General features: G+C 37.1%; 5 protein-coding genes and 1 non-coding gene across 6 annotated transcripts; 5 read left to right on the top strand and 1 right to left on the bottom strand.

The window, feature by feature from the left end:
- The first annotated feature begins 39616 nt into the window (after positions 1 to 39616).
- On the top strand, positions 39617 to 40852 carry LOC114939648 (uncharacterized). Its single transcript, XM_029314016.2, has one exon. The coding sequence runs from the start codon at positions 39617 to 39619 to the stop codon at positions 40850 to 40852; it is 1236 nt and encodes a 411-aa protein (XP_029169849.1).
- Positions 40853 to 40984: 132 nt separating this feature from the next.
- LOC114939647 (uncharacterized) lies at positions 40985 to 41953 on the top strand. The gene has a single exon (XM_029314015.2). The coding sequence runs from the start codon at positions 40985 to 40987 to the stop codon at positions 41951 to 41953; it is 969 nt and encodes a 322-aa protein (XP_029169848.2).
- Positions 41954 to 42462: 509 nt separating this feature from the next.
- LOC114939646 (uncharacterized) lies at positions 42463 to 44085 on the top strand. The gene has a single exon (XM_029314014.2). The coding sequence runs from the start codon at positions 42463 to 42465 to the stop codon at positions 44083 to 44085; it is 1623 nt and encodes a 540-aa protein (XP_029169847.2).
- Positions 44086 to 50432: 6347 nt separating this feature from the next.
- On the bottom strand, positions 50433 to 85219 carry LOC114942814 (multicopper oxidase 3-like). The gene is made up of 5 exons (XM_085482722.1): positions 85199 to 85219; positions 83939 to 84134; positions 58121 to 58327; positions 50985 to 51227; positions 50433 to 50702 (listed from the first exon to the last, which is right to left on the bottom strand). The coding sequence occupies exons 1-5, from the start codon at positions 85217 to 85219 to the stop codon at positions 50557 to 50559; spliced, it is 813 nt and encodes a 270-aa protein (XP_085338848.1). The 3' UTR covers positions 50433 to 50556.
- Positions 85220 to 138373: 53154 nt separating this feature from the next.
- LOC146723238 (uncharacterized) lies at positions 138374 to 139281 on the top strand (the record flags this gene model as incomplete). The annotated part of the gene is made up of 2 exons (XM_085482723.1): positions 138374 to 138537; positions 138641 to 139281. Coding segments are annotated over exons 1-2 (805 nt in total), but the record flags the coding sequence as incomplete, so codon positions are not given.
- Positions 139282 to 141089: 1808 nt separating this feature from the next.
- TRNAS-GGA (transfer RNA serine (anticodon GGA)) lies at positions 141090 to 141164 on the top strand. Its single transcript has one exon. It is a non-coding gene; the product is annotated as a tRNA-Ser (tRNA).
- Positions 141165 to 144179: the final 3015 nt, after the last annotated feature.

Consider the following 144179-nt stretch of genomic DNA (forward strand, 5'->3'; position numbering starts at 1 on the left):
AGCGATTACAGCTCCGCAGAGTCGGCCGTAACAGCATATTTCGCCTGCGTTTTCGATTTAATTAATTGAAACAAATATACATATCGTTCTAATAGAATATAAAAATTCGTAATTTTGTAATTTATTTATTTATTTCATTCGTTTATTTATTTATTTCAGAATAAAAGAATTTTTCGTGAAAATAATCTTTGCTAAATTATTTTTACACGACAAATCATTTTCAGGGACAAGAAAAGTTGATTTTTTACATTAAAAACTAAAATCTTGAAAAATTTAATTGCAAAAGTAATATTTTCCATAAGAGATTTTTGAAAAGAATAAAAAAAAAATATGCAATTTCGGATTTTTTCCTGTCCCTAAAAATTATTTGTCGCCCAAAAAATAATTTAGTAAAGATTATTTTCATAGAATTTCAAAGAATGCTTTTATTCTAACATTTTATATCATAATGGTTCCTGCGTTTTGATGTAGGTATATCTCTGTCTTTGACGATATTTAATTATAAAATATACAATATTTTTAGTTTTATAATTTTTGAAGGCAGAAACACATAGCGATACTTCCCAAAACGTGAATATTTATCTATTTTTCCGTGAAAAAATATTGATTTGCGAACGTATAGGTATAGTTTACGACATGTAAATGCTGTCTATTCCAACGATTACGTAAAAACAAAAATAAATCTCTGTTTCCAAAACATTAGGATTACTATAATATTTGTGATCATTGAAACTTGTGATGTCAATTTTTTACCGAGTTTCACATTTCATGCTGCGACTTCCTTTCAATCAACTAATCAAAACTGACTAATCATCGGATCATAAAATACGAGTGAAAAATATAAAAATATGAGTAATTTAATGCAAAAACACAAACAAATGTTTAACAATATTAATTTGTAAAGTGCATGGAAACAAAAGTGTCCATTTCATAATAAAATAAATAAATAAATAAATATATATATATACATATATATATATATATATATATATATATATATATATATTATATGTTGTGCTTACATGCTTTTAAAATTAGCTAGATAAAAATGAGATAAAAATATGTAAATTTATTTTAAATAAGATAAAAATAATTTTGTTTTAAATACATTTAGATAAAAGATAAAATTATAAGGCGATTCATCAGGATAATTTTCTAGACTGCTTGTGTAAACACAGTTATCAGAAAAATATAAATTATAAAAAAAATGTAAAAATATATGTATTCATATTTTCATTGATATAATACATATTTTTATTATCTATATAAAAATAAGATGCCGCCAAAGTTTTATTTAGATGATCGTCTATATAATTTTATTTAGATAACGGCAAACACTGTGTCTATATTAGAAAACAAATTCCTGACGAAGATATATTTTAGTTTCAAAAAAAAACGTGATTAATAATTGCAGAAACATAAATTTTGCAATTTATTCGACAATTGACTGCGAGACATAAGACTCTAATTTACGTTAAGGATTTACAAGTCGATCATGTGCTTCGTTCAGTGCTCAAATGCATGGGAGTAAAGTTCAGAAAACCATCGTCATGCTCAAATGCCTTCCCCTTCACCTCTTGTAAATATTTCATGGGATTGGAATTCAACGATATAAAATCTCCCCTTTGTATACTTGTGCCAATGATTTCAAAACCTTCCGTGATACTTTTTAGATTCGTATTAAGCGTATGATGCTTCATTATTAAATAATGTCATTTTGCTACACTGTAAAAAAAATTGTCAACTTGGCTAAACCTTTCAACTAAATATTATTTTGTTAATTCAACATATAAAAATATTTCAATTAAATCTAACAAAACATATATTTGACTTAAATACTAATATATGTTCAATTAATAAACTAATGATTTAGTTGAAAGGTTTAGTCAAGTTAACACATTTTTTTACAGTGCAAACATCGACAAGATTTAAAAAAAAAATAAGCCAAAAATATTAAGTAAAATTTTTTTCATACAAGATTTTGTCTTTAAGAAAAATAACTTATTTTATTATAAAAAAAACAGCGATATTAAAATATATATTTTTTACATATCTTTTATACATTACACTTTGTAGTAACCTAAGTTATTTTAAATCGCTTTATTACATTAATGGAAAAATAATGCACTTTTTTATTTAGAGCATTATTTCACGCTATAAGCGATAAAATTAGTTTTACTTTATGACATTAAATCATTTTTACAATGTTTTTAACTAACGAGTTTATGGAAATAGCATTAAACTTTGATGCTTTACCTGATGACAGTATACTTAACCAGAATCAATAAAGTATAAAGCACACAATATTATATATATATACATGTATATAATCTATAAAAAGCAATTAATTAAACAAATTTAACGTATAAAGTGAAAATCATTAAAAAAGCATGTCAAAAATTTTCAAGTTTTTTTTAGCACAATGCGTTTCGAAATAGTTCTATTTTTATATACGTTTCTAATTTTATCTTACTTCCCTTAAAATATTTTAATAATTTGAAGTACTTTATTGAAAAGTATTAAAAGTATCATATAAAAAAATATTATTTTTTATTAATATAATATTATACAACAACAAATTGTCCTTTGATCGGTAATATCATAAATGATTTATACTTCAAGTTCAGTAATACTATAATGTAAGTATATGATAAAATTAATGTAATGTATGTGATACATACACTGAAATAAATCCATGTGTTTTAATATGGAAATTATTTGTTCAGAACTGGAAAAATTACTTGACTATCACTGTAATTTTTTTCCCATATATTTTAAAGTAAAAGTACATGTAAAATATAGGTAAAATTATTACTTTTATGTAAAAATCATATAGCATTTTAAATTTACTATTTTTACTTTATTACAACTTTATTTTGAAAGTATTTATACATTTTATTTATAACGTTATTTTATAGCATTTATGCATTACTATAGAATTTCCAATGTGTAATTCTATATTCGGTGAAACATTTTTAATCTTAAAAATACATAAGAATGTATTTCATATAAAATTACATATAATCTGTAATCTTCCATACGAGTAACAATATTGCATAATTATTCTGAGTCGGAAAAAAAAACCCAGCATAAACATGTAATTTTACACAAATATTTTTTTCAGTGTACGATCAATATTATGAATTGCGATAAGCACAATGAAATGTTTTCAATAAAACTGTGATTAATTTCATGTTATTATTTGTAGACCCTAATAAAATCAATAATGTTATTATATCATTATTCTTGCAAATAAGAAAATAAATAAATCCATATTTATTAGACAAGAATTGTAATTTTATTTAAAATTTTAAATTTTCAAACATTCTGCGTTCAGTCATTTTAACGTTTAAAGCACCGTTTTTTTGTAAATTTCAATTAATATTATGCACCATAGATCGTATAAATAACAAGTCTGATAATAAATTCATTAATCGGTTGTTGGTAAAATTCTGACACCAGGCAGATCATTTAGATCCATGAAAATCCAATAACAAAACGACAATGTGACAGTTTCGCGCTTTCTTCCGTTTTCGGCTTAATATAATAAAGTGGATCTTTATTAAGTTACATTTTTAAATAGTGAAAGAAATGTTATTCCTGGATAATCCACAAAAAATTCGTAATTGATTTTAAAGAGTGTCATTTGAAATAACGAAGAGAAAGAGAAAGATATTGTTTAAAAATTGCAATTTTTACTTACGAGAAAAGGGATGTCGCAAAAAATCTTCCAATTAAACCCCAAATATTTTTCAAATAATAAAATTCTTGCTTCCTTAATAAATTTATAAAAAAATAGATTTATTAAAATCGAAATAAAAACATTCAGAGAAATTCATTGAATTTTATCATAGCATAATTAAAATTTTAATTTTTCGAAATGTTCATTTTCTATCCTTTATTATTTTTCATTTGTCAAATAAAAATATTAGAAATAACGTAAGAAATAAATAACATTCTTGCAGTTTCAATCCATATAGAGTAAAAAAATTTATGTCGAGTTTTTCTATTCTTTAGCGAATAACGGTTCTTCCTTTAAAACAGATATAGCAGTTAAATTTTTTTGAAAAGTACATAAATTTTCCTGTCACCTATTGTGTTTTTCAATTTTTATATGCGTGTGGAGTGTCATAAAACCATTACCGTAAACTAAAGAAACGCGTGTCGAATTTATCTATTCTTTTGCCACTAATAATCTTATTTTGAAACCAAATTAGAAGATATATTCTGTAAAAATATATATATAAGTTTTATTACAAAAAATGTTCCTACTGTTTATTGCGTCAAGTTCGCACGACGAATTTCGAAAAAATACTAACCATAAATTAGCACCAAAAGATGGTGTTCATTCAGAAGGACAGCTTTTTTACACGGATCGTCAGACACTTGAAAAGGACCCGTACCTAAGGGTCGAAACGTAATGTTTTAAATTAAATTGTACTGGCCAGTTAGGTCGAAATTTCAATAAATACGTATAAATTAGCATGGTAAAAACTCTCTGAAAAAATGTTTCTATAGAACTATAGAGAACTGTTAAAATTGCGGGAAATCTAATACGCGACATATTTTCATCAAATGTCATGTTGGCCGTAATTGTCAAGAATTATAATTTAATAAAAATTACATATTTTTAATAATTTTCACAATAAAAATTATATATTTAAATAATAATAAATAGAACTCTTTAAAAAAATGTTTTCAAGTATAGAATTCTTACAAAACTAGAGAAATACCGTCAAAGTTGCGGGAAATTATCTTTTTATAAGTATTATATTATATTTGAACTTTGAAAGTCTACACAGAGAAAATTTTTTCTTAAAATTTACCTTAAAAATCATGATAATTGTGAAATAATATATTTGGAGCATTTTATAAGAGTTTCTCTGATTAATATCTACCGCAATAATATATTAAAATTTTTTTATTGTGATAAATATTTAATCAGAGAAACTCTTATAAAATTTCATCTCACAATTTCCATGATTTTTAGGGTAAATTCTAAGAAAAAAATTCTCTTCGTGTATAAACAACTTATGCGCAACACATTTTGGATTCCGTAAATACAAAATATATTGTATTATTTATGAAGTAAGATTAAATATTTTTTACTCGAATAGTCTCTGCTGACTCTTTTAGCTGAATATTTAGAAGCAACGAAAAAAAAATGAGATCTAAAAATTAAAATGCATTTCCAGGTTCTCTCCTCTCTATTATGTGTTTTTCCGATCCTCCATTCTATTGCATTATATAGCCTAGGTATTTCATCTCCTTTACCTCTTCTATATCTTCTTCTCCCCACTTCCACGTTCTTTTTCTTTTTCCACTTCTTCCTTTCTCAAAGACCATAGATTTTCGAAAAAGGATTAAAGATCAATTATTTTATCAATAGAAAATAGAAAATCGTTGATTTTTGTATTTTTGTATTATAATATTTTAAAAGACTTGTTTTATTTAAAGTTTTCTTTAGATTTAGAATAAAAGATACTGTATTAATAGAGCTAATGTATTATATTGGATTATATCATATATTATATTAATTGTATTAATTCGTAATGTTAGATTTAAGATTTTAGATTGTAGATTGTAGTTTTTAATGTTTTAGAATGTTTAAATGTCTAATGTTAATTTCGACTTGAAAAGAAATTTGTAATCCGGAAGCCATCCTAAGCCTGAGAGCAAGAATTATAAATAAATAGAATAATATATGATAAATTAAATAAATAAATAAATAAAATAATATAATTATAAATAAAAAAACTATAATTCTGCTATTATTTTGTTAACAAATGTAGGTTTCGTCTTACTGCTTGATTTATTATTTTATTAAGCATTTCGAAGACCAAAGTTTTCATTTTCAAAGAAAATATATAGAAAAAATTTCTATTATGGATTCACAATGAAGGCAGAATCATCTCTTATTGTTAGCATTCTATTTTCAACATTTCGATACAATCAATAAAATAATTTTCTCTTTCTCCAAAGATTCCTAAATTTTTTAATACGTTTAAAAACATCTGTTAATTAACTACAAAGAATAGAAATCCGAAGAGAAATATATTAATACTAATTATAAATTTTGTGTTCTAGCTACACAAAAAATTTATTATAATTTTTATATTTCATTTTTGGAGAAAATTCTAAAATTTTTAAAAAGAATAATCAGAACTTTAGTCGTCATTTATCGAAATTCGGAAAATGGGGTGATGTAGATTTCACAGAGACGACTGTTCTTCATCAAAGAACATCAGAAAAAGCAACGCAAACATTTTTAATATCCGGTATTGACAAATCGCAGCATATCGGTGGCTCTGGTAGTTTCTCTTCAATAAGAATATCTTATTTAAATATATGCGAGTTTACACGCAATAAAGAATAGATGAGTAAGCATAATAGATTTTTTTCCGGCTGGAAAGTCGAAACGTTGAGAGAAAATTGTTGGATTTTATCGTAGCGTAATCCAAATTAAATTATGCCAATAATATTCTTTTTCCATTTTTTATTATATAGCTATTTGTGCTATTTGTCAAATACACAGTAAGAAAATTTGTGTTTTCTTGTTAAAAACGGTCCCTTTTAAAATTTTTTCTTAAATATTTAATACATTCATGTGTTAATTGAACTTAAATGTTAAATTATTGAAACAACTGGAAAAAGATGTAAAAATAACACATCTATTTTTAATTTTACACAATAAATATGTTCTGCTTTATTAGTGACAAGATTTATCTGTTAAAATTTACAGAAAAAAGGATGATAAAATCTAAAATCAATATATTTTTAATTAATTTCTACATTAAAGTTGTTAAATTTACATCAAATTTATTTTAAATTACTTGAAATTTTGCATTTATTTTATGTTAAAATATTAACACAGTATTTGTGTCTCCATTTAATATATCCGTATTATGTTAAATTAACACAAAAATTTCTGTGGACTGTTTGAGACATATGATATCTGTTTTTAATAGAAATTTTTCAACTATGTAATGATGAAAAAAAGATTAAAGAGATAAGAAACAAAGAGTATTCTTTCCTCTTCTTCTTTTAAATTGCGATCACATATACGAGCATTAAATAGCAAATGCATTGCGATTAAAAGCAAAGATACAACAGAGAATAGACCTTTCTCGAGTAATCGAAAAATTATTATAGCTAAAAGTTAGGCTCTAACAGTTTTTACTTCGACAGAAAGCAATTTCTCTCAAATTGATAAAGCACACATTTATAACAAGTCAAATGCAAGAATTATTAATTAATTTAAAAACCTGCGTTCTAGTGTAACAAAAATAATACCATTATGTCTAAAATATTCACAATGCTCTTCTACGGAAAAGTTATTATTTTAAAATAACTCCTATTCTTATTTAATATTTTCTCTGTTGTGTGGTCACAGTGGTAAAAATTTCATTCGAAATGGCATTAAATCAAATAATATCTAACAAGGGGACACTACACCCAGTACATCGAGAATCAGGATGCCAATTTTTTTGGTGATTCTAGAGGTCAAAAAAAGGTATACGTGTTTCGGCGTTTTGTCGAATGCTCCGTAGTTTTCGAGTAAAAAATTTTTAAAAAATCGAAAAGTGCAGCAGCGATTAAGAGCTAACTCGTAGGTCGCAAGTTCGAGTCCGTGTCTTGTTACTATTTTTTTGTTTTATCTTGCTAGTTTTGAAAAAGTGTTGTTGTTTAAATATATTTATTTATTTATGTAATTAAATTATTACAATAAAAAAATTTTTTTTTCAAATATTTTGTTTTTATATCTTATTTTTATTTAAATTATATTTGTCATTACACATTATATATATTTAAATATATTTAAACAACAACACTTTTTCAAAACTAGTAAGATAAAACAAAAAAAAAGTAACAAGACACGGACTCGAACTTGCGACCTACGAGTTAGCTCTTAATCGCTGCTGCACTTTTCGATTTTTTAAAAATTTTTTACTCGAAAACTACGGAGCATTCGACAAAACGCCGAAACACGTATACCTTTTTTTGACCTCTAGAATCACCAAAAAAATTGGCATCCTGATTCTTGATGTACTGGGTGTAGTGTCCCCTTGTAAGAAAATTGAAAAAAGACCGTGAAATTGAAATGTAAATAATAGTTTTTTTTTTAATTTTAGAAAATAGGTACAGAAAGAAAACTATAGAATATAGGTATACAAGAGAAAACATATTTTTTGGCCAATAATACTTATATAGAAAATTAAATTTTCAATAAAAAATATATAAAAAAATTAAAAAAATAGAAACTCGATAAAAAAAGCGATGATCTAATGTAGCAGAATATAATCAATCTATATCCAAAAACGGTACATAGAAAGAATTTTCTCTTCGAATTTACCCTGAAAATCATGGTAATTATGGACAACATGATATTGGAAGAATTTTATAAGAATTTCTCTGATTAATATTTACCACAATAAAAATAGTAATATCTACCACAATAAAATATAAAATATGTTCGATGGATTTTACTATATGTACATACATAGTAAAATTTACTATGTACATACTAAAATTTATTATGTACATATTAATGTTTTTTATTGTGATAAGTGTTAATCAGAGAAAATCTTTATAAAATTCTTCCATATTGTCCATGATTACTATAATTTTCAGGGTAAATTCTAAGAGAAAATTCTCTCCGTATAGTGTCTCGCGCCTATAGTTTACATAGAAGCGAAGCAACGTGTATCTTTGCGCGAGTCGAACAGAAACAATCGTAATTTATTTAATTGCTGCATAAAATATTTGCTTTAATATTACGAAAAAATTCTGAGAGATCTGATCTTTCAAATCCCTTTTTCTTCAAAATCACATCAAACAATAAAATTAAAAAAGTTTTAGATGCTTTGTGAAACGAATACTAATAATTTCCAGAGAGATTAAGAAGACAATAAAGCTTCTCTCTCTCTTTAAGAACCAGACTCCTGCTACTGCATTTTTTAGAAGATTAATCTAACGATTAAACCAAGAATGCAAGCAAGAATGTCTCTTAAAATTCGCGCAGCAGAGGATCAAGTAAAAAAAAGTCCAGTCAAAATTAAAAAAAAAACTAACCATAAACGAATATATAACAAAAAAAAAACTCAGAATAAAAAAAATTTTCCTAGTTACAGAAAATATTCGTGGGTATCCTTTAACCATAGAGTGTCTCTCGAACATGTGTTCTTAACATTTTTCTGCTTAGCTTAAAGATTTGTGAAAGTGACAGATACCAAATAGGAACTTTCGGACAATGAAATGCGCTTGACAATAGAAGAATTCATTTTCGAATTACTTTGATTTTTACATGCTGAGTCATTCAAGAGGTCCGGAACTTTTTCACGTCCTGTATTATCGATTCGGATTCGTCAGCAAAGTTTTCTTACAGTTTTACAATTTCCTTGTGATTTTAATTATGCATGATACATTTTTATCTGATATGTCAATATTTTGATGACAAAAATATTAATATATTAGAAATTTAAGAGAAAAGAAAGAGGAAATATAAAAACGCAATATATAAATAAATGACATTGTTCTATTTCAGAATAAAGCACAAAATATTTATAAACTTGATTCATTTTATGATTTAAACGGTACATTCACAAAAAAAATTGAAAACAAATCATAAAATACAACTGCAAACATTTGAGCTATAATAAAAATTGATAAAATTTCATCCTCGATCAATTGTTTAGCATATAACTTTTAAAAATTGTATAATTACGAACGAAAGAAAAATCATTGCAAATAAAATTTTCAAAAATCAAGAGACCAAACAACCCCTTATGTAAAAACGAGGCACCGTGTATTTTTACGTGAACAATTGAGAGAATCTATATTATAGATTCGGTACTCAATAAACGGCTGAAGTGATCGAGTTTTTACTAGTTAAAGTTAAGATATGCCAGCGAATCTTTTTATCTCAAACTGAATAAATTTTTCTAAATGCTGTATTTTTTATGACTTGAGTTATAAACAAAATTGTTATTACAAATAATTATAAATAAACATTATATTTTTTAAATGTCGAATAGTAAATTTATAAAGGCATATCTTTGATTAACATTAATAGGCATTTCATCAATGTTGAATCCGTTTGTATTTTCAAAATAACGATAATAAAAACAAAGAATACAATAAATTTATAATATATGATTTTATAATCAGTATATAAAAAAATTTCTATACCTAAATGCTTTGTTCTTAAATAGAAAAAATAATCATTTACATTTCTATTTCACTATTTCTTTTTCCCTATTTTTTTGTTATATTTAGTGCCATTCTGAAAGAAATATTTACAACTGTAAAGCCCTACATACAATAGAGAAAATATTAAATATTAGGAATAGGAATTATATAAAAATAATAAAATCAAAAAATTCTGATATATAAATAATAACAAAAATTCAGATATAAAGAGTTCTTACTAGTTTATTAGGCCTTACTAGTCCTTTATACCCAATTTTTATATCAGAATTATCGATTGTATTTATTTCAAAATAATTATTATTCTTAAATGTTTAATATTTACTCCAAATACTTCCTTTATTATGCAAGGAATAAGAAGATAAAATTTCAACATATGTCCTTCTTAAATATATACAGGGTGCCTCCATACAATACTTGTACAAACGTGTTTTAAACGTAAAACAGACTTTTTAAAAATCTAATACAAAAATGAAGCAGCAATAATCTTTCAGCGATTGAAAGTAAGGGATTTTTCGCAAACTAAACCTTGTGGAAATGAAATATTAACAAAATCACATTCAGGATGCCCAGCAGACTCAATAAAAAAAATTTCCTAACTTTTTCAGATTTTCCAAGACCAGAAATTAATTTTTTCCCTGACTTTTTAGTATTATTTTTTCCAAATATATAATTTGCATATATCTTTATAATAAATCAATTAAATGTTAAATCATGAAATCCTTGTTATATTTTTTATATTTATTTAATAAAATTATAATTATATATAGTTTATATTTATTTAATAAAAAATTTCTTTTCCCCGCCAATTCCAGATTTATAAAATTCCTTGATAATGCCCGGTTTTCTAGATTTCCCTGACCACTTAGATACCCTGACATTCTTTTATCAATTTCATGTAGAGTTTACTTTAATAGAATTTTAATTTGAGGCTTAATTACAAGCTATAATTACATGATGACAAAAATTGGGCATGGACATGCAAGAAATGATGGCCTCTCGACATTTTCGCTGAGGAAAAATCATATCTAAATGATCCCAGGAATCTGCCATTAAAAGGTTTACTCTCTATTAATTTTGAGACACCCTATATATATATAATATATATACATATGTATATATATATATATATATATATATATATATATATATATATATATATATATTATATATAATATATATATTAAATATAATATATATATATAATATATACACATACCTATTGATTTATTAAGCAATCTGTTTATCTATCGAACTATCTATCATCTATCGATCAACCTATATTTATATATATATATATATATATATATAATATATACACATACCTATTGATTTATTAAGCAATCTGTTTATCTATCGAACTATCTATCATCTATCAATCAACCTATCTACCTATCTATCTATCGATCTACCTGTCTCTTCTCTCTTTTCTACATTGCATTCTTTTATATATGCACACGTATATAATAATTTTTAAAAATATTGTACATTACAAAAGTAAAAATAATTAAATTTATAATCTAAAAATATATAAAAATTTTTTATGAATATAATGATTACAAAGTTTTAGTAGATAATTTTTTGTTATAAATAAATGATTTATATGATTTATTCTTATCTAACTACTGCTCTGTTTTAATAATAATAGCATTATTATGTATTCAATCTCTAAAATACTTTTATATAAATCATTTATTACAAAGAATTATTTACTTTATAATCAATTATAATTATTATAGATAGGCCTGTTTATACACATATACACACTTACACACAATATATATATATGTGTTGTATAAACAAGAAACGTCGAAAACAAGTCGAAGGATACTTTCGCGAACGAGAATCAGGCGACCGAGAATAATGCCTGTGACGTGACAAATTGAAATTGTCCGTCACAAGGGCTGAATGGCCCGATCGGGGGAGGGCACGGGACCTCTGCTCTCCCGAGACAGCGAGAGAGAGAGAGAGAGAGCGTGCGTGCGAAAAGCGCGGGACCGGACGCGATCCCGCTGCTACGCGTTTTCGTATATTTTTTGTTGTTAGGAGTTTGTTTTGAGAGTTAGGATTATTTCGGCGGCAGACAGGATGTGCGACGAGTCTCAGCCGAGAGAGAAACCCTGGAGGAAAGATAGGAAAGCATGGGAAGCAGGACGACGGGGACCCCCTTCGTCAGGGACACGCTCGGTAAGCCCAAGATCAAAAATTTCTTCACCAAATATCCGACAACGGAGTAGGTGCCACTGCCTCAAAATTTGTACCTTCCAGGAGCGAGCAGGGGATGGCCACTCGGGTGCAACAAGCACCCGAGTCCCCGCATACGGAGCGCCGGCAGGAGAGCTGCCGCCCCCGGGACATCCGGAATCCCGAAGGAGAGCAAGGAGCGGCCCTGCCGTGCGCTGCCGCGACGACCGCCTACGAGGGGCAACCCGCGGATCAGGACTCCGCGGGTAAGGATAATTACGCGCGCGGCCGCAAGGATCACCGAGGCCGCGCGCGCGGCCGACCTGATAGCGCCGCGAGTGGCCTATCTAAGTAATTGGGTCACCGACGTGTCTCCTGAGGGCCCCCGGTTCGGCACTGTCTAGCGAGCGCCCGAGGAGAGCAGAAGTCCCGAACGGAAGCGCAACTCAGAGAGAGAGCGAGAGAGGAGAGGACGCTAAGGAGCGTCATAGGACTGGTGAGACGACGTGGTCATCCTGCTGTCGCCGAATTAAGGTAGTAGGGTGGATGGGTTCCGAATCATTTATCGTTAATAGATTACGCTGGACTTAGTTGCCGGCCGTTTTAAAATTTGCGAGAGATTCGTTTATTGTCGAGTCGCGTTAGTAACGTAACGAGACCCTATTGGGAGAAATTACGACCCATCCACTCTCTCGCGTTTCCGCATATTCTCTCTCCCGCGTGGACAGTCTTCGCGCGTAACATTGTCGCGCGAAAATTACCGCGATTTACGCGTTGCCGATTATTGTTCGAAGCGAAAATCAAAGAGCTCATAAACGCTTTCGGGCTCATTAAGGTATTGATAATGTAAAGTATTAATGTTGTAAAGTATTGAGGTTGTAAAGGCTTAAACGAAAAGGCGTGATTACGTTTGATCTTGTGTGTGGAATTTATGTACGGCGCACGCGGTGCGCCCTTACGCCGGCCCCTTTGTTGTCGCGCATACCGCGCGGATCACGCGCCCGCGGCGTGGAGCAATATACCCGGTGGCGCGTCGCCGATTTATTTAATCCTTTTTTTTGTTATTGGGGACACTACCCCGTTGCCGCGAATTTGTTAAAGATTATTCATAACTTGACACGGCGAACCACCGGGCGTGGTGCCCCACCGAACTCTCAATCGTGCGTCTGTGCACGCCGCTTATTTCTTTATATTATATACTCATGTGTCTTGTGAACAAAATTTAAATATATGTTTTATTAACTTTAATTCCTAGGGTGATTTCTCGCCGCCACGCACCCGAACCCTTACCCGCACAGAGGCTAGCCGAGCGGGAAAATTGCCGTCGCGATCTCTCTCTCTCCCGTGATTGACGCCCGCGAAAGGGCTAGGACAAGAAGTCCGAGGAAATTAAGACTTAGCGTCCCGCGAATTTATTAATTGAGAGACGGTGCGGCTGCCGCACCTGGCGCCCAACTAAATTGAGATTTTAGTTTTCTCTTTATTATTTTTTTTTGTTTGTTGCAAATTTTTTTTTGTGATCGAACGGAGAGATCGCGCCGAAGGTAACCGATATTCCGCAGGAGACTTTTCTCCTTCCGCGACGAATGGATATTCGCTGCGAATTCCGCGCGATACGGTTATATGCCAAAATATTTAATTATCAAATACGAGAAGCACGAAGGACAGCCTTTACTGCGAGGCTGACATGAATAACGCGAGACATTTGACAATATTGAAACTGTAAGCAACCTCGAACGACTTGGCGGAACGACAGTTTGAACAAAATAAATTTACTGAATAGAATGCCTCGGATTTGATATAAACGTATTGACGATCCTTAACAGATATAATAAGATAAATATTATTTATTGAAGATAATAATTTTATTTATTGAACAATAATATTATAGAATTACTTTATAAACTGTGCGATAATATAAATCATAAAGGTGTTTTTCTCGCACTTGTGCGGTAAAATAAGGCATACATTGAATCGTTGAGAAATTCATCTTCCGCACGCTAAACAGCAATCGAAATTGGAACTTTCGTGACTGGCATTACAAAAAATAATTACATACGTTGTCATAGTAAAAAATAAATAATAAATAAATGTGTAAATAATAATTAAAAAATAATTTTTAATTATTATTTAAAAAAATTTAATTTTTATTCTTTATACATTAATTTTTTATTCATTTTTTTACTATGATAACACATGTAATTTTTTTGTAATACCAGTAACGAAAGTTCCAATTTCGATTGCTGTTTAGCGTGCAGAAGATGAATTTCTCAACGATTCAATGTATGCCTTATTTTACCGCACAAGTGCGAGAAAAACACTTTTATGATTTATATTATTGCACAGTTTATAAAGTAATTCTATAATATTATTGTTCAATAAATAAAATTATTATCTTCAATAAATAATATTTATCTTATTATATGCAATTTCGTCTTTTCGCTGTAATCGACTTTAGGGCATACGTGTACTTTTTGACTTAGAATGATCCCAAAAATATAAAGTTTCACTGTGGACATTACGTTGCAGGACACCCTGTATATATATAAAAAGAGAGACCGATCTGTAATAATTATAATTGATGGTAGTAATTTAATCAACTAACTCTGGCAAATTAAGTGACATTTATTTAATATTCACGACGTTTCGGCCATGGGTTTCGACCCTTATCAAGTGCTACAATATATAATAATGACAATTATTAGAAAATTAAATATTAAAAAGTAACAAAGTAACTGTAATAAAACAATAAATATTTCCACATAATAATATGTAAACCTACCTAAAACATAATTTTTTATAAAAAACTTAATCTTTGATCTTAGAATGTGACAAGATATAATGTGAAACAATTAACTGTGTTATTGTGTCGGTTTGAAGCTCTTTATATACTCAATACCTTGATCAAACTAAACGATCTTTATTAGTTTTTTGTAAACATTATTTAGATTATTCAAGTCTTTTTGTAAGTTGATTGTATTGTCAAATTTTTTGATAAAAAACATCTCCGCGATTTCTCGTTTTCGTACATATTTCTCATGATGTAAAATTTCAGGAGCGGACCAATCAAAATCATGACCATTATCCAATTTATTATTACTAATGACTGAATAATTACTATTGTGTCCCTTAATGTTATTAAAATGTTCTTTTATACGTGTGCCTAATTGTCGTTTAGTTTGACCGATGTATGATGAGGAACAATTTGCGCAATTAATTTTGTATACTACTCCTGTTTTTTCTTTTAAAGGTAAAGGATCTTTGACACGTTTAATTAGTGTATTCAATTTTTTCGGTATACAATAAACGCTATGCATGCCCATAGATTGTAATAATCTCGAAACGTCTTCAATTAGTTCTTTGACGTACGGTAATTTTCTGATGCGGTCAAATTTTTTAGTCACTAAATTATCATTGTCAACATTGCGATCGTTGTTATTTCGTGTCTCAAGCAATTTTTGCCTATTTTTTACGAACTTATTAACCACATTTGACGGAAAACCATTGTTCATCAGTATTGATTTTACTTTAGCGATGTTCACTTGATGAAAACTGTCGTCCAATAATAAAATCGCATGATCTACCAGACTGAAAATGGTATTCTTTTTGTATTTAAATAGATGGTTTGAATAATAATTGATATATCTACCCGAACATGTGGGTTTCATAAACCAATTAGTTAATAGAATACCATTTCTTCTGATCACAGCAGTGTTCAAAAAATTAATCGAGTGGTCACTTTCAATTTCATGAGTGAATTTTAATCTAGGATAGTAATCATTAAAAACCGACAAAATTTCATCAACACCCTCGCATAAGATAATTATGAAAATATCATCCACGTATCTGTAAAACAACGAGGTTTTGAAACTCAATCTTTCTAGGCAATCAGTCTCTAAATCGTCCATTACGATGTCCGCTAATATGGGTGAGAGCGGAGTCCCCATAGAACTGCCAAAAATCTGTTTGTAATACTGTCCATTGAAAACAAAACTAGTAGAATCTAATATGAACTCAATCACATATAAAAATTGGGAAAGATTGAATTTCGTATTGGTTGAAATGTCCATCCAATGCTTTTTTACGCCGCTGATTACTAACTCTTTCGGAATATTCGTAAATAAGGAGGTAACGTCTAATGACATTAGTACTTCGTCATCAGTAATCACCTTGTTCTTAATATTCTCGACAAAGGATCAACCATTCTTAATAAACGATCTCGGTTTCTTAATCGAATTAGCAAGTATGTTATGGATATAGTTCGAAAGATTATATAACGGGCTACATAATGAAGACACTATAATTCGCAGTGGACAATCGATTTTGTGGATTTTCGGTAACCCGTAACATTGTGGTAAATTCCCGTTAGTTACGTTTAAATAATTATAAGTAGTCATGTCTATCAATTCATTATCGAGCCAAGACTTAATGAGAGAATGCATTTTGTTCGTTAATTTTTTAACAGGATTTTTATTAATTCTTCTGTAAGTCGATTCGTCATTTAATAAAACTTCCATTTTTTCCATATAGTCAATTTTATTAAGGATCACCGTCGTTTGTCCTTTGTCAGCCTTAGTAACAATAATGTCGTCGTTATCCTTTAGAAATTTTTTTGACTCAGAGAAACATCTGAGAATATATTTATCTATAAAATTAGTATGCTTTTGTGTGATTAAAAAATTCTTGATAGAATTAGCCACCGAAATCCTAGTTGTTTCACGTAAGTCAGAAGGGCCGAAACCCATGGCCGAAACGTCGTGAATATTAAATAAATATCACTTAATTTGCCAGAGTTGGTTGATTAAATTACTACCATTTTTTAATTTTTATCTGGTGACTTCAGAGTTTTTTACATCTTTAATTATAATTAATTATAAAGTACATAATTCTTTGTAATAAATAAATGATTTATATGAAAGTATTTTCAAAATTGAGCAGATAATAATATTATCATTATCGGAATAGAGCAGTACTTAGATAAGATTATATTGAAAGAGATAGATTTTATTTTTGATTATATAGATATTGTGAGTATTTATATGTATATATAAAATTTATATATTTATTTATATTTGTCTACTATATGCGCACAATAAACATTTATAATTTCTATAAAAGCAGGCTATCTCGAGTAGACATAAAACAGATAAAAATAATCTTGTAAGTTCCTATAAAATTTATTTTATAACGCATCACGATATTTGTCTAAAAACGGATTCTATACGTCCATGAAAAATTATTCACTTTTACGAAAACATCTTGTATATATGCGATATCTATATAATCAAATAAAATTATTTCTTTTAATATCTTATTTAACTACTGCTCTGTTCCGATTATAATAATATAAAATATTTTCATAAAAATAATTTTTATTTATTATAAATAATTATCTACTAAAATTTTATAATCAATTATAATTATACAAAATTTTTATTTTTACGTGTGCATGTTGAGAGAGAAGAGACAGAGAGACAGAGAGGAATACAAAGAGACAGAGAAACAAAGATAGATAGCTAGATAGATAGATAAATAGATAGATAGAGAAATCGATAGATAGTTCAATAGACAAATACCTAAATAGATAGATTGATAGATAAATATGTATATATATGTATATATATATATATATATATATATATATATATGTATGTGTGTATGTATGTGTATGTATGCATATATAGAAAATGTTTATAAATAAACTAACCTGTACATCCAGCCCTTCTTGAAGGAAACTCTACGTTTCGAAAGGGGCAAATGTTTGGCGTCATATTTCGTCCCATGGTGTGGACAACACACAAACTCAAGTATACGCTGCTTTGTTGTTACGCGTATGAACGTGTATAGCACCGCGCGACGTGAGTGAGGCGTCGCGCAGTAGATCATATCAACGTATAATACGCGCGGATTACTGTGGTACATACATACTACTGATACCGCGCGAATACGAAAGATCTGACGCGCATTTTTACGTACATAATAAATCGGAATATTTGATAAAAAAATATATATATAAAATATATGATAAAAATGTATATATATAATATTGGTATATTATACCTACATACTTTAATTTTTAGAAAGCATATTTTCTCTCTCTCAAATCACTCGCATACAATTATGAACGAGCAATTTGAGAGAAAGAGAGAGAGAGAGAGAGAGAGAGAGAGAGTGTGTGTCAGAAGCATGGTCGTATACACACCGTGGTCAGAAGACAAGACAGCATGAGAGAGACGAAGATAATATGACTGTCTGTCCTTGTCTAACTGCGCGATTGCAGCTCCATCTATCGCGACATCGCGCAACTAATTTTCTGCTCTGTATTATTCCCAAATGTCATTTCGCACATACACATGTGAATGAAATATTTCAACACTAAGATCTTTTTTATTATACTTCTAAACTTATTTCTGCAAGCTCACTAATATTCCTTTATGCAATCTTTTGTAGGAACCTGTCTTATTTTGTACGTATAAATTGTGAAACTTTTATACAAGCAAATATTGTTATGACGTGACGCGAGAAGCCAGAAAAAAAACTCGTATTTAAAAATTTTTTGTCTTTTTATCACAAATTCAGACAGCTTCCTACCTTATTATTGTATTAACTTTAATCATGGAAAAGCATTTGTTATTCTATTAACGCAATAAAAACTTCTTGGTGTTGGCAAAATATAATCGGTTCGGCCGGTAAAAGTAGACCTCCGGCATCCCCTTAAGTAGTTTATAATTACTACTGACCCAACATCTAATAACGGAAAGTATGAAGAATCTAAATATTCGCTATTTTCAGAAATAAATATTTCTTTTTTTATCGCCTCTCAATATAAAGAATATAAATATGATGTTTTCTAAATCGGCCAACAGAGCCAAAGCACAAAAAATTAATTATTCGGAACTGTATCTCTTGGTTTAGAATCACAAAGTTCCATATATAAATTAATCTCGAAACTCACATATGGAGACCAAGAGATACAGTTCCGAATAATTAATTTTTCGTGCTTTGGCTCTGTTGGTCGATTTAGAAAACATTATATTTATATTCGCTATTTTCTGTCGCATTTAGACCATTGTGTTGTTGTTTCATGTACAATAGATAGTCTCCGAGATCAATCTTTTATAATAATTTCTTTCGTGATCTTGGGATTATCCCAGTCAAAATTATGATTGGTTTCCACGATGTGTTGAGCCACTACCGTGTGTTTTGTCTCATGTTGTTTTATATTCGTCCTATGTTCTCTTATCCTAGTATGCAACTGTCGCTTAGTCTGTCCAACATATGATGCTGAGCATTCTTTGCATTCGATCTTGTGTATAACGTTATTATTACATACTTTTGGAGTGGTATCCTTATGCACCTTAATTATATTATCAAGCCTATTTAAGCACTTATAACCCGCTGCAAAATCTGTATTCCGAAAGGACTTACAGATATGTTCAGTTAAATATTTAATATAAGGAACTGCTATAAATTTCACATCTGGTTTTTTATTAAGTTAGTTATCAACAGTATTATACTGACATAATTTTGTAAACATTAATTTTTTTATCCTGATCTCAACATGCTTGAAGATAAAAGACAGGGAGTATCCATTTTCCAACAAAGTGTCTATTACATATTTCAGGTTTTTATTATGATATTGAGGATGTGACAATAATATGGCTTTGTCTATCAAACTATAAATTGTGCCTATTTTATGACACAAAGGATGATTAGAAAAATACGATAAATATCTATCTGAATGTGTTTTTTTATAAAACCAGTCAGTGACAATTTTATTATTTTCATTAATCATAATCTTTAAATCTAAAGAGTTTATGGAGCTATTCTTCTATATTTCCATCGTGAACTGAATCCTATCATGATATGAATTAAAAACTTCTACGATTTTATTAGTCAAATGTTTTGGTGCTGCCAATAATATGTCGTCCACAAATTATAATAAATTGGTAATTTTTCATTTAATTTAAAAAGAGCTTTATTCTCAATATCTTGCATTACTATAGCCGCGATTATTAAGGATAGTGGTGACCCCATGGGAGTTCCAAAAAACTGTTTGTAAAAAGACACCATCAAAGCTAAAACATGTTGAGGTCAATACAAACTTTACCATGTCCAAAAATTCTTTTCTAGGAATATCTGTTGAGTTTTTTATGTACGATCATCTGTTATCAATTCCTATTAATGCCAATTCTACCGGAACGTTCGTGAACAAGGATACCACATCCAATGACATTAAAATATAATCCTCGCTTAATTTCATATTGGAGAGAGCGTTCGACAAACAGAAACTATTTTCGACATAACTTTTGGCTTGTAGTAAGTTTTTTATTAAGATGTCATGTATGAAATGTCCTATAGAATATAATGGGCTATTCAATGATGACACAATGACACGAAGAGGAAAACCTTCTTTATGTATTTTAGGAATCCCATATGCCTTGGGAAGAAGTCTATCACTAGATCTTAAATGATAGTATTGTTTAGTCGTAATAAATTTTTGGTTGACAAATTGTTTTAAAATCTTATTCAAATCTGTTTCAATTTTTTTAACAGGATTTGCTGGAGGATGAGCATCATTAGTCTTTCATGCTCATCCTCCAACTCCATATCTATGTCATCTAAATTTTCTGTTAAAGAGAAAAGTTTATTACAATACATATTACAATCAACATTTATTTTTTAAGAATATTTACAATATATAATTCGGGTCTCAAAATTCAACCTACACTATATATGTATATATCGGCTAATAGAACCTAACGCGATGTCTTTTTGCGTGCGAAAATTAAGTTATAAAAGGAAAACAGGAATTAGGAATCCCAACCAAAGGATACTATTCCTATTTAATTTTCGCATACAAAAAGACATCGCGTTAAACTCTATTGGCCGATATATACATATATAGTGTATGATTTATTTTTAAGATTTATTTTTTTACTTTACTTGCCGCTCACATTCTTATAAAAATAATAATTCATAAATACCTTTTTAATTTAATATACTTGTTATTAAAAACGCTTACGGTAAGAAAAGATGAAAATTTTATAATTATTGGAAGATTAATAATAAATTATGCTTACGAGACATTGCGTTCTTTTAATCTTAATAATCACTCGCGAAACGTTTAGTCGCGCATTCCTCTCCGGAAAAGCTTCTGTCGACTCGCCGTAACACTGGAGCAAGCCTTCGCGTTTACGCACTGAAATCACCTATCGAACAACAATTGGCCCTCGCAAAATCATATTATATTCGCGACCAATAAAGGACGCATTCCTTTATTGAGTGAGAAGGCTTGATTTCGCGAACACATGTCTCATTTTTGTCGCTCAAGGAATTTCGATGGACCACACTCAAAAAGCATGAAGACGTAGACTAGTGGTTAATTTCCTAGTCGAATCTTTGTTCACAATAATGTATGTGCTATTATCTTTTAGCATATTTTCTATTTTATTTATGTATTCATTTTTGTCTAAAGGAACAGTGACATTACCTTTATCAGCTCTGGTCAAAATGAGATTTGGATTTTTTTTTAAGAATTTGTTTGTTATCAAATTTAATTTTATTAAAATGTTATTGTTGTTATTACGCGGATAAGAATAATTAGGAATTGAGTTGAAAACTTGTGTAGCTCTATTTCTGATAGTAATACGTTTGTTAGTAGGAAGTTTGTAACGGTTCACCTTTCCCGACGCCGCGGATCGGCTCGCCGGTTCCAGGATTCGGGAGGAAGGGGGAGATTCAGACTCGCTTATTCCTTATTAACAATGCTTTGGTTTATTCAAAAAGAAACAAGTAAACAAAATGATTGTTGGCATAAAGCCTAAATAGAGAAACTTATTGACTACTCGGTATAAACGAAATGTTTGTTGGCATAAAGCCTTAAATAGAGAAACTTATTGACTACTCGGTATAAACGAAATGTTTGTTGGCATAAAGCCCTAAATAGAGAAACTTATTGACTACTCGGTATAAACAAAATAAGGAGGCGTATAGCCTGTAGCGGTGTCCGGAAAAGATTTACAAATTACCCGGTATAACTTTGAGATACGGTGTACGGAGGCGTATAGCCTATAGCAGGAAGAAACCGGAAACCGGGAAACCCGGCGTAATGACGAGAAACCCGTCACCCGGTGTATAGCAGGAAGAGACCGGAAACCGGGAAACCCGGCGTAACAACGAGAAACCCGTTGCCCGGCGTGTAGCAGGAAGAGACCGGAAACCGGGAAACCCGGCGTAACAACGAGAAACCCGTTGCCCGGCGTGTAGCAGGAAGAGACCGGAAACCGGGAAACCCGGCGTAACAACGAGAAACCCGTTGCCCGGCGTGTAGCAGGAAGAGACCGGAAACCGGGAAACCCGGCGTAACAACGAGAAACCCGTTGCCCGGCGTGTAGCAGGAAGAGACCGGAAACCGGGAAACCCGACGTAATGACGAGAAACCCGTCACCCGGTGTATAGCAGGAAGAGACCGGAAACCGGGAAACCCGGCGTAACAACGAGAAACCCGTTGCCCGATACTAAAGGTAGGAGGCCAGAAACCGAGAAACCCGGCGTAACAACGAGAAGCCCGTTGCCTGGCTAGGAGGTCCGGAACAGGACTGGTGCCGGCTCATCCGTCGAGCCGGCTTATATACCCTGCCGGCGGTTCCCCCACTCTACATCGAGGCTGTGGTGGGGGTAACGCCGGCGTCGTAGTGGGGCGCCTCTGGGGGTTGTAGTGGGGCGCCCCTGGGGTAGGGTGACCCGTGTATCGCTTATGTTTTTGTGTTTAGGGGCGCCTTAGGCGCCATAGCCTCAAGTGGCGGGCGGGTGATCGGCCCGCGAGGCGTTAGTAACGGCCACGCCGTTACACTACCCCCTCTCTAGACGGCGGATCGTACGTGGTCGGCCGAAACGGTCGAACCGTATTATCCACCGTCCAGTAGGGAAGGTGGCTCGGAACTTCCGAGTGGCGTGGGCGGTATGGCGCTGGAGGAATCACGGCGGCTGGCCCTGTCCTACGCCCCGATGGTTTCCTCGTCCTCTTCCTCGGATGCCGCCTTGAGGTCCTGCACATGGATGTGGCGGTGCCATCGTCCTCGGGCGTCCTTGAGGTCAACGATTACGGGGGATACGATCCTCCGGACAGTCATCGGTCCGCTGTACTTCGGGGCCAGCTTGGCGTTGAACGCGTTGGCCTTGCTGGACAGGGGGCGGTCGCGTTTCCAGACGCGTTCGCCCAGCTGCGGTCGCCAGTCTCGTCGCCGCAGGTTGTACGGCTTCTCTTGCCGCTGGAAGGCCCGGGCGAGGTGGATTCGGACCACCTTGTAGGCGTCCTCCAACTGGGTCTGGCGGGTGCTTGGTCCTGGTGCTGGTGCGGTTCCTGGTCGATCCTCTGGATGTGGGCGGGCGAGCTCTCGGCCGTGCAGGATGTAGGCCGGAGTGTATCCGGTGGCCTCATGTCGGGCGGTGTTGATGGCGAACTGTAAGGCGGGGATTCGCTCGTCCCAGTCTTTGTGCCGCCGGCCTACGTACTGACTGATCATTGTTTTAACCGTACGGTTCGCTCGCTCTACCGGATTGCATTGCGGAGTGTACACGGGGGATGTCCGATGTTGTATCCCGTAGGAAGCTAGCAAGGCCTTAATGCGTTGCGCGACGAACTGAGTCCCGTTATCGGACACCAGGGCGACCGGACACCCGTGCCGGTATATCAGGCGGTCGGTGAGTGCTCGGGCTACGCCTACGGCGGTGGCTTTTCTAAGCGGGACCATCTCGATCCACTTACTGAACCGGTCTTGTATGGTTAATAGCCAGGTATGGCCGCTAGTGGATCGAGGCAGGGGACCGATCAGGTCTACGGCGGCTTGTTCCCATGGTGCGCGGACGGAGGTGGCCATCATCCGACCAGCCGGTCGTTGTTGACTGGCCTTGTGCCGCGCACAATTAGCGCACCCTCGGACGTACCGGGCAATTTCCCGAAACATGCCGGGCCAGTAATATAGCTGGGCCACCCGAGCCAATGTTTTGGAAATGCCTAGGTGCCCGGCGGCCGGGTCGTCGTGCATTCGCTGAAGCAGGGCGGGTCGTTGGTCTGTAGGCACGCACTGCTTCCATTGCTCCTCGGCTGGTGTTTCCCGGAAGTCCAGATCGTGGAGTACATGCCTGTACAATCGTTGATCCTGGATTTTATAGTCCGGGTGATCGGTCGGATGTCTCCGTACTTCGGCTAGTTTACGGTGGTACCACCGGCATTTCGGCCGGGTCACCGCCAAAGCTTCCGGGAGGCGGGAGAGGGCATCTGCCACCTGGTTAAGTGTCCCGCGCCGGTACTGGATGTCGAAATCATGTTGTTGTAATTCGAACATCCAGCGGGCTAGTCGTCCGGTAGGGGCCTCGATGTGTTGTAACCACTTTAAAGCTTGGTGGTCGGTCACGACGGTGAATCGGTAGCCCTCGATGTAATCCCGCATCCGGCGTATACCCCACACGACAGCCAAGCACTCTAGTTCGGTTTCTTCAGTTTTCCCAGCATCCTCTTCACTTCCTCCCTGCTTATCTCCTGCTCCTCATCTCTCTCCCTTTTTTCTTTTCCTCCTCTTACAACTTTTATCTCTATCCCTCCCAATAAGTCCATGAAGTATTCCTTCCATTCCTCCGCCTTTATCTCCTCATTCACCCCTTCTCTCTTTTTCCTTTCCCTGTTTATAATCTTCCATACTTCTCCTTCTGTTCTTGCCTCTATCGCCTCCTTGTACCATCTTAGCCTCTCCTCCTCCCTTTTTCCTTTACACATTAGCCTATATTCCGCCCTTACTTTTCTATATCCTTCTCCTCCTCCTCCTTTTTTCCTCCATTCCCTTAACTTTTTCCTCACTTCTTTCCCTTTCCTTTTCTCCTCACATTCCTCGTCCCACCACTCTTTCCTTTTCCCTTCTCCACTCTCTTTTTCTCCTTCTCTCAATTCCTTTTCTATTCTTCCTATTTTTTCCTCAAGCTCCTCTTCAATCCCCTCCTTCCACCCCTCTCCCCACTCTATTTCCTCTCTTATTCTTTCTCCTCCCCTCTTTGTCCATCTCCCTCTTTTTCTTATTCCTTTTCCCTCCCCCCTTTTTCCCTTTTCAGCTCCTCCTCTTCTTTCTAGCGTTACAATCAATGGGTGATGGTCCGATTCTATGTTATCTCCCACCTCCATTCTCTTTATCCTTTCCTTTACTCTATCCTCTCCCACCACGTAATCTATTACCGATTCCCCTCTTCCTCCTGTATATGTGTACTCCCCCTTCCTATCCCCTCTTATCTTTCCGTTAAAAATTCCCCATCCCACCTCTTCCAACTCTTTTATCAACTTCTTCCCTTCCTCATTAACTTTCTTGTCCTTCGATCTTCTTTCTTCTTCCTCCTCCCCTCCTATCACTCCCCCCCTTCTACCTGTCCTTGCTTTGAAATCTCCTCCCAAAATCGTCCATTTATTTTCTTCTTTCTCTTCCATCCATTCCTTCATTTTCTCCAATTTCCTTTCCATGTCCCCGTTGATGTATACGCCTATTACCCTCCACTTCTCTCTTCCTACTTCTAAATCCGCCATCATTATTCCCTCCGCCTTTTCTCCCATTCCTGATACTTTTATCTTGCCCCTCTCCTCCCTTACCCCCATGATCATTCCCCCCATCGGTCTTCCTTTCTTCTTTCTCTTCTTTGCTGCTTGCTTCTCCCATCTATATCCTTTCGGTAACCTCTTTTTAATCGCCTCCCACCCTCTTTCCTCTATCCATGTTTCCATCATCACCACCACCTCCCAATCTTCTATTTCCTTCCAGAACTTTTCTTCCTTATTCTTCAGCCCTGCCACATTCCAAAAACCTATCTTCTATTCCTCTCTTACTTCTCCTCCTTTTTCCTTTCTCTCCCGTTACTTTCTCCTTTCTGCCTCCGTCTCCCTTTCTTCTTCCTCCTTTCTCTTCTTATTGTTCTCCCCTCCTCCTTTCCTCCTTTCCTCTCTTCTCCCTTCTTCTATCCCTTTTTTTCCTCCATTCCTGTCTTCATACCCCCTTCTTCCCCCCTCATTTTCTCTATACCTTCTCTAATTTCTCCTTTCCAGTTTTTAAGCACACTTTCCTCCTCTTCCCATCTCCACCATACATCATTGATTTTTATCCTTCCATAGCTCGTCCATACATTGTTTCCTTTCCTCCTTTCTATCTCCGCGATCTCCAGTAGTCTCCATTTTATCTTTCTCTCTTCCCATGTTAAATCATCTTCTATTCTCACCCTCTTTCCTCTTAATATCCTCTTCCTCTCCATTACCTGTCTTTTTTGTTCTCTACTTCCTAGTTTTACTACCACCATTTCACCTTCCTTTCCCTCCTTTCCTTTCAACATCCTTATCCATTCTATCTCTGCTTTCGCTCCTATCTCTTTCATTAATTTCTTTACTCTTTCCTTTACACCTTCCTTCCCTTCCTCCATTCTTTTTATTACTATGTTATTTCTTCTCTCTTCTCTTTCCTTCCATTCTAATTTCTTTCCTATGTCCTTCACTTTTCCTATTATTGTCTCGTTTATCCTCTTACTCCCTCCTTCGCCCCCCTCTCTTTCTCTTACCTCCTTTCTTCCTTTTTCCTCTACTCTTGCTTCCAAATCTATCACTCTCTTCTCCAGGCTCTCTATCTCTTTTCTCAATTTTCTTCTTTCTTCTCTCCATTCCCCCTCCTTTTTCCAAATTTCTATCTTCAACTTTCTCATTTCCTCGCCTAACTTCTCTGTTATCTTCTCCCCTATCTCCTCCATCATCTTCCTTAACTCCTCCTTTTCTATCCCCCCTACCTCTCTATTCAGCCTTTCTCTCTTTTTGCTCCTTCTTAGGCTTCTTTCCTCTTCCTCCTTATCCTCCTCTCCCCCTTCTTCTCTTTTCCTTTTCAAAAAATCCTCTATACACCCCATACTGCTCCTCCTCTCCTTCCCTAACTCATCTACTCTTCTCGACCTCCCTGCCTTCTTTTTTATTTCTTCCTCATCTCCCTTTTTTCCCCCTTCCTCTAACATCCTATCTCTATTGGTCTCTATTCTCCTATCTCTAATATTCTCTTCATTAATCATTTTCCTCTTATCGCTTTCTTTCTTCGATTCACCTACTCTATGCTCCAACTCGCTCCAACTCGCTAGTGAATTCCTTAGTGAATTCCCTATCTTTTTACTCTACTGCACCTACTCCCTACACCTACTCCCTTTCTTCCACGTGTCTACGTGTCCACGTGTCTCACCTTTTCCTACTTTCTACTTTCTAACTCCTTACCCCTTTATCTTCTCCTATCCTTTCAATCTCTCCTCCTCTTTTTTCTACACCCTCTCACCTCTTATCTCCTATTCTCCTCACCCCTTTTCTCACTCTTTCCTCACAAATACCTGCCACGCTTTCACACACCTGTCACTCACTCTCTTACCGGAACCGGAATCCCTCTATTTTTATTTTTAATATGTTGTTTGAACTGTTAAGTAATTATTTTTCTTCTTTAAAAAAGAAATAATGTTGTTCTTTATTTTTGTCTGATTTGTTCCTTTGATTTGTGTATTGACAATAGTATTGAATATTCTGAATGTTGAAATTTTGTTGTTTAAAAATTAAATATAAAAAAAACTGAGACTCACATGGCCTTGAAGAAAATTCTTTCGTACACGTGTAATAATATTGGATAGGACGGATATTCCTATTATTGAATTTATTTTGTTTATCTAAGAGCCATCTAAATTTATCATCCAGTCGAACCCGCTCCTTATTATAAAAATAATGTAATGATTTGCTTTGCTCACCAAAAAACCCATCACAATAAAACACTGGGAGATCTATCATGATGTAACGAACGAGTTCATAAATATCTAATCTGACTTTGTGCTTCTGTCTATGAGCATCATAAATTTCATTTCTTAAAATGTCTTTAATAGTACGTCTTATAATAAATTTGTGTTTCAATACAGACTTATAATGATATAAATTATTAGCATAACGAGAAAGAAACATCAGATGAGACGGTGTAACATCCTGATTTAAACAATCTTTTAAAAATTTGATTCGCAAGTTTAATCTAATCAGTCTCTTATTTAATTTAATCCAATCCTTCAAATGTTTGACCGCGCTCCAATTAAAACTGTGTCCAACAAATTGGAAGAAATTCCTCAACGGACGCATTATTACAGCCAGCGTAAATTCAATATAAAAAAAACTATTAATCTCGGCTCGAATTATTGTGTTACAATAAAAATAAAATCTCGACGGCAATCGGAGCCTATGCGGATGACATGCACAAAATTAATAAATTAAAATGAGATCTCAAGTCAAACTCATTTATTAAATTCTAAACGTTTCGACCCACTTCGGGTCTTCTTCAGTAGCTGCAAAATACAAAGAAACAAAAATAGAAAAAAGATTTTAATTTAATAAGAATAGAATAAAGATTTTATTTTTATTGTAACACAATAATTCGAGCCGAGATTAATAGTTTTTTTTATATTGAATTTACGCTGGCTGTAATAATGCGTCCGTTGAGGAATTTCTTCCAATTTGTTGGACACAGTTTTAATTGGAGCGCGGTCAAACATTTGAAGGATTGGATTAAATTAAATAAGAGACTGATTAGATTAAACTTGCGAATCAAATTTTTAAAAGATTGTTTAAATCAGGATGTTACACCGTCTCATCTGATGTTTCTTTCTCGTTATGCTAATAATTTATATCATTATAAGTCTGTATTGAAACACAAATTTATTATAAGACGTACTATTAAAGACATTTTAAGAAATGAAATTTATGATGCTCATAGACAGAAGCACAAAGTCAGATTAGATATTTATGAACTCGTTCGTTACATCATGATAGATCTCCCAGTGTTTTATTGTGATGGGTTTTTCGGTGAGCAAAGCAAATCATTACATTATTTTTATAATAAGGAGCGGGTTCGACTGGATGATAAATTTAGATGGCTCTTAGATAAACAAAATAAATTCAATAATAGGAATATCCGTCCTATCCAATATTATTACACGTGTACGAAAGAATTTTCATCAAGGCCATGTGAGTCAGGGCCGTCTCAGTCTCTCAGCGTTTCCTTGAGCCCGACTTCCTTTGTTTCTTTAAATCCTGATGTTGCTGACAAAAGAGATAAATGGTTTTTAAATTTATCATCCGTATCGATACCGTATGAAATTCGAGATTTGTTGCGGTTAGGAGAGAATTTCTGTCTGCCAGTATTTGACAAAGATAAAACCACCATAGAGTTGTTGAAAAATATGGAACAAAATATTTTTAAACTCCCCGTGGAAAAACGATCTGCAGTCAGAAGTAGAGCCTTTCCCATAATAAATAAATTCCATATTTCCATGTCAGAAAAAGCTCACACAAAAAATAGTTTTTGTAAGGCTTACAAATTGACGGGTAAATTCATCCAAGACAATCCCGATATTTTATTTATGAAGGCGGATAAGGGTAATATCACGGTTGCGATGAACAGAGATATGTACATGGACAAAATGTGTGATTTGCTGGCTGACCGGGATACTTATACTGTTGTTAAAAAAGATCCGACTAGGAACCTAATTAATCAATTACACGGAATTTTAATGAGATGGAAAACGAAGAATTACATTTCTTCAACAACATATAAATCCCTGAACTGCACGGACGGGGTTTTACCGAGAGCGTATGGTCTGCCGAAGGTGCATAAACCGAATTGCCCTTTACGTGTCATCGTGTCATCTAGGAATACACCTCTTTATTACTTGGCAAAATTTTTACATAAGATAATATATAAGGCAATTCCGAAACCTGATTCGGCTATTTCTGATAGTTTCCAATTAGTGAACAAATTAAATGGTTTATGTGTGGATAGTGATGTGAAGCTAGTTTCACTAGATGTTACATCATTGTTCACCAACGTACCATTGGATATGGCTATTGATAGTTTAATTAACAGATGGGGGTATATTGAAAAAGAGTGTATTATTCCACGAGATGAATTTTTATTGGCAATTCGTTTTATTATGAACTCGACTTATTTTATGTTTAATAATGTATGTTATCAACAGACTTTTGGCACGCCTATGGGTTCCCCCCTCTCACCGATTATTGCGGATATCACGTTGCAAGATTTGGAGAGTAGAGCGATTGCTGCGATTCCATTGTCATTTCCATTTTATTTTAGATATGTTGACGATATCGCGTTGGCGGCCCCACCCTCCATGCTTAAAATAGTTTTAAACACTTTCAATTCTTTCCATCCTAGATTGCAGTTCACCATGGAGGAGGGGGTTGACAACCGATTGAATTTTTTAGATGTCACCATTATTATAAATAATGGGAGCATTGAGTTTGATTTGTTTCATAAGCCGACGTATTCAGGTAGATATTTAAATTTTGAATCGCAGCATCCTCTCTGTCATAAAAAAGGCACCATTATCAGCCTCATAGATAGAGTTTTTTGGCTATCTCATCCGAAATTCCATAAAGTTAACTTTGAGTCTATGATTGGAGTTCTTTTGTCTAATAATTATCCTCTCAATTTGATATTTCATACATTACAAGCGCGGTTAAAAAAGTTGTTCTTCCGCTATAATAATAAGTTGCATAACAATAGAGCAAATGTATGCAATGACAAGATTCTAACGCAGAAAAAAGTTTCGTACTTTAATATTCCGTATATTAATAATGTATCGAAGAGAATCGAGGACATTACACGTGATTTGGATGTCATTCCATCATATACAGCAATTAACAGTCTCCGTAAATTTATTAAAGTACACAAGGATAAGTTACCAAGAGAACTCCATAATAATGTAGTTTATAAAATTGATTGTATGGATTGTGATGCGTCGTACGTAGGGCAGACGGGTAGATTGTTGAAAACTAGGATGAAAGAACATCGCAACAACATAAAAAGAAACGCGTCACAATTATCAGTCATATCGGAACATAGATTATTGAACCATGAATTTAATTGGGAGGATGTAAAAGTCTTAGACGAGGAGCCTTTTTTAGGTAAACGTTTGATATCCGAAATGATCCACATAAAACGTCAGAGGAATAGTTTAAATTTACATAGCGACACTGATAAATTAAACGAGAATCTTGATCTGTTAATAGAAAAATTTACCAAAATCTAGCTTTGTGATTTTACATAGCCGGGTTTTTTTGTTAGACTTTTGACATGAGTGCCGATTAGTTTAGTTGTTTTTATTTTTATTTTTATTTTCATATTTTATTTTTATATTTGTTTTTTGCGTATATATGTATCGACTGTGTCGAGGTAGAATACCGCACAGTCGTTAGAGTGATGTGTCACGTGTAGCATCGTCTTCTCTCTGTTTTTGCTGTCGGGGTGAGTGTTCTTCCCGGTTCTTAATTTTTAATTCTTGTGAATTGTTCTACGTTTAATTTATACCATGTTGATTAGTGTTGGTAAGGGAGTCACTGCTCCGCTTCCTTCCTGACGATGGTCACCGTTAGGGAGACACTCCGACGGCCGGACGGTTTGAATAGGGAGGAGAATGATATTTAATTTATTTGCGGATTGTATGTATACGAGTTTTATAATTTTCTGATTGTACCGATTATCTTCTATTTTTGTTTCTTTGTATTTTGCAGCTACTGAAGAAGACCCGAAGTGGGTCGAAACGTTTAGAATTTAATAAATGAGTTTGACTTGAGATCTCATTTTAATTTATTAATTTTGTGCATGTCATCCGCATAGGCTCCGATTGCCGTCGAGATTTTATTTTTATTGTAACATAAAAATTAAATGTTCAAGTTTTTTGTTTAATCTATTACTTTCATTTATGTAATATGAAAATAGTGGCCCATTTTGCTTGATAAAGAAAGCGTTACAAACAGACTCAGGAATGAGATTAAAAATATCATGTAAAACTCTGAAAATTTGATGATGCCCAAATCTAATGGAGTTATAAATCTCTCTGATTTCTAAACAAAGTAATCTTAGATAAAAAGCTCGTCTAGATTGTTTAAAGCTTTGTGCTGTCTTGTAGTTACTAAAGTTATTTTCAAAGTTTCTTAACAGATTGTTGATGTGCGAAGGAAAAACTTCATTAGCTATGCAATTTTGAAAGAACTTGATTTTCAGTTTGTTACTAATAATTAGTTTCCGGTATTTGATCCATAACTTTAATACCCTGATGATAATATTCGATAAAAGCAAAAAACGAATTGAAAATAGGACGCATTATTTCGCCAGCGTATAAAATTAAATCGTAGTAAGTCAAAGCTCTTATTAAATTATAATAAATTTAATAAAAGGCTGTTAAGAGCAGTAAATATAAAAATTCAAATTATGTTTGAAAGTGGTCATATATAAAGATAATATTCTTTAATCTAATGTCTAATAATGAATTACAATAAAAGATGACAAAAAAAAATTAAACATAAGTCCTCTTTAAATACAAATACAAAGCGAACGATTCGGTCAATATTTTGACCATTATCAACGCTGATTAAATTCTGAATTTAAAAAATAAACGGTGTCATAACGGTAATATATACATCAAGCATAATCAAAAACGTCATGGAGTATGTAATGCATTAAAAATACAATGATAGATGTAATGATTAACAAATATTATGGTAAGAAAAAAAGAGAACATGATGTAAAAATGATATGTAAGCGATATTCCTCCAACATAGTCATAATGTGATGGTTAAAATTCGCGTAAATTGTATTTTTATTCCAGTTATTAGACCCGATAGGCACATAATGATTTGAATCCTATAACGTTATTAAATAGTTATTAATTTATTTAAACTTAATAGGTTGTACGAAAACGAAGATGTTTATAGACTTTCATATGACTACTAGATTGCAACGTAAAACAGTAGTGTAGGAGGAACATCGATTCCTGAGATCCGCACACTTACAATGTCACAGACAAAGTGATCGAAAGGTGAATTTGATAACAAACAAATTCTTGAAAGAAAACCCAAATCTCATTTTGACCAGAGCTGATAAAGGTAATGTCACTGTTGCTTTAGACAAAAATGAATACATAAATAAAATAGAAAATATGCTAAAAGATAATAGCACATACATTATTGTGAACAAAGATCCGACTAGGAAATTAATCACTAGCCTACGAGACTTATTGATTAGATGGAAAAATAAAAAATACATTTTCGTACAAACTTATAAATCTCTATTATTTACTGACGGCATTCTTGCAAGAGCATACGGTCTCCCGAAGATCCATAAAAATAATGTAATCGACTATCTTTGATTTTATGAATTTTTTGTATGTTGTAGCTACTGAAGAAGACCCGAAGTGGGTCGAAACGTTTAGAATTGAATAAATGAGCTTTATGTGAGATCTCATTTCTATTTATTAATTTTGTGCATGACATCCGCACAGGCTCCGATTGCCGTCGATATTTCATTTTTATTGTAACACAATAATTCGAGCCGAGTACAAGAGTTTTTAATATAAAAATAATAATTGTTCATTCAGAATTAGAGTTTCCCCAATTAATAATCTACTCTACGATCTCGCTCTATTTTTACATAAAATTATGAAAAACAGCTTTCCAAAAGCTAACAGCCATATAGAAAATAGCTATGAACTGGTCAACAAAATTCAAGATTTTCATATTGACAATGGTTTTAAACTAATATCGTTAGATGTTGTTTCTCTTTTTACGAATATTCCAATCAATCTGGCATTAAAAAGTGTTTCTGATAGAAGGCAATATTTGGTTGAGAATTGCGACATTCCGAAATCAGAATTTATGGCAGGATTAAACTTAGTTTTAAATTCCTCATTTTTTACTTTTAACAATATTTTTTATCGACAATCATATAATATACGATACGATATTTATCGCCACTTTCACCTATTACTGCAGATATAGTACTTCAGGACATTGAAAAGCAAGCGCTCAATCTTTTAACATTTACACCACCTATTTATTTTAGATACGTAGATGACGTTATATGTGCTGTTCCATCTCATCAAATTCAACAAACTTTAGACATTTTCAACTCTTTTCACAATAGAATTCAGTTTACACTAGAATATAACAATAATAATAGCCTTGATTTTCTCGATGTCACGCTTATTTTAGAAAATAATTCTATTAAGACTGACTGGTACTATAAATCAACTTTCTCTGGTAAATATTTACATTACTTTTCACAACATCCTCTTTGTCAAAAAAGAGGAACAATAATTGGATTGGTTGACAAAGCATTTTTATTATCGCACCCAATTTTCCATACCAAGAACTTAAAGTTTGATAATTGATATCTTAATTAATAATGGCTATTCTACTAAATTAATTTTTCAAACCATAAACCATCGTTTAAAATTACTAATCAATAAAAACAACAACATTATAACAATAGTATTTCTACTCTAAAATCACCTAATTCATACTTTACATTTCATATTTACTAACCATATCTGAACAATTTAAAAATATCACAAAGAATCTTAATACGAAACTCTCCTACTTCAGTTTAAATAAGTTAAACAAATACATTAAAGTGCATAAAGATAAAGTTCCAATTTTTTCCAATACCAATGTTGTTTATAGAATTGAATGTGCAGACCGTAATGCATCATATGTGGGCCAAACGGGACGTAAATTAAGTACTAGGATTTCGGAACATAAACTTGACATTAATAAGAACACAACGAACAAATCTGTTATAACTAACCATAGGCTCGATTTTAACCACGAATTTAAATGAAATAAAGTAAAAGTTCTTGATAAAGAAAATTTTCTCGGAAAAAGATTAATCTCCGAGATGATTTATATTAAAAACAAACAAATAGTTTGAACTTGCAAACGGACACAGAATGTTTCCTTGATACATATATAGACAGTATTGATAAACTACCGAAACTCTGAAAATAGATACACAAAAATAATAAGTAACATCGCTCATTTTCACCTTTCAATCACTTTGTCTGTGACATTGTAAGTGTGCGGATCTCGGGAATCGATGTTCCTCCTACACTACTGTTTTACGTTGCAATCTAGTCATATGGAAGTCTATAAACATTTTCGTTTTCGTACAACCTATTAAGTTTAAATAAATCAATAACTATTTAATAACGTTATAGGATTCAAATCATTATGTGCCTATCGGGTCTAATAACTGGAGTAAAAACACAATTTACCAATTTTAACCATCACATTATGACTATGTTGGAGGAATATCGCTTTTCATTTTTACATCATGTTCTCTTTTTTTCTTACCATAATATTTGTTAATCATTACATCTATCATTGTATTTTTAATGCATTACATACTCCATGACGTTTTTGATTATGCTTGATGTATATGTTACCGTTATGACACCGTTTATTTTTTAAATTCAGAATTTAATCAGCGTTGATAATGGTCAAAATATTGACCGAATCGTTCGCTTTGTATTTGTATTTAAAGAGGACTTATGTTTAATTTTTTTTTGTCACCTTTTATTGTAATTTATTATTAGACATTAGATTAAAGAATATTATCTTTATATATGACCACTTTCAAACATAATTTGAATTTTTATATTTACTGCTCTTAACAGCCTTTTATCAAATTTCTTATATTTTATTATCCTTTTTTTGTAAAATTGATATTCAACGAAATATTTGCAAAAAACATTTGAGTCTAAATTGTTTAATTATTCTTCTTAACGGTCACTGTATAATGGTAAACTTTTCCCCCTTTCCCTGCAAAAATGAAGGTCTGTACCAAAATTCAGCTTTTTAACATTTTTTCCGACCTCAAACTCTAAAATAACTGTATTATTATTACAGATATAAGAAAAGGAGAAAGAGTGGAGAGGGGGAGAGTGAGAGGATGGGAAAGGATGGGAGTGGGTGAAAAAGGGTGAGAATGAGTGGGAAAGGGTGGGAGAGGTTGAGTGGCGGTGGGGGTGGGTAAAAGGGGGTGGCAGTAAGTAGGGTAGGGGGATGTGGATGGGAGAGTGTGGGAGAGTGTAGGTAAGGGTGTAAGTGGGTGAGAAAAAATGAGAGAGGGTGACAGAAGGTGGGAAGTGTGGAAGAGAGTGGGTGTTGGTGGAAAAGGGTGGGAAAGGATGTATGAGGGTGCAAAAGGGTGATAATGTCAGAAGAAAATGTAAGGTTAAGGCCATGTGCCTTGGCGGCCACCCATCTCGGACAAGATGGCGGCTGGACAAGTACGACGACGTATCTTAATAAAAATTACACATTTTTGACCGAAAAATTTCTAAAAAATTTATATCTTTACAACCACTGCAATATCAACTTCGTCAAAATGTCATTTTACGCGGAAAAGTTAACGCTTTTTATTGATATGGCCATCTTTGAAAAATATGTTCTTGTTCATGAGATATTTCAAATCATTGTTTCAAATATTCACGAAATTGTGTTACCTCCGGTAAAGGATACACAGTACCGTTCCTTCCAGTTTTTTCGATATCTCTCGATATTTTCGCTATATTTTCGATATATTTCGATTGAATTTGAAAAATTTGAGTAAAACATATATTGACATTTTAGAAGAATTATCTGACACACTTTAAAAAAAAAATAAATTAACCTTTAACTACTGACAACACTATTAACTATATAAACAGGCTATGATATAACAATAACACGTATTATTTCTTTGAATTGCTGAGTCGCAACAACCAACACATAACATCAATATGTAAGTTATTGCAAATTTATATTTTTCGGAGTGTTCTTCATTGGAATCCTTTTAACATATCTATTTTGGAAAAAAAAGGATTGAAAAAATGGGACTCATCTCGCGAAGATGCCGGAACAGACTGTTTGCGTTGTCCAACGACGAATTTGGGCTCCGTGCATTTATTTGAGAGATGGTCTTAAACATAAGACATCTAAGAATATTTGTTTCAATCATTGTAATTAAATCGAATGATAATCGAAGTTTCGTCTTTACGTAGTTACGTCTTTGCAAGATTATGTTTAAATTTCTTTATTATATTTTATAATTTTATACTTGCGGTTGATTGTATTGATAAAGACCTAGTAAGGTCGAAACGTCTACATTTATATTATGAATAAATAATTTTTAATTATCCTTACATCTAAATTATTTTTGCTCGTTTATTTAGCCTATTATTTATGTTTTATTAATTTTAAAACATATATACCTTCAATATATTTCGAATGAATTTGAAAATTTGAAAAAGATATCCTTAACAAGACGCTACCGCGTCTCTTGATATAAAAATCAAACGATTAAAAGTACGAGACAATAATCAACATATCACGCCGAAGCATCGTCAAGTTTTAATATACTTTTAATAAGCAGATTTACACGACCTATATAATTTTGTTGTACATGTTGTTTAAGCATTCTGTATCCCTTTGTGAATTTATGTTATTATTTTGTTTTTTAATGAAAAACATTTCTGCTACCTCCCTCTTTTTTAAATGGTTTTTTGTATGTAAAATGTCAAATTTTTTCAATCAAAATCGTGATTAAATTCACATCGGTGCTTACTTACAATTGAATGCAAACTATGATGTAATTTAATATTTTTACAATGTTCCTTAATCCGTTTAGCGACATGTCTCTTTGTTTGTCCCACATACGATGCAGTACAATTATTGCAATTTAATTTATATACAACGTTAGTCACAGAATCAATCAACAAACTGTCCTTCCCACACTTAATTAAGGAATTAAGATTCTTCGGTATCATATAAACAACATTTATCCCATATTTCTTTAGAGTGTGAGATGTTATCGCTATAATTATTCACATATAAGATCGACATTTACGGTGTTTTCAACTTCTTATCTATTACAATAGTTGTTCGAAATTGAGAAGAAAATTAATATAATTATTTAAGTCTATAATTTCAGTCTAAAAATCGATATTTTTTTTACATGAATATGCAAAAAAAACCGCGGAAAAAAGGGCTCGCCCGATATAAACAAGTAGGCGATAAATCAGGATTATCCTAACAAGCTGTCAATAATAACAACATTGCTCAACCGAAAGCAACGATTACCGCATTGATTATCGATGTAATAGACATGCGCCGTTCGATCACGTGGCTTCCGAAAGCCAATCGATCCCGATATCGAGCGTTTCGCGCATGTTAGGTGCGTGCTTGTTTCGCGTAAATTACGGGGCGGCCAATAAAGACAGGCGCCCTCGCGTCACCTTCGAACATTTTTAAACAAACGAAATTAATTGGTGAAGAAAAAATTAGTGGGGCTTCAGTACCGCACCGATAAAAGAAGCGCCCACCAAAATTGGGCCGCTAGTCTCTCGAGTTTTAGTACGTACAACCGCTGTCAAACCGCTTAGAAATTACCGCAATTATTAACCGCACACGCACTTTGAAATCAATCTCGGCTTATCTATTGGAACTTTTGTAAAATTACTGTATCGTCTAAATTGTGTTAAAGTAAACTTTGTGTTATTTTTTAAAGGGTGATCAATTCTTTTCGGCCTTCAAATACGCGCTCTCTTTCACGCGTTCGCGCAAACATATTTTTGGTCCTTCGAGCCGGATTATCAGTTCGTCGCGCCGGCACGCGTGTGAACGTTCTTGAAGACGAGAGTGAAGTGCCTGAAAAAGAAATACAGTGAGTGTCACATCATGGATGCCGCTATATTATTAGATAGTCAGCGTGAGATCCAAGTTCGAATCTCACGCTCTGTCGAATACCTGAAGAAGATGGGCGCTCCTAACATCACATCCAGTGCCGTCACTACCCGCATCAGACTTCTCGATCAAGCCTGGGATAAGTTCGTAATCCAGCACAATCAGCTGCGCATTGCCCTGAAAGATAAGTTCAGGGAAAGTGATTACGTTACTTCAGGACTCCATGATTTGACTGAAAATACGTACGTACAGCAAAGGAGCATCCTGGACGGCTACGCTAAACGCATTCGGTCAGCCTCGGAGACAGTCAAGTTAAACGAAGCCGCTCCTCGAACCGCATTACCTCGGGTCAGGATTCCGCAGTTTTCGGGAGCTTACTCCGAGTGGCCAACCTTCCGAGATCTCTTCCTGTCTGTCGTCGGTGATAACGCCACCATCTCTAATATCGAACGCCTGCATCATCTTCGGTCGAGTTTGAACGGACAGGATAAAAAATTGATAAGCTCATTACCGGTGACAGGAGACAACTACGAACGTGCATGGACGATACTGTGCAAACACTATGAAAACGAGAGAGAACTCATCCGATGCAACTTCGCCGCATTCACCGCAGTGCCGAGAATGAAGAACGGAACCGCTGAAGAACTGCATCGCATCCAGAACGCTGCCGTCACAGACGTCAACGCACAGGAAAGTATAGGTCGTCCCATTGAATCTCACGGAATGGACCTCCTAAACTACCTGATCGTCGAACAATTCGACGCACACACTCGGATGGAATGGGAGAATTCCATATCCGACTCCAACAAGTCACCACAGCACGAAACACTTTTGGACTTCATGACGCGACGGATGTTCACACTTAACGCCGTGCATCCGAAGACTCTCAAGAAGAACTTTGGAGAGTCTTCACGAACGGCGAAGACATATGTTGCGAAGCACGGAACTGACCTTCCACAATGCGCACTGTGCCATGAAAATCACCATCTGATGACGTGTCGCAAATTCAAGACGAAATCCGTTGCAGATCAAAAGGCCTTTGTTGAGACACACAGACTGTGTTTCAACTGCCTCGGAAATCACTATCTCACAAAATGTCAGTCGAAGAAGAACTGCTACACATGCAAGGCACGGCATCACACTTCACTGCACGACGCATACATCACGGTCACCGCACATACACCAGAAGCCACTTCACTCGCCGCACTGCACAAAGTCAAGGAACAGAAGGCTGTACTTCTCGCCACTGCTCGGGTGAACATAGCCGATCGCCATGGAGCACCGCACGACGTCCGAGCACTAATCGACCAGGGATCAGAGGTGTCGATCGTTTCTGAAGCACTGGTGCAACGATTGAACCTGCCTCGATCACGCACCGACATGGCCATCTTTGGGATCGGAGGCGCACGACCAGGATCAACGCGTGGCAAGGTCACGCTGCACCTCACTTCGGACATCACGAACGCCCGGCTCTCCGTGATAGCGTTTATATTACCACGCCTATCACTTCTTCAAGGCTCCCCGTCCAGCACACTACAAGATTGGCCGCATATTCGAGGACTCCAACTGGCGAATCCTCAATTTCACGAGAACGATCCAGCCGAGCTACTCCTGGGAGCGGAGGTGTGCTCCTTAATTCTTGAAGAGGGTCTACGCAAGGGTGGACCTCAGATGCCAATTGCGCAGAAGACATCACTAGGATGGATACTTTCTGGAGGCTCCGACGTCGCATCCGCAGAAGAGCACCGTCGCACATTCCAGTGCACTGCCGATCACGAGCTACTCGAGCTGGTGCAGCAGTTTTGGGAACAGGAACGGAAGCCCAACGCAGTCACGACACTCTCCGTCGAAGAGTAGCAATGCGAGGAATTCTTCGTGCACACGCACACTCGCACCTCTTCAAAACGATATGTGGTGAAGCTGGCGTTATCCTCACCAATCACTGCACTCTGCGAAACCCGTAAACCAGCTGAGCGGCTTCTTACAACGATGGAAAGGCGATGCGTCCAGGATTGTCGATTCGGCAATCTGTATCGCAACTTCATGAAAGAATACGAAGACCTAAAACATATGACGCTGGTGACATGCTCCACAACTAGCAATCAGTCAACGTACTTACCACATCATGGAGTACTCAAGGAGTCCAGTGCCACGACGAAGCTGAGAGTCGTGTTCAATGGGTCGCAGCGAACGCGAACAGGAGACTCATTAAATGTACACCTCATGACTGGAGCAAATCTTCTGCCAGCTCTTCCTGACGTACTACTTCGATGGCGTCAACACCAGTATGTCTTCGTTGCTGATATAGAAAAAATGTATCGGCAGATACTCGTGCATCCGGATGACTGCAAATTCCAAACGATCCTGTGGCGTCATTCAACTGATGATGAAGTGCGAGAGTACCAGCTGAAAACGGTCACCTACGGTCTGGCGTGTGCTCCGTTTCTCGCCATACGGACACTCCGTCAGCTCGCAACAGACGAAGAAGAGCAGTTTCCTCGTGGCGCCGTGGCTCTGCGTCGAGACTGTTACGTCGACGATGTGGTCACCGGCTCAAATACGCTGAACGATGCGATCGCACTCCAGACGGAAATTCGCAACCTCTGCTTGGCGGGCGGATTTCCGTTGAAGAAGTGGGCAGCCAACGACGAGAGGATCCTGACTGGAGTACCAAGCGATCATCTTTTGCAGCAATTGCCGCCAGCCTGGGAAGGAGAGAGCCACTCCACGCTAGGACTCCGCTGGCACCCGCAACACGACCAGTTCTCCTTCGTGTTTCATCCGCACGCTGCCATCAACCACACGAAGAGAACGGTTTTATCCGAAACCGCACGGCTCTTCGATCCAATGGGGTGGCTCGCTCCAGTCGTGATTCGAGCAAAAATTCTCATCCAATCCACGTGGCTGCAAGGATTGGACTGGGACACCCTGCTGCCGCCATCCGAAGCTCGAGAGTGACAACGTCTTCTAGAAGAACTCCATCTTCTAGATCAGTTGCGAATAAAACGCTGGCTCGGGACCGGAGCAGATAAGACCACGCTGCAGCTTCATGGCTTCGCCGACGCATCCGAACGAGGATATGCCGCCGCAGTATACATCCGCATCACTGAAAGGAACGAAACGTCAATAAGGTTATTGATGGCCAAAAGCAAGGTAGCACCCGTCAAACAAGTGACCTTGCCGAGGCTGGAGTTGTGCGCCGCCACGCTACTCACCAATTTGATGCGACATGTCAAACAAACGCTCGACCTGGCAACATCAGACACATACTTATGATCTGATTCAACAGTGACCCTCCAGTGGATTCGCGGTCACTCCTCACGCTGGAAGACTTTCGTCGCCAATCGAGTCGCTCACATCCAGACGCAGCTGCCTAATGCACAATGGAGACACGTAGCTGGTCGCGACAACCCTGCGGACTGTGCATCAAGGGGTATTAATCCAAGCGAACTGATCATGCACGCTCTATGGTGGACAGGACCTACCTGGTTATCACAGAACGAATCGGCCTGGCCAAATTCCGAGATGGAGATCCGAGGAGACGACGTGCTAGAAAGGAAAGCCACGAGCCTGATGACTGTGAACCGGGTCATCGTCGAGCCAGAAATCCTGCTCCGCTTCTCATCACTGCATCGCCTGCTACGGATATCCGCATGGTGCGCGCTTCAGAGCCGACTCACACTGCTGGATTAACGTTGAGTCCGGAGGAACTTGACATGGCACTCTTTCGTTGGTTTCGAGAAGTGCAGACACTGCACTTCACGGACGAGATCACCGCAGTCGCAGCTGGACGCTCCGTCGCACCAAGCAGCACATTAGTCAAGCTGACTTCGTTTCTCGACGACCATGGTGTTCTGAGAGTGGGAGGTCGGCTTAAGAACGCCCTGCTGACACAGGATGAGAGGCATCCGATGATCATTCCAACCTCGTCGTGGCTGACTCGTCTGCTGGTGGAATCCTGTCACCGTCGGACGCTGCATGGAGGAGTGCAACTCACCCTGGGGCTGCTTCGACTGCGCTTCTGGATTCCACGAGGACGCACAGTTGTAAAACAACAACTACATCGTTGCGTCATCTGCACAAGATGGCGAGCAACGACGCTTCAGCCACCGATGGGTAATCTACCCCGCGATCGGGTCACTCCGACTCGGCCATTTCTGCGCACTGGAGTGGACTATGCAGGACCCATCCTCATCCGGACGAGCAAGGGACGAAGACACCGCGCCTATAAGGGCTATATCGCAGTATTCATCTGCTTTTGGTCCAGAGCCATCCACCTCGAACTTGTCTCGGATTACTCTTCAGAGGCCTTCATCGCCGCTTTACGTCGCTTTGTCTCACGTCGAGGTCTCTGTACGGACATATATAGCGACTGTGGAACGACCTTCATCGGGGCTGACCGTACTTTACGTGAGCTCTTCGTCGCTGCATCCACAGAGGGTCGTGGAATCGCACGCGTAGCTGCTGAACACGGCATACGGTGGCACTTCAATCCACCAGCAGCTCCGCACTTCGGCGGATTGTGGGAGGCAGCCGTCAAATCCGCTAAGTATCACTTACGGAGGGTGATAGGTGAAACCACCCTCACCTTTGAGGAACTGACCACTCTCCTCACACAAATTGAGGCCTGTTTAAATTTTCGTCCATTACAGGCACTCTCTGACAATCCAGACGATGTTATAGCACTGACTCCGGGCCACTTCCTGATCGACGCGCCGCTTCTCGCCATCCCGGAGCCAGTACAGGAGGACAACCGTGGATTCGCAGAATCACGATGGCATCATCTCCAGGCGATGCGAGACCACTTTTGGCGGAGATGGTCGGGAGAATACATCCATGGACTCACCTCACGACCTAAATGGCTGAAGGTCGAGACAACACCTTGCATCGGAGCATTCTGCCTTGTGCGCTCCGAGATTTCGCCTCCAAACCGGTGGCCTCTCGCCCGGATCACAAAACTGCATCCCGGCGACGACGGGATCGTACGCGTGGTCACCGTTCGAACCGCGACCTCCGAGCTCGTGCGTCCGCTCGTAAAAATTGTCTTACTTCCCGACTTCGCAACGGACGTAACAACACGCAACGCATAGACAGAAATGCACGACGCGTCACATCACTCACACACCTTTGCTCACGTTCATTCGCTATGCACTTGATTACACATCACATACGCACTGTAACCACTTTTCACATTCACGCACATTATTTCACATCGAAAACGCGTTTCACTATTCTCAGCTGATCGCACCACGCTGTCAACACGTGTTCATCGTTTCAGCTGATCGAGCGACATTCCACGCGATAATCACGGGTATCTCGCCGCGCCGGCGCGCACCTACCCCACTATCAATCGCGATCGAGAATTCATAGCGACTTATTGTCAGCGGGTGACAAGGCGGGCGGGATGTTCGAAATTAAGAAGAAAATTAATATAATTGTTTAAGTCTATAATTTCAGTCTAAAAATCGATATTTTTTTTACATGAATATGCGAAAAAAACCGCGGAAAAAAGGGCTCGCCCGATATAAACAAGTAGGTGATAAATCAGGATTATCCTAACAAGCTGTCAATAATAACAACATTGCTCAACCGAAAGCAACGATTACCGCATTGATTATCGATGTAATAGACATGCGCCGTTCGATCACGTGGCTTCCGAAAGCCAATCGATCCCGATATCGAGCGTTTCGCGCATGTTAGGTGCGTGCTTGTTTCGCGTAAATTACGGGGCGGCCAATAAAGACAGGCGCCCTCGCGTCACCTTCGAACATTTTTAAACAAACGAAATTAATTGGTGAAGAAAAAATTAGTGGGGCTTTAGTACCGCACCGATAAAAGAAGCGCCCACCAAAATTGGGCCGCTAGTCTCTCGAGTTTTAGTACGTACAACCGCTGTCAAACCGCTTAGAAATTACCGCAATTATTAACCGCACACGCACTTTGAAATCAATCTCGGCTTATCTATTGGAACTTTTGTAAAATTACTGTATCGTCTAAATTGTGTTAAAGTAAACTCTGTGTTATTTTTTAAAGGGTGATCAATTCTTTTCGGCCTTCAAATACGCGCTCTCCTTCACGCGTTCGCGCAAACAATAGTATAAAGGTTGTTCGAACTTTTTTTGTCTTTTAAGAATTTAATTCTTTTGTAAAAATAACGATTGATAACTTTTTTGGAGAAACAATTATTTCGTAAAATATTCTTCACTATCGTTAAATTTTTTTTATGAAACCGTTTATCAGATAGTAATAGAGCGTGGTCCACTAAATTGTAAATCGTATTAATTTTATATTTTAAAGGATGACTTGAAAGAAAATTTATATATCTGCCTGACTACGTCGGTTTTCTAAACCAATTTGTTACCAATTTATTATTTTTGCAACGCAACACAGTTGTATTTAAAAAATTTAATAACGAGTTACGTTCGATCTCATACGTAAACTTTAATGATACTTATTAAACGTAGATAGAACTATATCTAACTTTTCGGGTATTATTGCTAAAATATCGTCCACATATCTGTAACACACTAGTAAAGCGAAGTATGTTTATTTATTATTTATAACTAGATGCTTCCTTATAATAGGGTGACGTACGTTTAGGATTCGGATTTGGTAATTTAGGTTTTTCTTTCGTAAATCAATTAAATACGTAATTTATATATTAATACCGCATCTTTCTAGATGCTTTCTTAGGAGTATGGTTCTCCTTGTACATTCGTGAATTCTTATTATTATTATAGTCGTGGAACTTCTTCCATTGGTAGCGTCTTTTCTGCCCTTCTTTACGCTTCGTCTGTGTGGCGGCGTCTTTGAACGTTTTCTTCGACGGTGAGACAGATGGCGAAATCAGCGGTGGGACTCTCCAGAACACTGCACGTAAAGGAGATCTCTCTTTCAAAGGAGATCTAGACGGGCTGTTTAGTATGCTCCAGTCAACATCGTCATCCGGCGCTGGTATGGCTAGTAACCCTGTAATTAGATGATTAGTGTTTGGCGGTGATACGCCAGGTAAGCAAAAGTTGAATAAATCCGGCGTCGTAGCGTCAGGTATAATACTGTTAAATTCCAGCGGGAGTACGCCAGGAAACTTTGCTGGTTTAGGCGGATTGACGTCTGGAGTCTTGGTTTCTCTGAACAGGTATTTACCTGTAGGTTTCGGCCTCACTAGCGTGTATACGCCAGGTGTTCTCGTGAACTCGGGCAGTGTGGCGCCAGGTGTTCGGAGCCGTTCCGGCAGCGTAGCGCCAGGAGTTGGTGACCATTCCAGCGGCGTAGCGCTAAGTATTGATGGCCGTTCCGGCATCGTGGCGCCAGGAGCTGGTGGTCGCTCCGGCGGCGTAGCGCCAGGAGTTGGTGATTGTTCCGGCAGTTTAATGCCGGGGACAGCTGTCTTCTCCGGTGGGCAAGCGCCAGGAGTTCCGGGCTGTCGTAGCGTGTATACGTCTGTAAATAGTATATTGCTGACAATGCGAGGATACTGTTGCGGGTCTTTAAAAGGACTTTTTTGGTTCTTTGCAGGGAGCTGCTCACCTGTCCTCTTCTGCGCTAACTTATACAGTGGAGTTGGCCGGGTCCGTTTCCGGACTATTGCGAGGTCTTCCTCAAATCGCCTCTTAATTGAGATCTTGCTCAATTCTTTCCCGTATCTATTAGCGTCTAACGCCATTAGTTCGGAAAAGTACTAAATGTGTTTTTCTCGCCGCAGGGGGCTTTCTTATACACCCTGCGTGGGTGTATCTTGACTGCGGGTAGTACGTTTGGCGCTTGCGCCGCGTAGCGGCAGCGCAAGCTACTATCGTGCGGGTAGCGCGCCCGCGCTCACTCTTTTTGCAAATAAATAGTCGCGGGCGGCTGCTATACTTGTTTCCCGAGAAAAGAATTAAATACGGCCGGTTGCCGCATTTGCGCTCTCGAAAAAGTTTTCTTATTTATTTTGTGGTTAGTCGCCACAACTAGTATCGAAAAATTCAACACGTCCAAACAATGTGATTTCAAATCGTCCATAATTATGTCAGCTAAAATTGGGGATAAAGAACATCCCATTGGACTATCATAAATTTGTTCATATAATTGCCCCTCAAATCTATAACTAGTTGAGTCCAAAATCAAACTTATTACATGTAAAAATTGTTCTAAATTTAAATTTGTATTCTTTGATATATTTTTCCAACGCATTTCAATACCCCTCATAACTAAATTCTTAGGAATCTTAGTAAATAGCGATGAAATATCTAAAGAAATCATTATTTCAGAATCATTAATCGTTCTATCTTTAATATTTTCTGAGAATAACCATCCATTATTTATGTGCGACTTTGGTTTCTCGACGGAACAATGTATAATGTTATGAATATAATTTGCTAAATTATAAAACGGATTATCAAGTAAAGATACAATGAGACACAGTGAAAAACCCTTCTTATGTATCTTGGGAAGCCCGTGACATCGTGGTAAATTTTTATTTGTGCAATTCAAAGCATTATATATTCTATTATCGATAAGATCATTAAGTCGCCACAATTTTAACAATGAATTTAATTTATTCGTTAGAGGTTTCATAGGATTTTTTTTTTCAAGTTTTCTATACGTACTACGATCATTAAGTAGAAAGCTCATTTTTCGTAAATAATTTGTTCTGTCCATGATTACAGTTGTTTGTCCTTTGTCTGCACGCGTAACTAAGATATCCTTATTTGAATTAAGAAACCCTTTATAAGCGGAAAATCTTTCCAAAATCAATCTGTCTACATAATTGGTGTTTTTTATTACGTAAGAATTTACTTAGAGAGTCAATGACTGCATTTCTAGCGTCTGACCTATTTTCGCGAGATATTTTTAAATCATTAACTTCGAAATGTTTGTATGAAGATTTAATTTTAATGATATATATTGTTAGTAATTTAGTTTATTATCAATTTTTGTCATATATTGAATTGCGTATGTTAATAATTATATATTTTAATGTTCACTTAAAAAGGATCACAACTAAATGGTCAAAACGTAGTGATTGTTTTAATAAACAAAATATAAATAATAACGCTAGTTTTGGTTGATTATTTCTACTCTCCTATTCTAATAACTAGTGACTAAGATTAATAATTTAGAAATTTATTATATCAAATGTTTACAATGTTTCCATAAATGATTTATTTCGCACTTTTCGGGTTGTGCTCACGCCACACGCACGTGTTCACTTCACGTAACTCGGAACGGTTTACAAAGTTCTGCATATGCAAAATATGAGATGTTCGAAAATATTTCTAAGTCTTTACGGGCAAGTGTCACTAGTACGCCACTGCATAGTGTTATCCGAATAGATTCTAAGTTCCAACAGTTATAATATAACACTCGGCGTTACGTCCAAAATTTTGCTAAGTTCGTAACACGGGTAATTCGTGAGACTCCTGGAACATCGGATCCCATGCGGTGAGATGCGCGTACGGTGAGCTCGATGATTCGACTGACAAAGAGCGATGTCCGGGCCCCCCTTTTATACGAACGATTCTTTCAAGTAGTTCCATCTGCGGGCTTTCACCTTTTGTAGAGTGACGTAGAAAAGTACCGTACGCTTAAAGCGTCTTAAAATAGCTTCTTTGAAATATATTCAAGATTTGATTAGAGAGCAAATATTCATATCAAACCACTTACGAGCTGTCTTTTTGAGTTTGCCCGTAGCAACCAGTAGTAGTACTTCATTGGTCACGCCATGGATTTGGGCCACCCTTTCTACAGTGTGAATCCAATCCTCAATGTCTTCCTCTCTGTACTATGGAAATCTGGAAGATGAGTTGACAGGAGCTTGACCGCATGCGCTATTGAAACTGATGATATTCCAGAACGATGTTCCTCTGTAGGGCCATGTGAATCCACCGTGACATTTGCGATCTTCACAGGGGAGTGACAGGCTGCGTTACTATTAAGATTTATTGAAGCAAAAAGCTGTTGCATCAGCTGTTGCTGTTGACGTGATTGCTCATAGAGCAAATCTGAAGCAGAGATCCCTCACTTATCATGGGCTGTGAACTGACATCCGACAAAATATTAGAATGTTGAGCATCTGTGACACGTACCGTATCAACACTAGATGACGTCAAGGCAAAGGCAGTTGTACCACTACTAGGTATATTCTGCTGTTCGTTTCTTTCTAGATGAGACATAATTAAGTCAATACAGCTATACCTATTGTAGGGGGCACGTAACCCGTAACCAGCTGCTTTTTCGTTCACACAATAGTGTGAACATTAGCTCTTATAAATGCTGACGTTCCATTCTTCTTGTTCGATGATACCGCCGTCTTGGCACTTGAATGAGACTTGAGTAAGGCACTGAAGAGAAAATGTGTTGGTGTCAAAATTTTGGCACACAATTACCCCGACAAAATAGCGGCTCGCTGGATAGCTTGATGTGAGATCCCGTATTCACTTGAAACAAATGCCAATATATCTGTTCTTTCCTTTGTGGCGATGCACAGATAGGAAGAGAGAGAGAGGAAGTGAAAGAGCTACGTAATTGCATGCTTTTCACTGTCGGAACACCTGAAATTCAATAATAAAGTATATGTCTAATGTTAATTAGTCAGCGTATACACGCACTGACGAAAAATAAAGCACGTAAAACTGGAAACGCCTATGGCAGTAATACCATAAAACGGGAGAGGAGGCTGGGACTCGGTACGTCTCACGAGGCACTGGTATGCGTCTCACCGAAAGCTCGAACACGTGAAAAGATTGAATCACAACAGATAAGCTGCGACCAGGAAACGCGCGACCCGTATGTGAAAAACTTGAGAAAACGGACTTGAATGGTCACTGACTCGAAAAACTACTTGCAACACAGTCAAAAACCAGTCAGGAGAGAGAAAACACAAGATCCCACTTCTAAACTGTAAAATACTTGCTAAAAATAGGGTCAGAATAGCAGAAGGAGGGAAATGTGGAAAATGAAATCTCCTCTGTAGTTCACAAAGGAAATGACTCGTGTATTTTTTAAAAACCCTCAACATGTCTGTCTATCTGTCCTTGAGACTTGTACAAAGACTGCCTACTCGGCTGCACCCTCACTCGTCTCGCCGAGTCGCGTGACCATCTTTTCACCAATCATCGACGCGCGTAATAATACTCGGCAGCTCCTATTTCTTGTGGGCCGATCAGCTCCACTTATGTTAGTGATGCGCGCATATTTGCATAACTACCGGTATATAAAAATATGATTAACTCTCCTAACCAGTAGTCTTACAATATATATTATATTAGCCAATAGAGCCAAACGCGATGTTATTGCGAAAATTAAGAAACTTAGGAATTCGTATTTTATGGTTAAGATCTCAAAATTGCCCGTGTTAATCTTTTAATCCCCTTGTAAAAAAATAGGTGAGAAAAATATTGGTCCGAAGGTCGGCTGAATCGGGAATGGTATAATATATTATTATTTAGAGACATATATGATATAATATATTATTTAGAGACATACATGGTATAATATATTTTAAGAAATTGACAAACATTAAAAGTTTTTATAACTTTTATAATCTTTCTTTCATTTCACTTATATAAATCAATAGATTAATTTCGAGGTTGTGGTGTCCAATTGTAGCACGTTGGAAAGTCACGTGGTACAGGTGGCAGATCATATGGCGTACCAACATGTAAGACAACGTTCATTCCACTTGCAGCGTGCCATGTAAAATGACAATGAAAAAACCACCAGCCTAGAAGATAAATATTATTTCTAATCGATTATTTATTTCAAATGTAAAAATCTTAAATTTAAAGTAAAGGATGCTTAAATATAAACTATTTAAAAAATTTATTGATTTTTTAAAGTTTTTATTTGTTTTTTTAAATTATACTTTAGAGTTGCATTTTTTAATAATTAAACATAATTATTTATACTATTATATTGTATAATATTTACATATGTAATATTATCTATAATAATACATTTTTATAGAGTTGCAAAATAACAATAGAATTATAAAAATTATGTTAACCTGGATTATCTGCCTTGAACCGTAAGATGACAAAACCAGTATTTGGTACAATTACAGTATCTTTAGGAGCACAGTGTTTATAATAACCACTTTCTAAACGTGACATATGAGCTTTAATTTCTTTCATGACATCCTTATTTGTTATACTGTTCTTGTTAGGTGCATTAACAAATTGGCCAGCATACATAACACAGAAGCTATAACCATGTAAATGAAATGGATGATTTAATTCCGTCAAAGGTTCTGTAACACATTATAATTGATTTTTGTAATTAATTAATAATAACAATTCACATCATATAGTGTGTACATATATATATGTTTATAGAGTTGACAAAATAAAGCGTTACGAATTTTTATATCCAAAAATATTGTTTGTAGAAAAATGTGTTCCAAATAAAAGTTGTATGATTTTAGGGAATGCGATTTTTCGCAATATTTTGCATAATAAGTTATAAGTAAAATGGTTAAAAAGTGAATAGTTTATGATATTTTATATTTAAGTTTAACATAATTTCACATAAACTATAAAATATTATGTAAAATATATAGTCTTCGATAATCTTACCTCAATACTTTTATACACAAAATAACGAGATTAATTGGGTACAAAGGAAACACATAGTTGTTTATAAGAAAGAGTATGTAATTTGCAACTAGCAACATATATTTTTTTATAAACTTTTTTTTGCACTCATTGATTTCTTTTGTTATTTTATGCATGAAAGTATTAAAGTGAGATCATCAATAAATGAATATTTTACGAGATATTTCATAGTTTAAGTATATAATATCTCGTAAGCTATCCACTGTATCATATGGTGCTTGCATTTAAAAAAAGTAAGTGACCTTCTAATAACCTTGAAAATCGCTCTTCAGGAAAAAATCAGTACCGCCAACTTTTTCTCTCCTTAAATCATACAACTTTTATTTGAAACTTTTCCTAGAAACAATATTATTGAATATAAAAATTCGTAATGCTTTATTTTGTCCACCTCGTATATATATGACAACTATAGCTTTTCGTTAAAATTGAATAAAATTCATAATTAAGGAAAGGGTTTTAAAGCTTGCAATCTCTACTTTTAAAACTCACTACTTCTTTAAATTTTTGTGAGAGTGGTAATTTTTACACGTAGAAAACTACAAACTGGATAAAATTAGAAATTTTTCTTACTTTACGACCTGGTACGTGTATCAAAAAAAATTTATGAAATTTTTCAACTTTTTAGTTTTTGAAAGTTTTAAATTTTCTTAACAAAATTGTCTTTTTTCATCTTTTTACATTCCTTATTACTCAATTATCGCCAATTAAATAAAAAATGAGCATGTTGACTTTAATGGTTTATAACTTTGTCAAATATCATACCGCAATTTTAAGAAACGATTAAAGCTGGAACTTTGCTCTATTAAATGAAATAATTATCACAATTTTAACAAAAATCTGGTTACATATAAATAAAATAACATAAAAATTACTTTTTCTTTTTTATTTTAATCTAATGTACAATTGTATAGAACAAAAGTTTGTTCTTCACATTTTTTCTACTTTTAAGTACCATAAATTTGACAAAAAAATCGGCGAATAGCTGTAGGATTTTTTTCATGGTGGTCACTATGTTTTTATGGGACAAGAAGTTGTCAAATTGTTTCATTTTAGTAAAAAAAAATGGAGAATAGAGTTAATGTTAAAAAATTGATTTTTACAGTGCACTGACACTACACTGACTTTTACTAAGTGTTAGCAAAAAAATTTTTTCACTTTTTCTCTCTGCCAAAATTAAAAAAGAAATTGAAAATCGCAGGCGGAAATGTAAAGGTTTACCATTATACAAGTGTCTGGATAGCAACGCGCCAAACATGACTCGCGAAGCATTATCGGGAAATTCTCTCGTGAGTGTTTGCATGCCGCACGCAAACCGCGACGTTTTACCACTAGATGGCAATGTTAAGTGAAAACACTTCAAGTCCAATACCTTAAAGCCGTGCGCCCTCCTACTCGAATTCGTTGTAATTATGCACATGTAGTATGGATAATTCTATTTTATTAGCAATTGTAATATCTTTACTGTTTATTTTTGTAAGTAAAGGTTATTTTTAATATTAAATTTCTTTATTCTTTCCTGTACATTTTACATTTTTTTTCTTTTTTCTTTTTTTATTTATTTTGCAATGCTTCTGCGTCATTTAAATGAAGCAGATTGTGCTCATATCATGACTCTTTTAAAGAAAAATAACAATCAATGATACGTTGCCGATCGTTTTGGAGGAAGTCATTCTGCCGTTAGTCGAATTTATTTTGACTGGTTCATATCACAGACAACCGGGTCAGGGTCATCCTCGTAAAACAGATAATCGCGAAGATTGAGCGATCGTCCGGCAAGCTGTACAAAATCGTCCTGTATCTGCACGTATTGCTGACCATATTAATCATGGTAGACGACATCCGATCTCGACTTCAATGATAAGAAATCATTTAAGAGAAGCGGGATTACACGCTCATCGGCCAATGCAGGTTCCACATCTTACACGATGTCATCGTCGCCTGCGATTAAATTATGCTTATTCTTTAATCAACAGGCAACAAAGACAATAGAATTCTGTATTATTTACGAATGAATATAGATTTTACATTTTTGGCAATGACAGACAAGTCTGAGTTTGGCGTCGTCTAGGCGAACGTTATTCAAAAAATTGCAGTCGCCCGGCAAGCGAAAGACTCGGGTTCAATTCCCGATTCAACGATTTCGGACCGATATTTTTCTCGCTTACATCTCTTTAAGAGGATTATAGGGAAACATAGGAATCAAAATCTTGAATTGAGAATTTATTTTTTAATAAAGTCTTGGCATGTGCCAAGCAAAATTTCGTGCCCCGTGTACAATTATAATGCATAGCGAGATATTAATTTTCGCTATCTAATGCACGAACTTCTACGTTAGGCTCTCATTGCTCGTTTATTTCGCGTTTACCGAATTGAATATGTTAACATTAAGACCAAATAATGTTTCAATGTTGAGTTTATAATTATATTGCAAAGAATTGTATACATGTACAACATGTCAAATATGTAGAAAACGATAAAGTAAACCATGAGTGAATGTACAGTGACAAAGAAAGATGTGTAAATTGAATGTTTAAAATTCAAACATATATAAAAATAAATTATGAACATGATTTGATTTACAATGTATTAAAAGAGTGGTACAAAAAAGAAGGCCAGATTAGTTTGATACTAATTATACAGTTGAATTTGAAAATAGTAAAGTGAACATATAGGATTATACATAGTATGATTAGATGTGATGTTGAAAATAGAAGTAGAGGAATTGTTTTATATGTAAGAGACGATATTGAACATGATATATTTTTGACAAAAAGATAGTATCGACTATTAGTTTACCATAATGAAAATGTGATAATAATGTAAGGTCTTTATTATTATGTGATTAGTCGGAATAATTACAAAAACCTCGGGCTCAGAATAGCGCGTGGATAGAAAATATTAGTGCGGGCAGCAACTAATTATAGTAATTTTTGATAACCAGTATTTCTTTATAAGATAACTATTAAACAAAGACTGACTCGCTTCGCAGCCCGCAAATTCGAGCCCTTTGATCGGATTAAAAGAAGAAGAAAGCGCAATCAGGACTTCTGCCGCGCTATGGTGTCTACACCAGAGCCATCTTCTAACTGTCTGATAGTGAACGCGCGTAAATTAACTTAAACTATTTGTGGGTTACAAGAGTAATATATCATTTACTTAATATATTATTGTATCGAATGGTGATTTTGTAAGGTCTCTACAGAATAATAGACTAGTAGAAAAATTAAAAAAGATAAAATTGTAATGAGAGACTTTAACATAAACTTGTAACGATGGCCCGCCCATCGTCCCGACTGATCGTCGGAAGGCTGCGCCCGGCAAACACCAGCCGGGCAATGCAGCGAATGCTTCGCGCTCCATAATTACTTTCAATAAAGCCGATAGAACGGCGTATAATTATCATGGTACAGCGTGATACGGCCCGAAACCGAGCGCGCCCGACGGCTACCGAATCCGGACGAACACCGCCGCCGCGCCGCTAAGTATCGTTAGTTCGTTGGTATAAAAGATAGATCTAGAGACAAATCAATTTCGTCTCCGATTCCGAAACTATCCGGATCTCTGGAACCGGTGCCCCGAGTCGAGGTAGAAATGTACTCTGCCTCTGCTGAGAAATCTCAACACCCGGGAGACCTCCGAACATCCTGAGAGTCATCTTGTCGTCGGCACTTGAGGTAGAACCGTACTCTGCCTCTCTCAAGTTTGTCGCGGGACCGATCGACACTCTCTCTCTAATAATAACTTCTTTCCTTACGGCACCGGTTACCCTCCACTGGTGTCGAGCTAACGCGACAGCCGGTGCATCTTACTACCTGCAGTTCGGCGGAGGCGAAATTGCTCTTACATAACGAGTCGATTGAAATTCTCCCGCGAGAGAATTCTCTCGCGTCTTCCGCGACGCGCCGCCCACTCCCTCGCGTCTACCTGTTCGATAGCCCACAGAGGGGGGGGGGGTACGCGCCGTACCACCTTCTGAAATTTAACGCGCCCTTTCGCGTAGCCGTTACGTCCCACGACTTCTTATACCCGCGCGTTTGCCGTTACCCCCGAAAGTGATCCTGATGGCCATCATTATCGGATTCCCCACCTCCGACAAAATACCGATCCACCTTGACACCTGTTAACGATAGATTCTGCCCGTCAGAATAAATGCGCTTACGCGCCGGAATCGCACCCGATCTAAATATTCTTTAATATTACATGTCGTTGCATCTGATTTCATTTTGTTGTATTATATGTTATTTGCGTTCTGATTTTATTTTGTTTGTACTTGCGTTCCGATTATCTTTCTTTTCCCATTCTATATTCGCGTGCTAATTATATTCACACTCAAAGAGCATTTCTGTTGTATTATATTTTGTATTATATGTATTATATGTTATTCGCGTTCCGATTTTATTTTGTTTGTACTTGCGTTCCGACTATATATCTGTTCGTATTCTATATTCGCGCTCTAATGAGCTTCGCGCTCGACGAATATTTCTTTCTGTGTTATTCGCAGTGCACTATCGACACTAGCGTTCTGATTAGATGTTCTTCGCGCTCTGATTTTGTACGATACTTTATCTTTGTTTTGCTTACATGAATAAACTTCCTTTATATCAGTATTAAAAAACCGCGGAGTTCTGTTGACCCTTTCACTTGATCCCGACTGAGCAGTCCGACGCTCGCGAAAAGCGGCTGTTACAAACTTTATGATAAATTCATTTTACAAAGAATTTGCAAATAATGTATAGCTCACTTAGATATATAACTGTTTGTTGATAGATAAGAATTACAAAGGATAATCGAAAATTATAGATTCACTTTTTGCTAGTAATAATAAAGTACCTGTACGAATAATTCATCAGTTTAAAATAATAAATCATTTGTAGCTAAGAATTGGAGTAATGTAAGTAAATGTAAGTAAATTCGAAAACAATTATAAGAAAAGTGCTTGAGACAATATTTAATATAAAAGAAATAAATAAATTAGCAGAAATAAATAAAGCAAGTTTAAGGTATGGATGACAATGTAAGAACAAAGAAGTTTGTTGGTAATATATTAAGCGCGCTGGGCATTAAGGCCTTTACACACGAATTGGTGTAACTGTAAATATAAGACGTAAACGTAAGCTCAAAAACCAATAAGATTATTGCTTTATGCATTCCACAACATAAAAATAATAAGTTAGCCATAAGCTGAAATAACTAGAATTTCAATTGGTTAAAGTTCTAGTTTATTTTTTATAATTTACGATACCAGTCAAACATTACCGGTTGTCGGTCATTGTCATCGTTACAAAAATGAGTTTATTTCATTTCAGACTAAAATTTATTTTAGAGATAGACAATAAAAACTCTTAATTTTTTAGATGTCACGATGACGGTGATCGACAACCGGTTAATGTTTGATTGGTATCGTAAATCAATTTTTTCTAGCAGATATCTTAAGTTTTTTTTCAGCATCCACTGTGCCAAAAAGAGGTACGATTATTAGTTTATGGACAGAATTTTTTTATTATCAGATCCTCGGTTTCATACCAAGAATCTCATCTTTATGATTAATACTTTGTTGGAGAATGAATGTGCTTTTAAGTTTATCTTTTAATTAACGAACGCCTTAAGAAATTATTCACGAAAGCTATACTAAACACCGAAAATCAAAATACGATGACTCTTAACGACTGTTAAAGCTCGATCAAAATTTATTTCTTAAACGTCTCATTGTAATCCTGTTTCTTATTAAGTATCAAATTTAATATAATCAATTATTATACGACTTATATAAACGATTAATATCAGAGATTATTTTTATAAAACAACAAAACAGAGGTTTAAATAAAATTGAAGATTTAGATACATTAGATAGCAGTTATTTTCCTTTATTGGAGTCTTCCTAACAAACTTTTCAAACAATTTCTACAAAACATGTTTACCAATTAGCGGCAGATATATATAGAGTGCCAGATCGCGACTCGTATCACTTTTGTATTAACAACATGAGTATCAAGATGTTCTATCTTTCTGTGACTAGTGTCAATCTATGGTTTTTTAATTGGAAGTTAAGGTGAGAGTTATATTATAAGTTACTTGAATTTTGGTTATATTGTTTGAAGAAGTGTTATATGTAGTAAAAAATTTTAATAATAGAAATCGCGAGACCTAGGACATATTAGAGAATTGACTTAATACGGATCACATTGTACTGGGTTAACCAACGTTTCATTATGTTTTAACTAATTATGACTGAAGAGACGCAAGTAAGCGTCGAAACGTCTCATTGTATCATTGTAAAGTAGATTTATACGATTTGATGTAAAGTTTGGAAATATATATGTTTGACATCAATTCACACAGCTCGTAATAGGCTCATGTTGTTTTATTATCTCTAATTTATAATATTATTTTTATAAAGAATTATTTATATTTTGGCTGATAAACTTATTTTTCCGACTAAAGATTGTATTTTTGTAAAAAATTATATTTCGATTAAAGAAAAATATATATGCATTTTTTTACATTTTTGATATTCTTTTTATATACATACTTTCATCATAAATCATAACATCCACGAGTGCTCCAAGTTCAATGTGATAAACATGAGCGCAAGCACATGGCTCTGTGCACGTAGATGGCACAAAAGGATCTCCACACATAAATTGATATCCATTATTTTGTGAAATAAGAGGTCCTGGTGGATTTTGATACGTAATGTTAGAAACAAAGCTGATTATGTTAGATCCAGTCGGTGAAACTAAAAAGTAAAAATCGTTTATTATAGGATATAAAATGAAATCTAATTTTCAAAATTTTGTGAAAACATTTATATATATCAATCAAAATTAATATTGAACGATAGTGGTGAAAATAAACTTGGCAAACTTGATTTCGACGTAACTAGCAATTTTATTTAATTCTTTCACGACGTTTCGACCATTTGGTTGTGGTCCTTATCAAGTGAAAATTCCATTAATTAAACTGAGATTAACGCAACATCACACCGGTCTTATTTAAAATTAATAGTTAAAAGTTAAAAGAGGAACACGTCCCATCGCTATGATGTTTCGTCAACGAGTCGTTGACGAAACATCATAGCGATGGGACGTGTTCCTCTTTTTGTGAAAATGCATATATATATTTTCCTTTAACGAGTCGTTGACGAAACATCATAGCGATGGGACGTGTTCCTCTTTTAACTTTTAACTATTAATTTTAAATAAGACCGGTGTGATGTTGCGTTAATCTCAGTTTAATTAATGGAATTTTCACTTGATAAGGACCACAACCAAATGGTCGAAACGTCGTGAAAGAATTAAATAAAATTGCTAGTTACGTCGAAATCAAGTTTGCCAAGTTTATTTATATATATTTTTAATTTTTTACATATTAATAAAAAATATTAATATTATCAATGAATATAAATTTAACGTATAAGACGGGCAATAAGAGCCAAATCGCGGATGACAATGCGTTATCCTAACGAAACTAAATAATTTTCCGTTAGAATTAAATACAAGTGCACAAGACACCAAATTTTACTTGGACACGGCCAAGATTTTAAATATGAAATAATCTCATATTTGAGATTTAATTTCAATACCCCTTTAACCCCCCTACGGAAAATAAATAAATGAATGCAAGAGAAAAATATAGATCCGAAAGTCGCTGAATCGGGAAACGAACCCGAGACCTTTCGCTTGCCGGGCGACTGCTCTTCCAGCTGAGCTATTCAGATCCTTTCGATTCTATACTTTTCTCTGTTATATATATTATATATATTATATATATATATTATATATATTAATGTTGGTAAACAAACGCCTTTAAGCCAGCGTGTATAAATTTAAGAGTTTAACAAGGCTCTGTAATATAAATATAAATTTAACGTATAAGACGGGCAATAAGAGCCAAATCGCGGATGACAATGCGTTATCCTAACAAAACTAAATAATTTTCCGTTAGAATTAAATACAAGTGCACAAGGCACCAAATTTTACTTGGACACGGCCAAGATTTTAAATATGAAATAATCTCATATTTGAGATTTAATTTCAATACCCCTTTAACCCCCCTACGGAAAATAAATAAATGAATGCAAGAGAAAAATATAGATCCGAAAGTCGCTGAATCGGGAAACGAACCCGAGACCTTTCGTTTGCCGGGCGACTGCTCTTCCAGCTGAGCTATTCAGATCCTTTCGATTCTATACTTTTCTCTGTTATATATATTAATGTTGGTAAACAAACGCCTTTAAGCCAGCGTGTATAAATTTAAGAGTTTTTCTCTTGCATTCATTTATTTATTTTCCGTAGGGGGGTTAAAGGGGTATTGAAATTAAATCTCAAATATGAGATTATTTCATATTTAAAATCTTGGCCGTGTCCAAGTAAAATTTGGTGCCTTGTGCACTTGTATTTAATTCTAACGGAAAATTATTTAGTTTTGTTAGGATAACGCATTGTCATCCGCGATTTGGCTCTTATTGCCCGTCTTATACGTTAAATTTATATTTATATTACAGAGCCTTGTTAAACTCTTAAATTTATACACGCTGGCTTAAAGGCGTTTGTTTACCAACATTAATATATATAATATATATATATAATATATATAATATATATATATAATATATATAACAGAGAAAAGTATAGAATCGAAAGGATCTGAATAGCTCAGCTGGAAGAGCAGTCGCCCGGCAAGCGAAAGGTCTCGGGTTCGTTTCCCGATTCAGCGACTTTCGGATCTATATTTTTCTCTTGCATTCATTTATTTATTTTCCGTAGGGGGGTTAAAGGGGTATTGAAATTAAATCTCAAATATGAGATTATTTCATATTTAAAATCTTGGCCGTGTCCAAGTAAAATTTGGTGCCTTGTGCACTTGTATTTAATTCTAACGGAAAATTATTTAGTTTCGTTAGGATAACGCATTGTCATCCGCGATTTGGCTCTTATTGCCCGTCTTATACGTTAAATTTATATTTATATTACAGAGCCTTGTTAAACTCTTAAAATTATCAATGAATATTGCTACATAATGAAAGTGTACACTATAATTATATGCATTCAGGTCGCCAAATAATAAGTAAACCGAGAGAATTTGCACTATTTATTCTATCATAAAGAGGAATATTCATTTAAATAACCATTTAACTTTGGTAGCATGTTAAATAGAGTAACCATCAAACATGAATAATATTTAAACTTTTTGAATGTATCAGTAATATATGACAATATATATTTAAAGAACCCGCATTATTCTTATGGTTTTCAATGTGGCTATACTTGTGATATTTTGTAATTTAAATCGTCTTGATAAAAAAATCTCCACACGCATACCCACAACTAAAAATAATTGAACAGTACAATAAAAAGTAATGAAAATTTTTGAGCTACAACGGTTCAAATCTAACATTTTGTCAATGCAGCTCACACTGTAAAAAATACTGTAGTATTAATAAATTATTAAGCTCATTAGCTTAAAATTCATTGATACAATAAACTTTTAATTGTTATCATGAATATGTTAAAGTTAGTAAAAGTTTGCGAAATTCTAAATTATATTTGTGCTATATTGTTTGCTGCAATCATTTCTTTCTCTCATTTCGTATATTGTATACATATCATTTTTTTGTATATCTATTGTTTCTTTTATATGTTAGCTTATGTGCTTATCTGAAAAACGTTCGTTCTGTTCTGCTTAATTGTTCCGAATGAGCAATCGATAAACATAACGGTACGTAATAAATCAATCTGTTTTTCCGCGTATTTTTATGACTCTTGTTATTGTCTCGAAACGATTGTCTAACCAACTTTCGGCAAGTTCAGGTATTGCGCAAACTCGGAATTCCCGTTAAACTTTCGAGAATTTTCGAGATCATTGTGAAATATATAAACGATCGAAAAATGGAAATCATCAGACTTTCTGTCAGTCAATTCGAGCGAGCATACAGAGATTTCCGCGAACGATTAAGCGAGCAATCTAGATACTTAGTAAATTCAAACAATTCGATACTTAGTAAATCCGAATAATTCGATACTTACAATTAGTAAATTTGAGCGAGCGTAAAATATTCTCGGGACACTTGATATTTGTACTAATTGTGCATTCATTATTAGACTTCAAATGTGATAATTAAATATATCGCATTCGTGAAATTTAAAAACTGTTAAATCTGCGGTTAATTCCGTTTCTTCTTTACTATACGCATTCATCTACTTTCTTCTTTCTCTCTCCCTCCCTCTCTTTCTCTTTCCTTCTCCCACCCTTCTTTTTATCCCTTTTCCCTTTCCCTCTTCCTTTCCCTTCTTCTTTTCCCTCTCCCTCTCCCCTTTCTTTATCACCCTTTCCCTCTCCCGTTCCCCTCTCCCTCTCCTCCCCCTGTTCCTTTATCTCCGTCACTCGCTCTTCCGCGTTTCCGCGCTGTCTCTCGCTCTCTCGGAGCAAGCCAGCACATCAGTTTGCATGCAGTATCGCCCGTACGTAAACATAAAATAATATTGAATATTTTTCATTAGTAATAATTGGATTCATTAATATGACAAGTCACTCTTTATATAACATTTAATTAAACCAACAAAAAGTTTATTTTGCCAATGAACGAGTTCAGTGGAATCTATAAACTCAATCATTAAATGTGTATCATAAAATGTCATAAAAATAATAAGATGCATGCACACACGCACGCACGCACGCACATCAATGTATTACTTTATTAATCACTAAAGTTTGTTAATTGCCTCAATAACTAAATTGATTAAACCAATATACCAAAAAATTTTATGATTTGTCTATTATATTATATATATATATATATATATATATATATATATATAATGAACTTTCTTTATTAAATTATGAACCTCAGTAGGGGATGCTGCAGGTATGTTTCTACCGACCGAACCAATTATATGTTTTCACAATTGAGAAGTTTTTATTGCGTTAGAATAACAAATGCTTTTCCACGATTAAAGTACGTACAGAAACAAAGTGGGAACCTACCGATTTTATGTTAAAAACAAGAAAAAATTTAAAAACTAAAATTTCTTTATCGGTTTCTGTCGTCAGATCAGAAAAATAATTATTTAATAAAAAAGTTCTACTGTTTGTACATACAAAATAAGATAGATTTCTAGAAATTGAATGAAGAAGTATTAGTAAATTTTTAGATATAAGTTTAGAAGCCTAATAAATAAGAAACCGGTACAGGAAATTTTCACGCATATGTGTTGTATACGTGCATATGTTTAAATATGTATGGTGCTGATCTATCATGTGTATATGTGTAAACGTGCATATGTTTAAATATGTATGGTGCTAACCTATCATGTGTATATGTGTATACGTGCATATATTTAGATATGTGTGGTACTAACCTATCAGAGTTCGATTGTCACTCCAGCATCTTCTAAATTTTAATTAATTTTATGAATCCTATATTGAATATTTGTCATTAGTTAATAAGAAGGTTTATTAATATCATGAATCATTGTTTGTTAATAGAATGTACTTGAACGTACATGATTTAATGTAATATTTAAATCAATAAAATTGTTTATTCTCTCTCTCAGTAAATGTGCTCAGTAAAGTTAATAATTTTATTCATTAAATATTTAAATATTATTTCATAGAAAAATATAAAATTTTATAGTATAAAATTTATAAGATAAAATTTCATAAAAATAAATACATCCAGCATCTCATTGCATTATTTCACTAGTTAAGAAATATGTATATTAGCTCAATAATCGAATTCATTGTATATATTAAAGAAGGAGTTGTAGAAATTAATCGACCAAACTAGCGAGTAAATATATTATTCAGTTTGTGAAGCTGAATAAATCATTTACTCGTTAGTTTGGTCGATTAATTTCTACAACTCCTATTTAAACACTAGTGACTGCTATTAATAATTTTGGGAATTTATATTAAAGAAGATTTTAATTACTAAATCTATCTAAAAAATGTATACGTGATATCAACGAATTGTTTAATGTATAATAAAATTAGACCTCTACTGAATAAGATATATGTTGAGATAACACGTTCATTATATCAATTTTCATGTTTTTCGTATTGTGTTGTCGTGGCTGTGACTTTCATTTATTTCTCGTATCCATGGCCACACTTTATATACGCCTTATAATTTGTATACAAATTATAATTATGCATTGTGTCTCGTTTTCGAGATCTCTAATGATAAGTAGGTAGTACCGCTTTAGTCCGCTTAGTCCGCTAGGAGTCACCAGTGTTTAGTCAATAGGAAGGAGAAAACGAGAGCCCCCCCCCCCCATAAAGCCCCTGTCCATTCTTCCATCATAACGTTTTTTGTGTATGACGAGAAACCACATTGTATCAGCAAGTGTGAAATTAAAGTATAATAAAAATGAGAAAGAAATAAAAAAGAGATGGTTCCTCCTTAATGAAGAAAAGGTTCAAATAAAACTACGAAAAATTCAAAAGAAATTGATGAGGAAAGGCGAAAAGGTATCACCATCAAATAGTAAGGACATTACTTCCGTTTCCGGTGCCGTTGTAGTGTACACGTGGAGAGTGAGTGTGTAAGCTGAGGGAAATTTAGAAGGGTTAGAGTGAAGAAAGAGAGAGGAGAGAATAGTGTCAGGAGAGAGAGGAAGAAAAAGTAAGAGAGTGAAAGTGTAGTGAGAGAAAATAGATAGAGATAAACAGAGAGATAGAGAGAGTTAGGGAGACGGCTGTCAGCAGATAGTTTAGGCAGAAAGTATAGAAGATACAGAGAGAGGTAAACGCTAGGGAAGAGTCTCTAGGGAGAAATTAGTGATGCGCAGAAACAAGAAGTAGGAAGAATATAGAGAAGAATTAGGAGTGAGAAGGGAAAATAGAAAAATAAGAGAATTATAGATAGGAAAGAAGATAAGAGTTTAGAAAGATGTTTAGCGGAAAAAAAGATGGAAGTATAGGAAGTATAGGAGGTGAGGGAATAGGGGCGAAGAATAAGAAAGAAAAGGAAAGAAGTGGTAGCTTAGGAAATATAGAGGATTTACTAAAAAAGAAGAAAAGAGATCTAGAGGAAAAAGGAGGTGAGGCATTCAAGAGAAGCAACATAATAATGAGGTCTCCGGAGAAAGGAAAAGATGAAAAAAGGGAGAGAGGGGAGATAAAGAAAATGATTAGGGATATGTGGCAGGAAGTGACAGAGATGAAAGAGATGATGGGAAATGTAAAGGAGATAAAGAAACAAGGAAAAAAGATAAGAAGGGAGATGGAAGAACTAAGAAGAGACTACGGAGAGCAGATGGAAAGATGAAGAAAGAAGAAGAGGGAGCTAAGAGAGAACATATAACGACTGAAGAAGAGAGTGGAGGAGCCGGAGAAGAAGAGGAAGGAAAGAAGAGAAAGAAAAAAAGAGAAGGGGGCACGATAGAGAGGGATATGAAAAAAAGAGTTGGAGAGATAGAAAAGAAATGGGAGATAAGGGAAAAAGAGGAAGAATTGGAAGTAAAAGAAAGGAAAAGAAGAGAGGGGGCTGAGAAATTGATGGCGGAGATAAAAGCAAAGGTTAAGATAGTAAAAATAAGGAAAATAGGAGAGAGTAGGGAGGAGGGAAGAGAGATGGTGGTGGTAGAGCTGGAGAAAGAGGAGCAAAAATGGGAGGTGATGGAAAAGAAAAAGAAGCTGAGAAGTAGAAAAGAGAGGATTGATATGGATTAAACGTGGAGAGAAAGGTAGACGAGAAGGAAATTAGGGGAAATAGCAAAGAGGGAGAAGAGAAAAGGAGAAAGGACATAAATAGGAAGTAGTAGGATAAGCATAGGAGAAAAATGGTGGAGATGGGATAAGGAGGAGGTACTAAAAGACGAGAGAGGAAATATAAGGACAGAAGAAGCGGGGAAAGAAGAGAGAAGGATGGAGGAAACAACGGAATAGAAAAAGAAAGGGTGAGGAAGAGAGAGAAGAGAAATAGAAGATGGAAAACGACTTTTTGGAATGTAGCAGGGCTAGAAAACAAGGACAAAGAGTTTTAGAGGGGATTGGATTGTTCCAAAAGGATTGGAGGAGTGGGATGTGATAGTGATGTCAGAGACATGGGTGGAGAAAAAAGATTGGAAGAAGATTAAAAGATATTTGCCAAAATATAGATGGGGAGTACAAGGGGCAAGTAGGAAGAACAAGAGAGGAAGAGCAATGGAAGGAATGATAATGGGTATAAGGAAAGAAATGACAGAGAAGAGGAAAAAGATAGAAACCGAAAAGGAGGGCCTTATAGGAAAGGTGAAGATGGGAAAAAAGAGATGGAGGATAGAAGGGGTATATGTAAGAGAAGGAGTAGAAAAAGTGTTGAAGAAAATGGAGCAGTGGATGGAAGAGAAGGAAAAAGGAATATATACGATAATTAGAGGGGACTTTAATACAAGGACAGGAGAGGAAGGAGGGAGAGTGAGAGGAGACGAGTGAGAAGAAGATGAGGAAATAGAGGAGGAAGAGAAGATAGTCAAGGGATAAGTACGAGGGTGGTCCGATAAGTACTTAGCCTCACCGCCCGATGGTGCCAGTATTGCAAGAGAGATTTACTATCGTGTAGTACATTCTCGTAGACGGCTACTGTCAAAATTTCAGCCGAATCGGACTCGTAGTTTTGTTTTGACCGCGTGTAGAAGTGGGCGTGTCCGCAAATTTTAGAAAAATGGAAAAAGAGCAATATCGGTCGGTAATTCGATTCTTGTTTTTGGAAGAAAAATCGCGCAGCGAAATTAAAGAGCGCTTGGATGCTGTGCACGGTGACTCTTCTCCTTCAATGGCGACCGTCAAAAATTGGTGTAACGAGTTTCAACATGATCGCACGTCGGTTTTTGATAAGCCCAAGTGCCCCGAAAATGGCTACCACGGAGAATAACGTGACAAAAATCCACGATCTCGTATTGGCAGACCGCCGATTGAAGGTGCGCGAGATAGCTGAAACAGTAGGCATCTCAAAAGACCACGTGGGTCATATCCTGCATGAAATTTTGGGCATGAGAAAACTGTCGGTGCGATAGGTGCCGCGTTTGCTCACTCCGGACAACAAGCGCAACCGCCGTCACCACGGCCAAATTGGTCGAATTGCACTACAAACTGCTGCCCCATCCACCGTATTCTTCAGATTTGGCCCCGTGCGACTTTTTTTGTTTCCAAACTTGAAAAAGTCACTCGCCGGGCAGAAATTTGAGTCAAATGAAGAGGTCATCGCCGCCACGGAGGCCTACTTTGCAGACCTCGAGAAAACGTATTTTTCAGATAGGTTAAAGAAGTTGGAGCATTGCTGGGTCAAGTGTATCGAGCTAAAAGGAGACTATGTTGAGAAATAAATCGCCATTTTTCCAAAATTTTCGTTTTTCTTTTGTAGGCTAAGTACTTATCGGACTGCCCTCGTATATCAATACAGAAAATGCTAGAGTTTTTGGGGGAAAGAGGATGGAGCATAATGAACGGGAACACAAAAGAAGATGATGAAGGGGAATGGACGTTTACAGGGGGAAGAGGGAATACGGTAATAGATTACGTGATAAGAAACGAAGACAGCAGAAGGAGAATGAGAAGTTTAAGGATAGGAGATAAGGTGGATTCGGACCATCACCCAATAGAGGTGGAAATGGAAAGGAAAAGGAGAATGGAGAAAAGAAAACAGCGTGAGGAAGGAGAAGAGGAATATGGAATGAGGAAGGACGCAGGATATTCGAGGAGAAGGTAAGAGAAATAGGGGAAAAAAGAGGAAAAAATTAAAAAAGAATGAAGAAGAATGGAAGAGAAATTAAAAGAGGCGTGGAGGGGAACAGAGGAAGAAATGAAGGAAAGAAAGGAGGAGGATAGAGGATAGTGGGATGAAGAATGCAGAGAAGAAAAAAGGAAGGTAAGGGGGGAGTTGAGGAAGTGGAGAAGAGAAGGAGGAGAAGGAGGAGTATAGGAGGAGAAGAGAAGAATATAAGAAGTTATGTGAGAAAAAGAAAGAGGAGGAGAATGAGAGGTAGGAAAGGAGAGCGGCGGAAGTGAAAAAAGAAACAAAGGTGTAGGAAATAGTGAACAAGGACAGGAGGAGAAAACAGAGAATAAATGAGATTAAAATAAGAGAATGGAGAGAATATTTTATGAATATATTAGGAGGAGTAGATGAGAGGGTGGTAAGGAAGTAGAGAGGAGAGGAGAGGGAAAGAGAAGAAGAGGAGAGAAGAGGAAGAGATAAGGAGAGAGGAGTGGAGAGAAGCAATAAAAGGTTAAAAGAGGGAAAAGCGGCAGGGATAGATGAAATTCCAAATAAGATATGGAAGTATGGAGGAGGAAGAGGAGTGGGCACTTGTAATAGGATAGTGAGAGGAGAGAGATGTCCAGAGAGATGGAGGGAAGGTGTGATAGTTCCAATAATGAAAAAAGGAAAAGGAAAAGAAGTGGAGAACTACAGGGGAGTGACATTGATGCCAACACTGTATACAATTTATATGATGGTACTGGCAGAAAAGATAAGAAAGGAGGTGGAAGAAAAGGGCATAGTGCCAGAGAATCAGACAGGATTCAGGAAAGGGATAGGAATGATGGATAATATATACGTGCTAAATTACATGATAAATAGGCAGTTGGAGAGAAGGAGAGGAAGGATGACGGCTATGTTTGTGGATTTGAAGGCTGCTTGAGATTCGGTAGATAGAGAAAAGTTAATGGAAGCGATGGAGGAGAGAGGGATAAGAAAAGGACTGAAGAAGAAGGTGGAGGAGGTATTGGAAGAAATGAGAGGAAGGATAAAGGTAGAAGGACCTAGGGGAGGTGTTTTAGACAGGAAAAAGAGTGAGACAGGTCCGCTAAGTCCATTACTATTTAATATTCTGATAGCGGATTTAGAGGAAAAGATGAGAAAAGTAAAAAGGGGAGGGATAAGGATAGAGGAGGAAAAGGTATACACGTTGGCATGCGCGGATGATATGGTATTAATAGCGGAGGAAGAGGACAAATTGAAGAGTATGATAGAGAGATTAGAGGAGTATCTAGAACACAAGGGACTAGAATTAAATGCAAAGAAGACGAAGATTATGAGATTCAGGAAAGGAGGAGAAAGATGGAAGAAAAGGGAATGAAAATAGAAAGGGGAAAAGATGGAGAAAATGAGATAATTTACGTATTTAAGATATAGGATGCAGAGGAATGAGAGTCAGGAAGGGCAGGTAAAGGAAAGAATAAAAAGACAGCGGCAGTGATGGGGCAGGTATGGGGAATAGGGAAAAGGAGATTTGGGAAAGATTGGAGGAGAAGGCTCTGGTTATTTGACAAGTTAGTGTGGACAGTTTTAAGTTACGGAGTAGAAATATGGGGGTAGAAGGAAAGAGAAGGAATGGAAAGATTAGAGGAAAGATATCTAAGATGGACGCTAGGAGTAGATAGAAGGACATCAGGATACATGGTTAGGGAGGAAGTTTAGAGGGAAAAATTGAGAACAAGGGCAGGTAAAAGAGCGTGGAGTTTCAAAAGGAGGATGGAGGAAGGGAGAGGAAGTGCTCTGGCGAGAAGGTGTTGGGAGGAAATGAGGAACAGAGCAAAGGTAGAAAAGGCAGAATCAGAATGGAAAGGGAGAGGAAGGAATTTTTCAAAAGAAGAGGATGGAGAATAGAAGAGGTGGAGAAGAGAAGGGGAGAGGAAGAAGGGATGGTATAAGAAGATTATAAGAAGAGATTTAGAAGAGCAAAAGAGGGAAAAAGTAGAGAGAATAGAAAGATCGGAATATAACAGATAGTATAAGGAGGTCAAGGTGGAAGGGGTACCAGAATACTTAAAAAGGAAATGGAGAGAAAACAGATGGAAGAGGGTGGCGAGATTTAGATTGGGAAATGAGATGTTAGGAAATAAATACTGGAAGGATGAGAAAAAGAAGAAATGCAGGGTTTGTGGGAGAAAGGAGGAATTATAGGAACATGTTTGGGAGAGGTATAGGAGGGGTGGAGAAGGTGGAGAAGAGTTGGCAGGAGACAGTGAAGAAGATTTTAAGAAAAAAGAGAGAATGGAGAATGGTGGATGAGGGAGGTAGAAGAGGAGAGGGAAAAGAGAAGAAAGAGAGGAGATAGTAGAGTGAGGAAGAATGAATGAAGGGATGATTGACACGAGAGGGAGGCAATGAAACAAAGAAAGTTGACAAAAGAGGCAAAAGGAAACGGAAGTCCCAGGCGACGTGTGTGTGTATGTGGGTATACGGGGTTGGGCGGAAGCTAAGGGGAGATGGCCTATGCAAAGGGCGACCCAAAGCAAATGCTCAACCCCCGTAAAATATAAATAGGCTAAGGTAGAGTTAAGTAGAATTAAATTCAAATATAGCGAAGCGATAAATTTGTGTATAGTGTATTGTATTTTGTTAGTTTATGAATGTATATGTTTGTAACCCCAAGGGGATCGAATAAATTTTTTATCTATCTATCTATAGTAAGGACAACATCTATTCATCAATCTCAAAAGATTCAAGTAAGTTATAACTCGATTATTAGGTGGATGACCTCGTCATAAAGATTGAGGTAATCTTATCGGCGGTAAGCTTACACAACAGATAAGACAAATTCCGCACGAATTAACTAACAATAAGTTATGTAAAGAGTAATGATCCTATTTGCGTCAATGAGAGTTGGGGCAGCTCGTAACCTAGATTTTTTGCACTTCCAGATATCTTTCTAAGCATCGACTTAAGGTCTCTATTTGATGATCGGGATAAAGAAAATAAAGGCAGGAATCAAAATATTCTGAAGGTGGTAGAACACGAAAAGGACAAAGACTGTCGAGTTGGATGAGGAAATTAGAGATCCTCGGCGAAGGACTCCCCGAGCAACAAGGAGGAATTTATATTCTATTCAAAATTGGCAGAGACTTGGAAAAAAAATCCTTGTTGAAGACATCGATAAGGAAAGTAAGATTGAACTCTTCAAAATGTAGCCACGTAAGGGTAATTACCTCATTGACACGCTGAAGTTAAATTCAGAAGTTGAAACAATCGTGAATGACACAGTAAAAAAACGAGATAAATATCTGATAATTGACCTCTAATCTATCGTTGCTAAAAAAACTGTTAATATAATTCTCAACGATAAAGAAAGTCGAGATTGACAGAAAAGAGCTGTTAACAGCTTTAACAGACTTAGGCAGACTCATTTGCGAGGTGTTTAAACAACTCACCAAAACAAGAAAGGCCTTTATTTATTTATCCTGGGCTCGAAAAAAAAGCCGAAATTAATAATATAAAAAGGAAGACAAGAACCAGCGCTGAAATTGGTGCGCAAATAATTATTAAAATATATTTTGAAACCAAACAGTTACATTAAAAACAAGCGAACGTTTCTGTCCTTTCTTTGGACTCTCTTCAGCGCAAACAAATATAAATAAAGTTAATCTAAGCTAACGGTTTTGCTGTAAAACCAGTATCGATACATGCTAAACTATTAAAATATAAAAGAAAGAAAATATAAAAATGTTCACACCCACACAAGTCAGTTATTAAAATCCTATAAAATTAAATCTCAAAAATAAACGTCATTGACAGCTTGTGTCCCTCAATTGTTGTTAGACTACAGAAGTGTTAAAATGTGGATGCAACCCTCTGTCCGCAAACATTTGGCTCCTACCATTGTATATGTTACAATAAAGACACGATAAAGAACATACACATCTAGACAAATAATATGTATGTAATTTGCAACATATTTTTTTATAAACAATTATGTGTTTTCTTTACACTAATGGATTGGTCTTATTATTCCGTAGATAAAAGTATTAAGGTATAATTACCAAAAACTAAATATTTTGCACGATATTTTATATTTTATGTAAAAAAATTGTTAACTTCAAACCTTTATAACTCAAAAAGTACTTAATGAAAAAATGTTTTATTATAGTGTTTTGGAAAGCTCTCGACATCAGAATATGTAATGAAAAGTAGAACAAAAATATGTAATAAAAAATAATAGGTTCCATTTAAAAAATTGAAGATAACCTTTACATGACCTTCAAATGATTATCCAAGGTCAAATCAATGGCACCGTCTTATGTCCCTCTCTCAATCTTATAACTTTTGTATGAAAGATTTTTTTGTAAAAGGCGTAAGAAATGAAATATTTGAGGTGGGACATTAAAATGGCCCATCCTGTACAGAGACACAGGCTTGTCTAAGACATTTTTCGAATTAAAGTAAACTATTATGCTTCTCAATTCATCTTCTTCCTCCGCTACTAATACCATGTCGTCTGAATATGCCAGCGTGTAAATTCTCTTTTCTCCTATCCTCAAATATCCTTTTTCCTATTCCCCACATTTGCCCCATAACTGCTGCTGCCTTTCTTATCCTCTCCTTCACTTGTCCTTCTTGTCCTCTATTCCTCTGTAGCCTGTAACCTAAGTATGTGAACTCTTTTACTTCCTTCATTCTCTCTCCTTTCCATCTCCACTCCCTTTTCTTTCATCTTTCTTCACCTTTCCTGAACCTCATTATCTTCGTCTTTTTCGCGTTTAATTCCAGCTCCTTCTTCTCTAAATACTTCTCCAACCTCTCCATCATGCTTCTTAACTCTTCCTCTTCCTCCGTTATTACTATTATGTCGTCTGTGTATGCCAACGTGTATATTCTCTCTTCTCCTATCCTCACTCCTCTTCTTCTTACTCTCCTCATCTTTTCCTCTAAATCTGCTGTCAAAATATTAAACAATATCGGGCTCATCGGGCAGCCCTGCCTCACTCCTTTTTCCGTCCAAAACACCTCTCCTATCTCCTCTCCTACCCTTATCCTGCATTTTGTTTCCTTCAGCACCTCTATCACTCTTATCTTCAGCTCCTTATCTCTCTCTTTCATCGCCTCCATTAATTTCCCTTTGTTCACCGAGTCAAACGCCGTCTTTAAATCCACAAACATAGCTGTCATCTTTCCTACTTTTCTTTTCAACTGTCTGTTTATTACATAATTCAGTACATGTGTTATCCATTGTACCCACTCCCCTTCTATCTCTTTCTCTCTTTCCCCTATTTATCCCATATTCTCTTCAAATATCTTACATCCTTCCTCGTTCCACAATCCTCTCCTTATCCCTTCTTTTGCTTTCTCCTATCTCTTCTCCTTTTCCCTTCTAATTCCACCTCCACTGGATGATGATCCGACTCCACCTTAATTTTCTCACTCTCTCCCTACTGTCCTCATTTCCTAATACATAATCTATTATTGTATTCCCTCTTCCTCCCATAAACGTCCATTTTCCCTCCTCATTTCCTTCCGTGTTCCCATTCAATATGCTCCATCCTCTTTCCTCCAAAAATTCTAGCATTTTCTTTCCTTCTGCATTAATGTGTTTGTCCTTTGACCCTCTTCTATCCCCTCCTTCTTCTTCCTCTCCTCTTTTTTCTTCTTCTCTCACTCTCCCCTCCTCCTCTCCTGCTCTCGCGTTAAAATCCCCTCCAATTATATTCCTTCTTCGTTCTCTTCTGTCCACTGCTCCATTTCCTTCATCGCATCTTCTACTCCTTCTCTTACATATACTCCTACTATCCTCCATCTCTTTGCTCCTATCTTCACTTTTTATACCACAAGGCCCTCTTTTTTCGTCTCTATCTTTTTTCCTCTCTCCGCTATTTCTTCCCTTATACCCATTATCATTTCTCCAATCGCTCTTCCTCTCTTCTTCTTCCTACTTGCTCGTTGTACTCCCCATCTATATCCTTTTGTAAATATCCTTTAACCTTCTTCCACTCCTTCCCCTCTATCCATGTCTCTGACATCACTATCACATCCCAGTCTTTCCAGAATTCCTTATCCTTGTTTCTTAGCTCTGCTACATTCCAAAAAGCCAGCTTTCCAGCCTTTATTTCTCTCCCTTCTCTTCCTCTCCCTCTCACCTCTCTCTTCATCTCCCTCTCTCCTCTCTCTTCCTCTATTTCGTTGTTTCCTCCATCCTTCTCTCTTTTTCCCCCACCTCTTCAACTTTTATATTTCCTCTCTCATCTCTCAGTGCCTCCTTCTCCTCGTCCCATCTCCACCATTTTTCTTCTATCCTTATCCATTTCCTATCCATGTTCTTTCTCCTCTTCTCTCCTCCCTCCTCGCTATTTCCCCTAATTTCCATCTTATCTTCCTCTCTCTCTACGTTAGATCTGCATCTATCTTCATTTTTCTGTTTCTTAACTTCTTTTTTTTCTCCATCATCTCTCATTTCTGCTCCTCTTTCTCTACCTCTATCACCACCATTTCTCTTCCCTTCTCTCTATTCTCTCCTATCTTTTTTATTTTTATTATTTTTTCCTTTGCTTCTATCTCTTCCATCAGTTTCTCTACTCCCTCTCTTATTTTCCCTTCCTTTACTTCTAGCCCTTTTATAACAATATTCTTCTTCCTTTCCTCTTTTTCCATTATTTCCTATTTCCTTTTCATCTCCCCTACCCTTTTTTCTATTTTCCCTCCCTGTATTACCCCCTTCTTCTCTCTTTCTCTTTCTCCATTCCTCTATCTTTTTTCCAGCTATCTTTCTCTATTCTCTATTCTCTTCTTCATTCCTATCATGTTCTCTTTTAGCTCCCTCTTCTCATCTCTCCATTTTTCCATCTGCTCCTTGTAGTTTCTTCTTAGTTCCTTCATCTTCCCTCTATAGTCTTTCCTTGCTCTTTTATCTCCTCTTTCAAAATTCCCATCATCTCCTTCACTTCCTTCCACATATTTCTAATCAGATTCTTTATCTCTCCCTTATTCACTCCCTCCTTTCTCTGGTGATCTCACTACTTTGTTACTTTTCTTAAAAGCCTCCAATTTCTCCTCTTCTCTCTTCTCTTTCAGATCCCTCTTCCTTCTTTTCAATAAATTCTTTATATTTCCCAAACTACCGCTTCTTTCCTTTCTTACTTTTCGCCCCTACTTCCTTCCCTCCCATACTTCCTTCTTTCTTTCCGTTAAACATCTCTTCTAAACTCTTTTCTTCTTTCCTATCTATAATTTTCTTATTCCTCAGTTTTCCCTTCCTACTACCTAATTCCTCTCTATGTTCTCTTTACTCCTTGTTATTCCCTCTCTAAAAGTCACTAGCTTCTTCCTAGCGCCTCCTTACTACCTCTCTCTGTATGTTCTATATTCCCTGCTTAAACTATCTGCTGTCAGCCGACTCCTTATCTAACTCTGTTTCTATTTAACTCTATCTATTTTCCCTTCCTACACTATTACTCTCTTACTCCTTTTTCTTCTTTCTCCTCGCACTATTCTCTCCTCTCTCTTCTCTCTCTCTAACTCCTCTAAATTTCCCTCAAATTTACACTCTCACTCTCCACGTGTACACGGCACCGGAAACGGAAGTCTGGTATCAAAATATATTTTAATATTTATTTGCGCTCAAAACTTGGCGCTGGTTCTCCTGCTTTTCTTTTTATATATTATATTTGCTAACTCTATAACTTTACTATATATTTTATAACTATACTACTTGTGTGGCTATTTAATGAGTTAAAATAAACAAAGTTGATATAGATTAAGAGTTTAGGATAGTATATAAAATGAATTACTTCTATAAAATTCATATCGAAGTTTGCATCAAGGCTATTTTATATCTAATTACGACTTAAAGATATGTAATATATATAAATATATTATATACAGGGTGTCCCATAATTCGCAAACCACCGCGAATGGGCAGATAAAGCGTGTTAAACTGAATAGAAAAGTTCTCTATCATTTTGCGATATTTGCAATAATTATTTATTTATTTATTAAAATATCTAAACAAATAAGCAGGTAGAAAGCATTATTTGATCGAGAGGCGGCGTCATGCAGCGAGCGGCGACCAATGTAGTGGCGCCGAAAAGTAAGATAATACTTTTGATACTAAGCAATACATACACACTGAGTCCGGCCTACCGCTTTCTACCCGCTCATTCGTTTAGATATTTTAGTTAATAACTCAATAATTATTGCGAATATCGCAAAATGATACAGGACTTTTCTATTCAGTTTAACACGCTCTATCTGCCCATTCGCGGTGGTTCGCGAATTATGGGACACCCTGTATATATATACAGGGTGTCCGGTAATTGTCACCTCAACCGTCGTGTGCAGGTAAAGTGAGTTAAACCGAATAGAAAAGTCCTCTATTGTTTTGCGATTTTTGCAATAATTATTGAGTTATTACGTTACTGAATAATCACTATTTTATTATGCCTTACAGAAAAAAATGGTACAGGACTTTTCGATTCAGTTTTCCACGAAGAATATCGCTATATAAATATTGACCGCCAATTAAGTGACACCCTGTATATAAAAAGGACACCGGGCTGCCCATTTTTTACTTAAGTGTGTCGTATTAGGGCTTAAATTTTAACTTTTTACGCGTAGAATCGAATTTGGTGAATTTTGATAAATTCAAAATAACGACCATGGAGACGCTATCCGTCTTTTTCTGATTAATTTTGACGGTTTTGGCGAAAATAGCGTCACCATGGTCGCCATTATAAATTTATCAAAATTTACCGGACAGCATTTGATTCTACGTGAAAAAAGCTAAAATTTAAGCCTTAATACGACCCTCTACTCTTAAGTAAAAAATGGACAGCCTGGTGTGCCTTTTGACGTGAAACATTCGATATATATCGGTATATTCAGGGCGCGGGCCGTATCGTTATACTGTTTTAAAGTCTAATAAATAATTAAATCTCAAAATGAGTTGTGGCTATAAGATCCTGCGTGCAGTTTATAAGGCGGATATTTAATTAAATAAATAAATTTAATATTAATAAAATTAATTACATAAAAATATGTTAGTAATTACATATCGTGAACGTTTCGACTCTTTCTTTAAGCCTTCTTTAACACATACAATAAGTTTGACAATTACACGGATTACAGATTCATTAGTGACGTTCAAGACGTGGCAGGTAGTTTCACTTTCTCTCTCTCTCTCTCTCTCTCTCTCTTTCTCTCTCTCTCTCTGTCTGTCTCCCCCTCCCTCCCTCCGGGAAAAACTAATTTGGTTCTCATATCTAAGGGGTCGCCTAATTCTGCTGAGGATATTAAGGCCCGACCTATTTGCCTCCTTGATGAAGTGGGTAAAACTTTTGAAAGAATCATCGCTGATAGGATTAACATGTGGCTGGATGAAAATCCTGAATATGCGCTTTCTAACAACCAATTTGGTTTCCAAAAGTAGCGCTCTAGGGTTGATGCGTTACTAAAACTTAAGGAATGTACGCAACCTTTGGTTGATGGAGAAGGGTTTTCTTTAGCAGTTGGATTGGATATTAAAAACGCTTTCAACTCTATAACCATGGGTCACCATAAACAAGGCTCTGAGAGAAAGAAATATTCTTGGATATTTTAGAAAAATAGTTCTCAGTTATTTGTCCTGTAGATATGTTTCTTATTATGATTCGGATGGTAGGTGTTGCGTAAGATCCGTCAGGGCTGGTGTTCCGTAGGGATCGATTATAGGACCACTTCTATGGAACTTAGCTTTTGATTCTGTTTTAAGAATTAAATGTGAAACAGGATGCAGCATTTTATGTTATGCTAATGACATTTTGTTGGTTTCCACATCGAATAGGCTTTTTGAAGCCTTTGTAAATATAAATATACATATCGCGAGAGTGTATAGGCATATCAAAGAGTTAGGTTTAAATGTTGCAGAAAATAAAACAGAAGCTGTTTTATTCTGCAAAGAAAACCGTGTGTTTTTTATTGTTAGAGTAGGTAAGACTTGTATCCAAGTAGATAATTCTTTTAAATATTTAAAAATTATGGTAGACAGTAGTTGGAACTTTCGTGAGCATTTCACATATTTAGAGAATAAATTGGCAAAGACATCTAGGGCATTAAATCGGCTTATGCCTAACCTGAGAGAACCATGCGAAAAGAAGCGTCGGTTGTATGCAAGAGTTCTTACCTCGATAGCAATGTATGCAGCCCCTGTTTGGAGCAGAGCTCTTTCAAGGTCATTCAACAAAGTTTATAGATCACTGAAAAGAATACAAAAAGTCATAGTTATTAGAGTTATTGCGGCATATCGCACAGTATCCTTCGATGCGGCAACATTACTCGCCAGAATGCCCCCGTGGGCACTAGAAGCAGAACTTAGAAGAAGAATCTTTGACAGAATTACTAAACTTAAGCGTGTTAGAGATTACTGTTTAGAAACATCATTTCTCCAAGTTTGCATATAGTGTAATTAAACTCAAAAAAAAAGAAAAAAGAAGAAGGGAGGCACTATCTTCTGTCCCTTCTTCCTCTCTTCAGAACATATTTAGACTCTTAATTTGAATTGCTACTTAATTAATCCCTATCATATGTATATCCTTTAAACCATTCTTCCTTCCATTTTCCATATTTTTAATTCATCTTATTCTCATTTATTGTTATTCTTCATTTTCATTCTCATATTCATTTTATTTTTACATTCATTCTCATTCATTTCCATTATCATCTTTTATCTATCGAGTTTTATCCCTTCATGTACTTGAACAGATGATGCAAACGGGAAGTTTTGCATGTGTCACTGCACGTTTGATACATGGAGGACTGGTTGATTTGACATTGCACAGTGGCGTTAAATCTTCCCTTAGTATTTTGGAGTTGTGACGAATGGGTCAGGGCCGAATCGGAAATGCCGATTGGGTCAGGACCTATTTTTCGTAAAGTTAAAGTAGAATCAATCTTGTAATTTGTGCGTATTAAACGCAGACATAAGGCAGCTTCTTGGAAGTTATGCGAAAGCAATTTCCGGGGAGCTACTATTAATGATAGGGTGCTACAGTCAGGTTTTAATGGGTCGGGTCAAAACTTTTGGAGCCCACCTAACCCCACACTATTCGAAGCTTTTTTCGAGGTGGAGGGTGTTTGAGACCAGTGGATTTCCTGATTTAAAAAAGAAATAAGATCAGGAGAGACAGGTTCGAGAGATCCTGGCTACTCTCTCATCAGATGAAAAAGAAGACGTACCTAGTTTGGACAAAGATCCGTAATAGATGCGTAAATAGAGAAGGGTCTAATAACATTGGACCATCCGAGGATGAATAACTGAAGTTCAAGTTTTGTGTTTGATGTCTCTTTTGAACTACGAGTTTACCATGGGAGGGTACCGATATTATCCGCTGTAAATAGTATGTATAATAAATAGGTAATAAGGGAGTTGATTGATCAATTGACCAGTCAATTGCGCGCGCGTGTGCACGTGCGTGCGTGTGTGCGTGTGCATGCGTGCGTGTGTGCGCGCGTGTGCGTATGTGTGTGTGTAAATATGTATATAAAGATGCGCATGTATATATCTACAAAAAGTTTCATGTAAATGTATTTAGAAGGGTGTATACATATATGTCAGGATCGTTATTTGCTATGTTCGAGTGTTAGTTTCGTATGTAAAGTGTTCAAGGGGGTACTTTACCAACTATTTGGTGGAAAAAAGGAAAGAAGAATAGACAAGTCACCCGGAGGAGGAGAGAAGAAGGGAGATGCGTGCAAACGCATCTGAGTTGGGTTCGCAAAAGTATTGTGTTAAATAGTTCTTGCGGATCTAGCCGGCTCAGAAGCGCAGGCTAGCTTCTGGGCCCGGGAGGATGTTTAGTGGGTAGAAGTAGCTGTTGTCACGGTCAGTCTCCCCATGGCACCCGGGTCACTTCGGTGGCCCGACTGTAGGGGGAGACCCGTGACGTGGTACCTCGGTTAGGTGAGTCCCACATAACCCGGTAGGCCGGCCTACCATGGTATGTGTAAATGCATTCCTCTGCCCAGCATCGTATGCTAAAAAAAGGGGGGGTCTTTTCTACAAGGTGAAACTTTAAGAAAATCGACGTTCCCCTCTTTGAAACGTGTCTGGATTGGTATTCGATGAACAATACTATTCCTGAAATGGAGTTAAATTCGCCGGTGCCTCTCTTAGACAAGATTATGAGGACCTTGTTCGACGCATGCAGGGTTTCCACTTCTTGAATGTCGCGGGCTCATAAAACGAGTACGTACTCGTGGAACAATAATATTGAAGATCTCAGACGAATTGTCACGTCATGTAGACGTAGATACACTACGTTGAGAATTAAAGGCAATCAGAAGGCTGTTTTGGCTGCTCATAATGAATATAAGAAGGCCAAAAAAGCTCTACGTAAGGAAATTAATAAGTCGAAAAATATTGCCTGGAAAGAGTTTTCTTGACACTCTTGAATCCATGGGATTGCCGTACAAAATTGTGCTTAATAAAGAGGTCGGCACGTAATGTGGCTCCTGGGCCTAATGGATTGAAATCCACGGCTTTCAAAGAGATTTCTTGGTTGATTATTGTATTATTATCAACCTGTTATACCAAGTGTTTTAAGTTTAGTACTTTTCCCAATCAATGCAAACTCGCAAATTTAGTTCTAATACCTAAAAGACAGATAGGACCCGAAATACCGATTAAGGCACGACCGATATGTCTTTTGAATGAGCTAGAAAAGATTTTCGAGCGAATTATCGCTGATAGAATAGTGCATTGGATGTCTGTAAATGAGAACGCGAATCTGTCATCGAATCAATTTGGGGTTTCGTAAGAACTGCTTCACCGTAGATGCCTTAATGGCGGTGAAATCGTTTACGTCATTGGCGATTGAAAATGGAGACGTAGCTATTGCTGTTGGCATCGATATTAAAAACGCTTTTAAAACGCTTGATCCCTTGGGGTGTAATTAATAGAGCTATGCAAGAGCGAAATTTCCCAGTTTATTTGCGCAGAATTAGTGCTAATTATCTTAATAATCGTTTTGTCCTATTTAAAGACAAGAATGGAGTTTTGTGTAGGCGCGAGGTTTCTGCAGGAGTCCTCCAGGGCTCTTTTCTGGGTCCCCTATTATGGAACATTGCTTTTGACGGAGTACTTTGTTTGCTCCTTGAGCCGAATTGTAGGGTTTTTTGTTATGCGGAAGACACACTGATTGTGTCATCCGCTGATAGAATCTTTGACGCGGTATTGAGGGTTAATGTCCAACTTGCATAGGTCTTGGATCATATCAGGTCTCTCGGCTTGTCTGTTGCGGAGGACAAGACAGAAGCGGTGCTGTTTTGCCGCAGGGAGTCTCGCATAAGACCTGTAATTAGATGTGGTGATGTTTGTATTCAAGTATCGTCCTCCATGAAGTATCTTGGTGTCATGATTGGTAGCACATGGTCATTTAAGAACCATTTTGTGTACGTAGAGGAAAATGCGTCTAAAAATGTCAGAGCGCTTGGCAGAGTTATGCTCAATCTTAGAGACTCTGGGGCTAAAAAAAGACAGTTGTACGCTAACGTTATTACGTCTATAACTATGTATGCTGCCCCGGTATAGGCTGATCGTTTTACGTGTGCTCCATACCGGGAAATTAGATCTTTGAGTGCATTATAGCGCAGAATCGCGATTAGGGTCATATCCAGATACAGAACTGTTTTTTTTATGTAGCATGCTTACTCGCGAGGATACCTCCGTGGACCCTCATTGTGGCGTTACGCAAGCACACATACGAACGAATAAAGGAGACTAAGAGGAACAATAACTGGACTCTCTCTCTAATGAAATCAAGGCAGAAGAAAATGTGTCACTGCTAAGACAGTGGGACATCTTATTGAGCAAGCCGAGTCCTCCTGGCTTGACTGTTAAAACTGCTAAGACCTATATTAAACCAATGGATAAAAAGAGAATTTGGCAATCTCTCATATTATTTAACGCAGGTTATGACCGGTCATGGTTGCTTTCGCTTTTACCTTCGTAGAATGTGAAAGCGAGTCTCGGCTATGTGTCAGCAGTGCACGAATATTGATGACACTGAGGAACACACTATATTTTATTGTATCGAATGGATTGTTGAGCGTGCGCGTTTGTTAGTCGATTAGATTTAGACATTAATTCGCTAAACATGAATGGTATAGTACAGCAAATTGTTGCCTTTGAAGATAGTTGGAAATGTTTTATTATGTTTGTTAACACTGTTATGCGTGATAAAGAGGAGGATGAGAGAAGGATACAAAGTTATATTCCTGTACCCTCTTCCTCTGAGTCAGTTTCTAACTGAATGTAATGTACTAATTTTGTCTTTATATTTTGGTTTAACTTAAATTAAAGTGCAAATCATATTTATAATATAACTTTTAATTTTGGTTTGTTAGATTCAGAAACCCATATTAAAGATAAAAGGTGGCATAGGCGGAGTGTCTATGCGTGCCATTGCATGTTCTCTTTAATGTGGGCGGGTTAGGACGGCATCGCACGTGGCGCCGTCCTGATTCTTTAAATTTTTCTTAATTATAGTATGTGCGTTTATATTTGCAGCACCTGAGGGTTGTCCGGAAGTAATGCGTTAGCGGTTTCCGGGTAACCCTTAGTACAGTGATAAATTGCCACCGTCAAGTTTAGTGGGTCGGGTGGATTCGCGTTTTCCTTTGTCTAGTTAGTTGGGCCTTCTGCCCCCACCCATCCTCACATAACCCGAAGCTTCCCCTGAAGTGGAGGGTATGTGTTGATGTGTTGAGCAACATTCCTGACGTAAAAAATCCCCCCCCCTGTTAGGAAATTAATGACCTTCAAAATTTAAAATTTTTTGTATCTAAGAACCGGTTCCTCTAAGTTATGCAAAAATGTAAAGAAAATATTGTTTCCTCATTTTTTGACGTCCATCTTTAATTATTTTGTTAAATATTTTTTTGTATAACATTTTTTATAATTCAATTTTGATCTTTTGTGTTATTAAGAGAAATATTCAAGTTTTTTAAGTTTTGGTTTATCGAACACTATGATTTTTTCTGAGTTATCGAAATTCAAAGATGTCCAATGTTGTACTATTTGGGAGCCCATTTTTTGCGAGTAGATTTATAAAAATTGTTATAACATTTTGTTGTTCCGTAATAGTAACAATTTGAAATTATTAAAATATTATAAATATAAATAATTAATATGAACAAGGAGGGGAAAAATGGCGGAGAAGGAAAGGACAGAGTTGTGTGTGCTCCGGTAATTAATTGGTTGGGAGAGATAATAGTGGAAGAAGAAGATATGTATGGTGGTGATTAATGGAAAGTAAAGGTAGAGGAAGGAAAGAAGGCAAAGGAATAAGGAGATAAAGTGAAGGAGATAAAGAGTTGTGGAGGAAAGTGGAAGATAGGGAGATGAAAAGAAAGGTGGAGAAGAAAGAAAAGATGGAAAAGATGGAGAGAGAAAAGAAAGAAAGAGAAAGAGAGGAGGAACAAGACAGAAGATGGAGAAGAAGAAATATGGTGTGGAGAGGAGTGAAAGGAGAGGATAGGGAAAAAAGAAGGGTGCTAATAAAAATGTATACAGAAAGGGTGCTGGGAAGAAAAATAGAGGTAAAAGGGGTAGCGGAGATAAAAGGAGAGAATGGCAAGATGTTGGTGATTGTGGAGATGAAGAACGAGAAGAAGAAAAAAGAGCTGCTGGAAATGGGAAGAGAAATATAGAGATGGAGGATTGGTGTGGAGGAAGACCTGACGCTGGAGGAAAGGAAGATAAGATAAAGGATGATGGAGAGAGCAAGGGTTGAGAAGGTAAAAGGGAGACACGCGGTAGTAAGTGGGAGAAAGATGTGGATAGAAGGAGTGGGAATGGGATGAGATCAGAGAAGAGCTGAGGGAGAAGGAAAGAGGAAAGAAGGAAAAGGAGTAGGAAGGAAGAGAGTGAAGACAAGAGGAAGGAAAAAAGGGAAGGGAGGAAAGGTAAAGAGGGGTAAGGTAGAGGTAAGAAAGGAGAAGGGGTTGAAGAGGAGGTACCTTATTTCCTCTCTCTCTCCTGGCCATTTTGCAATCTTACAATTTTCTAAATACTTTTCCCCTTGAAAAGGTGTTTAGAAAATTGTAAGATTGCAAAATGGCCAGGAGAGAAAGAGAGGAAGGAAGAGAGGATAAATATGTATGTATGTAAGGGAAAAAGGTAAGAGGGGAAGGGTGAAGGTAAAAGAGGAGAGAATAAAGGTTAGGAATAGGGGGGAGTCAGAAAAGAAGAATGAGGAAGTCATTTTTTGTTAAAGAAAAAAAAGGAAGGAGAAAGGAGAGAGGAGAGGATAAAGAGACGACAACAGAGGCACACTCATCCCGATGAGGCGCTGACAGGAGGGAGAAAGTAAGATGAAGGAGAAGGCAAAGGAAAGGAAATTGGTGTAGCGGAATTGTAAGGTCAATAAAGGCCAAGAAGAAGAAAGAAGAAAGTTGTAAATAGGAGTAGAGATAAATGTATAAGTTGTATATATATAGGATGTGAAATATGATGTATAGGATGGAAAAAGGAGGATGTTTTGTAATTATGGAGAAGAGTAGGAGGTTGTAAGGGGTTTGGCATAAATGCCCCTGAAAACGTCCCGGCAAAATTTTTTTTTGCCGGAAATCCAGAATAAATCTAATTAATATGAATAGTTATTAAATTATTAAAATATTTACCATAGAATTTTTTATATTCTTCATTTTTGGTATTAAATAACAACTGCTCACTGTAGTTAAAAAAATTAAAAGACATTATAATTAATTCATCAGGTTCCTGATTTAACGGTATTTGATATTCATCTTCGAGGTAGATTTTGGTTAACTGAGTCACACAAAGGTTATTGCCACATTCTGTAGAATTCGGTGAATTAAACTGAAAAATTAATAAAATTATGTCAATATCCTTTTATAAACGTAATATGTAATGTAAAATATATGTATATTACAATTAATTATTTATATATAAAAAAAAGCGTTAGCCAAGCGTAAACCAAAAAATCATTAAAGTGACACTGGCTATAAGAGCTTCGGCGCGGATAATGTGTGTGAAGCGCGATATATATATATTTTTAAAAAACACTCATATTTATTCCGATGTTAAATCATACATTACAAATATGAAATACATACATTTCGGTTCTTTTTTTGAGCCTTCTTCAGCGTGAAACAACAATTAAACCGCAAAAAGAATTAATAAAATATTACATTATGACATGATATGCAGATACGCATGATGGTACAATCATTTAAAACCGCATGGTAGGAAGCTCGAGATGTTAAAGTTGAGTTTCATATCATCAGACATAGGTCGTAAATATATTCTATGTCGTTGCATAGAAATTATTTTTGTCTTCCACTACTGTTCACATTTTTATACGTATTATCACCGAAATTACAAAACACAAGTCCATAAAGAAGTAAAGAAACCATGTGTGCTTTAGCAAATGAGAAAAAAAGAGCATTACACACACATACACGCACACATACCAGTTGATTGGTCTCATTATTCTATGTAAAAAAGTATTAAGGTATAATTATCGAAAATTGAATATTTTAAACTTAAATCAAAAGGCTTGTAAGATTAAAATACAACACAAGAAAGAAGGGCTGAGAACCGAAGCCCTTATTGTAGCCAATGTTTTTTATTCAATATATACAAAATATTAAAATTAACAAACGTTTCGGTCTTATATAGACCATCTTCAGTGTGTAAAATAGAAATTAATACAGTGGAAAAGAACGCATATTATATCGGAATTCGCACACGCAATTGTCTTCTAACAATAAATAAATTATTATTTTTCAGTATTAGTGTCCGGGTTAATGGCAAAAAATAAAACTATAATGGTAATACAAAAAAGGAAAAGTTAAAAGATTAAAAATAAAATAAAAATCGCCGCGAAAAATATAAATTAATATAAAATTTCTTATACATACATGAACAACAGGCAGAATCATCGTTATGTCGACGCTTATTATACTATCAATCAATCAGATGACATTGATGTGACAAGAACTAATGAGACTGAGAGATGTCTGATAACACATTATAAAGCAACGGTACTACAAATGGGGGAAGAAAGGAGAAGGAGGAAAGGGAAAAAAAATAAAAATTAGAGAAGACTTTAGTGTGTGGGAGGGGGGGAGGAAAAGAACTTAATTACAATTTTGACTGGGACGGAGTGATTTTAGATGAAGAACCCTCTTATTATAAAATAATCATTTTAGAAATGATTCATATTAAAAGACAAGCTTCCGGTTTAAATAAACAAAGCTACATAGAATCCTTATTTAATGAATATTTTCCGATCTTAGGCTCTCTTCCCACTCTTTAAATTGTCTTCCAATTTCTTCTTTTCCTTCCGAAGGATAAATTTATTGTCGGGATAAATTTTGTGTTAAATTCTAGTTTTTTTAAATTAATTTACCACATTTATAAACAAATTTATGGTACACCGATGAGTTCACCGTTGTCTCCGATCATAGCTAACATTGTCATGTAAGACATAGAAGAGGGGGCGATCAATACCCTCCTGTTTCCTTTACCCTTTTATTTTAGGTATGTTGATGACATCCTGTTAGTTGCTCCATCGGATTATTTACATGATGTTCTGAATAAATTTAACTCAATTTAACTCAACATAATAGATTACAATTTACAATAGAATTTTTAATTTTATTCGACTACAATTTGGTTACGATTCTTATATTTTGTTTAAGGAATGTATCAGTTTTTTCGCCGAACACATATGAAGATTTGTTTGCGCATTAAATTTATTAAATTTTGTTTAAGCCATAATATTGTTCCTCTACATTTAAAATTTATTCTTGTCAACGCGGATGTTGTTGCGTACATTTCCAACGAAAATTAAGTTTTCGTTGGAAATAAACAGTGCACAAGGCACGCATTCTCGGTATACTACCAAAACTTAAAATTTGAAAATAATCTCATACTTAAGATTTAATTTCCAATAATCTCATACTTGAGATTTAATTTCAAAAACCCTCTACCCTCCTACAGAAATAAATAAATAAATGCGAGAGAAAACTATAGATCCGAAAGTCGTTGAATCGGGAATCGAACCCGAGACCTTTCGCTTGCCGGGCGACTGCTCTTCTAACTGACAATGAGCTATTCAGACCCTTCAATTCTATTGTATATCTTTTTCTGCTTATATATACTCTAAATAACGCCTTTTCGGCCGGCGTGTATAAACAACTAAGATTAAATCACGACTCTGTATATTAAATATAAATTACAAATAAGAAGGCCTAAAGGAGCCGTACACGGATGTTACTACGTACATTTCTAACAAAAATTAAGTTTTTGTTGGAAATAAACATTCTTAATATTAACAAAAAAGTGATCCGATTGCCAGTTAAAATTTTGAAATAAAGATAAAAAGGAATTGATTGACCGACACTGGCTAAGGTGAAAAATCTTTTATTAAAAAAGACGCAACGTTTCGACCCCGAATTGGGTCCTCTTCAGGCTACAAAAATTAAATTATACATCTCAGTTAAAAACACATAAAAATACCAGTAAAAATCGGATACAGAAAATCATACATATAATAAAGTGTTAAACAATACCTGTTAATTTAAAGTACATGGTAAACTAAATGATCATAGTGTCTGTTTATTGTAACCAATCAGAATATGACAAAGTAATAAAAGAACAGCAGTGTTCATTTTGACATATAACTTTACATTAAACCGACACACAGACAAGCTCTCGAATAAATAAATAACAATTAAAAAGAAAAATAGAAAAATAGAAGTCAACCGAATAAAATAAAATTAAATAAACAAAATATATAAACATAGGGACGCTTCTAAAACACTTCATAAATGATAAAAATAAATTATACATAAACTCTACTTAAATAAAAACAGAAATAAAATAAAATAGGAGAGATTAAAATTAATAAAAATACCGATATCTAAAATAAATTCAAAATAGTATCGTACATATCATTTAAGTTTTCAGTGTCCCTTTGCAAATTAATGGAATTCTTTTGTTTTTTGATGAAAATCATCTCGCTTATCTCTCTCTTTTTTACATGTACTTCGTTATGTAAAATGGACACATTTGACCAGTCAAAATCATGGTTAAACAACGTTCTGTGTTTGTTGATAACCAAATGAAAAGTATCATGTTTTTTAATATTCGAGTTATGCTCCTTAATTCGTGTTTCCAAATGACGTTTGGTTTGCCCAACATAACAGGAATCACAATTATTACAAGAAATCTTATATACTACATTTGTTCTTTTACTGATAGGAAGTTTGTTTTTTCCTTTTTTAATTAATTTGTCTAATCTATTATTAACAGTAAATAAAACTCTCAGACCACAGCTATTTAATGTTCGTTGAACATAGTCACTCAATCATTTTACAAAAGGAAAAATGACCATGTTGGAAGTGTCAAAAGAATTCTTTTCCCTCTGTGGATAATTATCTTGTGATTTCAGATGTAGCAGCTGCAATCTTTTATTAATAATTGAATCAATTAGACTCATTGGATAACAGTTGTTAATAAGAATCTGTTTTACTTACAATATATTTTGCGCATAAAATCTACTGTCAGACAAAATGATGGACCTATCAGTGAGACTAAGAATAGTAATTTTGTATTTGTAAGGATGATTGGAATGAAAATTAACATATCTTCCCGAAAAGGTGGGTTTTCGATACCAATTCGTAATTAATCTTTGGTTTTTCCTTATAATGGACGTATCAAGAAAATTAATACAATCGTTAGATTCAATTTCATAAGAAAACTGCAGTCTAGGATGATATCCATTAAATTGTGTCAAAATATTGTCAATTTCATTTCTCGGAACAATAGCAAATATATCATCAACATATCTACAGTAAACTGACAAAGGAAACGAGAGGGCGTTTAAACAAAAAGTTTCTAAATCATCCATAACCAGATCAGATAAAATAGGAGACAAAGGAGAGCCCATAGGCATTCCAAAAATTTGCTCATAATATTCATTATCAAAAGTGAAGCTTGTAGAATCCATGACTAACTCAAGCGCATATATGAATTGATCTAAAGAGAAGGTCGTATTTTGAGAAATGTCTTTCCATCTCTCTTTAATCGCTGATATAACCAAGGCTTTAGAAACATTAGTGTATAAGGATTTAACGTCCAGCGATATCATACATTCGCTATCTTTAATGTTAACATCCCTAATGCCCTTAACAAACGCCCAACTATCTTTGACATGTGAGACAGGTTTACTAACCGACCGAGACAGAATGTCGCATAAAAATACTGCTATATTATAAGTAGGACTACCAATCGAGAACACAATAAGTCGTAAAGGACAATCAATTTTATGCACCTTTGGCAAGCCATAAACTCTAGGTAGATTCCCATTATTGCAAACCAAACGTTTACAAGTAATATTGTCAATTATATTGTTATCTTTCCAAGAGCGAACCATAGCGTTAACCTTATTAGTAAATTTTTTAATAGGATTTTTGTTAAGTTTTTTATAAGTTGTGATGTCCTCAAGTGAGTGTGTCATATTCTTAATGTAATCTACTTTATTTAAAACAATCGTGATTTGACCCTTATCCGCTTTCGTGACAAATAAATCTTTGTTTTCTCTGAGGAATCTATCACATTTTTGGTATTGAAACTGAATTATATCATCAATATAATTAGAGTGTTTTTTATTATGTAAGAATTTTTTAATAGAGTTAATAAACCTGTTTCTTACAGATTCTCTAGATTCCTCAGATATCTTGTTACTGTTCGTTTCAAAATTTTTAATGTGTTCAATAACAACAGAACTACGATCTTTTGAATTTTGACAAGCGAAATTAAGGCCGAATTTGTCACCCAAGCATAAAATGTTCTGAACTGCGCTGGGCAAAGCTTTATCACTAAGATTAATAAGCCATTTTAATTTGTCTATGTTTTCTAAAAAATTTTCTTTTACGTTATATTTATCAATGATACAATTAAATTTATTGTTAAGTCTATTTTTTTGAGTAATAGTTAGTTCACATATACCTTCATCATTATACGCATAAAATTCATCAAGAAAAGAATCAGAAAATAAGGATGACATTTCACATTCAATATTGTGAAGTTTTTTTCTTAAAAATCAATTTTGTTTTTCCATTTGTTGTTAATAAAATAAATAATCCTACGGTTAATTTTTTTTAAAAATGAGATTAAGAGGAAACCTATTGTCGCGTAAAATATTTATGCTTAGTTCTAAATTTTTTAAATGAAGGAACCCCGCACTAATCATGGAAAATGTCTCCCGGTATAATCAGTTGGTTTTTTCATATGTTGTAGCTTATGACCTACTGAACCAAAAATGTAATAGACACAAAGTTCAATAATGGACAGTTATCGAGTTATAACCAGTCAAACATGAAACATTCGGGTTTCCAAATAGTCAAATCTCAATGTTTTAAACAAAAATAATAGGGTTTTACTAAATCTATTAGCTAGTAATATTTTTTTGAATTTTGAATGACCTTGAAAAGCTCCGTCAACCTAAAAATCCTCCACAAAAATCTTTATATTTATTTATTTATTTATTCATGTAAACGGGAAAATTCCCTCTAGTACAAACAATAGTTTATAAAGAGAAATAAAAAAAAAAAAGAAAAATACAATAACATATAGAAATATATAAAGATTAAAAGAAATAAAACAAAACAAAAAAATATAGATTAAACTTATGCGGAAAGATTAAGACTAAGAGCAAGATCAAGATTAAGGCCAGATTACGATCAGAAATCAAACGCATGCACGCATCCAAATATTTGAAAATTCTATTTGACTGCTACCTCAACCTGTCGGCTGATGCACGCCAATACAGAACGCCTAAACTCATGTTCAGAAGAATGAAAGAAATCGCACCGATTCGCATATGAATTTGCTAACATACACAATCTATTTAGCGGTTTATTTTTACCGTATAAAGTCCGGTGACATTCCTCATGGAAAATCGCGTTATTTCTTAGAGACCTAGCTGGAACATGCAAGTTGATCCTGGCCAGTAACTCCGGACAAATTATTCGCCCATTAATTAATTTATATAGGAACATTAAATCCATAAAAATTCTTCTATCTTCTAATGTAATTATTCTAACTTTATTAAAAATGATATCATATGTATGATCAGAGTAAGACATCGAACGGTCTGTATAATAACTGATTCTACGAAGAAATCTGTGTTGGACTCTTTCAATCCGGACACAAAGATTTTGCTGATATGGAGCCCACAGAACCGATGCATATTCCAGATTCGGCCGAACCAGCGCACAAAACAATAGCCGCACCGTGTTAATATTTACAAAATATTTACATGCTCTCATTATAAATCCAAGCGTCTTGTAAGCACGACTCGTGCATAAGTTTACGTGCTCCTCGAAAGACAAATCACAGATTTGACACCAGTAGATTTCTTTTTATGGGGAACCCTAAAGGACATGGTCTACAAAGAAGAACCAACTACACCTCAAGCCATGCAACAACAGATTATTACAGCCTGTACATTAATAACTCCAAACGTTATTAAAAGAGCAACTCAATCAATAATCGGAAGAATCCAGTCTTGCATCGATAATAATGGCCATCACTTCAAACATCTTTTGTAAAGATCACTGCTGAAAGGCATCTGAGCAAGTACTCAGGATAAACTAGACATGAAAATGGGTTGAAATAAAATTAAAATAAAAGTCAGTCAATCATGCACGATGTATCCGTTCGAATATCTTTTGTAAACGTGAATTTCATTTAATAATAAAAATGTATTTCTATCGATTTTTCTTTACTTTAAATCTTGTTCAATGATCTTATGTCGTGAGTTCTGAACTTGTTTCAAGTTCCTCTATTAGGAGACGCGGTAGTGTCTCCGGCCATGTTCAAACCCTAAAAGACCTTAAAAGACACTACAAGTCTCCTTATCCTGCACCATCAAAGTCCATTTTTTGGGGGTGTAGAACTACTAAAATATAAAAAATTTTGAATTGCACGTAATATAACCTGAAAGGCGGCATCGCCACGAGTAATTTGAGCCAAGAAAAAATAAAATCGGTCAAGCCGTTCTGGAGATACAAGCGGTCAAAAAGTGACGTTTTTCATGAAAAATGAAGTAACGTCGTCTTCTTCTTCTTCTTCTTCTTCTTCTCTGTCCGCGTCCGCTGACGTCATCAGGATTATATATATATATAAATCTCTTCTCACCTTTTACTCACACCTCTCTCAACTTCCACCCACCCCTTTCTCTCCCACATTCCGCCCCCCGCCCCCACCCCACCCCCACTCCTACCCCCACTCCCACCCCTCTTTCGCCTCTTTCACCCTCTTTCGTCCTCTCTCACCCTCTTTCACCCTCTTTCGTCCTCTTTCACCCTCTTTCGTCCTCTTTCACCCTCTTTCGTCCTCTTTTACCCTCTTTCATTCCCTCTCACCCTCTTTCACCCTCTTTCATTCCCTCTCACCCCCTTTCGTCCTCTTTCACTCTCTTTCGTCCTCTTTCACCCTCTTTTGTCCTCTTTCACCCTCTTTCGTCCTCTCACCCTCTTTCGTCCTCTTTCACCCTCTTTCGTCCTACCTCACCCTCTTTCGTCCTCTCTCACCCTCTTTCACCCTCTTTTGTCCTCTTTCACCCTCTTTCGCCCTCTTTCACCCTCTTTCGTCCTCTTTCACCCTCTTTCATTCTCTCTCACCCTCTTTCATTCCCTCTCACCCTCTTTCACCCTGTTTCGTCTTCTTTCACCCTCTTTCATTCCCTCTCACCCTCTTTCGTCCTCTTTCACTCTCTTTCGTCCTCTCTAACCCTCTTTTATTCTTTCTCACCCTCTTTCGCCCTCTCTCACCCTCTTTTGTCCTCTTTCACTTTCTTTCATTCTCTCTCACCCTCTTTTACCCTCTTTCGTCCTCTTTCACCCTCTTTCGTCCTCTTTCGTCCTCTTTCGCCCTCTTTCACCCAATTTCGTCCTCTTTCACCCTCTTTCGCCTATCTCGTCTTCTCTTACCCTCATTCGTCCTCTCTCACCCTATCTCCAAAAAATCATAAAAATGAAAAGGTCAAGCCATGTTCAAAAGAAGGTCCTCAAAAATTTAAACCTTTAAAAATTTAAACGATCTAATAATAAATTATCACGAAAAGTAACTGATATGTTATTTAAGGTGCCAGTTCAAAGTGAACATACGTAAAGTGTATATTATCTAAATTTAGTAATAATATATTACCATGAAAAGTAACTGATATTTTATTTAAGGTGCAAGTTCACATTGAACATACATACATATAAGTAAAACTGATTACAATTTGATTCTAGAAAATAAGTGCGATATGTTATTTTTAGTGCACAAAATATAATAGTCGTTTATAGAGATTTGATTTGAAATTCATACTAGCCCGTACAATGAAAAATAATTGCTCGTTGTGGCTTATCCAAACATACTTCGTCTTCCGAAGCGTACTTTTATGAAACTGCTTACGAGCAAAGGAAAAAGTTTGAGCAACCACTTATAATGAGACAATCCTCTCCTCACGGAGTAATAAATGTTTTGCCGTTAATAGATAACAATGGTAAAAAGTTAAAAATGTGGCATTGTGATGAGAACAAATGCCACATAAATGATACTTCCATGGAAAAGTTTGTAAAATTTTTGGAACTGTTTGAAGAAGGTACTCTGAAAAAGATAATGAATGTTAAATTCATAGCGCAGCTAAAAAATTGTTCCGTTTCACGTACGAGTAGCAGATTAGGACATCCTCCGGAATGCTATACAAATCCGAATCTTTGCAAGTCATACATTGCAACGATAAACACTTTATCACCTCATTTTCCTTTCGTGAGGAATATTCGAAGAAATGTTTACAAATTGATCGACAATTATAATAAGTTTTGTCAACTGTTTTCATCTTTGAGATTCATTAATATGGATAAATTAGTTGAAATTTCCAATGATTATAAGAATAAAGCAAGATTTTATCCAAAAAATGTAACTGATGTTTGTTTGGACGAGGAAAAAATTTTCTCGCAAAATTACGAAACATTTAAAGTCATGAAAAAGCGATTGTTGGATTTACCACGTATCCCTTGCATCTCTTGCGAAAAATTATGCTTGAGAAGAGACGTTTCTAAACTCGAGAAGCTGAGGAAAACAATAGACGGACCTTTTTGGAAAGATCTGATAGCAAACGTAACAGAACACAGTAATAATACTGAATTCGTTTGTAAGCTTTGTTTGGGTAAATTTCAAAAAGGCGTGTTGCCTTCTACTTGCATTTTGAATAATCTTGCGGTAAAACCATTACCAGATGTTTTGTCAGATTTTAGTGATTACGAAAAAATGTTAATCAAGAGAATGAGCAGCTTTCAAGTAGTGCAATTGATGGGCAATGTTTCGAACAAACATACCGCATAGACAAATGATCCGCAAAGTAAAAGGTAGAACATTTCATTTGCCTCTACCTTTACAAGAAACATTGGATAAGGTATGTCCTCCGGAAGATCCTATAAATTTGAATCACGAGTTGCACATTCTCGTTCGAGGTATACCCAAGAAATCTAAAGTGGTTTGTGAAAATTTGGTAGATATTAATAAAGTGTATAAGGCTTTACAATGGTTAAACGAAAATAATCCTCATTACTCGAAAATTCGTCTTCCGGCGTCATCTGATGATCTATTAAATGATAAGTTGCAGGAAACAGAATATCGGATTGTCGATGACGAAAGCGACAATGACGAAATAAATGAGGTGGTTGAGAAATTACCAGCATTGAATTTGTACAATGTACAGGAAAACAAAAATAATAACGATCAAATCGTTTTAAAACGTAGGGCTTTCCTCACACAAATCACTGAAGATTTGGATATTAACGATCAGTATACAATATACCCAATACACGAAAAGAATCGATAACGAATCTGTATTGAAGCTTTATCAAATGATGAAAATTGAAGATTTTCCAATGGATAATCGTTATAAATATCTGGATGTCATGTGTTTCCCTGATTTATATCCTGATGGTGTCAATGGACAACGAGAAGATAGAAACTTTGCATTGCCGGAATATTTATTTATTAGAACACGATTGATGTCGAAACATAGTAGATTCAGGTTGAATCTGCAGTATCTGTTTTTCCTTCTCAATGATGCTAATTACCGACAGTTGAAAAGTGGTATCTATTATACGATGATGGTTATTAACCCACGAGAGAGATACACTGCTGGTAGATACTTGAACGAATTGAAAGGTTACGAATTAGAATCGAATTTAATGAGTATTTTTGCAAAATTGAGAAATACGGATCAATTTTGGCAACAACCGTCCAATAATGTAAAATGCATGACTTTGCATTACGGTCCAGCGACGTGGTTTTTGACTTTGAGTCCTAGTGAATGGAAATGGTCCGATTTGGGTGAATATTTACGAGATATGAATCCCGATAAAGAGAAGTTAGGCATCAGCGAACTAGTCGCATACGACCCTGTTAGTACTTCTAGATTCATGTGCATAAAATTCAAAGCCATGATTGATTTTATTTGTTCGTCCGATAATCCAATAGGAAAGGTTATTCATTACTTCTGGCGATTGGAATATCAAAGTAGAGGTATTCAGCACATGCATTGTATGATTTGAATAAAAGATGCTCCAGTAATAGGAAAATCGCCGGATGAAGAAGTTGCTACGTTTATTCGAAAATACGTAACGTGTGAAATTCCAGATGAAAATGTTTCGCCAACGTTGTACAATACGGTAATAAGTGATCAGAATCATAAACATAACTCGTATTGCATGCGTACGAAAAAAACGGAAACTAATATATACAGAAAGTGTCGGTTCGATTTTCCTTGGCCGGTTACTGAGAATTTCGTTTTAAGAGACGTTATCACTTCGATAGTCGGTAGAAAAATTTACGCAGTAAGAGCAGATTGTACGATCTTCCTCGCAAAGAGTCGGAAAGGTTTATAAACGATTATAATCCGGCTATCAAATTAGCCTGGGAGGGAAATATGGACATACAATTTATTGGAGAAAAATCAGAGTTTTTAAACTCATATTTAACAAAATACACGACAAAGTCGGAAAAATGCAATACAGACTTTGAAGTGATAGATTCGAATAAGTCCTTGGCATCGAAACTGTGGAATTTTGCAATGCGTTCATTTAATAACAGAGAATACGGTGCTTTAGAAGCTGCGGATACACTATTAGGGAATCCCTTGTACGGTACGGATAATGATACCATGGTCAAATGGATCGATGTTAATGAGGTGAGAAATAGAAAAGTTAAAACATTTAATGAAATTAAAGCTCTCGATGAAAATTCTACGAATATTTACTGTTCGTCACTCATCGATGATTACTATCCAAATAGACCTCAGGAATTAGAATCATTGAATTTGTACGATTTTGCCAGATTCTGGGAAATTACGAAACAGATGCCAAATAATGACGAAGTCACGTGTTACAAACTGGCATCGGGTTTATTTTTAAAAAAACGAAAAAAGGGTTATTTAATTAACCATTATCGATTTAATATAAAAACTGAGCCCGAAAAATACTTTTACTCGCTGCTTCTGTTCAAACCATGGAGAGATTTGAGTGAACTCAAAGGTACATTCGAGACTTACACGGATGCCTTTAAGAATTCAGAGTCTGTTTTAACGAAGGCAATGAAATATCACGAAAGGCTCGAAGAAATACAGAAAGCTTTTGAGAACGTTGCTGAATTAATCGAGAAGCGCGAAAATGATCTGAAAACAGCAGACAGAGACAAATCCGATGACGATAAACTGGATTGTAATCCGATAGAAGCTGACGACGCGATGAAAGATCTGGAAGATTTTGGTAAGATTGACGACCCGATTGATTTATCGCTAATGATGTCGCAATTGAACGAAGACCAGAAAAGAGTCTTTGATGGAGTATGCCAAGTTTTACAAGATACGAATCAGATTCTGCGACTGTACGTAAGTGGCGAGGGTGGTACAGGGAAAAGTTTTCTAATTGAAACAATTAAACATTGGATCAGAATAAATTTGGAAAAAACGACTGCCATATCTGCTCCCACGGGTATCGCAGCATTCAATATCGATGGCTTGACAATCCATAGAATGTTTCAACTACCCGTTAGTCATGAATCTACACCAAAATATACGCAATTGTCAGACATGGTCTTGAAAACTTTGAGAGACAAATTAAAGAATGTCGAATTATTTATAATCGATAAAGTATCCATGATTTCAAATGTGACATTTATGTTTATCAATCTACGATTATGTGAAATCTTTGATACGACAGATACAGATGATGGTTTCTTTGGCAGAAAACACATTCTCCTGTTTGGGGACTTGTTGCAGCTTCCTCCTGTAAAAGGACAATTTTCGTTTGTTAAAATGTCTCGATCAAAGATTCAGAAGTATTTAGGTACCATGAGTGGATGTGATTTGTGGAGATTGTTTGAGTACGACGAACTTTTGATTAATATGCAACAAAAATGCGACAATACATATCGTGATATACTTTCTAGAATACGAATAGGTTTAGTAACGGATTCTGACATCAATGTTCTTCAGTCTAGAAAAATCAATTTTAAAGAAAGTAGTTGCGACGAAAGATTGAATGAACTTTGCACTTATATGAATCAATTACCGATTGATACAATTTGTTTATTGCCCACGTGTTATTTGTGCAAGGTTTTGAACACAGCAATGCTCGATAAAATCGACAGCGATGAAATTCTACTGATAGCAGAAGATGATGTCGACTGTGCTCCAGCAATGAAAAAAAAGGTGCATAAAATTTTGGAAGACAAAGATGATAAAGTGTCTGAAACAGCTGGCATTGAAAGAGTAATAGCGATTAAAATTGGCGCTAAAGTGATGATTCGACGAAACATTGACGTAACTTTGGGACTTGTCAATGGAACGATAGGCAATGTAGTTGCAGTTAATCGCTCTGCTGACGGCAATCGTTTGTTGTTATTTTTCTGAGTCATTAACAAATTGGTACTCTGGAATTACGAGCAATTATTTTTCATTGTACGGGCTAGTATGAATTTCAAATCAAATCTCTATAAACGACTATTATATTTTGTGCACTAAGAATAACATATCGCACTTATTTTCTAGAATCAAATTGTAATCAGTTTTACTTATATGTATGTATGTTCAATGTGAACTTGCACCTTGAATAAAATATCACAGTTACTTTCCATGGTAATATATTATTACTAAATTTAGATAATATACACTTTACGTATGTTCACACTTTGAACTGGCACCTTGAATAACATATCAGTTACTTTTCATGGTAATATATTATTACTAAATTTAGATAATATACACTTTACGTATGTTCACTTTGAACTGGCACCTTGAATAACATATCAGTTACTTTTCGTGATAATTTATTATTAGATCGTTTAAATTTTTAAAGGTTTAAATTTTTGAGTACCTTCTTTTGAACATGGCCTGACCTTTTCATTTTTATGATTTTTTTAGGATCATATTATAGAAAAAAAACATATTGAATCCATTTAAAAAAATAAAGATGACCTTGGTATCTCCGAAGCGCCTCCACCTGGACAAAAATTATTATTGCCATATGATAGCCCCCTTCGTACCGTGCAATTTTGTTACACAAATCTTCCTCTGGGCCTCATAGATTCGAAGATATTTAAGGTCCTATTAGTTATTGCCTCATCCTGTATATATACAGATTTCTGATGTGTCGAATTCGTTTTTTTTTCTTTTTCGCGTTCCGCGGCTCATGTCTGTCCTACTATATACATACAAATTCCGTCGAGAACAAAATCAAGAATTAAAAAAATCGCGAACCGTATATTTAATTCTTTTTTTTATATATTCGCGGCGATTCCTAAGGGGCTTCACGATCTACGTCCTGGTTCCCTGGTGTCACAGGCCCACCTGGAATTGATTCGGGAATCGGACCTTTCTTCCCGTTCTCGTCGTCTTGTCCTCTCGGCGCGGCACTTTCGTGTCGTCACGCGTTCTCCGTCCGTCGACCGCACCTTCTCAGCTCCGTGTCGCCGACTCTGCCGAGCTGCTGCTCTTTGCTTCGGGCTGCAAAATATAAGCGGGTTTAAGCCGGTTTATCGAGACCGTTTTCTCTTTGCCGTGCATGCGCACGACAAAGATCTTTTCGTTGCGGCTGACGATCGCGTATGGTCTCATACGGCGCCTGCAGCATCGTCCTCGGCCCGTCGTGTCGCACGAACACCTGTTCGGCCGTCGCCAGGTCCCGGTAGGCAAACGGCCGTTGTTCCCCGTGTCGGGTTCCGTCCACCGGTCGCAGTTTCTCGAATTGCTCCCGCAGCGTCCTCACGAAGCCGGCAGCGTCGTCCTTGTTGCCCGCAGGTCGTCGGCTCAGAAATTGCCCTGAGATCCTCAGCGTCTGGCCGTACGTCAGCTCCGCTGCGGTCGCCTGCAGGTCGTCTCTCCACGCTGCTCGGATCCCGAGCAGCACCGTCGGCAGCACCTCCGTCCAGCGATCACTTTGCCGACATTTGATTGCCGCCTTGAGCTGGCGATGGAACCGTTAGACCGTACTCCGTCGTCCTCAAGTGCTGCACTCCTGTCAGCTCGCTCAGTCGCCGAAAAAGATTGGACTCGAACTGACGCCCCTGGTCCGTCGTTATTCGTACGGGCGCCCCGAATCGGCAGATCCATCCTTTGTAAAACGACCTTGCGACCGTCTCCGCCTTCTAATCTCGTAGTGCGAACGCCTCCGGCTACCGTGTGAAGCGGTCCACGCACGTGAGGCAATATCGCATGCTCTCCGAGACGGGCATCACGATGATGTCCAGGTGGACGTGCTCAAATCTGCTGGACGGAACAGCAAATCTTCCCAAGGGCGCCGAGACGTGCCGAAAGATCTTCGATTGCTGACAGGGCACGCATGCACGTGCCCAGCTGCGGCAGTCCGCGTTCATCGACGGCCATACGTAGCGCTGCGCCACGAGTCTGCCCGTCGCCTTGATTCCCGGGTGTGCCAGATTGTGCACCAGGTTGAATGCGGCCCGCTGAAAGGGCCTTGTCAGGAACTGCCGCGGTGTCGCAATATACTTGTATCCCTGTTCCGGGAATCTGCACTTTCTCAAGCTTCAATCCGGTCTCCCGCCGTGCGTAGTCGTCGAGTTCCTCGTCTGTCCCCTGCGACTTCGCCAGTGCAGCGTAGTCCAAGGGAGAATAAAGCTCCTCGACTCGAGATAATGCATTCGCCACGATGTTCTCCTCGCCCGTCACGTGCCGAATGTCGGTGGAAAACTGCCCGATGAAGTTCAAGTGGCGGAACTGGCGCGGCGTGCTCTTCTCCGGTCTCTGTCGGAAGGCGTAGATCAGCGGCTTGTGATCTGTGTAAATCACGAACGCGCGCGCCTCCAGCATATATCGGAAGTGCTTGACTGCCAGGTAGATAGCCAGCAGTTCCCTGTCGAACGCGCTGTACTTTACTTCGGCTGGGCTTAGCTTCTTCGAGAAGAAGGCTAACGACTCCCATCCGTCGCTGCCTCGCTGTTGCAAAGTCGCGCCGATGCTCTGCTCCGACGCGTCAGTGAACAGGGCGAGCTCTGCGTCTATCCTGGGGTGTCGCAAGAGCGCGGCCTGCGCCAGACTCTCCTTTGATTCCTCAAATGCCTTCCGCGCTCGCGGCGTCCACGATATCGTTGCTCTTCCCTTGATGTTACCGTGGAGGAGGTCGTTAAGCGGCGCTAACATCTCGGCGGCTCTCGGTAGGAATCGTCTGTAAAAATTGAGCATGCCTAAGTATCTTCGCAGCTCCTTTGCCGTTCCTGGCTCTCCACACGCGCCGGCAGCGGTCGCGTTCCCCCGTCGGAAACCTCGTATCCGAGGAACTCCACCTTCCCCTGCCCGAACACGCACTTCGCGGGGTTGATAGTCACCCCGTATTCTCGTAGACGCTTGAACACTGTTCTCAGATAATCTCGATGCTTTTCCTCCGATGCCGATGTGACCAGGATGTCGTCGACGTACGCGTAGCAAAACTAAGCCGCGTAAAACCTCGTCAATGAATCGCTGGAACGTCTGCGCCGCGTTTCTCAATCCAAATGACATGTACGGAAATTCGTATATGCCAAACGGTGTGGTGATCGCCGTCTTCGGGATGTGCTCCTCCGCCACTGGAATCTGGTGATACGCCCGCACCAGATCTATTGTCGTAAATATTTCTTTTCCTCCAAGAGCCTGTGCAAAGTCCTGTATATGACGCACAGGATATCGATCCGGGATCGTTCTCGCGTTCAGCGCTCTATAATCGCCGCAAGGTCGCCACTCTTCGCCCTTTTTCGGCACCATATGTAAAGGCGCCGACCAACTGCTCTTGGAAGGTCGCGCGATTCCGGCTTTTACCATTCGTCGGAACTCCTTCTTCGCGGCTGCAAGTCGATCCGGAGCGAGTCTCCGTGGTCTGCACGTGACAGGCGGTCCCGGCGTCGTCTCGATAACGTGTCGCGTGGCGTGAATTGCTTTTTTTTATTTGTCCTCCCGGCTTCGTTATGTCCGCGTATTCTTCCAACAACCGGTGGTATAGTGTCTTCCCCGTGATTGTTTTTACCTGGGGCACGTCGCATTGGACACAACGCCCACGTGTAGTTAAGCTCGTCAGCTGGTCGACGAGGCGAGAATTGCGCAAATCCACAAGTAGGCCATAATGCGCAAGAAAATCGGCGCCGATTATTGGTCTTAAAACATCCGCGATCACAAATCTCCATGCGAACGCCCGTCTTAACCCGAAATTTAGCGTCATGTTTTCCGTTTCATAAGTAAAAATTGGTGTGCCGTTGGCGGCCAAAAGTTCATAGGTCGATCTCTGTCGTAGACCTCGAACCATCTTCCGAGGAAACACGCAGAGATCCGCGCCCGTGTCAATTAAAAATTATATCTTTGTGTTTGCGTCAGTCACAAATAAACGGTGCGCATTGTGTCCCGGGTCGCTCGCCGCCTCTAACGACCGGCTCCTGCGTTTCCCTGCTGTTGCATGGAGCAGGATGCTCTGCACTGTCGTGCTTCCGCTCCAAATTGCCAGTGGTACCAGCATACGCCGCTGGCCGGTAGACCATGGCTGCTGGATCGCGCTCGCGGGCGCGAACGCGAACGCGAACGAGAGCGCGAACGACGTCGATCATCTTCTCGGTATCGACCGTCACCGATCGCCTCGATCGACTTCCGGATAGCCGTCAGCTGCTCCGCCATCTCCTGTTGCATGGCCAGCCGCATCTGGGCCAGTCGCACCTCCAATCTAGCTTCCAAGGCCCCGGGATCAGCTCGCGCATTGCGTCTGCGGTAGCACGAATTTTGCTGCCTCGGCCACTTGAAAGGCCGGTGCTCGGGTCGCCTCGACAATCGCATCCGCGATATCTGTCAGTTGTTCAATCGTATCCGTCGTACGCGTCACCAAATGCGGCTGAATATATGCTGGCAATCAGCTCAATCAGATCGTCCGCAAGACGGGGTCGCCAACTACGTTTCCGGCAAGGCCGCGGAGGTGTCGCAAAAATTGCGACGGCTTGCGGTCTACAATCTCCTCGTGTTCCAGGAGCCTCCGGGTCTTATGCTCCTGTGACAAGCTCAGACGCTTGACTAACTCTGTCTTCAGCGTTTCATACGCGTGCTCCGCAGGCGGATTCATAATGATATCTCGCACCTCGGCAGTGTAATTCGGCCCGATAGATGTTAACGCGTATCCGAACTTCGTCGCGTCGACCGTGATTCCGGCGGCTTGGAAACTCCGGTCGACGATGTTAAACCAGAGCACCGGATCCGACGGTGTAAATTCTGGCATTTGCATGCCGACACGGTTTATCTCGGGGGCGGTTAAAAAATACCCCGGCGGCTGCTCCAATCTGACCGCTTGTATCGCAATGGGGGCCGCCTGCTGCACTTGCACACGCGGCTGCTCGAACGCCCGCGCCTCTGTCTCCACGCACGAACCGACCACTCCGTCGTCCCGCGTCACAATCATGCCGAATCGTTTTGCACTCACAGCTGATTACTCTCACTCCCGGGTCCAATCGAAGGTATCGTCTCACAAGTTAAAAATGTAAAAAATAATGAACTGCTCTCTCACGCGAACACAAAATCGCGAATTCCCGTTTGTTCGCGATCACGTCGGGACGTCACCACTTTAGTCTTTCGCGGCGCGATTACTTAATCGGTTCGGTGCGAGTCGGGAATTAAATGATGAGAGGCATTAATTGCAATTAAATGAAAGTATATTCTTCAAGAAAGCACAGTCTTTTAAAGTCGATACATGAATATTAAATCGCTCGGATTAATAATGTATGTCCGTACGCGGTGACTGTCGATAACGGAATCTCTTGCATGTAAAATTGCTCTTTCTATCTTTTGCCTCAAAATCGACCTTTGATAGGCTTCGAGAGGCTTCGAGAATTTTCTATTCGTTTACTTCCTTTGTTTCTTAATCGTCTTGATATTTGTCTCTGTGCTTCTCGTCTTTCGTCTCTATCTGTCTCGTCTGTTATGTTCTTATTTATATTTATTTATGTCTCAGTACTTTTCGCTTGTGTGTGTGACCGTATTCGTATACGTGTTTTTGTTCGATAATATTTGGGAAGTATATGACGATGTAATCGCCACATCCTAAATACCACAATACGCTGGCTATATGTGCACATGTACTCAAAGTCCGTGCGCCTGACTTACAGGTACAGTAATAACCGAAAATCGCCTCCCTCTCATCATTTATATTATCTGCATCTCCCGTGTCGTAAGCTATAAATATTTGATCTCCCTTGACCAGTAAATCAGAAAGTCTATACTCATAAGTGGTTGCATGGTACGGTCGCTCAAACTCAGTATGTATCAGTAATGGTGGTTGTCATACACGATGACTTGTTTAGCAACATATGTAACGAGATCTAAAGCTGACTTTATATATGTATTATCTTGACATTGGTAATAACCGTCTTTAATGTTTAATATTACAATTCAATTTATAATTAAAATATTTTTATTGCGCTAAAGAAAGCTTGAAATGTCAGCCAAAACGTTCCCAAAATGTTTATTTCTTGTGTATTTATTATTTGGTTTAAATGAAGTTTATTAATATCAACTGTCAACTGTATTACGTTTAATAGTTCTTATAGCCCTTCTTTGTTTACAATTATTGCAGAAAAAAATTAAAAGAGCTTTTTTAGTAACGTTTCTGATACCACGTTGTTAGGGTATAGGATCGCAATATGTATACAATTCTTGAAATTGTTGTTTTGTAATGGATGTTATACATTCAAATTCATTCTCTGTAAAACTATTTTCGTTTTCAACAATTATTATTATTTGTCACATTACGAAGAGCCTCTAAGAAAACTTGCAGTTGCTGACCTTTTATTACATATGGTCTGTATATAAATTGCAAATCTAATAACAGTAACTCTAAAATAAATCCGCGATTATCCAAATGTTAATCACAACAATATACGTTTCTAGGAATATAAATATTTTTCAGAACAAAGACATTTACCCTGCATTCTAACAAACAAGAATTATTTTTGGTTTGAGTAAAAACGTTGAGTTGTAGACATGTTGGATCAAGTTCTACCTGTTTTATTTCATGTGCAATAGATACATTGCAATTAAAACATAATCGGCTTTCATTGTTTATATCAATGGGCTCCTGACCAAGTTCAGTTCGCCTAAAAACAGCAATTTGTCTTTTAATTGCATTATTATCGCCATTGATTCGAACAATTTGTCGAACTTGAAAAGCACGATCGCAAACATAACAATGGATTCGATGGATTAGATGTCTGTAAGCCATAATAATACTTTATTATCAAGTTGCGTAGCAATATCGGACTGATCAAAAATCAAAATCTTTTCTGGTGAAATAACTAAATGAATGAAATACACGAATATCAATAATATCAATATCAGACGTAATAGTGGAGAGTGTCGGTCGGATATTTCTAGCGCAGACATTATCATTACTAAGCGTATCCATTCTAGCGTTATTGCTGCCGAATGCTATCACTTTCTGGCATTGCTACGTCTGATATTGATATTATTGATATCCGTATTTCATTTATTTTGGTCTTAGTTATTTCACCAGAAAAGATTTTGATATTTGATCAGTCTAATATTGCTATGCAACTTGATAATAAAGTATTATTATGGCTAGAAATGGACATATCAAGTCTATATTCAAGTTTTTTGATCATGCAATTAATGCCTCATCTTCATCATCTGGGCAAATTTTATAACATTGCAGGTGCTATAATTAATAGATATCACCCTTTAGTTTTGATGAAAGAAGTTAATGCAGAATTAGCAAGAGAACTTCTGGATAAGTCTAGAGAGGTTAATATTGTTCAAGCACAAGTTGAGGTAGAAAGGATGTGCTATAGAAATGCACAATGGGTACATTTACATGAGGGACAGTTACGTGACTTTCCACGTCTTACATTAGAATATTTATGAGATTTGACTATTGGTACATTTCAGGTTCGTTTAGCAAGATCTTATATTCAAGATAAGATGCAGCGTGATGCACAAGAAGAGTTTCAATTGGATTCATTGTTTGACTAACAAGATTTTATAAGAGTGCGAGTGTTTTCGCGATTTCGAAATGCAACAAAGCATCAAATATTTATAGCTTACAACACGGGAGATGCAGATAATATAAATGATGAGAGGGAGGCGATTTTCGGTTATTACTGTACCTGTAAGTCAGGCGCACGGACTTTTGGTACATGTGCACATATAGCCAGCGTATTGTGGTATTTAGGATATGCACGACACCAGCCTAATGTTCGTTATTCTCCTTCACCATTATTAAACACAATATTAGATGCCGCTCAGAGACCACTACACCAGGATCCAAATAATGATTAATACACAATTTAGATCATTTACTTTATTAATCTACACACACACACATACACACAGCAGAAAGGGTTTGGAGTCAGAAAATACTACGGGAGTGACAAACCGTAGGGTCCTTATCTCTGCTGTGACACACACACGCACGCGCGCGCGCGCACACACACACACACACACACAGCAGAGAGGGTTTGGTGTCAGAAAATACTACAGGAATGACGAACCGTGGGGTTTTTATCTCTGCTGTGACATATAAAGATTTTTGTGGAGAATTTTTAGGTTGACGGAGCTTGTCAAGGTCATTCAAAATTCAAAAAAATATTACCAGCTAATAGATTTGGTAAAACCCTACTATTTTTGTTTGAAACATTTTTCCAAAAAATCTATACTTTCTGAGATTTGACTATTCGGAAACCCGAATGTTTCATGTTTGACTGGCTATAACTCGATAACTGTCCATTATTGAACTTTGTGCCTATTACATTTTTGGTTTAGTAGGTCATAAGCTACAACATATGAAAAAACCAACTGATTTTACCGGGGGACATTTTCCATATGATTAGTGCGGAGTTCCTTCGGATCTGATAGTAAGAAAGATCTATCTAATAATTTATAAATGGTTCCTATTTTATGACATCGGATGATTAGAGTAAAGTGATAGCATTCTACCTAAAAAAGTTTTTTTATGGAACTAGTCTATATATATTTTATTGTCAATAGAGTTTATATTTAAGTTTAAAAAACTTATGCAATGGTTTTCCTCCCACTCAACTGTAAATTTTAGTCGGTTATGGTAACTATTAAATTTTTTTACAATGTTATTGATCATATTCCCCCCGGCTGCAGTGTCGTCTGCGTAGCTGGTTATAGCCGGGGGGATTAATTGGAGGGAGGCAGTGGAAACTGCTAATCAAGCAGTGGCATGCGTCGTGCGCGCGATTAGCGACGAGTCTGAAAGTGGCGCCTCAAAGGACAGAGGCGCTATTCATACATGATGGCACACATGGAGTGCCGCCGAGGGCTCATGTTGCTGTAAACGACGTTCTCGTCCCCGTGGGCAAAACCCTCAAATATCTAGAACTCACGCTGGACGGGTCTTGGAGTTTTACCAAACACTTTGATCGTCTGATCAACAAGATGGACGGGGTAGCAGAGGCACTATGTCGCCTGCTACCAAATTTGGGGGAACCAGACGGTCGGGTCCGCCGACTGTACATGGGCATTTTGAACTCGATTGCTCAATACGGAGCACCGGTATGGGCGGATGTGGCGATGGCCTCCAAACTAATTTGTGGCAAGTTTAAACGCGTCCAGAGAAGGCCATTCGCTGCATCCGCGGGTACAGAACGGTGTCCCACGCGGCGGCGATAACCTTGGCGGGGGTTTCTCCCATGGAGCTAACGACCAAAACGTACGCGGAGGCGTAAAAAATGGGTAGGGAGCTCCGTAAGAGTGGAGTGAAGCTCCCCGCTGGGGTTAGGGATAAGGTAAGACTCCGAGCCCGGCGACACATGATGGAGAGGTGAAAAGATTGCCTCTCCAATGTGCCCTTAACGATATCGAGGGCACGTGTTGTTGGGGTCGGATGGGTCCGATACTAGAAGAATGGGTGGATCGGACCCACGGACTAACGTCGTTCAGATCTACGCAAGTGATCACAGGTCACGGCTGTTTTTAGGAGTACCTGCATATCATAGAAAAGGCGCGCACCGCGCAGTGTTTCCACTGCCAGGATGATGAGGACACGGCGCAGCACACCTTCGAACATTGTGCAGCATTCGAGGGGCAGCGCCGTATCCTCAAAAACAAGATCGGGGAGGACTTGTCGCTTCCCAGCGTCATGAAAATAATGCTGGAGAGCGAAGAGGGGTGGAACTCCGTCATCTTCTTCCGCAACGAGGTTATGAGCCTGAAGGAGGTGGCGGAGAGAGCGAGAGAGAGAAAGAGAGAGGAGAAGGCGCAAGGTGACGGAAACAGCGGAGGGGTGGTGAATGTAAGACCACCCCTCGTTAGAAACATTAGAAGGAGGCAACCGCCTTGCACGTAAATCCCCCCTGCTAAATGGGGAGCAAACATGATGGGAAAAATGGGGGGAGGGAAATCTCAAGCCTTCCCCTTTCCCCCTTGAAATCAGACACGAGGAGGAGTTAGCGCAATTGTGCGGAATAGTTGGTTGGAGGATGGACGGGGGCCGGGGTCGCCTGGTATTGGCCGCACGGTGAAAACCTTGCGACCGGAGACTGGACGCCTTTCATCCCCGCCCCTGCTGAGGTCTCTCTCCAAGGGGAGGTTTCGGTGTAGCCCCCGGGTCAATGGCCGAATCCCGTAAAAAGAGTCCTGACCCGGGGGCACGAGGGGCCACAAGGGCTCACATACTATTGTACGTGGTCTCCCAAGGATTGGACGCGGCAGTTGGCGGTCCTCTCACTGATGCTCAAGGGCGCCGAGGGGAGGACACTATTGCCTGCGGAGTGGGCTCTTTTCCTTTTGGGAAGGGTCCTCTGGTGTAGAGCCTCTGGGGCTGGTCGCCGAATCCCCCGTCCCTCTTGGGAGGAGGAGGGAGCACCATTCCAGAGGCAGGAGGTGGCGGGAACACTCGAGCCATGACCCCGCCCCCAAACTCTTTGGGAGGGCGTGACGTGGGGGTGGTGCCCCCCTGCGCCATAACCGGGAAGATCTGCACGACTTATACGCGGGAGAGAGTATCTTTCTCTCGGGGAAGATGCTCTCCTGGGACAGGAAAGGCCGGGAGATGGCAGAAGTAATACTTCGGCAGTTCCTTGCCAATTGGCTAATGATGGTAAAATTGTTTTATTTTATTTTTACGGCTACGTTTCGTCCCTGAATTGGGTCCTCTTCAGGCTAATATTTAATGTCAAGTTAGGTTAACCTTTTCACATGACATTATATGTGATTGTTAATTTCTAAATTAATCGTGACAGCTTAAATTAAAATTCAGTCATCATTTTACAGTATGCACTGAGTAAGAGTTCAACATAAACTGCTTGAGTCTATGTTAAACTCTTATTCATTGTCAATGCACACTGTAAAATGATGACTGAATTTTAATTTACGTGTGTCATTTCACGAACTGTCACAATTAATTTATAGAAATTGACAATTATCCTAACCGGTTGGTCGAACTTCGATGGATGCTTTGAGAAGTCTTTTGTTTTTTTCTTTTTTATCGACAAAATATGCAATTAGATAAACTATAAATCTATTTATTGGCTATACGGATTGTTTTCTACCTAAAATTAGATCGCTTTGCCCTTTATTAATATTAATACTTTAATTTGTACAGGAAAAAGATTTATCAATCTGTATAATCTCATATTTCTTGATTACAAAATTATGAATTCTTATTCTGTACCGTATAACCAATAAATAGATTTATAGTTTATCTAACCTCATATTTTGTCGATAAAAGAAAAAAAACAAAAGACTTCTCAAAGCATCTATCGGAGTTCGGCCAACCGTTTAGGATTCCCTTAATCCCTCGTCTTTTATTATTATTTATAATTAAAACTAGCTTTTGATAAATCCACCAATATAAAGTCCATTTAAAATGTATTTAATCTTTTTATGATATATGTCCTGGAAATGTTATTTTCGTATCTTACATAATGTCCTGGAAAAGTATTTTTGCTTATACCAAACTTATCACATTATACATTCAAAAATACCTGTATTATAGTGACAAACATGTAAATGTAGACCTATGTATGCTGAAAAATCAGTCAATTAAAACGAGTCCTGGAAAGACTTGATCCATGCTTATATATATATATATATATATGTCTTAATAAAGACATATATAAATATATGTCTTTATTAAGTTGTTAGTTAAACGTCTCAGTAGACACACGTATTTTCACACATATTCAATTTTATAGTGATGACTATCATACATATTTTATTATAATGACATCAAAAAATCTTGCATTTTAACATTTTTAACGTGTTGTTCATTTGATAAGGACCTAAACCAAAGGTCGAAACGTAATGAGGAAGATCTAATAAATTATATTTTTTGCCCAGTTTGGTCATCTACAATTTTTTTCAGAGATTTTCATCCTTGTGTTTATTAAAACATATAATAAAAGGAGGTAAACGGACTGAGGGTTGCATCTACATTTTTTGATACTTCTACAGTCTAATAATGGAGGGACACAACCTGTCCAAAAAAATTATAATTAAATTTTATGGAATGAATTTTCTGTAATTAGTTATTGCTTAATATTTTATTTACATGATTTCATAAATTATGAATTTATTTATAAAAATGTTTTATTTAAAGCATATTTGTTGTACTTTGTTTTAAAAATAAAGTGAAATTTTGTTTTCAAATCAATAATAATGCATTTAATCAATATTATGTAACAGCGGCTTATCGCGAGCGTCGGACTGCTCAATCGGGATCAAAGCTCGTGAAAGGATCGACAGAACTCCGTGGGTTTTAATACTGATAAGACCGTTTATTCATGTAAACAATCACACTGCAGTAATATACAATAGTATATTGTGTATCAAGTACGGAAAGTTGACAATTGGTCACGAGTGCGGGGGATAGATGCACGAGCCGAAGGCGAGTGTGACCACCCCACACGAGTGAACAATTGTCAATCCGCACGTGATACACATACTATTTTGTATTACGAGTGCAGGCAAAGTGGCTTTGTGCGCCTTTTCTGTGCGCGAGGTGGCCAATCGCACGCCGCCATCTTGCGGCGGCACGGTGCGGGAATAGCCTGCGTTCAAAGTCATTGTCGTATGCAGCCCGCGCTCTGATTCTATTTATTATGTTACTTGCATTCTAAGTATATTTTGGCTTTGGCCGTGGGCAATGACTTTGAACGCAGCTCAGCCGTAGGCAATGGCTTTGAATGCGGCTTATTCACTCACCGCGTCGCCGCTAGATGGCAGCGTGCGAAATCGGCCGCTTTCGACACAGAAAACACGCACACAAAGTGCCACTTTGCCTGCACGTGTAATACAAAATATAATCCAAGCGCGAGTATACGATATTTCAAAATATACTTAGAACGCAAGTAACATAATAAATAGAATCAGAGCGCGGGCTGCATACGACATAAAATCACAGCGCGAAGATTATATAACACGCAATATGCGCAGGGCGCGAATAACATACAATCAAAACTGAATAGAATCAGCGCGCGAACCGCATAGGACGCATACGACATAAAAACGCGAATAGTCTATAATACAGAATATACTCAAAACGCGAGTAACATACAATCAAAACAGAATAGAATCAGAGCGCGAACCGCATAGGGCGCATATGACGTAAAATCAAAGCGCGAAGATTATATAATACAGAATGTACTCAGAACGCGAGCAACCTACAATGTAAACAGGGTACGGATGCACCGGCGCGTGGTATCGTAGGATAGATCGGATGCGATCCCGGTGTGTAGGCGCATTTTCCCGACGGACAGAATCTGCCGTTGACAGGTGTCAAGGCGGGTCTCAAACGCGGAGGTGGGGAAACCGAGACTGATGGCCGCGGGGCCACTTTCAGGGTTAGCGTCAAACGCGTAGGTATAAGAAGTCAGGGGGCGTAATAGTTACGCGTAAGAGGCGCGTTGAACAGCGGGATGGGGTACGGCGCGTACCCCCACGCGAGACGGTCGGTTGGGTAGATGCGAGAGAGTGGGCGGTGCGTCGCGGAAATTGCGAGAGGATTCTCTCGCGGGAAAATTTCGTGTATTCTCCAGTTAAATGCAGTTTCGGCGTGCCACCACCGAACTGCAGGTAGTAAGATGCACCGGCTGTCGCGTTGGCGCGACACAAGCGGCGGGTCTCCACTCGAGAGCGGCCGGTTGCAGTCAGGAAAGGCTTATTTGGAGAGAAAGAATGTCGATCGGCCCCGAGACAAACTCGGAAGAAGCAGAGTACGCTTCTACTCCAGGTGCCGACGGCAAGATGGCTCTCAGGGTGTTCGGCGGTCTCCCGGGTGCTGAGAAAGCTCAGCAGAGGCAGAATACGCTTCTACCTCAACTCCGGGCACCGGTCTCGGAGATCCGGATAGTTTCGGAATCGAAGACAGAGTGTCTTTTTCTAGGATCTAAACTATCTTTTATACGCGCGTGACAACGGTACATCGGCGCAACGGCGGCGTTCGACTGGTTTCGGTGGCCGTCGGGCGCGCTCGGCTTCGTGCCGTTTAACGCGATAATAGAATAATTGTTGCGCCGTTTTATCGGCTTTGTGAAAAATAATTATGGGATGCAAAGTGCCTGCCGCACTGCCCGGCTGATGTTCGCCGAGCGCGGCCTTCCGACAGTCCGTCGGGACGATGGGGGGCCATCGTTACAATTTATTACAAAATATAAATTACTGTGAAAATATAATTGTATTAATTCAAGAAATATTTATAATTTATACGTTGATTGGCTTTGATAATATTTTTTAATTTTATATTTCTTTTTATTTTATTAACCGTTCTTGATTTTCTTAGATTTTAGTTTAAGATTGTAATTCTAAAAAATTTTTTATTTGAGGATTGATGTTTTAAGCGTTATATTTGCGTTAAAAATAAGTCGATTCATAGAATATTAGCTTATTAGTTTATTTGCATTATTATGTACATAATTTTTTATTATTAATTGATTGAGTTTAATGAGTCTTTATAATAACAATTTTCTGTATGACATTTTCTTAATTCTAATTTAATTTTTTGTATGTAGTCTGAAGAGGATCTAAGTTGTGGTCAAAACGTAACGTAACGTTGAATAAATAATTTTTACCAGTAGCCAGATAGTCGAAGTCCATTCTTACCTTGTTTTATTATCACTAGCGATAGATTCACATTTTTGTATTAATTCAATTGTAGCTTTCTTCAAATAAGTATTTATTTTTTTCAATTATTAAGGTATTACAAAAATTCATTATTTTTTGCATTTGTTTGTAAAAATCTATTGTATTAAACATTAGTATTTTTTGAAATTATTGCTGTAATGTAAAAAATACTACTTTTATACAATTATCATTGATTTGAATAAATTTATATTTTACGCAACAGTCATATGTTGCTTCAATTATGGTATTATTGCAGCAATAAATTCCCTAGAGAGGAAGCATAATCCCGCTAGTGCTGACTAGTGTAGCTAACTAATGCCTAAAAAACTTATTTATTACGACAATAATACCACAATTTAAGCGATGTGAACTTGGAACCCGACTTTGGAAAAAATAAAAATTTATGATATATATTGTTTGCACTTTGTTTGTACCTATTTACACCGCTCTTTATTTCAATTGTACCTCAAAGGGTTAAAAAATACGAAGGGTTAAAAATAATCAAAACCTAACTTTAAGATATCTTAATTTTTTTAACGCCGGAATTTTCCAAATAAGAGTAAGACCAAACTATCATTTTTAAGGATATTTGAAATCAGAAAACGGATACTGCTTCGTACTCGTTTGTACCCATTTGTATCGCTTTTTGTTTTGTATATACCCCTACGGGGGTTAAAGTACCAAGTTTTTAAAATATTATATTGAAAACTCGGTACTTTCACCTCCGTAAAGGTACAAACAAACCAAGAAGCGTTTACGGGTACAAACGAGTACGAGTAGGAAGTAGTATCCGTTTACAGAATTGAAATATCTTAAAAACTAGCAAAGTTATCCTTTTCGCGAATTTTAAATACCTCGTATTTCCACCCCCGTGGGAATACAAACGAAATGGAAAGCGGTACAAACGGGTACAAACGATTCTCTGTTGAATGGCGTTAAAAAAATTAAGGTATCTTAAAGTTGGTTCTATTTTTAACCTCTTGTATTTTTTAACCCTTTGAAGTACAAACAAAATAAAGAGCGGCACAAACAGGTACAAACGAAATACAAACGATATATGTTATGAATTTTTATTTTTTCTAAAGTCGGGTTCCAGGTTCACATCGCTCTCTAATCTACCTCACATTCCGTTCTCGGTTTTTTCAGCAAACTCGTGATTCGACGAGCCGATCGTTCAATCGAGTTTCAGCCAATCCGCGTATTTCTTTTTTTTTTATATTTCACTTAATTTCGTCATTTCGGCCGCAAATACCATAAGTCAGTCTTGCGCCTGCTACTGCCCGCCAAGCACTCGCTTTTTGAGTTGAAGACTTCGATGCGATTCTCTCTCAGTTATCCGTCGGATACATACTCGATATTTATATCAAAACTGTGATTTGAATAATCAATCTAATTGTTTGAAACAATTGTGTTTATCAAATTGTGAAGCATTTTTTGTGAGTTTTTCTTTTTTTGTACATTTGTGTGAGATCTAAAGTGCTTGTTAAAACTATAAACAATTTTAATTATTCATTATTCTGCACTTTTAGTGAATTTATGGATTCACACCACACACTCTCATTGCTCAGCGCTGTGCATCGCCAGTCATCTTGTACGATGCGATTCAAATCAAAATGGCGCTTCATACATTGTTAATTATTATTAAAATTAACAATGTTTAGGGATGAGGCTTACGAGCGAATGCTAGGATGATAGTTGCAAAAATCAGTCTTGATGCACAAGAAAACTAGTATATTTCAAATTTACAAACATTTTGGTCCTCTACGTGACCATCTTCAGTGGTTACATTACCGAAGACATTAATAAGTTCCTTGCGTGATGTGTAGGTCAAAAAATATAAAATAACATGAAACTGAAAATTTCAGTGCTAGTGTAAGTGTGAGTCTCCTGCATATCCTGGCTCGACAGTAATGTTCGTAGTCTGAACGTTCTTATTCTTAGGAGACTGTCTCCTAAGAACGTAGCAAAGGACCTTTACAATTTGCAGTAATGCCTTTTGGTTTATGTAACGCCCCTGCTACATTTGAACGTTTGATGGAAAAAGTTTTATAAGGAATAATATCAAAAAATGTTTAGTTTATTTAAATGACGTAAATGTTTTTGGAAAAGATTTTAACGAAATTTCAAATTATCTTGAGATAGTATTTTTATGATTATAAAAAGCAAACTTAAAAATTAATCCAAAAAATGTATAATTTTTCAAAGAAATGTAAAGTATTTGGGACATATAATTTCTGAGAGCGTTACTACAGATCCTGAAAAGATTGCCGCCGTGAAAGATTGGCCGACGCCTCATACTAAAAAGCAATTGCGTAATTTTTTAGGGTTTTGCTCATATTATCGTAAATTTGTTAAGGATTTTTTTTTCTAGCTAAACTCCTTTATGCATTAACTGAAAATTAAGTTAAATTTTTGTGGGGCAATGAATGTCAAACAGCTTTTGAAAAATTAAAATTAATGCTATCTTCTTCCCCAATTCTATCTTTTCCAAAGAGGAAGAGTGAATTCATATTGAATACGAACGCTTCTAACATAGGTATCGGAGCAGTACTATCTCAAAAACAGAAGGGAAAAAAGAAAGTTATTGCTTATTTTAACCGAGTGCTTAGTAAAGCTGAATGGAATTATTGCGTTACTCGCCGAGAATTATTAGCAATTATTGATTTGATTAAATTCTTTCGTCATTATCTTTTAGGTCGAAAATTTTTTATTTGGACGGATCATGTTTTGTTGAAGCGGTTAATGTTCTTTAAGGATTTAGGACAGTTAGTCCGATGGTTAGAGAGACTACAAGAATATGAATTTAAGGTAATTCATTGGAAAGGACAGTTTCATAAGAACGCCGATGATCTGTCTAGACGTTTGTACGAGCTGTACGATTGTGGATATTGTGCTAGGGTGGAAAGAAGAAGCGCAGAGGGAACCGAGAGTATGATAGCTCGTATCATTTTAGAAAGAAAAAGTTTGGAAGAATAGCGGAGAAATTAGGAAGAAGTTCAATTATTTTGATTTTTCTTTACAAAAAGAGAACGAGACGGGAATGCGTCTATTTCGTTTCGAGGTAATGGCTCAAAGCGTATCTACTCAAATTTATTGGTTGTACTCGGATGCCTTGATTCTTCAAGAAGGGACCCTTTATAAGAAATGTGAAACCCCAAATTTGAAATCTGATTTCCTTTGACTTATCATTCCTCGGAAATGTGTGAAGGAAATTTTGGAAAAAGTACACAATTCTTCATCAGGAAGACATTTTGAAATAAATCAAACGCTGGAAAAAATTTGCAAACGTTTTTATTGGGTACCGTGCAAACAGGATATCGAAAATTAGTGTAGGTCTTGTAACGTTTGTGTTGCGAAAAAGACTACCCCATAGGAAAAGAAAAATCCCCATTACAAATTTATAATGTTGGGACTCCTTTTGATAGGGTTCAAATGGATATCTTTGGTCCACTTCCGACGACGTTATCTGGGAACAAATATTTGCTTGTAGTTGTAGATTGCTTATTAAGTGGGTAGAAGTCTTCCCTTTGAGGAATATTAGAACAAAGGCAGTGGCAGACATTTTCATCAATAAATTTATCTCTAGGCATGGAGTACCTTTGGAGATTCATAACGATCAAGGAAGAAATTTCGAGTCCAAATTATTTTCGGAGTTAATGGAGAAATTATTTTCGGAATTAGGAAGACGCGAACCACTCCCTTGCATTCTCAATCAGACGGGCAAGTTGAGCGTCAGCATCAAACTATAAATAATTACTTAGCAAGATATATTTCTTCAAATCAAAGAGATTGGGATAGATGGATTTCTGTGTTCCTTTTAGCGTATAGGTCTTCGAAACACGAAGCTACTGGAATGACTCCTGCAGAACTATACTGCGCCAAAGATCTTAAATTACTCGTAGATCTATTACGAGGAAGTCCTCCTAAGCCTCAGAATGAGGAATCGTTGTCAGTAGACAATTTTGTTAGCACTTTAAGAGAAAAATTAGGAAAGATTCACTCAGGAGTTAGCAAAAAAATGAATATAAGATCTTCGAGAGTGAAGAATCAATATGATCGTGAAGTTAGGAAAATTGTTTTTCAGAAGGGAGAGAAAGACTGGTTCTTAGAAGTTGCAAAGTAATTGGATGGGACTTTTCCAAGTTGTTAAAAAATTGAATGGTGTGGTGTATTGTATTCAACGGACACCTAGACATAGGAAGAAGGTAGTGCACGTACATAGGTTAGCTCCTTTTTCTGAGAAAAATTTAGAAAATTGTTTGAATAGATCGGAATCCGAGGAGTAAAAATATGTATAGGTATTCTGTAAAATTGTTACTGCATCGCGGATCGTAGGACAAATGCCGAGGTAGGGCTTAGTGAGTCCTTTCGAAATCGATTGGGTTTACGGTAGATACCCTCCCCCTTCTTCGAAGAATTAATGACACCTGACGTCGAGAAAACTCTGAGGACGACAGAAATACATCGAGAGGAAGGAAACAATGTAAATTTCGAGGGAGCTGTAAAGTCGACAATGGAAAGGAAGGGAGCCTGACCAACTCTTTTCTGTGAAAATGCCGTTAGAAGACCTGCCCTAAAAGAAGATGAAGAAATGGACGAGTAACCCGGTAACCTGCAACAGCAGCTCAGGGAGAACAAGGTACCGTCTAGGAGACGTCTGTAGCAGAGTGTAGATGAATGATTGGATCTACATAGACGTTTTGTTCAGTAACTGGGGCGAGAGTCCAGGGAGTGAAAAAAGTTGTTGGGATCTTAGAATTGGCATCGGATTGCACCAACGATCTCCATTTATTTGATTGTCGGGACGACAATCTGGAAGAAAGAGGGTAGTGTTGCGTCCTCAGAATTCATCCCTTAATCATTTTTGAGAGATCGTCGTCGAGAGATTGTTTAATATTAACTGACGTGCAGTTATTTATTGGCGTCATGATTAGATTTGTACTCGAGCTGTCGTACGGGAGGACGTATTCCGACAGCGATATATGCATACATATATTATTGTATTTCGTTGTAGCATTATATTGGATCGTGATATTAAGCATCATTTTTTTATTACGCAGCTCTCTTTATTTCGGGCGTGAGTGCGAGTGATTTAACGAGATATTGCGAGAGCCGGCCAAGGACGCAACAATATTTTTAGCAAAAAAATGTTTATATCGATAAAAATTCGCTTAAGGACACTCATTTGACATCATTTAGAATATTTCTACAAAAATTCATGACAATCGGGCGTGGGTAGTTTTCGGAAGTTTACTGCGTTTTTTTCGATAGTGCACGAGATACGCTACTGGGACGTGGTCTAACGAGAAAAGATGCGTTTTTTTGAATTATTGGTCCGCTGGAGCGGAAGGTCTCGGGTTCGATTCCCGATTTAGCCGACTTTCGGACCAATATTTTTCTCGCCTATTTCTTTACAGGGAATGTTAAGAGAAGGAACAAGGGGAATTTCTGAGATCCCAACCATAGGATTCAAATTCCTTAGTTTCCAAATTTTCTTTTTTTCTTAATTGTCGCAATAACATCGCGTTTGGCTCTATTGGTCGAGAGGAATGAAGTGTAGATTGTGGTTTAAAAATTAAAGAGCTGACTTAAAAATATTCTTATTATTGCTAAAATATATAATGTGCGCTATCACGATAACGCTTCCAACATTTCGTGCGCTATCGGGACTATGTGTAATTTTTTGTGTGCTATTGGGTAAATGTGCCTATTACTTGGTGCGCTATGGGAATAGTGCGCAATTTACTTTTTGTGCTATCGGGATGTGGGCTATCGAAAATTATTTTAAATTTGACGTATGCTATCGAGCTGTGAGCTATCGCATCGTGCGTTAACAAAACTCTCCTTCTCGGGAAAAGGTGCTCTCAAACGCACTCCTTGCAGATTCCGCCTTGGATAATCACTCCATCACCGGCACGCATTGCTCTTTCGATTCCGAGCTCCTCGACGTACTTCAACAATTCTGGACTCAAGAAGAGATTGTGCCGCAAATTCAAATCACTCTCACACCAAAAGAATCTCAGAATGAGAATTATTTTAAGGCAACGTACTCTCGCGACATCCAAGATCGATTCGTCGTGTGGCGTTCAAAAGGACTGTAAACAATTTCGAAGACTCTCACGCTTTCGCGCTTAAATCACTTTCAGATGGAAAACCGATTCGAGTAAAATTTTGCTTTTAAAGCAGCATATACAGATTTCTTGAAGGAGTATCTCGACTTCGATCACATGCGACTTGTCGCCAACTCGAACTCAGCATAAAGAATTCTTTCTTCCGCATCATGGAGTAGTTCGACGAAAATTTGCGTCAAGCTAGTTTCATGGATCGCAAAAAACAAATCTTGCTCAATGTCATATTTCACATTGGATCAAAATTTCAGACTAATCTCTCAGAAATTCTTTTCCGTTGACGTCGTCATCAATACGTTTTCACTGCGGATATCGAGAAAATATATCGCCAAATTCACGTGCATGAGGATGATTGGCTTCTTCAGAAAAGGTGAGCCATGCGTATCAAAACACCTCAAGAATATCATCTTTGCACGGTGATCTACAGATCGCGTGCGCTCCGTACTTGGCGTTACGTTGCTTACAACAGTTCGCGGTGGAATCAGAAAACTCGCACACATTAGCCGCTGATAATCTTTGTCGCGACATATATGTGGACGACATTCTACCTGGGGCATCAACAATCTCAAAAGCTCAAAAACAAATCCGCCAATTAAATGAGACCTTCACAGCAATCGGATTCAATCTTAAAAATGGATCTCCAATTAATCAAACATTCTCGTTGACATTCCTTCTCAGGATCACGCATCCTCGTCAACTCTTCTAATGGATAATCGTACTAGTTATCACTCTCTTGGATTGAAATGAATCGACATTCTGACAGTTTCTTGGTTTCATCACCATTGCCTCCAAAATCCAACATCGTAACCAAGCGATCGGTACTATGCTTCATTGCATGTTCAATCCTCTTGGCTAGTTCTTTCCGATTATCATCGCCGCCAAGATTTTCATATAAACTCTAGGCTATTCGCCTCAATTGAGATGTGTTAAAATAAATCAAAGCTCTCACATTTTTTTTAAACATATATAGTATATAGTCTATAATATTCCGCGATAGCACGCTCGTACAAGCAGCGCGCTTGACTTTGGCTATATTCCCCCTCTCCGGCATCCGTTCCCTTTGCTGCTGAAAGACGAACGAGATTAGTATAGTATTGCCTTGTCTTGTGTTACGTTCGGCAAGTACGGCGCACGAGAGATAAAGTTTTATTAAAGAGTAAAAACCTTTGTAATTACGACTGTAGAAATCGTTTATTTGACCTACCCACATAACTTTCAACAGGTTATGGGCCCAGGTGACGCGGTCAATAACCGAAACTCAGTGTGTGCGTAAAAGTGAGGTTGTAATTAATTCGAGAGCTAAGGCACAAGCGGTCATTGTTCTCTCGCGCGGCGCTGAACACGCCATCGAAGATCACCGAATTTTCCTCGCTCTCTGAAGCCTTTCCACGTACCTTCTTCTCGCGAACGTCTAATATCTTTCTAAGTGAAAGTCCTCGACACGAAGGCAGACTCAATCGATCTCAAAAACGTGACGAAATTCGACGGCTCGAATTTTCAGCTCTGGAAATTCCAGATAAAAATCATTTTCACGGCAAGCGGCCTTCTGGATATCGTGGACGGAACAACGCCGAAACCCGAGCCTACAGCGGCCACCTACGCAGCGTGGAATGCGAAAAATGCCAAGGCCATGTGCATTTTATCTGCAGTGGAATATTCGCAACTCGAATATTTGATAACCTGTGACAAAGCGGCTGAAATGTGGGCTAAGTTAAGTGCTATTCACGAACAAAAAAGTGCTGCAAATAAATTAACTTTGATGACAAAATTCCACGAATATAAGATGGCATCAAGTGACTCAGTCGCGCAACACGTCACTAAAATCGAGAATATGGCCAGGCAATTAAACGACGTAGGCGAGGAACTATCCGACGTCATGATAATGGCAAAAATTCTCGGCACTCTACCGCAGAAATTCAGCCCACTAATCACAGCCTGGGACAGCGTCAGCGAGGCCAACCAAACTCGAGAGAATCTCATCGAACGTCTTCTCAAAGAAGAAAACCGTCTCAACAACTTCGAGGAAGCAGCAAGCGCACTGGCGGCAATCAAGATTCACGGGAAGGGCGGCGCTGCGCGCGACGTCAACAATTCGAAGAAGGAAGTACCAGGTACGAAGAACACGAAAAATGACAAAAAGGAAATTATTTGTCGTTATTGTCATAAAAGAGGTCACATAGAAAAGAGATGCTACAAGAAATGCGGCGACACCCGAAACAAGAGAGAAGCCAACAATTCGACGAAAGACAACAACACGGCGAATTTCGGTGCTTTTATCGTATCCGATTCTGAGTTCGCGTCGCGTGTGCTACAAGACAATTCGAAAGATGTATGGCTTTTGGACAGCGGTGCTTCAAAGCACATGTGTTTCCGTCGCGAGTGGTTCTGCGAATTAGACGAAAGTTACCGCAAATCTGTAAGTCTCGGAGACGATTCGAAATGCGAAGTTAGAGGACGCGGCGTAATTCTGATAAAAATGTACGTTGATAGCAAGTGGCTTAACGGTAAATTGGAAGACGTATTATATATCCCGTCAATGCGCAGGAATCTCTTTTCGACCGGTGTTTGTACTTCGAAAGGTTACGTCTTGAATTTCGAGTCGGATAATGTTACAATCTTTGGTGATAACTCGATTATGGCCTATGGTATAAAGCAAAATAATAATTTGTTTAGATTATTAATTAAAGTTGATTTTGCGACCGAAGCAAACGCGGCTTGTGTCAACAGCCTAAAGATATGGCACAAATGTCTAGGCCACATAAATTGTCAATCCCTTCGCAAAATGATAAAGAAAAATTTAATTAATGGCGTCTCATTGTCCGACAGCGATAGTTTTTTCTGTGAAAGCTGGCAATCGGGCAAACATCATCATCTACCTTTTAAGTCCAAGGAGAAAAATAACCGCGACAGAAAAATAGGCGAATTCATTCATGCCGATGTATGCGGTCCGATGTCCGAGGTATCAGTTGGAGGTTCGAGATATTTCTTGCTTTTTAAAGATGACAAATTAAGCTTTCGTTATGTCTTTTTCTTAAAGTATAAAAGCGAAACCTTCGAAAAGTTTAAAAAATTTGAACAATTAATTTTCAATAAATTCAGGACGCGGATTAAGACCGTCAGAACTAATAACGGCACTGAATTTTGCAACAAAGAAATGTGTAGCTATTTCGGCCTTCATGGAATTACCCTCGAGACATCAGCACCATATACTCACGAACAAAACGGTCGCGCAGAGAGGGAGATGAGAACGATTGTAGAGTGTGCCCGCACCATGTTGCTCGCTAAAAACCTACCGACGTGTCTTTGGACCGAGTCTGTAAACACGGCCGTGTATGTATTGAATCGTTGCATTTCGACGCAATCACGAGACATTACCCTGTTCGAATTATGGCATAATAAAAAACCTGAGTTGTCACACGTGCGAAAATTCGGTAGTGACGCGTTCGCGCACGTGCCTAAAGAGCACCGGAAGAAATGGGATTCCAAATCGCGAAAGTTAATTCTAGTAGGCTATCAAGGCGAATCTGCTAACTATCGGCTCTTTGATATATCGGCGAATAAAATTATAGTGGCAAGAGATGTCATAATTAACGAAATCTCTGATGATAAGTTAGACACCAGATCCGAGAAAACGTCCATTCAAATCGGTAATCTAATTGAAAATGTTCCCGCATCTGTCGAAAATGTACAAAACAATCCTTCAGAGCCAACAGACGAAACGGAAGAACCGAGACAAACTGATCGCGCTAACACGTATAATCTTAGAGACCGTCGGTCAGTAAAAGTGCCAGAACGCTTCGAGGCGAGCGTCGCGATTTTTAATGAGCCAACGACATTTATCGAGGCGACCACAGGGGAAAACGCGGATCAGTGGAAATCGGCAATTGCGGATGAGCTCGAAGCTCATGAAAAGAATGACACGTGGACCTTGGTCCCTTTGCTCAAAAATCGTAACACAATCGGATGTAAATGGGTCTTTAAAATAAAAGAAAACCCCGCAGAAAACAATATCCGCTTTAAAGCCCGCCTTTGCGCGAAAGGTTTTTCGCAAAAGGCCGGATTAGATTATACCGAAATCTTCTCCCCCGTGGTCCGCTACGATTCGATTCGTGTACTCTTAGCAATCGCCGCATGCGAAAAATTAGAAATAGGTCAATTTGACATTAAAACTGCCTTTATAAATGGAGTTTTAAACGAAGAAATTTATATGCGACTACTGGAAGGAATCGAAACAAGCGACAAAGATATGGTCTGTAAATTAAACAAGGCCTTATATGGTCTCAAGCAGGCAGCGAGATGCTGGAATGAACAATTCCACGATTTTCTGCAACAGTTCAATTTCAAACAAAGCAACGCCGACCATTGTGTATACATCGGTGAATTTGAAAAAGAGAAAGTGTATCTTGCGCTTTACGTGGATGATGGGCTTATACTAACCTCATCACGAAACATTTTAAATAAAGTTCTAGAAGCCCTAAGAACCGCGTTCGAGATGACTGAGGGCAGTGGAAACATGTTCGTCGGAATGGAGATCGAACGCGACCGCCTAAACAACGTCATTTTTGTTTACCAGAAACATTATATTGATCGTTTGCTGCTCCGCTTCAAAATGTCCGACGCGAATCCCGTGTCAATTCCCGCTGATCCTCACGTGAATCTGCGATCAGCTGATGTCGAAGACGCGAAATGTCAAAATAAACCATATCGCGAGACTGTGGGTGCTCTATTGTTCTTAGCATCTGTCTCGAGGCCTGATATTTCCTATGCGGTCGGAGTCGTTAGTCGGTACTTAAATAATTATAATGAATCCCACTGGAGCGCAGTGAAACGGATTTTTAAATATCTGCTGGACACTCCAGATTTTGGAATAATCTACAGTGGTAATAAGTTTGACCTTCAATTAACTGGTTTTTGTGATTCTGACTACGCTGCGGATATTGATACACGTCGCTCAACTAGCGGATATATTTTTAAAATTGCGAACGGCCCAGTTACCTGGAACTCAAAGCGACAGGCAACCGTGAGCCTCAGTACAACCGAAGCCGAATATATCGCCGCAAGCATAGCCACGAAAGAAGCGATTTGGTTAAGAAAACATCTGTCTGATATCGGGCGTCGATGTGTAGATGCGACCGCAATTATGATAGACAATCAAAGCGCATTAAATGACAATAAAGCTTATTAAAAATCCCGAGTTTCATAGTCGCACAAAGTACATCGACGTGCGCTATCACTTCATTCGAGAGAAATTTGCTGAACATGAAATTGATGTAAAGTATATTCCAAGCCAAAATTAATTGGCGGACATTCTTACAAAAGGTTTACCGCGAGATCGGTTCAAATATTTACGACATGAAATAGGCATTGTAGACCGAAAAAACGCTTTAAACGTCTAAATTGCAATTCAAAATTTTCTCTCCGTCTACCTTGCGAAAATGTTCAAGCGGTGAGAGTGTTAAAATAAATCAAAGTTCTCACATTTTTTTTAAACATATATAGTATATAGTCTATAATATTACGCTCGTATAAGCAGCGCGCTTGACTTCGGCTATATTCTCCCTCTCCGGCATCCGTTCCCTTTGCTGCCGAAAGACGAACGAGATTAGTATAGTATTGCCTTGTCTTGTGTTACGTTCGGCAAGTACGGCGCACGAGAGATAAAGTTTTATTAAAGAGTAAAAACCTTTATAATTACGACTGTAGAAATCGTTTATTTGACCTACCCACATAACTTTCAACAAGATGACAAATATAGAAGAACTCAAATCTTGTTGGCTTCATTTCCGTCAACAAATGGATAACTTGACGACACTCTCAATCCCGCGCAGGTTGAACACTTACGCATCCGCTGTCAAGCTTCACGGATTCTCAGACGCACCTTATCCGAGAATTTGCGAAACACAAAGCGAATTGCACGTGCTTTCGAGAAGAATCCTGAAACGAGTATTCGGATAGTTGCTCGAAAACACAATTTATCGTATTCAACAATACAACGAGCTCTCAAGGAAGAAAAGTTGCACGCATTTCATTACACATGCATGCAATATTTGCAACCAGAAGATTATCATGTAAGACAAATGTTGCAAAAATTTAAAGAGGAAAGTGGATCGAGATTTTAAATTGTGTCTTCGTGTGATATTTAGCAATAAATCGTTATTCACGAGAAGAAATTTTTAATTCTCATAACATGCTTTATTGGAACGAAAAAAATCTCAGAGTCACGCGGCTCATAAATTCGCTGGAAGAAAAATCTGTGGACTGGAATAAAAGATACTCAAATACTTGAGTCAGTTATTTTTCTAGATATTTTAACTCGCCTAACATACAATGGAAAAATAATACAAAATCAACTAATCTATAACAATGTTCAAGCTCGTATGTAAACAAACACAATGTATTATCTCATCCCATATATCACAAGAAAAATTTAGAACATTGCATTAAAATATTATTGGATAACGGTTACCCTATTCATTTAATTTTTAAGGAAATCAATAAGAGAATAAAAGTAGTAAACAATTTTCATTTTAACAATAAAAGAATAAAAGAAATTGCAGAGGGAAATAATAAGAAGTTTTTTGTCATCCCCTATATTAATAACATTTCTGAAATAGTAGCATCGACAATTAAAAAATCAGATTTTAGAGTGGGTTACCGTTGTCTTAATAATCTTAACAAATTTATTAGAATTCACAAGGACAAAAACGTGTATAATAATAATAATAATAATGTCGTCCATAAAATTAATTGTAAAGACTGTGAAGTTTCTTATGTTGGGCAAACCAAAAGAAAATTACGTACTAGACTAAAGGAGCATATAAATAACATAAAATTTGATTCTTCCAAGCATTCGGTGGTCTCTGAACATATTGTAAATGAAAAACATGCTTTTGATTGGGATAACGTTAAAATAATTGATATTGAATCGAACTACCATCAAAGACTTATCTCGGCGATGATACACATAAAGGAACAAAAGCATGGTATAAATAATAATACAGACACCGAATTGCTTAACAACGCTTATTTTGACATTCTAGAAGAAATAGCGAATTTTTAGACTTATTAAAATGTTTATGTTTTGCGACTTGATACCTACTTATTCACCTTTTTAACTGACTTGACATCAGTCAAGTACTAAATTCAACAACAATTAGAGGCATTGTCATCTCAATTTATTCGAAACAATTGTAAGTAACAAGTAACTAATTCTTAATTTTTAATTTTTACATATACATAAGTGTGGATTTTTTATAATATAAAATTTCTTTTTAAATTCATTATAATAACAAATATTAAATAACTTGGAGGAGATGGACACGGTCCATTGACAAACTGATAGCCTTTCGCCGACTAACGATGAGTGATTGGTTTGGACGAATGTTTAAGTGCCACTTCGAGGTTTTAATAATTAGAAAAATTTATTGATTAGCCGGATAAATTATTTTAATTCGATTTTTGCTTCTAATTGGGATTTTTTGCGTTAAACTATTTGTAATTATTTCAATTTATTGTTAACGCATTTCACCTTTTAATTTTGACATAATTATCTAATTTATTTTGACTATTGTATTGCGACTTTTTATTAGAATATTTTTTATTATTTTTTTTATTGCGCACTAAGGAAGACTAACAATAAGTATAGTTCGAAACGTTTCTAATTAAGAATATTAGAGTTTATATTATAATTAGTTTTTTTAAATTAAAATTTTTCCAAGTCTTAAATAATTTTTTATTGCTCGTTTTACATGGCTTCGTAATATTTAGTAAGTTATCATTGTGGCCTAACATACGTTGTGTGTGTGTAAATTTTTTAAAGAAAATCTACTGAATTTATTAGAATAAAAGCACTATTAGAGAAAAACAAGATTGTAACAACAGGAAATTTGTAAAACGCTTCCCAAAAACATTGATGATTTAAAAACAAGATTATGACATGGATTTGGAATATCAAAGAAGAAGTAATGGAAAACGTCCAAAAAAATTGATGATTTAAAAACAAGATTATGACATGGATTTGGAATATCAAAGAAGTAATGGAAAACGTCCAAAAAAATTTATTGAAACACATGAGGGTTTGCGTTAGATGGTGGTAATTTTGAGCATCTATTGCAAATTTTTTAAATCAATCCGCTCTTTTCATAGCGACCAACATAGAAATTTGAAATTTATAGAACATCCTACTAACTTCACAGATACGTTTCTTTTTACCTTTTTTAAATAACTGCAAAGTTTTGTTATTTTGGAATTTTTTTACTATCTCACGCTTGCCTTATGTTTCATCAAAAACTTTATGCACTGATATTTTATAAAAGGGACCATATTTGAAAGAGGACACTGCAAACATATGTATGTACCTATCATGAGGAAATAAATGCTAACGTATCGTTTATGAGTGAATACATATGTGAGTAGATTTATACAAGTATAAATTTATTTATAAATACTTATCCAAATTTTAATAATAAAAGTCGACCAAACTGGCAATAATTTATTAAAGATGCTTAATTCAAATACAACGTTTCGACTGTTATTGCAGCCTTTTCAAGTAAACCTATAAACAATTACCACAAAAATAATTAGAACTTTTATCCAAACATTAATCATACAAATAATTATAAACGCCAAACATCAGTAAACCAAGAATATATTACCTACTAAGCGGAAGTATATAATTTATTAAGTAAGACTAAACTAAGTTTACTGCAGACTGACATAATATTCACAATTGTTTTAATAAACAATGTAAAATTGATACAATATAAACAGGAACATATAAAGATGTTATCCGCTCGCAAGAATCTTAATCACTAATTGTTAAGCAAATAACATATAATGTAATGTGTCAGTTACAAACTAAAAACAGTAACAAAGTCAAATAAATAAATAAATAAAATTAAATAGCGTCAAGAACACGATCATAAATCCCACTAAAACTTTCCGTATCTTTCTGTAAATTAATACCATTATTCTGTTTTTTCTATATAAAATATTTCTGTGATTTCTCTTTTTATAAATCAAAGTAATAACGACAACACTGGCTTTAAAATATGTTGATTTATTAACGTTTTGACCATATGGGATGTGGTCCTTTTCAAAATTACATTTAAATTAATCTAGAACATTCAGTAAAAAAGAAAATTGAAAATCAATATATAAGTCATGTAACAAACAAAAAAACAATTCACTTAGTATTACGTCATCCTAATCTTAGATCGAACGTGTGAAATTATTGAAACTTTAGAACATGATATGTCACTTTTTTTTGGGACGGTATTGTGCCGTGACGCTTTTCGATGAGCGCTGTCACAAGGGCTGATGCCTGACCAAGGGGGAAAAACGGTCCTGAGGAGTTGTCCCTTGTTCCTCGGGAACAACTCGCGTTACCGATTTTTGTTACGTTTTTTTATATTCTCTTTTAAGCTAAAGAAATGGCCTCCGAAGACCTAGCGGCTATCTGAGTGCAGCGAGATTTTAACTGTAAAGCAAAACACACACGAAAGGAAGATAGAGACCGGAAAGGAGTACCGCGTCAAGGAAGAATGCCGCTATCCTGAGGCGGCATACCTCTCAGAGAGTCAAGTATCGCGTTCCCGCCGATCACGCCATTCCCAGTAAAATGTAAGATATTGTACGTAAGATTGATGCCGCCTAACTTTCAGCAAGGTTTACCGGAGTCGGCGTCGGATCCAGACGGGGAATCCGTGCTGTAGGATGGATAACGAACCCGTAACAGTACCGAAACAACGTGGGGACAATTTGGAGAACGGCCTGGCCAGCCTGCCAAATGCGACCCCTGTACCGACTACCTGGCTACCGCAGCAATTATAAGGGGGATCACGATAAGGGATCGATGGGCGGATCGACGCAACCACCATGCCAGCCAAAAATATTGAGGAGATGCGCAAGGAATCGGCGCGGGACGCGAAGGACCTCGCGACGCTCTCGGAGAGGATCACTGTTCGGCACGCCGTGAACAAGAGTGGACGATCTCTTCAGGACCAATCCCGCAGCCAGATACTGGCCAAGAAGAAGCAACTGTAAGCCGCCACTCAGATAAGTTGTTACTATAAATGCGAGATGGGCTGGGATCGGTACGCAGAGTTCTTTGTTACCTTGTAAAAATAGCTACCGTCTTCTAAGAGAAAGTTTCTCCTCTCTTAAAAATAAATTATCGCAATACCCGCCTATCTCGCAATCTGCGAATGTATCCTTCCCGGAGAAACCGTCCGACGTCGTTCATATCGTTTCATATCGTTTCGTTTATTGTATTGTCTATCGTGTTATATTGTGTTGAATGAGAACGTGTAAATTGTCAGAAATCGAGATTTGCGCATAGACGCTCTCCGCGAGTCACTTATCGTGTCTTAGAATATACTTTGCGAGAGTCGCTGTGGTTTGCGAAATAGCCGTGTATTTCTACGAGACCGTTTGGATACCGATATTAGCTAATTTTGAGTTACCGAAATATTGTACGGCTTACGGGAAATTATACGTATTTTATTGTTCTCTTTGCGTCGTTAGTCAGAGACTATATGTAAAATATGCTATCATATTATTTGAATGATTATATATTGAGTATCGACATCCTTCTCTGACGTGTTTATTGTTCCGCGCGCACGCCGCATTCCTATTGTGCTTCGCGCGCGCCGCGAGGACGTTCGCTCGTATTTATATCGCGAATAAGATAACGGACTTAAATGAAAATTCGGTGCGGCCTAGGGGAATTGTCCCTAGAGATAATTTCGTAAAGTATCGTTCCCATGTTCCGCGTTATATCGACGATTATATGTTATACGATCCAATTCCTGTTCTTGTGCATTGTAATATTTAACTTTTCGATCAGACCGATCCGTAATTATATAATACGTATTGTTAACCGATTTTATATATGTAATCTTGTAGTCCATTTATCATCAAATATATTGTTAACTATTTTATTAACCCAACCTCTGTGTTCTATTTAATAAAACTTCCTCTCCAGAATCTTGAAAAAACAAAATCTGTGAACCGCGCCCCTCTGCCAAATACTGAGCAGAGCGTAGCCGGCAAATGTGCGTGTTTGTGAAGAATTTTGATACCGTAGCACGCGGAATCGCGTTTGGCGCCCATATCTTTATAATTAGTGTATCGTGTTACTTTTTGATACCGTTAAAAATTCCTTGTAGCTATTATTTTTGGATACTTTAAATATTACTTGGTAATATTTAAAATATATATATCTGATACCGCCAATTGTGAGTACTCGTCATCCGATTGCAATTCGGCGTTTTCCTCCTTGGGCTCGGCGTGCTTGAGGGTAGCGAATTAACGTCGCAGTATATAATACCTCACATCAATTTTTATTAATGCAACGTGTAATGTTCTTGCTAAGACCCTTTATGTAAGGTTAAATAATACATGATCGCGCATCAAATTTGTTATGGTTTTGTGAGCAGAGATTACCGTTAAATTTAATAAATCTGCGTTTTTTATTAATATTTTTGTTGATGACAGTTAACGGGTAACAATTATTAAAAAGAATTTCTTTAACAATATTAATGTTTTCCTCATAAAACATAGGATCAGAAAGTAAGATAGCCCTATCAACCAGACTTGTGATCACACTAAGTTTATATCTCATTGAATGACTAGACAGAAAATTTATATATCGAAAACGTAGGTTTACGGAACCAATTTGTCGTCAACCTGCCACCATTCCGAACAACGTTCGTGTCCAAAAAACTCAAAGAATCTTTATTCTCTAATTCATATGGTAATTTGCCCCGTGGCTATGGCTTACCAAAGATCTATAAAATTGGATACTTTTTCCGTATCATAATCTTATTTTCTGATCCTATGTTTCATGAGGAAAACATTAATATTGTTAAATAAATTCTTCTTAATAATTGTTACCCGTTAACTGTTGTCAACAAAAATATTAATAAAAGACGCAGATTTATTAAATTTAACGGTAATCTCAACTCACAAAACCATAACAAATTTGATGCGCGATCATGTTTTGCCTTACATAAAGGGTCTTAGCGAGAACATTATACGTTTAATAAAAATATATGTAAGGTACTATATACCGTCCCGAAAAAATTAGACACACTTATAAAAAGAGATAAGGATAAGATAGACACTTAAAAAAAACCGAAATCGTATATAAAATTGAGTGTAAAAATCGCGATTCTACTTATATTGGACAAACAAAACGACATTTAGAAATACGTATCAAGGAACAATATTAGAAATAATATTAGAATAATATCGGAATAATATTAGAAAAGACATTACATCGCATTCGGTCGTCAGTTTGCACCGGACTTGTAATAACCATGAGTTCCGTTGGGATTCTCCTATTATTTTGCATCAAGAAAAACAAAAAAGAAAAAGAGAAATCGCAGAAATGTTATATAAAAAACAAAGTAATAATATTAATTTACAGTAAGATACGGATAGTTTTAGTAGGATTTATGATCGTGTTCTTGACGCTATTTAATTATATTTATTTATTTGACTTTGTTACTGTTATTAGTTTGTAACTGACACATTACATTATATGTTATTTGCTTAACGGTTAGTAATTAAGATTCTTGCGAGCGGATAACATCTTTATATGTTCCTGTTTATATTGTCAATTTTACATTGTTCATTAAAACAATTGTGAATATTATGTCAGTCTGCAGTAAACTTAGTTTAGTCTTACTTAATAAATTATATACTTCCGCTTAGTAGGTAATATATTCTTGGTTTACTGATGTTTGGCGTTTATAATTATTTGTGTGATTAATGTTTGGATAAAAGTTCTAATTATTTTTGTGGTAATTGTTTATAGATTTACTTGAAAAGGGCTGCAATGACAGTCGAAACGTTGTATTTCAATTAAGCATTGTGACGACGTTTTTCGGTGAGCTCCGTCACAAGGCTAATGCCTGATCGAGGGGGTCCTGAGGGGTTGTCCCTCGCACCTTGGGAGGGAATAACTCGTGTACTCGATTTTTGTTTCGTTTTGTTGTATATTCTTTTAAGTTAGGAAATGGCCTCCAAAGGTCTAGAGACAGTTTGAGTTCCGCAAACTTTGAGGAAATGTAAAGCAAGGCTCCACGGAAAGAAGATGGAGATCGGAAAAAAGTACCGCGTCCAGGCAGAATACCGCTATCCAGAGGCAGCCTACCTCCGGGAATCCAGGTCAAGTATCGCGTTCATGCCGATCACGCCATATTACACATATGTACACTGATACCGTTTGTTTTCAGCATCATTATACGGAGTTGGCGTCGGATCTAGACGGGAACCCATGCTGCAGGATGGATAACGAAACCCGTGGAGGTACCGAAACCACGCGGGGAAAATTTGGAGAACGGCCTGGCCAGCCTGCCAAATGCGACCCCTATACGACGACCACCTGGCTACCGCTGCGATAACAAAGGGGACAACGATAAAGAATCGATGGGCGGATCGACACAACCTCCCCACGCAGCCAAATATTGAGGGGATACGCAAGGAATTGGCTCATCCCCTCAATATCTGATACCGCCAATCGGGTGCTCGTTATCCGATTGTAATTCGGCGTTTTCTCCCGCGGGCTCGGCGTGCTCGAGAGCAACGGAATTAACGTCGCAACATCTATAAAAAATTATTGCCAGTTTGGTCGACTTTTATAATTGAAATTTGGATTAGTTATTACTGGCGACCTTCACAGTTTATTATTTGTTTATAAAATACTTATGTTATATGCTGTAAAATATTGCTTTAATGTTAAAATCAGAGACCTTACCGGTTATTGTTGACGTATGCCTATCTTTATATAAATGTTTATGCTGATGATAATTTCAATTGCTTTTCAGAGAAGTCAAAGTATTCTAAACTAGTAGCAAAGGTTTTTTATACTATTTTGAGAACTTTTTGATATAAATTGCAAGAATTTACAATAAAAATATTTCTATTTTAGATTTTTATATTAATTTTGATTTTACTTTGACAAGACCAAGGTTGAACTAAATTACCTTTTAGTACTGAACAACTAAATGGCGACGATATAAATGATAATACGTGAGATCCCGTTCTAGATTAGGAAAAAAATTTAATTATGTACCTTGACGTGCAGAATGATTTTGCGAGAGAGAATAATAGAATGTAGATAAAGTTAAGCTAAAATAAAACGCAGTAAATTAACCGGAAACCATGCAGTGTCAGGCTCAAATGATATTTGAATCGCATGAGTATGTCGGTAACTCCCAACAACTTTAATTTGAAATACTTTTTTCTAAAATATGTTGTATGAAATATTCACGGATTTTTAAATATTAATTATTTCTGTATATAAATATGTTTTAACTAAAAGTGCGTCTGCGTATGTTATAACATATAAATTTAATATGTAAATATATAGAAGTAAGATAAAGTTTATAACTTTACGTTGTTATAATGGTGGTGTTATTTATTATTATTTCTTTTTAACCAATGCTATAAATGTGTTGACAAAAGAGCAATGAGTCATTATTGTATATATGATAGACAAATATTATATGAATGTATATGTTAAAAAATATTATATATATATATATATATATATATATATATATACACAGGGTGTCCCAGAATTGATAGTAAAAAAATAGGCATATTCTACAAGTCAAAATAAGGTAAAATTGTCCTATAAACATATGTCCGGAAACGCACCCCCTCTAAGCTACAGCCCCTCAAAGTTTCCCCAAAAAACTTGAATTTCCCGTATATTGTCTAAACTTGGACTTAGAATTTTATGAAAATTGGTACATACACATTTCTTTATGCGTTTTATTCATTTTTATTGTCAAAAATTTAACCAATGAAATAATCGTTTTTGAGATAATCTACATAGTTCGCGCAAAACTTGCCCGTAGATTGAGCCGTAGGGTACAGATACAGGTGTCTTTATTGTTAAGTCGATTATCTCAAAAACGGTTTGTTGTATGAAAAAAATCAAAGAGTCAAAAAATGCTTATTTTTGTATTTTCCGTCATAAACTGTAATGTATTTCAAATTTATTGCATCCACACATAAGTTTTGTCATATTGAAAAGTAACCCCCCCCCCCCTAAAACCCCCTTCGAAATTTTGTTAGAAAATTTTTGACAATAAAAATAAATAAAACGCATAAAGAAATGTGTATGTACCAATTTTCATAAAATTCTAAGTCCAAGTTTAGACAATATACGGAAAATTCAAGTTTTTTGGGGAAACTTTGGGGGGCTGTAGCTCAGAGGGGGTGCGTTTCCGGACATATGTTTATAGAACAATTTTACCTTATTTTGACTTGTAGAATATGACTATTTTTTTTTACTATCAATTCTGGGACACCCTGTATATACATATATATATATATATATATATATATATAGGGTGAGTCACCTAAAGCCGGCCACCCGAATAACTTTCTCATTTTTTATTGTAGAAACAAATGTTTCAAATAAAAGTTGTAGGGTTTCAAAAAATCTATTTATTGGCTCTATGAGTTTGACCTTGAATGGCATTGCCAAAGTCAGAACAAGGTCACTTTGATTTTTTTAAATGGAACACTCTTTTTCTTATTACATATTCTTGTAGCTTATTTTGAGAGCTTTCCAAAACACTGCATAATTTTTATTTTTCATTAAGTAGTTTCCAAATTATAAGGGTTGAAATAATTTCTTAACTTTACTTAAACTAATTTAGGTAGGGTTTAACAGTTTATACCAGTAAATTTTTCCTAAACAGAATTACTCGCGATTTTATTCATTCATATTTATACTTCATGTTACAACTGTTCAAAATAATGACCGTCCACAGCAAGACACTGTCTATAACGTTCACCCACTGAGTGTGTTACACGTTTAAGTTTGTCCTGATCAATTGCAGCACAAGCTCGTTGTATTTGTTTTTTCATGTTTTCTTTAGTAGTTGGTGCCTCACGATACACATCTTCTTTTAATTTGCCTCATAAAAAGAAATTTAACGGTGTCAAGTCCGGTGATCATGGTGGCCGTTTATGATTTTCCATTTGTCCAATCCAACGATTTTCAAATTTTCTATTTAAAATGACAGTTACAGCAAGTGCAGAATGTGTTGGACAATCATCATGTTGGTATCATAAGATCTGCCGAACATTTAATGGGACATCTTCTAATAATATGGGTAGTACCTCCGTCAAAAATCTTTCGTATTTTTCAAAATTCAATGTTCCATCGATGAAATGTGGACTAATGATTCAATTATCAACAATTTCGCACCAAACATTAACTGACCAAGGTCTTTGTTTATTAATTTCTCTTAACCATCGTGGATTATCCATGGACCAATAGTGTAAATTTCGTAAATTGACTTGACCATGGTTAGTGAATAATGCTTCGTCAGTAAATAGAATCATTTTGAAGAACGTGTCATTGTTTTGAAGTTTCCTGATTCCCCACTCACAGAATTGTACACGGTTTTCTAAATCTGTACCATGTAATTCTTGATGGAGAGAAACATAAAAAGGGTGGAATTTATTACGATATAAGATCCGTACAATACTGCTTTGACTAATACCGCTTTCGCGTTCGAGCTGTCTTGTACTTGCATGTAGATTTAAGGCAACTGCTGCTAAAACATTAATTGTATTCATTTCATTTATTGTCTTCTTAGCTCTTATCCGCTGTTTTTTATTCACACTGCCGGTTTCTCTAAATATTTTTATTACTTCTGTGGGCATTTTTTTTATAAACTCTCATAAGAGAGATAGAGAGACTTTGATTGACAATGAGATTATCTGATCTCCGTGTTTTGTTTGTCGACCTCTTACCGGGTATTATTTATTTTCGAACGCGTTCTGAGCGATCCTTTGTCTATCTGAGAAACCGAAAACACATCTCTGCTCGATAAACGAAGGTAACGCTGATTGGTCCGATATTTCGGGTGGGAAGGTTTTTAACACCGGATATATATATGCCGACTTTTGGGAATCGAGACGCTTCTTCTCTTGAACATCTGAACAGACGCTTCTTCTCTTGAACTCGGAACGGACGGCGAAATTGTAACACACAGCTCGGAAGGATTGAAATCGTTCACGGCACGACTTGAAGATGTATAAGTCTCGCAATAAACAATATACATATACATATTTAACGTTGGAATATATATTCAGCCTTGGTCTATCCTGACAATACAATCTCCCGATCGAGATCCTGAAAAACCCCTCTTGCCTATAACATCAGAAGTGGGATCGTGGCCCGCCCTGGCGTCAGAGGAGCCTTGAGATCTGACGAAAGAGTTGTTCGAAATGGAACCGGGAAACGAGATGACCGTATTCGATTCAAAACACGCTCTTCGTCAACGAGGACTGACCACGAGTGGAACAAAAGCCGAATTAATAAAGCGGTTGAACGAATATAATCCAAACGTGTGGAGAGAATTAGAAGAGGCACGGGGAAATGCGCGGCGTGAGGTTTGCTCGAGTCCTGGATGTTCGCGTCAAGTTGCGGAGGACGGCGGAATATTGGCGGCGGGCGAAGCGGCACGTGCGTCGGAGGACAGGAGCTTCGCGGCATTGAACCTGGAGGAACGCGTCGTCGTGATGAGGCAGGAGTTGGAGATATTGAGGCGTGAAAAAGAATGTTGGCGGAGAGAGCAGGAGTTGATGCGGCGGGAATTAGAAATTACGCGAGGGTCCCCCGCAGTGGGAAGCAACGCGGCATCGGAGGGCAGCGTTACATCGTTGACAGCAGGCGGCGTTAGAAACATTAGAGAACTGCTGCCCGAATTTGACGGATCTGAAAATACTTTTTGGAGATGGAAGCAGCAACTTCAATTATTGAAGCACACTTATAATTTGGACGAGAATGCTACACGGATATTAATCAGTTCGAGATTGAAAGGGCGTGCCCTCTCTTGGTTCTACTCAAGAGCCGAGTACCTTGTACTGAGCATGGAAAAATTGCTTAAAGAAATGGAGCAGATGTTCGACCTACGTCCGGGCAAGCTGGCAATGAGGAGGGAATTCGAATCGCGAATTTGGAGAGCTGGTGAATCATTTTGTGATTATTATCATGACAAAATGATCCTAGCTAACAGAGTTCCGATCGCAGGAGACGAAATCCTAGACTATATCATCGAGGGCGTATCGGATCAACAATTAAGAAACCAGGCGCGTATGCTGAATTGTCGAGGAGGGATTGATCTACTCAAGGCGTTCGAGAAGATTCAACCTGATGGAAGGAAGGCGAGTGATACCAGGATAAACAAGGATGGGCTGAAGACCACCGGCAGCAGGAGGATTGAGGCGCCGGCGGCTGGAGGAGCGAGAAAGTGTCACCGGTGTCATGAGGTGGGGCACCTTGCGGCCCAGTGCAAAAAAGTGCCGAATAAAAGGACGTGTTTTGTGTGCGGGTTGACGGAGCATTTTGCGAGAGAATGCCCGAAACGAAATCAGGCTTCGACGTCGGAGACGGCGAGAGACTTTGCGCGCGCCGCCATGACGAGTGTGGTGCACCCAGTAGATCTCCCGAAGCCCTATATGATGCGCGTGAAAATTACGCCCCTGAACGCGAAAGATAAATACGTGTATGTGGTAGATGCGATGATTGATTTGGGGTCACCGATTAGCCTTGTGCGTGGCGATGTGATTCCGTGTGAATCACATTTTTTAATGTAAGCGAGCGATCGTTCTGCGGCATTAACGGGTCACGATTGAAAATTGACGGTACTTTTCTCGAACAATTGGAGGTTAGCGGCATGCGAGTCGAGATAAGGTTTCACGTAGTACCGGATAGTACAATGGCGTTCGATATTCTCCTTGGAAGAGATTTTTTAAACTGTTCTCAATTGCATGTTACGTTCGGAGAAACATTTAAAATCGAGAGCGCCGAAGAGACGCGCGCGATTAACGCATTAATGCACATCGACTGCGATAACAATTCTGTTCACGCGTGTGATGAGCTGAGAATTAATCCGGCGATCGGAGAGGATGCGTCGGCACGAATTAAAGAAGTATATAAATCATGTTATCTCGAAAAAATGCGAGTAGATGAAAATACGTCAGATGTCGAGATGATAATCGCGCTCAAGCATGAACAGCTTATAAGCTCGCGGCCGCGTCGATTGTCATTTGCAGATAAAGAGTTATTGCGTGAAATCTTGGATGATTTAATAAGTAGAGCGGTTATACGTCCAAGTAATTCTTCGTACGCGAGTCCAATTGTTCTGCTTAGAAAAAAAGACGGCGGTTGTCGATTGTGTGTGGATTATCGGGAGCTTAATAAAATTACCGTGCGTGATAACTTCCCAACGGAGTTAATCGACGATAATATCGATCGCCTACAAGGCAAAGTATATTTCACGATCCTCGATCTCAAGGACGATTTTCATCATGTGAAAATGCATGAATTGTCCGTGAAATATACATCGTTCGTAACACCTCTCGGGCAATTCGAATATTTACGAATGCCATTCGGTTTAGCTAATGCTCCGAGGGTTTTTTAGCGTTACATACACACGGTTTTTGATTCGTTGATCCGCGAAAATAAAATAATAATTTATCTGGATGACCTACTAATAGCGACGAAAGATGTGGATGAGCACATCGAAATTTTGTCTAGAGTATTTGAGATAGCTGGTAGGAGTCAGTTAAAATTTAAACTCAATAAATGTCACTTTGCTCAGACGGATATTAAATATTTAGGTTATTGCGTGAGCCGGCACGGTATCAGGCCGAGCGACAAAAATATTGCTTCTGTTGTTGATTACCCGGTGCCGCGAAACGCCAAGGACGTACAACGTTTTGTCGGACTGGCTAGTTATTTTCGCCGGTTTATTCCTAATTTATCTCTGTTAGCGAAACCATTGAACGATTCTATAAGAAAGAATGCGATATTTAAATTCGAATTTCACGAAAATGCGGCGTTCGAAACGCTTAAACGTCATTTATCGAGTAAGCCGGTGCTTGCAATTTATGCACCCCAGGCGGAGACTGAGTTGCACTGTGACGCCAGTGCTAGCGGGTTCGGCGGTATACTGCTCCAAAAACAAAGCGACAATTTGTGGCGTCCGATCTCTTTTTGGAGCCAGCGAACCACACCCGTCAAATCGAAGTATCACAGCTTCGAACTCGAGTGTCTCGCGGTAGTATACGCGCTAAAGAGATTCCATATATATCTTGTTGGACGAAAATTCAGGATTATTACGGATTGTGATAGTTTTCGGTTAACTCTCAATAAAAAAGACGTTAATCCTCGGATTTCACGGTGAGCATTATTTTTGCAAAATTATAACTATGAGATCGTTCATCGTCCGGGGAGGCAAATGGGCCACGTCGATGCACTAAGTCCCTGCCATAGTGTACTCGTGCTTGAAGGCAGTACATTTGAGAAAACTTTATCTGTTTGTCAAGACCGCGACGAAGCGATTTGGGAGATACAGAGAAAACTCGAAAAAGATGACGTAAAATATTATGAATTGAGAGACGGGTTAGTGTACCGCATTCACGAAGTTTATAAGACTTTATCCCTGCCAAACCACGAATACGGAGGAAATAGTAAAGCACCTCAGCGAGTATTTTCGATCTTACAGCAGACTGAGTCGTTTGATATCCGACCGAGGAACATGTTTCACGTCCGAAACATTAAGCGAATACTTGAAGGCCCTAGCGATCGAACATGTATTGACGGCCGTAAGAACGCCAAGGGCGAACGGGCAGGCTGAGCGGTTTAATGAAATAATAACGCCCATGTTGGCAAAACTTAGTGAAACGCCGTCTAAATGGGATCGCGTATTAGACCAAGTAGAATTTTCTATTAACAATACTATTTGTAGAGCGACAGGCGAGACCCCCGCTCGTTTGTTATTTGGTCTTGGGCAAAGGGGTAAATTAAATGATTCTCTGCGAGAAATATTAGACAAAGATACCGAGCGAAATCTTGACTTACTTCGTGATAAGGCGTGCGAAAAGATATGCGAAGCGCAGCGGAAGGGCGCCGAGCGATATAATTTGCGCAGAAAAGCGGCCCGTAATTATAGCGTTGGCGATTACGTTGAAATACGTAATGTAGAAACGGCGGCCGGAATAAATAGAAAACTAATACCAAAATATAAAGGCCCGTATATCGTGAAAAAAATTCTGGATTGCGATCGTTACGTCATCGCCGACGTCGACGGGTTCCAGCTAACGCAGCGGCCTTATGCAGGAATACTAGCACCGGATCAAATGCGCCGTATATACGTGCATGATTATGTATGATTTTGTAAAGGAATTTTATTTATATTGTGTTTTGTAATTTGATAATAACGTTGACCGGGACGGTCAAAAAGTCAGGAATGGCCGAGCTGTGGGCATTTTCTTATAAACTCTTATAAGAGAGATAGAGAGACTTTGATTGACAATGAGATTATCTGATCTCCGTGTTTTGTTTGTCGACCTCTTACCAGGTATTATTTATTTTCGAACGCGTTCTGAGCGATCCTTTGTCTATCTGAGAAACCGAAAACACATCTCTGCTCGATAAACGAAGGTAACGCTGATTGGTCCGATATTTCGGATGGGAAGATTTTTAACACCGGATATATATATGCCGACTTTTGGGAATCGAGACGCTTCTTCTCTTGAACATCTGAACAGACGCTTCTTCTCTTGAACTCGGAACGGACGGCAAAATTGTAACACACAGCTCGGAAGGATTGAAATCGTTCACGGCACGACTTGAAGATGTATAAGTCTCGCAATAAACAATATACATATACATATTTAACGTTGGAATATATATTCAGCCTTGGTCTATCCTGACAATACAATCTCCCGATCGAGATCCTGAAAAACCCCTCTCGCCTACACTTCAGAAAAAGTAGAACGCGATGGACAAGTGCGATCAGGAAATTTGTTTCTGTATATGCGTCCCTCGTACATTGATCACTTTCATTATAAATAAAAATCATGTCAATTTTCTCTTTTTTTGAGTAAGAAGGTATAATAGAAAAGCAAAAATAATTCTCTTCACTGTTACAATTCAGACTAGCACAGTGTAAGGCACATCGGAGACTACATGCGGATTGTTTACATTAGGCACTCAAAATCACATTTCATATAAGAGTTTGTTTACATTTTATGTACAATACAAAGTCAATGTACGAGGAAAACTACGCACGTACAGAAATATATTTCCTGATTGTACTTGTCCATCGCGTTCTACTTTTTCTGAAGTGATAGAAATATTTAAAGAAACTGGCAGCGTGGATAAAAAAACAGCGGATAAGAGCTAAGAGGACAACAAATAAAAGGAGTGAAATTAATGTCTTAACCCAGATCATAACATTTCAGTTTGATTGAATGGATAAAACCGCGAGTATTCTGTTAGGGAAAAGTTTACTGCTGTAAAGACAACACCAATTGATTCCTATTATTTTGTGCATAAAATTATTAAGGTAAAGTCATCGTAAAATGAATATTTTTTAAGATACTTTATGCCTCATAACTCGGAAACTGCTTAAAGAAAAATAAAAATTATGCAGTGTTTTAGAAAGCTCTCGAAATAAACTGAAAAGAATATGTAATAAGAAAAGAAGTGTTCCATTTAAAAAAATCAAAGTGATCTTGTTCTGACTTTGGCAATGCCACTCAAGGTCAAACTCATAGCGCCAATAAATAGATCTTTTGAAACCCTACAACTTTTATTTAAAATATTGGTTTCTATAATAAAAAATAAGGAAGTTATTCGGGTGGTCGGCCTTAAGTGACTCATGTATATATATATATATATATATATCAGAAAGAAATATTTTTATTGGCTCTCAATATTAAAAATATAAATATAATGTTTTTTTTTTTTTAAATCGGCCAACAGAGCCAAAGCACGAAAAATTAATTATTCGAAACTGTATCTCTTGGTTTGAAAAAAACATATTTATATTCTTAATATTGAGAGCCGATAAAAATATTTCTTTCTGATTTTATTCACGCCTTGGCCTAATCACGGCGTTATTTACTAACATCTACTAAAAGGCAAATGAAAAATATAGGATCGAAAGGGTCTGGATAGCTTAGTTGGTAAGAGCAGTCGCCCGGAAAGTGAAAGACGCGGGTTCGATTCCCGCTTCAGCGACTTTTCGGACCTATATTTTTCGCGCCTATTTCTCCATATGTAAGTTTCGAGATTAATTTATATATGGAACTTAGTGATCTCAAACCAAAAGATACAGTTCCGAATAATTAATTTTTCGTGCTTTGGCTCTGTTGACCGATTAAAAAAAAACATTATATATATATATATGTATATATATATGTTATATATGTTATATATTATATATATATATTATATATATATTAAAAAACATTATATCGAAAAATGTATTGTAGGAGGAAGTTTAAACCGAAAAATGTATTGTAGCTCTCGGAGACTTTTTTGCAGATCGTTAAAATTTTGAAATTTTTAATACATTTTTCGTTTTTATTCTCCCAATTTTAGAAGGATACAACTTGGAAGGAAAATATTTTTGGATCCATGTTTATATAAAATGTTTTTTATTTTTACCTCTAAAGTATGCTCTTAAAATCTGTGACATAGTTTAGAAAATGTACTTTTTCAGATTTTCTTTCAGAAATCTTGTACTTTTTCATACATGTATTTTATCATGTTCAAGAGCGGCCGATACATTCGCTAATTATGTAAATTTTTTAAGATTATCATTATAAAATATTCGGTGCGGCGAACGGTCGTTTGTTGTTCTTTGCGCTGTATTTTTGTCCTCGTCAACTTTGTTGTTGTGTCAAAGTTATAAGTTAATAGCTAATAGAGCTAAGTGCTTATTGTTTCGTAAATATTCTAAATAAAAATTTGACAACTCGAAAATAATCAGGTAGACCGGCGTAAACATAACGCGCGCGAAGGCAGGACAACGACTTCCCTTTTTTCTGGTTTTTCGATTAGCTGTTCGTGCGTGTTTTTCCCGGGGCAAAACATCGAGACAAGACGTCGTGCGCGTGCGCGGCAAAAATAAAGAATCCTTTAAATAAAAAGCCAGAGTATCCACTAACTGCGCAAAACGTTTGCGAACGTTTGTGAACGTTACGAGCGCTTGTAAAACTAATAATAATATTATAATAATATAATAATAATGTAGTATCGGGACTCCTCTATAACGCGTAAGTGGGTGATGCGGAGAAGGTTGGGCAGAGGGCCTAGGTAGCTTAATGGTTAGAGCAGTCGCCCGGAAAGCGGAAGGTTCCGGGTTCGAGTCCCGGTCTAGTCACCCAAAGGCCCGATTCTTTTTCGCGGATCCTACTATAATATAATATGTGACGTGGTCTTTTGAGCCCGTCACAAGGGCGGACGCGCCCGGCCGGGAAGCGTCTGAGAGCGCTATATTATTTTGTGTCTCGTGCGGGTGAGCAGCGACCTTTTCGCTAGCTCGCCCGCACTCTGTATCGGGATCGAGGTGGTAGGCCAGGAGAACGGCCATTGTTTTAGGGAGAAGAGGACCTGGACAGGCGACGGAGGAACGACCTCGAAAGGGGAGGAGCAGAGACTGAGCGACCGGCCCGGTGAGTATTACGAACGATAACCTATACACGGTACCGAGAAAATAAGGAAGCGATACTGCAGAGAAACTCATTACAGCTTCGATGGGACGAACAGGAGCAGTCCAGATCAGGGAGTAACAGGCGCCTACATCCCTCGACAAGGATGATGCCCTGAGGGGCCCGCCACCCACGCCTCGAGAGAAACACGGAGATCTAACGGGATTGATCACCCCGGAACGACTTCCCTCAGCCAAGAAAGGTCGTTTGGAACATCAGCATACGGCCATACGAGGTGTGGACGGGACCGCCGAAAATGGACCTGCTACATCATCGCTCCCGAGGGCTGGAATTTGAATTTGGCGGCGGAAGTCCGCGACCAGCCGCGAGACACCGGAATCGATACGAGGATCGATTCCGGGTCCGGCGCGGGGCGCAACGCTGCCGCGAAACCTGGCAACCGGGCCGGGGTGGCGCGCATTGTCTTCCCCCTCCCCACCAGCGTACCTGCCGAGGTCCCGCCGGCCCGAAAGGAAATCACTGTTCGGCAAGCCGGTGTCCTGCGAGCACACCCAGGGACAACGACCCACTACAGCCCACTGCGACGGCGAAATATTGTAAGGCCACCTCCTCGATCGTCCGGTAAGCGCGGATTCGGCAGAGATCCGTGAGTCATTAGAGAAAATTAACGATACCGAGCAATTATGCTGTAAATCTTTTAGTACCGAGAATTAGTGGAGAGACTCACGGGACTCACGTCGATTTCCGCGTCATTAAGTTATTGCGTAAATCTTTGCCTTCTTCGCCTCTCCGAGGGGCACCGAAACGAGTCGACAGTCATATCGTAGTATATTATATTTGTAGCATTGTATCGAGTCATTAATTAACGAAATTTGAGAATAAGTTACGCTGGATTGGTATATGATCCATTCGATTCCGAGCCGGTTACAAAGGGAGGAGAGTAACGATAACTAAAGATTTCGATAACATCCAGCGATCTCCCAACGGCTCGATAATAAAATTATAGCTACTTTGATTCACACCATTTATATACTATTAACTGAAAATATATTCTTATTTTATCCTATTTCTGAGTACAATCAATATCGAGATTTCCTCTCTCTCTCCGGGACTGCGATTACGAATCTCCTTACGAAAAGAACCACGACACTCTACCCCCTGTTGATACCGAGCTACCGAGGCCGAGCCGTCGTGTCCGCTGATTATTAGTTGAGCTATTGTTGAGTGGTGCGGCCTGACCGCACCTGGCGCCCAAAAGGATACGATACCGAGCAATTAGTGATACCGAGCAAGTATCGAGAGAACGGAGAGCGGCACGACGAAGTTGCGCAGCAGTCTCTCTCGCCCTCTCTCTCTTAGTTGGACGAGAGAGGACGGAGAGGCGGTCGCAAATATAATAAAAATATATAATTTTGTAAGCGTTTGTGACGTTCACAAACATTTGCAAACATCTTGCGCGGTTGATAGATACCCGGCTTAAGGCCCCGAAGCGTCCACGCCAGATTTCTTGTTTTTCACCAAAACATGCACAAATCGTTTTCGGACAATTAACCGTGCTTTTTTTGTCGCTCGCAGAACGCA

This window comes from Nylanderia fulva, unplaced genomic scaffold (genome assembly GCF_048542155.1).
Source record: "Nylanderia fulva isolate GAGA-0341 unplaced genomic scaffold, ASM4854215v1 Scaffold215, whole genome shotgun sequence".
Taxonomy (NCBI): Eukaryota; Metazoa; Arthropoda; class Insecta; order Hymenoptera; family Formicidae; genus Nylanderia; species Nylanderia fulva.

Bases quoted from the DNA above. Each gene is read 5' to 3' on its own strand.
- LOC114939648 (XM_029314016.2), top strand. From the start codon at position 39,617: ATGAAGAACGGAACCGCTGAAGAACTGCATCGCATCCAGAACGCTGCC.
- LOC114939647 (XM_029314015.2), top strand. From the start codon at position 40,985: ATGGAAAGGCGATGCGTCCAGGATTGTCGATTCGGCAATCTGTATCGC.
- LOC114939646 (XM_029314014.2), top strand. From the start codon at position 42,463: ATGGTGGACAGGACCTACCTGGTTATCACAGAACGAATCGGCCTGGCC.
- LOC114942814 (XM_085482722.1), bottom strand. From the start codon at position 85,219: ATGATTCTGCCTGTTGTTCAT. The intron at 84,135-85,198 runs GTATGTATAAGA...TTAATTTTTCAG, and splicing joins TGATTCTGCCTGTTGTTCAT to TTTAATTCACCGAATTCTAC. The intron at 51,228-58,120 runs GTATGTATATAA...AATGTGTTACAG, and splicing joins TGTTATGATTTATGATGAAA to AACCTTTGACGGAATTAAAT.